The sequence below is a fragment of the Miniopterus schreibersii genome (genome assembly GCF_964146895.1).
Source record: "Miniopterus schreibersii genome assembly, chromosome: X".
Taxonomy (NCBI): Eukaryota; Metazoa; Chordata; class Mammalia; order Chiroptera; family Miniopteridae; genus Miniopterus; species Miniopterus schreibersii.
In genome coordinates, this window is record NC_138104.1 from 25,390,783 (window position 1) to 25,513,173 (window position 122,391).

The 122,391-nt window shown below is 35.4% G+C and overlaps 2 protein-coding genes across 2 annotated transcripts; one reads left to right on the forward strand and one right to left on the reverse strand.

Moving 5' to 3' along the window:
• Positions 1-2,528: 2,528 nt before the first annotated feature.
• Positions 2,529-43,335, reverse strand: DNAAF6 (dynein axonemal assembly factor 6). Its single transcript, XM_081126043.1, has 8 exons — positions 43,273-43,335; positions 42,574-42,750; positions 36,807-36,972; positions 32,355-32,427; positions 30,317-30,422; positions 27,896-27,992; positions 8,798-8,883; positions 2,529-4,202 (listed from the first exon to the last, which is right to left on the reverse strand). The coding sequence occupies exons 3-8, from the start codon at positions 36,966-36,968 to the stop codon at positions 4,073-4,075; spliced, it is 654 nt and encodes a 217-aa protein (XP_080982169.1). The 5' UTR covers positions 36,969-36,972; positions 42,574-42,750; positions 43,273-43,335; the 3' UTR covers positions 2,529-4,072.
• Positions 43,336-44,007: 672 nt separating this feature from the next.
• Positions 44,008-119,919, forward strand: NUP62CL (nucleoporin 62 C-terminal like). Its single transcript, XM_081126044.1, has 10 exons — positions 44,008-44,101; positions 68,962-69,063; positions 70,571-70,660; positions 76,437-76,587; positions 82,454-82,604; positions 82,857-82,906; positions 83,045-83,179; positions 85,688-85,799; positions 98,749-98,815; positions 118,507-119,919. The coding sequence occupies exons 2-10, from the start codon at positions 69,009-69,011 to the stop codon at positions 118,599-118,601; spliced, it is 906 nt and encodes a 301-aa protein (XP_080982170.1). The 5' UTR covers positions 44,008-44,101; positions 68,962-69,008; the 3' UTR covers positions 118,602-119,919.
• The last annotated feature ends 2,472 nt before the right edge of the window (positions 119,920-122,391 follow it).

Sequence of the window (122,391 nt, forward strand, 5' to 3'; positions counted from 1 at the left end):
CAGAAACTCATTCTTTAAAAATATACATCATTTATCACATTCTTTTATTATAATGAAATAAAATTAGGATTTCCAGAAACAAAAATATAATTTAAAAAATACACTAAAAGTGAAAAGAAAATAGGTTACAAAATGAGTAGGTGTAGTATCATACCATTTAGGGAAAAATAATATCTGTGTTATGCGTTGAGAAAGAAAGGTTGGAAAGAGACACTAAAAATGGTAAGAGTGATCATTTAAGGTTTCTTGGCTTGATTTTTAGTTTTGCTTTATTTTTATTTTGTTAATTTTTTTTGTTTTGTTTTTAGAGAGAGAGAAGAGAGAGGGAGAGACAGAAACATCTATGTGAGAGAGAAACATTGATCAGCTTCTTCCTGCATGACCCCTACTGGGGATGGAGCCCATAACCCAGGCATGTACCTTGACCTAGAATAGAACCAGCAGCATTTTGGTGCACTGGAGAATGCCCAACCAACTGAATCACACAGGTCAGAGCTCCACTTTATTTTTAAAGAGCTTTTCTGTATTGTTAAAACTTTCTGCTTGGTGTATGTGAGCATGTATTTTTTTCTAGTTAGAAAAAAAAATTAACAGTGCATTTTATTTAGTATAACATGTAGAATAATACCTTGCCAGGGCTGTTGCAATAGTCTCCTAACTGGTCTCCCCATTTCCATCCTTGCCTCCTAAGACATTCTTTTCCCTAAAGCACTTAGAATAAAATCCAAATTCCTAACCTTAGCCTGCAGTGTTCTATAGGACATTGTTCCAGACTACATTTCCAGACTTACTTCCACTCACACTCCCCAGGTTCACTCTACTCCAACCACATTGGCTTTCATTTCCTTGAACTCTCCAAGTTTTTTCCAGCCTGGTTCTCCATATTTGCTACCCCTTGTACCCAGAAGCCCCACTGTTCTTCCCCCAACACTCTTTTCCTGGCTAAGACCTAGATATTCTCATGTTTTAGCCAAAGTGTTAAATCCTTAGGGAAGCTTTTTCTCCTCTCCCTCCCGAGACTAGGTTTGGTTTCTCTGATATTCTCAACTCACCTATTTTTTCCTTCATAGCAGTAACAATTAACTTGAAAACAGATGTTTATGTGTTTATTTGGTTATTGTTTATCTCCCTTGCTTAACTGCTCTGTGAGGACAGGGACCATATCTAGTTTACTAATTATTATATAGCCAGTACCTAACATAGTGCTGAGTGGATAGCTGTTGAAAGAATGCATAAATAAGTGAATGAATAAATTATTGAATCCTCACAAATTATTCTGGAAATTATGGAACCAAAAAGTGAGGTAAATAAATTTGTGAAGGAGAAGGCTAATGATATGCCACCACAATCGTGGTTTTAACTCCCAGTTCTGGTAAGAGCTAACATTCATTGAAAAATTCTGACAAGATAAATTTCCTTTAGTATTCTCTTTTCATACATTTGCTTTAGTGGACCATTCCTTTTTAAAGGAAAAAAGTCCTGTGAATTAGCTTAAAAACAAAACAACAACAACAAAGTTATTTCTGAAGCCAAAGACACAAGGACAGTGAGGTAGGATAATTTGTGGATGGGTATAAATTAGTGTATCACATTTCATTGTCTTGAAGCTCTGTTTCATTATATAATTGATACAGTACCACATAACCAAAGACCAATTCAAGTTGGCCTGGATATGTTCTATCTTCCCTTCCAGGGACAACTTATACACCTTCAGTCAGCTTGACTAATAATGGTCTCTGTAATTAAGGCCAGTATGTAGGAAAAAGATACATATTCCCACTTACTGTTGCTTCTCTAGAGAAGAAAAATATTAGTTATTGCTTAGGCTTGCTCCAGAGTTTACACTTTAGGGTGTAATCTTAAATTCTTAAAATATAGCCTTTAAAAAAGATGGTAAGAAAGCAAAGTAGGGTACTCTTTTGATCCTGCAACATCATGGATTTAAATTTAAATACTAGCCTCCTTTCTGTTAATCCCACCCTCAACTCCTTTTTTTAAATGTTTGTTAAATGTCTATTTAAATTCTTTGCCCATTTTTTTTGTTTTTATTGATTTTTAGAGAGAAAGGGAGAGCAATAGAGAGACAGAAACATGGATGAGAGAGAGACGTTGATTGGCTGCCTCCTGCACTGCCCCCTACCGGGAATCAAGCCCACAACCCAGGCATGTGCCCTGACTAGGAATCAAACCGAGGATCTCTTGGTTCATGGGTCAACGCTCAAACATTAAGCAACGCCAGCCTGGCTTTAAATGTTTTTTAAATTGATTATATATATAGAGAAAAAACATCTAGGTAGGAGAAAAACATCGATCTGTTGCCTCCAGTACGTGCCCCGACTGGAGGATGGAACCCAAAAGCTAGGGATGTGCCTTGACTGGGAATCGAACACGCAACCTTTTGTTGTATGGGACAAAGCTCCAACCAACTGAGCCACCTGGCCAGGGTCCACCCTCAACTCAACCTCCACAGAAGAAAGTCATGGTGGTAATTTCTTTTCTTTTTCTTTTTTTTTAAATATATCTTTATTGATTTCAGAGAAAGGAAAGGAGAGAGAGAGAGATAGAAACATCAATGATGAGAGAGCCATTGATCGAGCCTGCAACCCGGGCATGTGCCCTGACTGGGAATCAAACCCTGATCGCCTGGATCCTAGGTTGATGCTCAACTGCTGAGCCATGCCCGGCCGGGCTCTTTTCTTCTTTTTTTTAAATCTTCACCTGAGGATATTTTTTCCATTGCTTTTCAGAGTGGAAGGGGGAGAGAGACATCGATGTGAGAGAGACACATCGATTGGTTGCCTCCTGCTCACCTGCCGACTAGGGCCAGGGATTGAGCCTGGAACCAAGGTATGTGTCCTTGGCCAGAATCAAGCCTGGGACCCTTCAGCCAGAGGGCTCATGCTCTAACCACCTAGCCACACCGGCCAGGGCACATGGTGGTAATTTCAATGTCAAATTCTCTACAAGAGCTTAGTGTTTTAACGTAACCACTTTCCCCAAAATCTCAGTCTTCTCTGATTTGTACTAGTTACAAACTAGATCTTGGTAGTTATCTACATAAGTGAGTGTGGCAAATATCTGCTTGTATTTAGTTCCTTAATAGTTCACATAGAAGCAATAAATACCTTTCAGTTATTCATCTCTTCTCAAAATTTACTTCCAGGTAACACCACAGTTCTGTGATAATGGGTGAAGCGAAGCCACACAGCTTTAAAATATAATTTATTCATAAATAATTGTGAAATAAATTTATGCAATGCAGTAGAGAAGAGGTATAGGGCATTGGCATAATTCATAAAAATAGGTATGTCCAATTAAGAATAAACATAGGAAATGAGAGAACAGGATTTGTAAATGCATCACACTTTTCTTTATATTCCTTTTAAATGTCAAGGATCTCAATTACTAAGTATAAATATAGTATCCTGAAGGCACTGTTATTATTAGTGCATAAAAGAAAAATATTTTTAACCTAATTAGATCCAAACATTGAGAGCAGGACTGATGAAGCCAAATAATACTGTGTGCACAAGAGTATTTTTGATTCAGGTAAAACATGTGGTTAGTATGGTACATCAACTATTTATGATCCTTTGTTATTTGTATATTCCAGAACAATAATGAAAGCCTAAACAGAGAACACTAAATCATTTGATCAGATCAATGAAAAGACAACCAAATACACTTTTCTGGTAATAATAATGACCAGTTGCTATGCAACTGATTGTATCATAGTATAATTAACTGACTTAAGTTCTTAAGACAACTGAAATAAGTAGACCAACCATTTCATGGTCATATCTCAGTTATTTAATTGATGATGTAGTAGTCCAGTGGTTAACCTGTAAATTCTATCCAGCTATCACTATAAAAATGGAATAGCTTATTAGTATGAGAAAACAATATTTTCTACCAGAGTAGCAGAAATGACTGTAAATGACCAGAATATCAGTATAATTGTATTTAGACTTTCTGAAGTACATTGGAATAATGAGAAGATAGAAAACATTAATCAATTTTTTTATTTTTTATCAGGGCTATTTTGCTTCATGTCCTCCTTACTCATGCAGTTTCAGAAGAAATTAACAAAATCCAACTCTCTTTTCAAAGTTACGGTAACTTCAAGAGTTTCAGTTTCCAGGATATAGAAAGCTTTGGCACTGTTGCAATCCACAGGATGGGGAAAGTTCAGCAACAGTTTCCTAAACAAAATAAAACAAAACAAAAACAAAGAATCAGCTTCCTAAAGTGATATCAAGAAGACATCACTTTTAATAAGGCAATGGAAAGCAAGATATACCATCAGAACATTAAAAAAGCACAAAACAATATTTAGACAGTATAAGTACTGGATCAAAAGTATGCCTAAATAACACAAATAGTATATCAGTTTTTTGGCCTTAAAAATCCAAGCAGTGGTTTTGACTTCCCCCTGTTTTGTCTAAATTGACTGCATTTTGTATTATATAAACATAGTCTCAGGCTGTGTTTATAGGCTTAAAAATAGAACCACTGCAACTTTAAGTTGGTTGAGTAGATCTGTTGCCAGTCATTCTTATGGATGCATGGAATGTGGCTAGATGACACAAATCTGAAAATCAGAATGGTTCTATAAGAATTCTGTTAACACAACTTTAGGCTGAGTCTCTACTGCAGGTGTAGTTATTGAAACTGAGGCCTGGAATGAATTCAATACCAGATCAATGAGAGTGCTTCTCTGCTTGCTTTTGTTTCTTTCTACTATGCATTAACAAAAAGTCCCAATGAGGGATTGCTGTGTTTGTTTCGCAGTGGATGGCTCAGTTGCTAGATAGCTTCATGCTTTCAGATGCATTGCTGGGATGTGACATCCATAATTCTGCCATAGTGATATGAATGTAAATTATGCATGGTGTTGGCACATGCTGGTATCTGAAGAAAATTAAATGCATGAAACACTTGTTACCTCATATTCGTAATAAAGAAGGCTTAAGTATCTCTATTAAAAAATGGACAGAAAAGCTCTTTTACAAGGTATAATATCCAAATCAGTAAAGGAATCTGGTATTTTTAGTACTTATTGAATACTTGCATAAAGTATTTGACAACAAAAACCTTTAAAATCAGTTGCTTCTTTACTCATTTGCAGACCTAAATTCAGGACACTGGACTCATTAAAAGTATTTACCACACATCTACAGAACCTGAAGGAGAAATTTTCTGTGACTTTTACTCCATTCCAGATATTTGGGGTAGGAGAAACAGTTCCTTCCACCTTAAGTAATGAAATCAAGATGTATTTTAATGTAGTCTGTAATATTTGACATCTCAAAAAAAAGTAGGTGCAGAAACATTTAGAATCCATCTTTTTAAAGTTGTTAACAATATAGGTTGTGTTAGAGCTAGGTTTGCTTTATCCCTTATTCTAAAAATGATAATATATTCACTTTAAAAAGGAAGCAAAGCTCAGTGGTGGTAGCTTCACTGCACTAAAAGACAACTATAAATTAGCTGAAGAAGGAGTTCCAATGACAATGTGCACTTCTCTGTCCAGAGAGAAATAAATTTTAAAAAGACAGTTAGTGGCCATTGGAATGATCCATCTATCCCTGCATTTTTGTCTAGCCCTTAGTAGTATGGCTTCACATACTAAAATTTTGAACAATACAAACTGTATAACTTATTTAGGCCCTTAGGAGAAGGAAAGTATTTTTTTCTAGTTTGTTTTACTGTCTGATATCTGAACTGAGATTTATATTTAAACAAAGCAAAATCCTACAAATACTTAACCATTGAAGAACAGGAATGTATCTTATCTTGGTGTCCCCCCAGTGTCTAGTAGAAGAGTTTATAAATATTTGTTGAGTGAATAAATAAGTGAATGAAAAGCAAATTGGTCACCACAAAATGATATTTGAATAACTACTATGGATTAGTACTATAAAATATGAACAAACATTTAAACCCAAATCCTTCTGCCTTTACATTGATAACATATTTGTATTTTAAGAAGCTACAGTTTAGACACTGATCAAATGTTTATCCAGTGCCAATATTTATTACAAATTATTTAAATGCAAACAATAATATATGAAAGTAAAAATTTATCTATGCAGTGAACTTTAGTTTAGAGACTTGCATGCTTACATTTATATTGGAGAATTCAAGTTGATGTTGCTTGCAAAAGCTTTACATAAAGGACAACCTGGCTCTGTGCATATTTACATAATATAATTTTTATTTTATGTAGTTAATAAATAATTTGACTTACATATCTGTGTTAAACACAAACATGGCCCTTTTAAGATTTCCTATTGGAAAATAACTACTGTTAAAGAATGCAGAAATAGCAACTGAGCTGCAATTCACTATTCCATTTATAAAACTTTTTTTAGGTATCAATGTCATTGAACATCAGTCAACTCACAATTAATCTGAATTAAAAGAGTACAGCAGAGGTGAAAATAATCTACAACATCGTTCAACTAAAATTAACTTATACTTGTCTTTAGAATGTTTTTTGTTATCACATTCAAGAATTTTTTTTATGATATTCTTAGAATTCACTTCAAAGAATAATAAAACCCCATATAAAGACAAAGTTGGGAAATTATCCAATTTCCCCTATCTTTTCTCCTTTCCATCTACTTCATGCTTAGAATCTACATACCAAAACAACCAGTTGCTAAAAATGAACAATTCAGTAAACCGCATTATTTCTTTTGGTTGTATAATGCTAAATATCTGGGTATTATTAATAATTACAATGTAATTGGTTATCATTTGACAGATTAGTAGTCAATTCAGTGAAAATGAATTCACTTGTTCTCTGCCTTATATGAACAATTCTAAATGTCCTCTCTCATCTTTCTTGATGCAAGTAACACAGTTTTACAGGGTGTCTAAGTCAGAAACTAAAGAAAGTAGATATAAATATAAGTAAACTCAAAAACAAGACACATTTCCAATAATACAAATTTAGATAATAGCATGGTTCCAAAGAAAACTCCAGTGTTTAAGAAAAGAGATAGAAACCTTAATTATATCTTCTGTCTTCTATCCTAATGATTTTTTCCTTATGAGACAGTACCTCTCTGTACTTATCATTTAGTATATAAATACAGTATGATCAAAATGACCTAATGCAGCCCACATTTTATGTGGAAAAGTATCTCTGTGTGAGTCTTTCATTTAGTGAGCTCTGATAGATATCTGGAATGACAGCATAACCAGAGCAGATGCCTAAAGATTGATGGAGACAGTAAGAACTGCTAGGGGAACGGAAATTAACTCCATGGTGTGTAGATATGTGTGTGCTTTTAACAAGCGCACAAATATCATGAAAGATTGATTGTCCATTTAACTAACTTTCCTTTGAAAGGTTGGGTGCAAGGATAAATGTGTGTATAATATGCAATGAAAAAATTACAACATTCCCTGAAGTAAATGGTAGGGATAGTGAATGTAATTTTTATAACATGAGACAATCATGAGGATACATTTTTGAAATTACTATATAAGTAATAAGAAAATATTTGATATGTATTCATCTGTAGGTCATTCGTGTTAAATGCATCTACTGTAGAAATCAAGGTTAAGCTATGTATTTACATTGTGTTGCTTATACATATAAGTCCTTTGTATGAGGGATCTACTTTTTTTTTTTTTTTTGAAGCTCTAAGATCAACAAAAGAGAATTATAGGTACTGGTAATGGGAGGAAGAGAATGTGCCAGGAGCTGACAGCTCTTCATGCACAATTTGAAATGTTGATGAGTTATAGAGAAAGAACCACTGCAATCAAACAAAGTGTGTTCACTGCTATACATCCAGATGAAACGTGAACAAAGCAGTGAGATATTTAGACATTTTTATCTAGCACACACCAGCTTCCATTGATTCCCTCTTTATAGAGTTAGTTTTGAGAAACAGGATTGATTCATTCAGGTTTCAGGATAAACATTTTATATCATTTTTACTGTATGTACTCAGTTTTGGGAATGTGATTTGAACCTGTGTAATAACAAGACTATTTTGAAAACATCAAAGTATTTAATTGAATCATTCCATTATCACCTGTATAATTTTAAAAAGTACTCACACAACTTGAGGACCTAGTGATAAATTAGCTGTTAGAATTTTTGTTTCAAGTAACTGATGACAAGAATTTGTGTTGCCCTGGCCAGGTAGCTCAGTTCATTGGAGCATCAACTGGTACACCAAAAGGTTGTGGGTTCGATTCCTGGTCAGGACACATACCTAGGTTGTGGGTTCAATTCTCTGGTTGGGATGCACACTGGAGGCAACTGATCAATGTTTCTCACATCGATGTTTCTCTTTCTCTCCCTCTCTCTAAACAGATCCTCGGGTGAGGATTTAAAAAAGGATTTCTGATGATTTTTAGGTGAACATAATCAAATTTAATCTGAGCCCCCACCATATGCAAAAAATTTAAAGGTATTTCTTCTCTTATGCCATCACTGTACAAAAAACAACACATTCAAAACTTACAATTTAAAGGATTTTCACCTCCAGCTATTTTTTCTGACAGGTAAGTAAACTGTATCTGAAGATCAAGGACTGTGTTTTGGTGATATCAAACTACTCCAAATATACAAATACAGAGTAGGAAAAAATCTAGGTATTTCCAAATACATTTATGTTTATATTATGTAGATCACAGATCTGAATGATTAGTTGACTTTTTAACTTTTCTTCAGATTTCAGGAGTAATACAAAATAGCTATTTCCATTAAAAAATATGGACTGAGGATTCATTAAAATTATAATACATTATTCTAGTTCTAAGTTTTACTCACTTATCAGGAGTACGAAGGTCAAGGATCATTTCTTGGATATTAATTTCAATATCAGAAGAGTTTGTATTTGGCAGTTTAATTTTAACCTGAAAGAGAAAATGAGAAGAAAAATACTGTTGTCTTGAAGAACAGTTAATTTGAGGAATATAAGAAAAATATAGGAAAATGAGAACTACTATTTCTTTTTTTTTTAATTTTTTTAAAAAATGTATCTTTATTGATTGCAGAGAGAGGAAGGGAGAGGGAGAGAGAGAGAGAGAAAAACATCAATGATGAGAGAATCATTGATCGGCTGCCTCCTGCACCCCCGACCGGGGATTGAGCCAGCAACCTGGGCATGTGCCCTGACCGGGAATGGAACCCTGATCGCCTGGATCCTAGGTCGACGCTCAACCGCTGAGCCACGCCCGGCCGGGCCAGAACTAATATTTCTTAAGTGCCAACTATGTGCCAGGCTATGCCATTTCCTCATAACAATCTTGAGAAGCAGGGATTATTACCTCCATTTTACAGATGGGGAAACTGAAATACAGTGAAGTTTACTGAGTGGCCCAAGGGCAATGGTTTGTAATTTGACTAAGGTCTATCTGTCTCCAAAGCTATATAGAGACACTTTGGTTACTTGCCTGTAATCTTCATTGTCTGAAGGTGCATTGCAGTGCACCTGCTAAAGTTGGAGACCATCAACTGCCTTTATATCAGTGGGCCCTGTGTATTAAAAAATGGTTAGTACTCATGTTAGGTATGGGTTGATAATGCCTTCTGGTAGTCTCCTGGTATAAACTCCCATACCACATTTCCTAGAGAAGTGTAGGAGTCCAGAGAAGTTGTTAACATAATAAAAGAGAAATAAAAATATGACCCCTGCACATGAAATGGGAATATTTATTAGTTTGGCAAGATTTCACTTAAAAATGTCTCATCTCACTTACCAGCAATTCCAATTAAATGCAGGTGCTCTAACAAAAACATGTTCATAATGTTTTTGTTCATAGAAGCAGTATTCACAATAGCAAAAAGATGAAAACCACTCAAATGAATATCAATTGATGAATGGATAACCCAAATGTGGTATATCCATAGAATGGAATATTATTCAGTCATAAAAAGGAATTAAGTACTATTATGTGGATGAGCCTTAAAAAAATTAAGCTAAGTGAAAGAAGTCAGGCACAAAAAGCCACCTATTGTAGGAATTTTTATGTGAAATATCCACAATAGGCAAATCCATAGAGACTGAAAACAGATGGGTGGTTGCCAGAGGCTGAGGAGGGAGAAAAGAGAAGTGACTGTTAAATGAGTATGGATTTCCTTTGGATAGATGAATATGTTCTGGAATTATATATTGGTGATGGTTGCGCAACATGTGAATGTACTAAATGTCACTAAAGGCAAAAATTTTAAGGCAAATTTTATATTATATGTATTTTATCACAGTACAGTGTCTCATCTCTCTAACTTAATTTATTCTCTCTCTTTTTAAAAATATGTCTTTATTGATTTCAGAGAGAGGAAGGGAGAGGGAAAGAGAGAAAGAGAAACATCAATGATGAAAGAGTCATTAATAGGCTGCCTCCTACATGCCCCCTACTGGGGATTGAGTCTGAAACCAGAGCATGTGCCCTGACTGGGAATTGGACCACAATCTCCTGGATCAGAGGTCAATGTTCAACCACTGAGCCACGCCGGTAGGGCTATTCTCTTTTTAATAGAATTTGATCATCTATCTATCATCTATCTATCTATCTATCTATCTATCTATCTATCTATCTATCTATCTATCTATCTATCATCTATCTATCTATCATCTATCTATCTATATCTATCTATCTATCTATCATCTATCTATCTATCATCTATCTATCTATATCTATCTATCTATCTATCTATCTATCTATCTATCTATCTATCTATCTATCATCTATCTATCTATCATCTATCTATCTATCTATCTATCTATCTATCTATCTATCATCTATCTATCTATCATCTATCTATCTATCTATCTATCTATCATCTATCTATCTATCATCTATCTATCTATATCTATCTATCTATCTATCATCTATCTATCTATCTATCTATCTATCTATCATCTATCATCTATCTATCTATCTATATTGATCTATCTATCAACAATTTTTCTGAGATGACATAGGATATGATTTCCAAAGACAAAGAAAAAAACAGCTTAAAGTTTAGCTAAATTATGAAGCCTTATTTAAAATGAGCTAAAAGACTTGAACTATTGGACATCTGGTGATTTCAGAGCTGGAATGGAAATGATAAAAGCCATAAGTTTTGAGGGCAATACATATCAAAGAAATAATGGGAAAAAATGGAATTCCTTGTAAGAAGCTTAAAGTAGGCAATAATATTTTTGTAATATAAAGTATGTGGACCAATATGTGCATGTGAGTTACAGCTTACTTTATTAAATCTGTACATAAAAAATATTTGTAAATAGAGCTCTAGAGGTCTTACTCTCTAAATATATCCAGATATATCCTATCCTCCCCTTCATGGGAGATCCATTACCCCAACCCTTCCAACTCCCTGTGGCTTCACCTTGTTGAGCTTGGGCTCCTGGGAGAATCTTGGTCAGACAGTTGTGTGGCTCTAGAACAGGGGCCATTTTTCACTCATACACCCCAATGGTGCAGAGCACACCCTTCGTGCGGCCAAATCTTGATTTGTTTGTGCCTGATAAACTCTGCTAGCATCACCCTGATGACTCCCTGAGACCCCACTCCACCACAAAGGTCTGCAGGCACCCTGTGGTGGCAGCTAAACTTGGTGTAAACAGGGACATTTGCTGAGTGGCCTCAGACCCAGCACTGACACTGAGTTTGAGCCTTTATCAGTCTGGTGAAGACCACTCACTCCCTATCTGGTGACTCACTGACAACCTACCTCATGCAACTTGAGTACTGCCAGAGACTCTTCCAGTGACAGAGATTATCAGGAAGTCAGCAGGCAAAGGAAGCTGGAGGCAGACCTCAGAGTGCCATGGGAGTTTTCCTGACCTGCCCCTGGGTCATGTGCTGGTAAAATCCAGCCTTGGTGTGCAGCTTGATCCTTCCTGTACATACCCAGGCCCAGTAGAGGCAGCTACAAACTGTGGATTGCTTTGTAGCCCCAAATAGGTTGCCCAGGGCCAGTCACAGGCAGAGTCTGACATTGGCCTGCACTTAAGTCCCTCCCAAGAGGCCCCAGAATCAAGACAAACAGTGGCCAGCTTCAGACAACATCAGAGCAAGATCAAATTAGCTTCACAAGTGGCATATCCAATGAGAGGTCTTGGCAGGCACCAGACCCAGGGCAAATTCTGTTTCCTGTGGTCAGCACCTGCATAGCAGCTCGTACACTGTGGTCATGGTCAATCCTCACAGTGAGCCAGCCTGAGGTTTGATCTCACACACGAATGAGCCAATAGCAATCAAGACTCAATTACAATAAAAGGGCCCACATAACCTACACAAGAGACATTCCTGGAGCACTCAGATCAGGTGATCAAGGAGACTGTGCCACTGGGACCCACAGGACACCAACTACATAAGGCCTCTCTACCATGATGGGGAGTCAAAGCAGATCAACCTAATACATAGAAACAGACACAAAGAGGTGGCCAAAATGGAGAGAAAAAGAAACATGCCTCCAATAAGAGACCAGAAGAAATCTCCAGAAAAAAGAGCTAAATGAAATGGAGGCAAGCAATTTACCTGATTCAGAATTTAAAAAAATAAAAAAATAAAATGGTTATAAGGATACTCAAGTAACTTAGTGAGAACTTCAACAGAGATAGCCAGCATAAAAAGGATATAGAAACCATACAAAAGAACCAGTTAGAAATGAGGAATACAGTATCTGAAATGAAGTATACACTAGAGGAATAAACAATAGGTTGGATGAAGCATAGAATCGAATCATCCATTTGGATAAAAAGGTAGTAAAAAACACTCAATAAGAGCAGCAAAATGAAAAGCAAATTTAAAAATAAGAATAGTTTAAGGGACCTTTGGGACAACATAAAGCTTAACAACATCCACATGACAGGGGAACCAGAAGGAGAAGAGAGAGAGCAAGGTATTGAGAACCTATATGAGAAAATCAAGACTGAAAATTTTCCTAACCTGGTGAAGGAAAAAAACACACAAATCTAGGAATTTCAGCGTCCTAAACAAGATGAACCCAAAGAGACCCACAATGAGACACATCATAATTAAAATATCAAAGGATAAAGACAAAGAGAGAATTTTTAAAGCAGCAATAGAAAGACAGTTTGTTAACTATGAGAAAGCTCCTATAAGACTGTCAGTTGTTTTCTCAACAGAAACATTTCAGGCCAGAAGGGATTGCCATGAAATATTCAAACTGATGAAAAGCAAGACCTACAACCAAGACTACTGTACCAGCAAGGCTATCATTTAAAGTCGAAGGAGAAATAAATAGTTTCACAGACAAGAAAAAGCTAAAGGAGTTCATTACCACCAAACCAGTATTACCAGAAATGTTAAGGGTCTTCCAGAAGAAGGAGGAGGAGGAGGAGAAGGGGAAGTAAAGGAAGAAGAAGAGCACAGGAACACAGTTAAAGAACAAAATGGTAATAACATTTACCTATATATAGTCAATTTATATGTAAATGGAGTAAATGCTCCAATCAAAAAGCACATAGGGTAGCTGAATGAATAAGAAATATCCAATACATATGCTGTCTAAAAGAGACCCACTTCAGAATGAAAGATACAAACAGATTAAAAGTAAAGGATGAAAAAAGATATTTCATGCAAATGGAAATTTTAAAAAGCTTGAGTAGCAATATTTATATCTGACCAAATAGAGACAAACCCATAAACAGAGATCAGGTTGACAGCTGTCAGGGGGTGGGGGGTGTTGAGGGCTGGGTAAGGGGGATGAAGAGATTGAGCAAAAAAGAAAAAAAAAAGCTATAGTAAGAGACAAAGAAGAATACTACATAAAGATAAAATGAACAATCCAACAAGAGGATATAACTGTTGTAAACAACTATGCACCCAACATAGGAGCACCTAAATATATAAAACAAATCTTGATGGATATAAAGGGAGAGATCATCAGTAATACAGTCATAGTAGGGAATTTTAACACCCCAGTAACATCAATGAATAGATCTTCCAGACAGAAAATCAACAAGAAAACAGTGGCCTTAAATGACACACTAAGTCAGATGGATTTGATTGATAACCTCAGAGCAGTAGAATATACTTTCTTTTCCAGTGCACATGGGACATTTTCTAGGATAGACCACATGTTAGAACACAAAACAAGTCTCAAATTTAAGTAGATTGAAATCATATCAAGCATCTTCTCTGACCATAATCGTTATGAAACTAGAAATCAATCAGGAGGAAAAAACTGAAATACACACAAAGACATGGAAGCTAAATAATGTTACAAAAGAATGAATGGGTTGATAATGAGATCAAGGAAGAAATCAAATGATACCTTGAAACAAATGAAAATGAGAACACAACAGCCCAAAGTCTATGGGACACAGTGAAAACAGTCACGAGAGAGAAATACATAGATTTATAGGTCTATGTCAAGAAACAAAAAAAATTTCAAATAAACAATCTAAATTTACACTTAAAGGAACTAGAAAAAGAACAATAAACAAAGCCCAAAGTGAACAGAAGAAAAGAAATAACAAAGATTATAGCAGAAATAAATAAAATAGAGTGTGGAAAAAAAAAAAATACAAAAGATCAATGAAACCAAGAGCTGGTTCTTTTTAAAGGTAAACAAGATTGACAAACCTTTAACCAGGCTCAAGAAAAAAAGAGAGGACTCAAATAAGTAAAATCAGAAATGAAAGAGGAGAAGTAACAACTGACTCAAACGAAATAAAAGGGAATGTAAGAAAATATTGCGAACAACTATATGCCAACAAATTAAACAATATGGACAAAATGAATAAATTCCTAGAAACATACAATCTCCCAAAACTGAATCAGGAAAAATCAGAAATTCAGAATAGACCAATTACAACTAATAAAATCAAAGCAGCAATCCAAAAGCTCCCAGCAAACAAAATTCCTGGACTGGATGGCTTCACAAGTGAATTTTACTGAATATTCGAAGAACTAACACCTATTCTTCTCAAACTATTACAAAAAATTCAAGAGGAGGGAAGACTTCCAAGCTCCTTTAACAAAGCCTGCATTATCCTAATTCCAAAATCAGATAAAGACACTACAAAGAAAGAAAAGTATAGGCCAATATCCCGATGGACATAGATGCTACAATCATCAACAAAATATTAGCAAACTGGATCCAGTAATACATTGAAAAGATCATACACCATAACCAAGTGGGATTTATTCTAATGATGCATGGTAGTACAATATCCACAAATCAATAAACATGATACATCACATAAACAAAATGAAAGATAAAAATCACATGATCATATTAATAGAAGCAGAAAAGCATTTGATAAAATCCAGCACCCATTTATGATAAAAACTCTCAGCAATGTGGGAATAGAGGCAACATACTTCAACATAATAAGGTCATATATGACAAAACCAACATCATATATATATTCCCTGGATTAATGTTTTCATTAAACATACAATTACCTCCTAAGTTATACTTTGAAAGTTCAAATCTTCATAACTAGATATGCTTTAAGTGAGAGAAATGAAACATTTCTCAAAGAGGTAGTTATAGGCACTCTATATATAGTAAATGAGTATTCTCTTGGACAAAGACCCATTTTTATTGTAATAACATTCAGATCTAACAGTCGAGTTGAGATGCTCTTTAGTTGCAGGATGACTCATCTCCCCTGGACCAAGAGATACAAATATTTGTTTCTTTATTCTGAAATGTTTAGATCTTTCAAGGGAAAATATTACTTGCTCAGGGTTGAAATGACATTTGAAGGAGGAAAGAAATCATTCTTCTGTGAAATTTAGATACAGCTTTTGGGTAGAGCTTCAAAGTGGTTCGTGAAATCATTTGCAAATCTAGTGAAGGGCAATTCAGAAACAACTAATTTTTCCTCTTAAGGAAATAAAAATTGTGTACTAAAATGGCTTCAGAGACGGGACAGGAGAGGGAACAAATTAAGTGGAATGGTATATACTAATATCTCGTAAGAATGAAAGTTCAATGAAGAATCTGAATAGAAAAACTGCTCTTGAAAATTGAATCAGACTTCTTTAGAGATACTTTTAATGAACACCTTAAAAATCAACATGATTATTTATTGACTTCTGATTGTACCCATTATCAAACTTTTTCAACATTAGTAAATACAGTATGTAACTGACCAAGCAATTAAAAGTATTGATGTTTCTCTCTTTAAATAGGATGTAAGTTGAATTTATTTCAAAGAATAATTTATTTTAATAGTTAAGCTAAGAAAAACTGCTAAAAAAATGCATTGGAAAACTTGCAACCTTTTAGGGGCTCAACCTTTGGTGTCAAACTTGATTTTGAATTCTGGTTCTGTCACCTGTAAGTTATTTGTTGTTTGTTAGTTATTTAGTTACATAACCAAAACAAATTCCACCCCCACACCCAATTTATGACTCAAAAGAGCAATAAACATTTATTGTCTCACACTTTCCATGGGTTTGGAATTTGGGAGTGGCCTAGCTAGGTAGTTCTGACTTATGGTCTATCATGAGGTTGTAGTCAAAATATTGGCTAAGGCTGTAGATATCTGAAGGCTTTATTAGGGCTGGGAGTTCTGCATCCAAGATAGCTTATTCACATGGCTGCTGGTAGGAGGCCTGTTATTCACTACATGGACTTCTCCATAAGATTTAGGGCTGCTTGAATGTCCTTATGATACAAAAACTGTTTTCTCCCCAGAGTAAATGATACCAAAAAGCAAGGCAGAAACAAAGCCTTTTTAAACATAACCTCATAAGCTATATATATATTTTTTCTGTAATATCCCATTGGTTATATAGGGCAGCCCTATTTGATGTGAAAGGGGACTACAGAAAGGGAAGAACATCAGGAGTTGAGAATCTTTGAGAGCCATCTTGTAGGCTGGCTACCACAGTATCCATTACTAACCACTTCAAACCCCTGTCTTTTCGCCTTGTGAATAACAAGTGACAGGAAAAATGTCTACTAATTTAAGGTTTGTGAGGTCTCTTCTTCTCACTTTCAGTTTATCCTCAGGCAATTAGTCAAAGCTACTCAGTCCTCCTCCTTCCTCTCTCTCTCTCTCTCTCTCTCTCTCTCTCTCTCTCTCTCTCTCTCTCTCTCTCTCAGAATTCACTTTGGGGCTTTCCTAGAGATAGGTAAAGGTAGGTCAAATTGCTTACAAGTTGTTTCCATGGGCCTTCATTTATTCTCTTCCATATGTTGTGACAGAGCTGGCTTAATATATCAAAGCCTCTGGGAGGGGGAGTTATTATTGTGGGATTATCATTTTGAGTTTAAAATTCTTTTTCTTATCTTGTTTTTATGATAGATTTATATGACAGAATCCTGAAGAGATCATATTCTTATAATCTGAAAGTGATTAATACAGGCTCCCCAGCTCCTCAGATAAGTGTCTATGATCATATTATAACATATTTGAAAATTGAAATGAGAAGATCAAATAGCAAGTGTTCTGAGAGGTCATCCATTCTGTTTCCTCTTGAATTGTCACTCCCTGACTACTAGAACAGAAGAATAAATGAAACATATCTTATATGTAACTTGGCCAGTCTGTACTATTTACTGAAATTTCAGTGAAGCTTATGATATAAAGAAAGGTGAGGGCTGACAATTTGGAAGATATTCTTATTTAATTTAAGGTTTCTAGATAGTTCACCCCAGGCACTCACAACCTCATCACATCTAACTGTCTTGAGATTACTAGAACTAAAGTTATTATATTTTAATCTCTATTTCTTAATAAACACAAGAAGCCCATGTCCTTCTTTATCACCCAATAATTACCATCTGAATCTTCAAATCTCCTATTTTTTTTCCATTTCCTACTCCTTGGATTAAGTCCTGTGCAACACATAGTATATCATCCCTTATCTCATAAGCCTTCCTTGAATATTCTCTTCAATTTCTTACTGTAACTGAAATCTAGATCTCCATTTTTGACATTGATTCCCTTACGGTCTTCTCAATTGGTGCCTGTTTTTTCCCCCTCCAATCTCCTTTATATCACTGGGCCTGACCCTTCCCTCCAGCTTTTTAAAATAAATCTCATGTCTTCACATTATACCATCAATCACTCTCCTTGTGCAATTATCTACAATTCCTAGGTCACAAACTTACCCTAATTTTTCTAATAGTTCTTTGTTCTTCATTGATATTTTTAACATTAATTTCTGTCTTAAATCTTGGTGATTTAAATATCCCCTTAGGCAACATTTCCAATACCTTAGCCTTACTTCCTCATCTTCTTCAAGTCTGCACAAATATTGCCTTCTCAATGAGACTGTCCCTGACCACACTACTTAAATGTCTTAGCACTCCTTTTCACTTCTCCTTGCTCTTTCCCCTTCATAGCATTTATCACCTTCCAATGTACAATATAGTTTATGCATTTATTTTGTTCATTTATCCCTCCCACTAGAAGGTATGCTCTGTGAGGGCAGTAATAATTGTCTTTTGTTTACTACAGTATCTTCAGTGCTTAGAACAATACCTGCCACATTGTAGGCACTCAATAAATATTTGTTGACTAAATGACTAAATGGATAAATGCAAGGATGGTTCAATATTAAGAAATTTAACATAATTTACCAATAGAGCAAAACTAAATAATCATATGATCTCCACAAATGTTAGGAAGGTATTTGATCAAATTCATCATCCATTCTTGCCTATGACTCTTAATAAAATCAGAATAAGTAGTTCCTTAACAAACAATCCAAATTTCAGTATCAGGCTGAATGAGGAAACACTAGAAACATTCTAATTAAAGTGAGAAATACAAAATAATAGCTAATATTTACCACTATTATGTAATGTAGTTCTGGAGGCACTAACTGATGCAATTAAACAAGAAAGAAATAGGAGGTAAAATTATCATTATCTGAGGGAAGAGCATTCCAAGTAGAATTAACAGCAAGGAATTGGGAAATGACTTGACATATTGAAGGATCAGAAAGAAGACCAGGATGGCTAGAGCATAACAAACAAGGAATAAAATGTGGCATCAGATGAAAGTGAAAAAATAGGTAGGGGTCAGATCATTTGGGCCTCATAGGTCAAGATAAGGAGTTTGGATTTGTTCTAAGTGCAATAGGAAGCCATTTTGGGTTCTGAGCAAAACGAATTCCTCTGAAAACTATGGAAAGGGTGCCAGGAAACAAGAGTAGAAGAAGGGAGAAAAGTCAGGAGGGAATCATAATGGTCCAAGTGAGAGGTGAGGTGATGGTGGTTTGGAACATGATAGTAGTTGTGGTGGTAATGAAAATTAGATGGATTTAGAATATATTTTGAAAGAAGAACCAACAAGACTTGCTGATGGATTGTATATAAGGTACAAAAAGAAGAGGAATGAGGGATGATTTAGGTTTTTAGCTTGTGCAACTAGGTGAATGTTGTTGCCATTTCCTGAGATGAGGGAAATCAATGAGAAAGAGGTTTGGGGAAGGCAATAAGAGTTCTGTATTCAACATCAGGTTTAAGTTGCCTATTAAACAAGTGGAAGAGGTCAAAACTAGAGAGATAAATAGTATTTAAAGCTAGGTGACTAGATAGAAAAATAATAGAGAAAAAAGACATAGATATTTTTTCAGAGACCTAGAAAACTTCAGGCAGGAGTGAAAGAGCCAGTGATTTGGGACCAAAGGAGATGAGTGCCCAGTGATTTTGGAGGAAAACCAGGAGAGAGTGGAGTCATTAAAGAGAAAAAGGTGTTTCAAGAAGGAGGGACTGACTAATCAACAGTGTATAATACTGCTGAATGGTCACCTTCAATTTATCTTTTTCTAATTTTGTGCAGAATAACACTTCATTTTTCAGGAGTGTCCCTCTCTTTGCAGGATTTGGAGCATCCCTGGCCCCTGAATACTAAATGCCAATAACATCCTATAACCAAAAAATGCCTCCAGCCATTTCTAAAAGTTGCTTAGGAGCCCATATCATGATTGCTTTTTTTACTATTTGTTCATTAGCTCTAGTGACACACAGTAGGCACTCAATAAATATTACCCAAGTAAATCCTTATCATCAAATGAAAAGCATTCTTGCATCTCCTGTCCTAAAAAAGAACCTCTAAATCCTGTCTCCTCTCAACAACCATCTCCTCTTTTTCTTCCCTTTCTCTGCTGAACTTTCTCAAAGAACAATCTATATTTATCTGTCTTCCCCTAAATTCCTATTCACTTCTCACTTCCTATTCACCACTTAGCTTTCTTCAAGTGTTGGCTCCTACCACACCACTGAGGCTCCCCTCCTTACCAAAATACTTCTTTGATGAATCTCAAAGTTCCTTCTGCACCCTAATCCTGTTTTACTTCTCTACAGCAGCAGATACTATTATGGTTTCCCCCATCTCTGTATATCCTTCTCAGCTTCTCTTCTTTCATCCATCCCTCAAATATTGGTATTTTCTAGGGTGAATCTGCTTGGATTCAGAAAATTTTGCCTGTTCTGGTTCAAGGATGCCAGACCATGTAATTCAGGTATTTTGATGAAACTTCCTCAAAATTATAGCATCAAAATATAAAATTACTGATTTTTATTATCAAATAATATGTATAAGATATCTTACACCCTAATTTCATTCCTGACCTTAAACCCATCTTAAACTCTCCCTTCCAAGACTCTCCCCCGCAATCTCTCTCTCTCTCTCTGGGGAACTTATTTTCAACTCTATTAATTAGAAGTATATTAAGTCTTTATATGCCCTGGCCAGTATGGCTCAGTTGGTTGAGCATTGTCCCATGCACAGAAAGGTCTCCATTTCAATTCCCAGTGAGGGCACATCTTCAGTAAGGGGCTCAATCTTCAGTAAGGGGCATGCAGGAGGCAGCCAATCAATGGTTCTCTTTCATCAATGTTTCTCTCTCTCTCTCTCTCTCTCTCTCTCTCTCTCCTCTCCTCTCCCCTTTCCCCCCTCTCTAAAATCAATAAAAACATATTTTTTTAAAAAGACATATTAAATCTATACAAATAGATTAGCTTTTAAGGGAGTATTCATTTCCCTACCATCATTATGAAAGTATGTTATAATATTAACTATAAATGTAAGTATATTGCTGAGATAACAATCAGAAATTTAATTGAAGGTGTACTGTGCAGCCTGAAGCTCATAATAAGGAATTGTATTACAGCTCAAATATCCTTCTCCCTGCTGCACAGTCTGATATATAACCAATCAAATCAGGTTAGCATAATCAGAAAACCTCCAAAAAAGTGCCCATCCTTTAGAATTTTAAATATAAAAGAGAATCTATTCCATTATCAAGAAGCCAAATCTATTTATTCATTAAAAGTAAATGAATATGATTGCTTTAACCAGAATTTGAGAAGCAGGCCATTCAAGAAGCAAGTGAATTCTCAGAAGATGGGCAGACACTTTGCTCAAAATGACTGACAGCCCTTTCTGAGATGAATACTTGCAATAAACATGTGACTCTTGATTGTGTCTGGCAGATGGTGACAGGCTCCTATCCCATCCTTGACTCTCACCCTATTCTCAGTGAGATTTAGAGATGGAGTAAGGATCATATCCCAATGAGGAGGTGACAATGAAAAAAAACCAAAAACAACCCACACAGTTTAATGACTTGTTTCTTAGGCCACATCAAAGTGTCCCCTAATCAATATAATCCCATTAAAGTAGGAGTACCAAAATATTATGTATCCATTGCTGCTCAAAAAGAGTATCCAGCTATCTGCAGGCAGCTTTTCCCCTCTCCTAGATCAAACAATGGGCCATTTGGCAGAATATCAATAACCCTAGCCCCATTCATTTTTGGATTTTTGTGACAGTCTGATGTTCAACACCCATGGGTGAAAATGGGAATCCACTGGCCTACTTCCCCACTGCACTCATCCCATTTCCTGTCAAAAATTAGTCCTATGGGGAAGCCAGGCTACCTCCCTATATATCTTTGATATCTAAAGTTCCTTTTCCAACATTCTCCAACTGGCACCTAAGAGGTCAGATACCTCTGTCAACCCTGTTTCTCAGAGGTAGGCTGGTTCCCATTCTTTGTTTCTCTAACTTGTTTCTATGACAGCTTTTTGGCTTCCGCCATTGTATCTCTAAAGTCATGTCAAAATCCCAACCTCACTTCATTTATTCAGTTCCTCTTGGTTTTCAATACCTAGCCTGAAACTGGAGTGAGAATTTACAATGCCTCTGTTTGAACTATGTCTCTGATTGTTGACCCTATCCCAAGGGCCACCTATTCTGTGTCAAGTTAGTCCCATTTCTGCAAGTTTCCCAGTATCCCTATCAACAACTCCCCCTCTCCAAGCATATACATGCTACCTAAAATCAGTTCTACTTCATTCTAAGCCCAATGCAAATCCTTCACTCTGTGGATATATTCTAACCCCTGGAGAGAGCGAACATAAACTCTGAAAGTCAGTATCTCCAGTTCCTATCTTAAGGTTCCTCATAGGTTTTATTACTAACAGCCTACTAGACACTTCAAACAAGATTTCCTACAAGCAGTTCAAACTCAGTATAACCCAAACTTAATATTTTTCTCCTAGAACTTTGTTCTTTCATTTGCATTCCATACCTGATCTCCACAACACAAACAAAAACACCCTCTGTTTACTCTTATTCCAAAAGTAATTGATGGTAATTGTAAAATATGTGGAAAACTCAAGTGAGCAAAAAGAAATAAAAACCATCTTTAAGACTACTATCCAAAGATAAACCACTTTACATTCCCATATCTTGATTAATGCCATCACCACTCACTTAGTCACCCAAACTAGAAATCTGACTCCTGTTTCTCCTTTACAAATCACATTTGACCACTTTCTAAATCATATCAATACTACCTCCAAAATCTCTACTGAAACCATTCTTTTCTATCCCCATTGCCATAGTCTAACTTCTCTTACTTCTCTCACCTGAACTATTGCAATTGTCTATCAATTGGTTTTCTAACCACCAGTCTTCCAAACTCACACTCATCTCCTACCATCATCTCCACCAAATTCTTCATCATAAGCTGCCACTAGAGTTGTTCTGAAATGTGCATCTAATCATTCAACTCACCTGCTTTAAAACATATAGTAACTCTAATGTCCACAAGATAAAGTCCAAATTTTATGGTGTCTTAGTCTGCTCAGGCTGCCAAAACAAAATACTATAGACTGGAAGTCTGAGCATGCCAAACATTCCAGCATGGTGGTTTCTGGTGAGAGCTCTCTCCCTGGTATGTAGGCTGCCACCTTCTCACTGTGTGCTCATGAGGCAGGGGAAGATAACAAGCAGAGCAAGCTCTCTGGTGTCTCTTCATATAAAGGCACTGATATAATGATGAAAGCTACACCCTTGTGACCTCTAAACCTAATAACCTTCCAAAGACTCCATTTCTCAATTCCACCACACTAGGGGTTAGTGAATGGGGGAGGGGGTACAGTTCAGTCCATAGCACAAGGTATGATATTCAAGGGCTTTGACAACTAGCTTTTTAAGCTGCTGATTTTGTTTTATATTTTATTACTCCATGCATTCTCATTGCAAAAACATCACAAATAGTTCTCAAAACACATCAAATACTTTCATGGAGCTATACATTTGCTCATGCTGTTCACTCCATTTAGACATCTTTTCCACTCTGACAAACTGTTATGTTTTTCAGACGTCCAGGTCAAATGCCACCGGTATTATGGAGTGAGCTTACACTTCCTCTTATTTGTGCTCAAATCACTTTGCACAGACTTCTATCAAATTCAGATTGCCTGGGTTCAACTTGTAGTTCTGCCAGGTTCTAAATGCGTGATCTTAAACAAGTTACTTCTTTATGTTTCAGCAACCTCATTAGTTAAATGGGGATAATAGTACCGATTTCATAGAGTTTTGGTGTGGGGATTAATGAGTTACTATGCTCAAAGTTCTTAGAGAAATGTCTGACACTTAGTAAGCATTATATAAATTATTTATTATTGTTATTATATTAAGTTAAAACAATCAGGAAAAACACTTTTATTCACAGATTGTAAATGTACGAAAATGTCTCCACTCTGATATCCTGGTGACCTTGCACTATTTACATGGGCCACGTAGGCAAGGCTCAATTGTTGTCTGCCCCAGGTCTTGGCAGAACATCCTGTGATCCTCTCAGAGGTGGGAAGATAGGCAGTCTTGTGAGGAGTTGCCTCAAGGCTGTTTTTTATCTGTCTTTCTACCTTGTGGGAGGTTCCTATCTTGCAGAAGGCTACCACAAGGCAGATTCTCACCCTACTCCCTCTCAGTAAAGCATAGGACTTTCCACCTCCTTCCCCTTGGGTATAGATGCAGGCTATAAAATAGCTTAGCTGCAGTTTAGAGTGAACACTTCAGCAACAGAGTGCCCACTGGCCCTTTTAGTTTCATGTAGTCCTGTGGGGCAAAGGAATATCGGGAGCTGACACCATGCTGATCTTACTTATGCTGTCTGTGTAAGTAATAATCTATATCCATTTGATCTCATTGTTTCCTCATTGGATGGGTCTATGAAGGTCTGTGCTGCTGCTTATGGACTGTTTGAACTCTTGACAGTAAGTTCCTTGAGAAGAGAAACGAATTGATTTTTTCAACACTATATATTGAGTGTCTAGCCTATAGTAAGTGCTCAATAAGTATTTGTAGAATTTAAAGCACTATAGCAAACAATGATAAATATGTATGCAACGATATATAGTCAAGGATAAATATCAAACCTATTATAATCAGAACCTTGTGGAGAGGGATGGAGAGTACAGAAGACAAGAGAAAATAAAATACAAAATAAAATAAAACAAGACAGGGGCATTCTAATCATGAGGTTTAAAGAAAAATATAGACATGTCACCTAGGAGGGAAAAGCCCTCTAGCTCACTTATTGTTTTTCCATTCATTTATATGAATTTTTGATACCTTGTAAGCTTGTCCTTATTTTCTCAAATGAGCTGTAATATATGGAAGAAAGGCTAGATTACCATCTTTCATGTTCCAAGGAGCCCCATTTTTTTTCTCGTAAGAGCTGCCTCATGGGTGATAGTACCCTTTTAACCAAGGTGGGGATGCTTTTATTTGTTTTATATGTTGGGCTTTCTCATAGAATTTTACTTGAAAAGGTTTAGCAGCTAAAAGCAAGGCAAAACAAACCTGCAAAACAATGGCCTATCTCTAGCTCTAAAATTAATGTACAGCATAATATCTGGAGTTCATAATACAGTATTGAATATTGGAAATTTACTAAGAGAGTAGATTTCAGGTGCTCTCACCACACACACACACACACACACACACACACACACACACAAATGGTAACTATGTGAGATGGTGTGTTAATTAGCTTGACTGTAGTAATCATTTCATTATGTATATGTATATCAAATCACGTTGTACACTTTAAATACATACAGTTTTTATTTAAAAATAAAATGCCTAAATATAGATTAAGGCAAGGGAAGTTTTGTACCTACAAAATTGGGAATAGAACATCAGGCAGAATTCGGATAATGGAGCTCTTTGGATTGGGGTTAGAAGGAAAGAATGGAAGGCTTGCTGAAGATATAAATATTACTAACACAGAATTTTGTTTAGGACAATCACTTTAATTTAGGACTCATAAATCTTGCTTTCTTATTTGGAGTTTGGGGAGGGTAAAGGACAGGGTGGTCCTTGTGAATTTTTAAACCCCAAATCACTCCTTGTACATATAGACAATGTCCAGGATCCAAGTAACATATTCAATTCTAAGTTGCAAATTTCCCTGCATTTTAATGTTTCTGATACTGGGGTGTATCACATGATCAACACATACATTTAATATAGCATACCTATTTTCCTTTATTATTAAATAAATGGCACAGTTACAATTTGATGATGACTTGGATTTGAGAAAATGCCATATTATCAACAGGAATAATAAGCTTATAAATTTAAGCAAGAAATTCTTGAGAGGGGTCAACAACCTCTTCAGTCTGAGTCTTACCAGTGGGGTTAAGCAATGACAATGGATGTCATCATTGATATGCTTACAGGATAAAATACAAGCTACAAATGAGGATTTTTTTTTCTATTTTGAGAATCAACTTACCAGTACACCACCATCCACAATTTTCTTTATTCTTTATTCTTTTTCTATTCACTGTTTACTCAAATAAGCCATGCTATTTCATGCCTAGTTACCATTCCATGTGCTCTTACCTCTGCTTGGAATCCTGTCTACCCAAAGAAAGTTGATCCCTTTCTGCTTTATGTCACCACGTGCCTGATATATGCCTCTATATGTGTACTGACCATACTGAACTATAATGATTTGTTAGGTGTCCATCTCCTTTATTGGAAATTCCTTTAGGGTAATTGACTGCTTCTTATTTATCTCTGTATCCCTAGTATGTAGGACAGTGCCTGGTATGTAGTAGTATTCACTAAGTCTTCAAAGATTGAATATATAAATAAAAAGAAAGAAGGAGAAAAAGAACAGTATAATGTTATAAAATGCCATAGAACCAACAAATCTTTCATTTGTTGCTGCCATTCAGTGGTGTTCATTCCTTATCCAAACCCTCTGAACTCCTGGTAGACATACAATTATCAACATTGAGTTTGTTAATAATAAAATGGGATATTTATGTCCCCCCAGTTGATTATAAATTTACTAGAGGGAGGGATCAAGTCTTTTTTTGTATGTACTTGGTGAGTTTTAGATAAATTGTATATTCCTATTCTGAGGTTTGATTTAGTTTCCAAGATTTGTTATTCAGTATACCTTTATCATTAATACTAGAAGCAATTTGCATGAGAGAAATGGAAAGGCCCACAACAGTTTCATTTATTTAGGGCCTAGAATTTCTCCAGAGTTTAAAGCAATCCTTGATACTAGACATCAAAAACATAATTTTACTGTAATTTAAGGAGAGGAATTTGAATATTACTGCTAAAACCCTGGGAGCTAATTACTTCAAGATCACTTGAAACCCTAACTCACTCAAGTTTGAAAAAATCTCCTGAGGTACTTAAAGTCACTATTCCCATTTTGTTACTTGATTCAAATCAATGTCTTAGATCTTGCTAATAAGAGAAAACATGAAGTTCATGCAAAAGAGAGATTCCATTTATCATTTGCTTAAAGAAAAAATATTAAGCATCTCCTATGGGCACTTCAGTATTCTATACTGTACAGTATTGTAAGAGAGGGAGGGGAAAAGATAGATGCATAGCCCCAGATCTCAAAAAATAAATTCTTAGCACCAAAATTACTAGTGTATATTGTCAAAATGAGTTACATTCTACACTCTTGGTTAGACCCAGACTTTTCAACAAGATCATTGAGGCTCAAATAAGCAAAAATAATATGGTTTCAATTGATATTGTTGGTGTTGCTATTTCAATTATATAGGAACAGTGGCTTGGCAAAAGATGCCCTCCAATATGGTGTAGTGTCATTCAGATTAGGAAGCCAAGTTACACTTTAGATGTCTTTTTAGAGTCTTACATCAGAAGTTCCAAATATTAAGAAAAGAATCCCTTTTAAAATTTCCCAATGTAAGCTGAGTCATTAAAAGAAATACAGACATAAGAGAGGAGACAGATTCAGGGAAGGAAATATTTTATTCTGATTGCCTGTCAACTTGTGAGACATTACTAACCAATCAGATGGCATGCAGAACATAGAAGCAGAATGAAAGAAATTCAGTCCAATCAGATTGGGCAGTTTTAACAGGACTAGCAGTAGTGTATTATGTTATGATTCTATCATGTTTACTTGTCTTATCCACATATGTAAGGTTAGCTTATTTTGAACATGTTTACCAAATTTAAACTGTCTCTCCCATTATTCCCTTAGTACTTGAAACATAGCAACCACTATTTTTAAAGAGTTTACAGCCTTGCCTACAGTGTTTTATATACAATAGGCAGTCAATTTAACTATAAATGTCATAAGGAAAATGGGGATGTGGGGAGAAGCTTACCACTAGATCCTCACAACATGCTGTTGAAGAATCTTTTTTCATCAATCCTAGGAATACATCCTCAGTTCCCACCTGCTGTTTGTATATGATATCATACCTGAAAAAAAGTCATTGATATAGAGACTCAAACAAAGGAGAAATTTCCTGTCATAGAGCAGAAAACTAGAAACTTATGGGAACATGCCATTACAAAAAAATAAAAAGACTAAATAAAATGCTTGCAGTTTTTCAGGTATATAGCAGAACAAAAAGGAATAGAAGTCTAAAAATTCAGTCAAAAATGCCTAACACTGTAAAGCAGGATTTATATCATATACACTTCTTTTCTAAAAAGAAGCTTAACTGTTTTAGAGCTATACAGATAAAATGAATTGAAGTAATTTCTAATAATAGTCTAATAAGATTCAATGTAGAAGAAAAAAGAAAGGTTCTTTCCAGGAAAACAATGGCTCAGAAAAATAGTGGGCCCATAATCCAGGGTTTGATGGATAGACAGGAACTCCCCTCTGCTAAATTTAAGCCACAATGTAGAACTCGACAATCCAGGTTTAAACCATTTCTGTCATTAACTGTGTGACCTTGGTCAAGTCACAAACTCATGGAGTCTGCTTCTACATTTTTACAATTTATGGAAGAGAGAGGGTTTGAATTAAATGATCTCTATCTTTTCCACCTCTAAAATTCTACAATAGAAACATTGGTAATGTAGTCAACACAGCTACACTACAATGTTTAGAATCAAGTCTTATAGAATTCTTAGTTCAATGAAAGATTTTCCTGTATTTCACCTTACCCATGACAATTCACAAATCTTCCCTTGGCCCCAAACTTGGGGCCTTAGAGGTAGGATGTTTTATCCTTAGAGGTAGAAGCAACCAGCCATAATGTATCCTATCATTTTAGAGAGAATAAAGTAAGCAAACATTTAGTAATGAACTTTTGTAGTTAATTCTATCCTAATGAAGAAATGGTAAATCTCTGGACAGGAGGACTAAAGGACTATACTGAACTTTTGATTACTGGCAAATAGGAATGTCCAAGAATGAAAAGGATTTCTTTGAGTTGAAACAGGAGTAACAATAAGTAGCCATTTGATAAGGGCCATTTTTTCTTAATAGACTATAACATCTATCAAGTATTTACAAAGATGAAATCAGGTTAAAACAAAATAGATAGGTATTGATCCATATGTCCATGATTCCCAAATAGATTTGCTCTAGCTGCTGCTCTTCTCATCACCAGAAACAATTTTCCAATTGCCTACTATATGCACTTGCCTAAATGTCCCAAAGGCACCTCACTATCCACACATCCAAAAACAAACTCATTGCTTCCCCACCACCTACATTCCCAATTACAGTTAATGGCCTCACTATTCATCCTCTCATTCATTATATCTAATCAAATATCAAATCTGCTTTCAAAAATCTCTGAAATAAAGACCCTAAGACTTTTCCCTGAAACCAGTGACTTAGATCATGCCCTTATTATTTTTTACTTGGCCACTAGTCATTCTTCTTTTGTGAACTGCCTGTCCACATTCTTTACTCATTTTCCTCTTTACCCATTAGGACATTTGAAATATAATTGCATAAGATAGAAAATACAGATTTTTAAAAAATCTTAAAAAGCCATTTTCTTCTTATCCTGAATGAATTATTTATTCCTGTAAAACTTTCATGGATGTTCTTCTACAGAACATCAAACATCCAGGAAAGTGAGAGTTTACTCAAATTTGGAGCTTGCCACATATGGATGTTTGACATTTATTAGACAATATAATAAATGAGTGACTTAATTCTTACCTTTCATATGTATGTGTGTGTTCTGTGTAAACATAACATGAGATTTACTCTCTTCATTCTTAAGATGCAAACTGAAGTGTTTTTATGAGGTTTACAATTTTTTCACATTGTTTATTTGAAAGCTGGATACTTTGTTCCAGTTAATTATCTGCAGTATCCTACTGCTTCTCTTTTCAGAACTGACTTAGAAGATAGAAGCATAGGGTTTTTTGAAGCATTGTCATAGTCATAGTCAATGTAGAACATCAAGTAATTAAAAGCAGGTCTTTCACATATAAACATGATATAATAATTTAGTTTGTAAGAATGCTTGTAACTGAACAGACTATTTTCTTACTGTTAGTTCCACATTATACAGGTAACTATTAAATATAAATTTATAATGGAAATTACTGTGTTTTTCATTTTTTGTTAGATAATAAGTGAAAGGAAGGCCTTGTGTTTTATTCTTTATTTCTGCTTTAGAAGGAAAAAAATCATCAATTACACATGCCTTATGCATGTCATTGTAGTTTTATCTTTTATGTGGTAGAAGTCACTTTATGAATCTTGTCAAAAATAGAATGGCATCATATGACACATCTAGTTTAAACCCTTAAACACATTCCTGGCTTACTCTGGTATTTCTCTAGCATCCCATGTGTCAGCATGCTCTGCTCCTTCTGGAACTTCTTCTGGATTCCAGATGGCCTCGTTAGTTTCATCACTGGTTTGAGGGATGACTGTAAAGAAGGTGAAGATAAAACTGAAGCTGTTGCCCATTTCCCCCTCAAAATAGCTCCTGGTCTTTACACTCATTTGGGATCATTGAAGTAAAACATTTTCTATTTGTGATCTTTAGCTTGTTTTTTGGTTTAAAAAATAAATCAGTAACAATTGATTAAATAGTTTAATCAATATACAACCAATACATTGTAGAATTGTAATAATAATTGTAAAAATTTGGAAAAGACATTTGAGCAAATAAAGGAAAATAAAATAATCTGCAATCCAACTGCCCAGAAATAATGAACAAAATAGCATTATGATGTATATCTTTCTAGTCTCTCTCTCTTCCTCCCTCCCTCTCTCCTCTCCTCTCTCCCCCTCTGCTTCTCTTTCTTTCATATATATGTATATATTTATACAAACATCTAATAAAATAATATAATATATATAATATATAAAATAACATTGTATATATATTATATGCAAAGAAATATTACACATTTTTCCTGAAACATAGAATCACATGTAGAATATTTTTATATAAAAGAACAAATCAAACAATCACTTTGATTTAGGTAGAAATGTCTTATTTTGCATTGTGTTTTACTATATAAAAGCCTTTTGATACATATTTCATTCAAGTATGACATAATTCTTAAAATATATCATTCATTAAAAAAACAAACTGTTCATTTTTTAATCCAGTGTTTTCCTTATGTAGACATGGCTTTAAAGAAAATCTCTATCAGTTATCCTTTATGTAGAACTGAGCATGTGCCTGGGTTTCTACATGTCTTTAAATGTTTAAAAGTAAATAGGCATGTAAAACCCAGCTTACATTTGTTCCAACTATTAGAGCAGCAAATGAAGAGCCAGATTTGGTGCACAACATTATTTGGAGTCCTTTTAAGCATCTCCCCCAAATGCACCTGATTGTCAGGTTTTTTAATTCTGCTAATTTTTTGAAATTATCTGCTTCTGTCTAGCATGGGATTTGAAAGATTATTTCCAGATTTACATATAATGCTTTACATATGACTCATTGTTCTCTGAACAAAGAGATTATTAGACCTACATTATCAGAAATACAGGCAATACAGAAATACATCCAACTTTAAACTAGTTTTCCATGGAGTGAATATCTCTTGAATGAAGTAAATCATCCCCTCAGACCTCATTTTTATCCATTACTTTAAATATTTTTTTCAGATAAAATTGGTGAGAGGACTTCACTTCCTTTCCTTGCCCACCTTCTGGTAACTGTGATCATGACCAACAGAACTAGAGCCTTCTTTAGTTTTTTTAAGATGCATAAAATGTTCAGCTGTGAAAACGTATGGGACAAAATGCTGGGAATACATCCAAGAGTATTTATTCCAATTTATTGGACCTGTGACTGCACAAGTGACCTCATGGACTTTAATTTATAAACATTTCAATATAAGATAAAATTATGTAGTTTTTTGTTTATTTCATTGTGTTTTGCAAAAGACTATCAACTTAATGGGGGCAGGGATCTTTTCTATTTTGATTTCTAGTGTACTTTCAGAGATGATCATACTGCCTGTTTCATATTAGACACTCGATAAATATTTATTGAATAAAATAATGAATAAATTCTGTGAAATTGCCAGAATATAGCAGGGTAGATGGTGAAGAAGCTAAGCATCTTGGTAACTAGACCCTAAGTCGTAAGTTATTTAACCACACATGACTTTGAGGTTTTCTATCTCAGGAAATATGCCAAAACGTGAATAATTCAAGGCAAATTAATTTTCATTACTATAAAAACAACTTACCTGCAACAGTAAATGACTATTCATCATTTCTACAGTTATTTGAGGTCATCTTTAACAAGTGCTAGTGTTAGTATTATTCCCCCTGTAATTTTATTCCCAAAGATTGTATTAATTATCTTGGCCTATACACTTTATTAAAAAACTTACCTTTACTCTCTTCTGTTTTTGGTGGTCCAATATCCCCAGGACCCATGGCTCCAATCGCAGATAAATAATTAGACTGGGAGAGAAGAAAAAAGCCCAACATTTTGTATTACTTGTCTAATATGTGATCAGTAATACTTTAAATTGATAAGCTTTCCATCTAAAATTTCATAGAGCTTTCCAGTTTAATTACCCATAGTTGTTATACAACAGAGAGCCAGATGTCAAGTATTATTTTGAAGGTGTTTTCCTTGTCTTTCAAAAAGTATTTGGTTTAATAGACTCTAAGGCAGAATTGATGGTCTTTGATTAGACTAAATCCCTAGTTCCAGCCCAGTGAATTATGGATTCCTGGGGACAGGGGAATGAACCACATTCATCTTTTTGAAGGTTAGAACCAAGTGCTAGTATAAGAGCACCGACATTTTTGGGTTTTCACAGTGCCTGGTCACAGTTAGATGGGGGATAGAAGTATGGGAAAGCGTTTTTTTATATTCACTGGGGGATATGTTTATTGATTTTAGAGAGAAAGGAAGGGAAGGAGGGAAGGAGGGAAGGAGGGAGGGAGGGAGGGCTAGGGAGGGAGGGAGGGAGGGAGGGAGGGAGTTAGAGAGAGAAACATCAATCGGCTGCCTCCTGTACATGACCCGAACAGGGATGGAACTCAAAACCTAGGTATGTGTCCTGCAACCTTTTGGTGTACGGGACAAAGTTCAAACCAACTGAAACACCCGACCAGAGCTGGGAAAGTTTTATAGAAGTAAAAACAAACTACTGCCGGGCCTAGTGTGGCTCAGTGGTTGAGCATCGATCTAGGGACTAGGGGATCGCGGTTGGATTCCCGGTCAGGGCACGGGTCCGGGTTGTGGGTTCGATCTCCAGTGGGGGGCATGCAGGAGGCAGCAGATCAATGACTCTCTCGTCATTGATTTTTCTGTCTCTCTCTCTTCCTTTCCCGTCCTCTCTCTGAAATCAATAAAGACATATTAAAAAAACAAAACAAAACAAAACCCACTAAATAAAGTCTAAGCATTTGGACATCAAATGACTCATTCAAAAGTCCCGATTTCTGCTTTTACTTCTTTCCACTGTGGGTATGAAACACTTTCATCCCACTGCTCCCTGATACGGAACTAGTGAATTTAAACAGCAATCCCAAATTTATAGTGTCAAATATATGCTAAACCACTACAGTCTTCATAAAAGTTCAAGTGTATTTCGCCATATTCTGCACAAGCATGAATATCCCCACAGGACTGCCTCTGGTGCACCAGTACAAGAACAGCTTTTCTTTTTTCCAACATATTACGCCATCATTATAGTGGTGACCACTTCATTTGTCCCTCTCAGGGGTTCTTTGATATTTCAAGAATCCTCCCCCCCTTTTTTTACTAATTGCTCTTGTTGATGTCAGATTCTGCATTGCAATTCACTCCATTGCTGACAGTCAAAAAATCCTTATCTTCTTGGATCTTGGTAAACAAGCACCTCTAGCTCTACTTTCTCAGCCCCCCATACTAATCTCCCAAGTCTTAAGACATGTATGAAAGTTATAATGTTTTGTTTGGGAAAGAGGAATAGAGTTTGTCCTTGAAAGCTGGTGGAAAAGCTCACCTGGGTCTTTTCATGCTAAGCTATCCCAACAGCTATAAATCAGAAATTAATTTATAATATGTCAACAGTTTCTGAGACAGTAACTATTCCTTTCCAAAAGGTGCTTCAAAAGTGCTATGTAGTCCCAGTCAGTTTGGCTCAGTGGTTAGAGCATCGACCCTCTGACTGAAAGGTCTCAGGTTCAATTCCAGTGAAGGGCCTGTATCTCGGTTGCAGGCTCGGTCCTCACCCTGGTTGGGGCACGCGTGGGAGGCAACCAAAGGATGTGTCTCTCCTACATCTCTCTCCCTCTCTCTCTTCCACTCTCTCTGAAAAGCAATGGAAATAATATCCTCAGTTGAAGATTAAAAAAAAATAAAGTGCTATGTGTGTGGTTAAAGTGTTACAGGCATTTTTATGTGAAAATCCCAAGACAACATTCTGTTCATTTTTTTCTTTTTAAGCACTAAGGTCATATAAACTTGTAGTGCTTTTATTAAATTATTAATTAATGAAATACTAACAGTAAATCAGAGTAAAGCATTTCTTGGAACATGAGGGCCTTTTGTTTCATTGAGTGTCTCACTCCACGAAAAATTAAAATCTATAGAAATAAAAACTTGAACATTTCTGACAAAAATTGGTAAGCTCTCCATGGAGAGTGATGATTGGATCAGTATATCGGAACATAGGGGGAGTTCAGTTTATTAACTTAATGAAAATAAATGATTGAAAATAAAATTTTCAAGTGAAAAGATGGATCAGGGTAATAAAAACATTAAAAACCATCTGGCAACTCTTTTCTATAAGAATATCATTTCAGCCTTTACTGTGAATCCACATCCAATTATCTGAGCAATTCATCATTGCAATTCATGCCACTTTGCAATATGTAAGAGAATTAGAACATCCTTGTTACAATGTTTGTGAAGAGTAGTGAACAGTATTTCCCACAGGTTTTAAGGTCCCCTTGTGAGCTAAAAACAAACAAACAACAGTCATACTCTCTTCCCAATCTCCCAGATTCTTCACAATTCATGGTGAGGATAGTATAAATGAAACAATGTGTATGCAACAGTTCTAATACTGTCTCCAAAGAGTGTATTTTCAAAAACACATCACTCTTGTAATCATTCCACAGTTCCCAAGATTAATGCATGTGAAAAATGAAAAACCGTTTCTCTCCTGGAAAATTTAATAGTTCATTAAAACCATTAATTATTCTCCCATTGTTCTAATAATCCAATTCTATATCCTCTAATGATAACTGTACTGAGGTGTGTGAATGACCAATTATCTCAAAATTGCTTATAACCTAGATGTACAGAATCATACATTATTATAGTAATTTTTTCTCTATAAATTGTACAATTTGGTAAAATGGTCCTAGTCTCTCTATTCTCATAAGCACTCATCTTTACCCGAGACATAACTCTAGATGAAAATAATCATCCCCATACTTAAATGTCAAAGGGAACTGGCTTTGTTACAAGGGTAATTCCTTATCTCAATCTGTTTGAAATACAAGTTCCACTTCCTTTTGTTCAAGAGCACTGTTTCTCAAATACTTAGTATACTTTTGTATCTGACATAACCCCACCTTTCCCAGCATGTATTATTCTATTTCTGCTACGGTAGCAAAAATGACCTTGCCTTCCCAACTTCATTGATACATGCTCCTAACTTTTTCTCCTGTGTCTTATGTGTTGTATATATTCAAGGTGTTATTAACATCCCGATTTTTCTTTATTTTTGGCCTCTACTAAGACTTTTCCCTTACTCAAATTTCTTGGTTCCTGATCCTGGCTCCATTGCATGTCTTATGTGAGTCTGTCATGTTCCACCTAAGCACTTCCTGAAGAGTGGAAGCTAAATCCAGTGTCGATCCGAGCCACTAAATTCGCTGCCTCTTCAGATTATACTTGTTTTTCAACATTATGGCAAAAAAAGAATTTTGGGAGGAGCAAACTGATATGCATTTTCATGAGAGATGGTTTGCTCACTGTAAACTGGTCTCAATAATGAAAAGCTTTATTAAAATAAGCGAGTGAAAGCAAAGTGATATATTCTGCTACAGTATGAGATTTCTGCCCAAAATTTTGTTTGACTTAGGCAGTCTGATAACCAAGGTTTGCTGATATCTAAGGAGTAGGAGAATGGACACGGGGAGGGGTACATAAAAGTGTTTTTAATATACTGGAAATATTGGCAGTGACTGGAGTGGGCAAAGGTCAGTTTATGGAACAATCATACCCAAAATAAAGCCCATCTTGTTGCTGCAAGCTTCCCTGGGGTTACCTGTCCTGACCCCAAATGCTATTCAACTGCCTAATTACATTCTACAGCTCTATATGAGCATGTGCCCAGAGGCCAATTTCAGTAGGCTGCAGAAATTCAGTAGCCCTTATTTGGCTCAAAATATTTTCTGTTCTGCTTTCATCTGTAGATAAAGAAGAATAAGTGGACTGGATTTCGGTGCATAATTAATACTGTCTAGTTGAAATTATCTATTTTATAGAAATACTGTTTAAGCTTAAAAATCCTAGCTATCACACTTTTTAATGGTTGTCAAGCATTCTTTGGCCATAAATATAAATACAAACATTTTGAAATGTGGCTATTGCTACCATAGTTACAGAACAATTTTCCTATTTAGCATTCAGGTAGTTTAGAAAAAATATAATTATGTTTGCTAGAAATGTACTAGAGGTTTTACTCTCATACATAATCAGCCCTGCAACCTCCTGCAAGTATATCAGATGACATACCCTTACTCCCACAGCAAAGTTGGAACAAGTTGTTCAAATACAGTTTCACAGCATATTGTGAACAAAACTAATTCATCTATAAGTATACAACCACCTGTTCAGACTCAAAATCACCCTCTTCTTCGGGATAAAGTAGCTTAGAGAGAGCTTGCAGAGTTGAAACTGATGAAATAGTTTCAGTTTCCATATTTTCTGATTCCATATTTTCAGTTTCCATTTTTTCAGTTTCTACATATTCGGGTTCCATATTATCCATATTTCTGAGGAAGAAAATCAGAGTATTTTAGTTTTCTATTTTATTTAAGATGTAAAGTATTTATTGTCATATTGCCCTTCTTTCCCTGGGTCACTCTATTCTTTCTTATTCTTCCTTGAAAATCCTTGTAAACTCCTTCAGGTATATATATATATGTATTTTGCTGAATCACAGACCAGGGGGTCGCAAGTCAAGTCTAGTATTCAGCTTACTTAACTGAATTGCCATGCTCACTTTAACAAGCATTTATTGAGCACCTACTATAGTGATTCTCTGGTTTTAGTATGCCTAAGAATCACTGGGCAACTTGGTTAAAAATGCAGATTTTTAGCCCTACCTCTAGAGAAAGTGGAGTTAGTGTCATATGGAATGTATGTCATTATTTAGAAACATACTTGTGTAGACTACTTTTTTATCTGTCTCCTGTATGCTGTCTAGGTTGTATATTCCATTTAAGGAACTGAAAAGAATGTTTCTCATAGGGTACCACTCAAAGAACTTATTTCACACTTTTGCCTCAGGTAGGCCTGTACCTTCTGCTTTATTTAAATTTTTAATTAACCATAGATGATACCTAGCATTATATTGCCATTTGAGAACTTAAATGGGTTGGTTCAACAACTTTAGTAAAACTTCACGCAAAATAGTTTTTCTGATTATAATAATGATACTGTATAAGTTTATTGTGGAAATTTTAGGAAATAATACATTAAAAGTATAAATAAGTAAATTACAACTACCTATAATCCTACCAACCAGACATCAGTCTTTTAAATAATCTCTACAGTTATGTTTGGAGTAAGTATTCAGGATCTTTAAAAATTTTGGAAGTGTTAGACTTTAATGACTAACCTGAATAAAGACTGTAGGATTAGTCCTATTGTCAGTGATTTAGGCATAAATATAATAAGAATCTTTTCTACACTTCTACTGACATTTTTAAACATTATTTTATTAAAATTAATTCACAGGAAATATTAGTGCTTTTAGTAAATGACCCACTAAAATTTTTGCATTGTGCCTAGAACAGGAATACAAAAGGGATTCTCAAATGTGTACTGGTATAATCATCTGTCAAAATCAATCTGCATGCAGATGGTGTTTTCAAAACTTCTGTCTTATTTTTTTTAACATTGTAATTTTATTTTTTTAAATAGAAAACTGATTTTAATGATTATAGGCAATATCAAGGATATGAAACAAATGTTAGATTGCCCTGTACATCCAGCATAGAGACAGTATATCATATGGTTAAAAGTAAGGGCTCTGGAGTCACACTGCCTAGATTTGTTATCTACCATTTACTTTCTAGCTCTGCGACTTTTGGCACATCATTTAAACTCTCAATACTTCATTTTCCTTATCTATAAAATGAGAATAATAATAGTGCTACCTCATAGGGTTGTTACAAGGATTAAGTAGCTTAATACATGTAAAAGAGCTTAGAACAGTGCCTGGCATATATTAAGCACTCAGCGTATGTTAGCTATTATTAGTCCTTTAAAATTTTAATTATTCTAAGCACAAATATCACTTCTAATAACTGTGCTGAATAAGTTAATGATAAAACTCATTATATTGGAAACTTGTTAATTTGGGAAAAGTGAAATAAGAGGTGATAAAACTATCTTCTCTCACAGTATGGTCTGGTAGGTAGTCTGCTATAGAAAGGGGTAATTGACACAAATTAAACAAAGAAGCTCTTGTTTATATTTAAAAAGCCTAGTTAATTATGTGTTCATTAAACACTTACTTAACATTTAAAGCAAAAAGTATGAAACATTTTCTACCTTTGACAACTAAAGGGAAAAATGGATCCAAATATCAGATGCAATGATATAATTAGTATTTTGAGTTGAGATTGTACAGTGAGACTTTTAAGAAAACAAATATAGCAGAAACTGTTTCATTCAGTAGTATTTTTCTTATAAAATTGTTGTGATGCCGTTTTATGCAATGTATGTGAAAGAGTTTGCTAAATTATGAAAAGTTATGTAAAAATATCATTATTGTCTAGCACATAGTGCCAGTACCCATAGGTAATTGATGATGAGGTTTGTGAGAGCTCAATGGTGGGCTGGTGAGAGGGGAATAAACTGAAACCAGTAGAACTAACCTGGAAGAAGGGTATTCAGAATTCCCAAATGTAGTGTTTGAGATAGCAATCAGAATTGCTATTCATGCATCCTCATCTGCTAGGCAGGAACATGACCAGGGGGAGTTATGGGATGTGAGCAGTGTTTCACATCAGGAGGGTTGAATAGTCGAGGTGACAGGGAGGCCCAGTTAGGGTGAAGTAGGACCCTGACCCATAGGTTGGGGTATAGGAGGCAGGGTTCAGTTCTTGAGGATTGTGGGGGAGTTTGCAGCTAGATGAAGGTTTAGAATAGGGTAGGGCTTAAAGTCACAGCTGGAAAAGAGAAAACGAACCAGGCACTGCATCACAGGCTTTCTCATGTCACCTGGGCAGCCACAGTACAGGTTATAAAGAAAGCCTGTGCTTCAGTGGGCACACTATATACTGGATTTAGGGAAAGCAGATTAATTCTAAATCCCCATGCTGGGAAGGAATTCCAGTCTGGTTCTCATTTGGTGAGAGGCAGGGCAGCATGGGCAGTGGGAAGCTTATACCTTTAGGCTAAATGTCTTCAATAACTGGAGCTGGCATGTAGTCAGCAGTCAATGAATACTGAATGAAGAATGATTAAATTCATACAAATGTTATATTAAAAAGTAGTCACCTTGGAAGGTTGTATACATTGATGTAAATTATGCTATCAATGCTCAAAATATTTTGGAATTGCCTTCATATGTATCACCAAGAAAATAGTTATCATTATGGTTTCACTCAGTCTGACTACAAATCAGATTTGTCTCCAAGTAATTTCTAGATGTATCTCGGTATCACATCTACTTTCAAAATATGAAGATTTGCTACTATGAAGATATTCAAAAGAATGTGCTACAGGCCTCAAGGCAATTCTAAAAGAGTAGTTTCCAAAGTAATTTGAGCAATGACAAGAGCATTAGAATAAGTGTAGCCTTCAGAAGTGACTGCTTTGAAGGGGATGTCACTCCTTGGGACATATATGTTTGAGTGTATTTGTTAAACAAATGATTCACAATAATTTATAATAACACTCTACATATCTGACACATATTATGAATTGGACTTCTTAAATTCCAAGTTATACTGGCATAAAATAGCATAGATTCATAGTAAGCTAAATTGGAGTAAAAATATAATTGGCACTTTAGCAAAAATAATTGTATTAAATCAACTGCAATAATAATCTGCAAACACAAAATAATAAATCATGACAAGTTTGTTGATATTGTATTTTGAGAAACAAAAAAAATCACCCATACTTTGTGAGAACTAATTAAATACTTCAAAGCATCAAAAGAGAAAAATAATGCCTGGCTGGTGTGGCTCAGTGGTTGAGCATTGGCCTATGATCCAGGAGATCGCAGTTCGATTCCCAGTCAGGGCACATGCCGGGGTTGCTGACTCGATCCCCAGTAGGGAACGGGCAGGAAGCAGCCAATCAATGACTCTCTCATCACTGATGTTTCTGTCTCTCTTCCTCTCCCTTCGACTCACTGAAATCAATAAAGATATATTTTAAAAGAGAGAGAGAAAAAAATAATAGTGAATTTTTCAAAAAATATTCTAAATTAAATGAAAATGAAGATTCTACTAGGTTTTTTAGAAATTATGAATAATTTACTAAAATTTATTAAAATATATGAATTTTTACATACAAATTATGAATAATTTACTAACAAATTATGAATAATTTACTAAACTTTATTAAAAATATATTAAAGTTCATTTGACATAAACAGATAACATTGGAAAAACTACAGACGGATGCCTTTTTATCAACTATGCAGTGTTATTTGTTTGTAGGGCTTTCTGTTATTTGTAAATTTGATATACATTAAGTTCATCTTGAGCCTGGCAATCAAGGTACTTCAGGATATAACCCTAACCTAATTTTCTGCCCTTCCCTCCTATAATTCTCTTATATGTAATCTGCATTCTGTTAAAACCTGAAATTCTTATTAAATATGTTCTATAATCTTCCGCCCTTATACCTTGAAATATATTCTTCCTTTTGCCTAGACTATTCAGGTACTAAAGTGTAGGGCTAAAAGTATATTCTAGAGGCACAATGCTTACATTTGAATCTGGCATTGCCACTTAAATAGTCTAAGAATAAATTTAAATTAAGAAAAATTTAAGTAGGAGTTTCATTAAAAACAAAATATATTGCTAAATCTTTTATTTGAGATTTAGTTATTTAGAAAATAAATTTTCTAGGCCCTTTATTTTTATTTCTCTCACTCTCCTTTGCTAGGTCAATTTCATGGCAGCATATTCCAGATAGAGCCTTTGATTTTCCTACATCAACCTGAGCCCTTATGGCCTTCATAGATAGAGGTGTGATTGGAGGATCTCTCTTGGTCACGATGAGCTAAAGAGAAAGGCACTTCAAAACCAGCTCATTACCAAAACATAGGGAATAAACAAGCTCAACCAGGATAGCTCCAGACCCATGTCAATGAAGCAATGTCAATAACCTGTTTGTGAGGGCTGGAGTCTTGCTTTCTTTTTCATTTGCCTCCATTCACTTTGTCAATAGGGATGGCTCTTTGATTTGAACTAATTAGAGAGAAGTCTAGTTTAAATTCGTGAAAACTGTGATTTTTTTCCAGACTATTCAGAAAGTAATGATATTTTATTAATTTAACTATATATAGTAAATATCAGAATAATAATCACCAAATAGTATCCTTTGGGAACTTGTGAAATAGGTAAGCCCATACTTCTTCATAAAATACTATTTACAGCTGAATGATTTCAAAGTATTCAAAATCCATTTACTCTCTTAAATAAATTCAGCATTTCTTTTGCAACTTTATTTACATAATGCCTTATTTAGTAAAAATCTGAAAAGACAAAAGTAAACATCATCTCTGCCTGTGTGTGAATTAAATTATAATATATGGTCTAATTGTTTCCCATTTTTAAACATTTTTTTACAACTATACACATGAATGATTACATGCCCATTAAAAATAATTCATTTTGACTTTACTTTTACAAAACCAAGAACGATTTCTTTTTTTAGTTTTCTAACTCACTGCGATCCAATGTAGCTAGTCATGAAGAACTATGGGAACTTAACAGAGTTTTGTTACAAATTTAAAATATATTTAATGGAAGATGATTTTTGAAAGTACCTAGAATTTTTTCATAAACCTAAACGTCAAGAAATGAGCCTCTTTTTATTTAATATTTCCTCTATTTATTCTTTATTTTAGCCAAACGTAACACACTTGTCAATAACTTTTTCCTGTTTCTCTGTCACATTCTCATACACTTCTCTAAAAAGGAATCAAGACAGAAAATTTTCCTTCAGTACTTTGAAAATTTTCCCTCAAGTCAAGAGGCTTGTTTTCTTTATTTGTTTAAGAAATAATCTCTGTCTTGAATCCTTTTCACAACAGAAAACTCAGGAGAAATGACCCCTACCTCTCTGGTCAAATTTGGTTCTCTCCCCTCACTCAAAGATTATTTTTTGATAAGGTTTCTCACCTGATGACAGCGACGTACTTTCCCAATTAGCCCTTGATGAGTAGCAGGTTTGGTAGGTACAAGTTGTCTTTATAAGCTACGCTCCAGTCCACTAAGTGTGTACCGACTGCTTCTCGCTCTTCAAAGGATCTATCTGATCAAGGTCCGTTGGAACCCTCAGGCCACGATGTTCACGTTCTAGCACACAGGACATTGTCCAAGAAGCAAGTGTTAACAGGCCAAATTTTTCAGTCTGAACAGCGTTATACCCTGTAAAAAATATATCCCAACCAAGGAGTACTGGTCCGGGATAAATCATGCCTATACGTGTAAAACAAGGAGCACTCAAATCTACCCATTAGGAGAGGTAGTTTTCACTCTCAAATTTGTGTTACAACCATAAGTGTGTCAGAGTGGAGTGAAAGATGTTGGGCAGCCTGCACTTGTTCATTTTGGCTTTCTGACATTTTATCAGCATTCATCCTCTGTATGATAAAACTGCCCGCTCTCTAACTCACATCCTGATAGAGTGAATTTTCTTAAAGCTTGTTGCTTAGAGTGTCTTGGGCAGGTGAACTTAGGGTCTGTTCTGTCTGCGACTTGTGGCTTTTTTTTCCCCTCAGCGTTGTAAATATCTAGAGTCCTCCCTACTTTCTCTGACAGCCACGGGATCTGAGGACCCCTGATTTCCCCCACTTAACTAAGGTATGAGTTCCTCACCTGGGTCAGTTTTCAGGTCGCTGGCTAGGCTCCCAAAATAGCCCAGAGCTCTGTGTACCTCTGTTGCCTGGGTAACAACTTTGTTTCCCCCACCCCCCTCCCCTCCCACCCATCGCCTCCGGGTTCCCGCTTGACTTTCTTAGCCAATCATAGAAGAGTCTTCTTTGAAACAATACCAAAATCAACCAATCCGAGCTTGTGCCAGTTAGGGTCAATGGCTGCCCTTTCCACTTAACTAGGTCGACGAGCTAGCCACTGTAGTGGTCGCGTCACTCCAGCGGGAACTTGCACTGTGCAGTCCGGTTCTTTCCGGCCCAAGTAAGTCCCAGCCCGCCTCTCTAGCTGCTACCTAGTTACTTTGGAGCCTGATAGTGATCCGCTGCCGCGCTAGCCACCAAGGTTTTTTGAGAGGTTTTCGTTTGTCCTGGTCATCCACAGGCTCGCTCTTCATTAAGCTTTTACCTCACATGAATTTCAGATCCGACAACCCCGGAGCAGCGGGAACGGAAGTGTAGGCTCGGTGGTCCGGGGGTTAGAGGTTTTGCTGCCGCTCTACACACGCTCCCCACGCCCCCTCTCTGCCTGGCGACAGAGACACAAGTTGTGGCTCGGCCCTGGTTCAGCGTTCGTGTGTGTAGAGTGGGATCCCGCTTTTTTCCCGCTGTTGTGGGCAAGTCTTCTGGGTCTGGAGCCAAAGTGGGAGCACCCCTTCGGCCGCCACGTGGGTCCTGCTAGGCACCAGCTGGAGCTCTCCGTGGCTTCCACTCCGGTGGACATCGCGGCACCCGGTGCCCGGCTTTCCCAGCCTTACAGTTGAGGAGATACGCAGGTGCGCCGCCGGCTCGCCACAGTTTGGCAATCTGTCTTCACTTCACTTAAACTAGAGGTACAGTTGTGACCCTAGGGTCCCATAGATTCCGTGATTTGGTTTTAAACAAAGTTAAAAATAGATAGCTCAGTAAATGTTTGTATTATTCAGAACTGATTAGCTGTGTTCCCTGGCGGGACCCTGCATTCATTAATTGAGTGTTGTAAGCAAGGAGAGATAGAAAGGTTTTAACGGATGGTTACTTTTGGTTATCCAGGGTTTGGAATTCCACACTGAATTAAGTAAACTGCTCTCCTTTCTGCTATTGTTTTTCTAACTTTCACCCCATCTGACAAAGGGGATAGTGAAGCTTGAGTAATTTGTGTATTCTACTTGTTATTACCACAGTAAACAGCAACAACAAAAACAAAAAACTGAGGTAGAATATTTGTTACTTGCTAAAGTTAAGTTATTGGCTTTTTGGCCTGTACCATAATACCCCTTATTCCTTCCCGCTTTTTTTTTTTTTAATTTTTATTATTTGCCCCTTATTCCTATAGATGGTCAGAGCTTAAGTGTCTTCAATTTTGTTTTGCTAGATACTTATGGAGCTTAAGTTATGAATGTTATACTCTCTCCTTGCTTGCTTTTTCTGTTTTCTTTTCTCCCTGTTTGCATTATTCTAAGTTCATAATGCCTGGCTCATGCTTTCCAGACCTTTTGGCTGTGACTCACAGTTAAGAAATTTTATATTATGACCCAGTACATAATACCAATATATATTTAAAATGTTGATCACAGTCCACTGATAAATTGTCAGTCACAGTTTGGAAAACACTGGCCTTAGACCATTGGTTTTCCAACTTGTGTGTGTTTACCAACCACTTAGGATATTTGTTACAAATGCAGATTTTCTTGGCTCACTCCAGCAACTGGTTCTGTGGGTCTGTGGTGGTTCATACAGCATACTTTGTACAGTACCAGATACACAAGTATTCAATAAATAGTAGTTTTCTCCTTGGAGAACAAATGCTTTTTATCTTTAGGGATATAATCACCTCTTCAAGGTTTGGCCTGCCCATGGCAAGGTAGAATTCAATGCTAAGCAATGTATTCTCCAGGGTTGAGGAGGTAGGAATGTATGGGATGAGTCCTGGATCTGAGATAAATCTTCAAGAGTTTGACTTCTTTGGAGAATTTCATAAATACAGAAACTTAGGGCTTGAGGAACGCAAAGATGAGAGAGGTTCAGTAAGATAGATCTCACTTGACTGAGTCTAATATTCTTGTCCATTCTGACTAGCAGGTCAGATCTAGGGGCAGAAGTTGAAACAGAAAGGGGGCATCCCTGTCTTGCCTATCCCAGAAGCAAAGGCTAAAGATTTTCTGGCTTTTGATGGCTAGGATGGCTTTAGAGTAATGAAACTTGAGAGATCTAAAAGATAAAATACATCTAAAACTGTGGGTTATAGCTATGAAAAAGGGATATAGTTTAGCTAATTATTTTATAATATATAGATAAACAGTTTTAAAACACTAGTTAAATAATTTATTAAACCAGCATTAAAGAAATTAAACATGAAAAATTTCCTTCAATTTGGCTACCAAAATATAACTGATATTTCTATGTGTACCTATATTTTTACATAATCTTCATTTTTGTTTATACAGTTTTTTGTCCCTTTTATTTGATACTGTTCTGTGAATTTTTCTGTGTTGATAGTCTTCATATGTTTCATTATTAATAATAGCAGCCTAATATTTCATAGAATGAGACGACCATAATTTACTCAGCCTAACTAAACCAACAACAGAAGATCTATTTCCAGTTATTCCATGCTATCATTAACACTGTGAAGTCTTGGCTATTTAAAATCATTTATATAACTTTTACCTTCCATGAAATTCAAGAGGAATCCTAGCAGGAAGGCCAGGGATGTGGACATGAGCTGTGAGTTTTTGCCACTCTTGAATATGTGGATTTGCCCGTGTAAGTTTGTATGTGCTGGAGCAGCAGTGATAAACCACAATATTCATTATACATATGAGACTTAGGTCAAATGTATGTTTTTTAACTAATAAGTATAAACATTTTCAAAATGATTTCCTTTAAAAAATATGAATCATAGCAGATTCAAGTGCCACAATAAGATTCACCATATTTTTGTGTGTGGTGTTAACATTTAAGATCTACTCTCTTATGAACTTGCAACTCTATAATACAGTATTATTAACTATAGTCACCTGCTGTACATTAGATTCCCAGAACTTGTCTTATTTAGCTAATTGTATTATTGTAATATTATGTAATTATATTATTATAAAATCAACTATTCATTAGCTATTATTTATAATTAATATTTATTGTTTAATAATGGTTTATTATGTGCTAGATACCATGCTAAATTTATCTCATTTAATTCTCACCTCAAAAAGATGTTTGTACTCTTTGACCAGCATCTTTTCATTCCCCAGCCCCTAGCAGCCACCATTCTACTCTGTTTCTGTGATTTAGACTTTTCTAGATTCCAGGTGAAAGCAAGAACATAGTTGTCTTTTTCTGACTTTTTTCATTTACATAATGTTCTCAGAGTCCATTCATGTTGTTGCAAATGACAAGATTTCTTTTATTTTGATGCCACATTTTCTTTATCCTGTCGTCTGTGATGGACACTTAGGTTGTTTCCATATCTTGACAATTGTGAATAATTCTGCAATGAATATGGGTTACAGAAATTTCTTTGGGATAGTGATTTCATTTCTCTCAGATAAATACCAGAAGTGGGATTGCTGGGTCATATGGTAGTTATATTTTTAATTTTTTAGGAACAACCTCCATACTATTTTGTATAGTGGCTTTACTGATTTGCATTGTTACCACACAGTGCACAGGGTTCCTTTTTCTCCGCATCCTTGTCAACACTTATTTCTTGTCTTTTGAATAACAGCAATTTTAACAGGCCTTAAGTGATACCTCATTGTGGTTTTGATTTGCATTTCCCTGATGATTAGTGATGTTGAGCATCTTTTCATGTACCTGTTGGCCTTTTGTATATCTTCTCTGGAAAAATATCTATTCCGGTGCTCAGTCCATTTTTTAATTTGATTATTTGCTTTTTTTGGTATTGAGTTCCTTATATTTTTGGATTTTAACCCCTTATCAGATATTTGGTTGGCAAATATTTTCTTCCATTTTGTAGGTTGCCTTTTTATTTTGTTGATGGTTTCCTTTGCTATGAAGAGTTTTGGTTTGATATAGTCCCATTTGTTTATTGTTTATTTTATTGCATTTGCTTTTGGTGTTATATCCTAAAAATTATTGCCCAGACCAATGTCTTGCAAGCAATGTATGCATGTATAAAGCTTTTATGAATACTATGCTTCAGAATTCTCCAGTTTTTTTGGTTTTTTTGCTCTACTTCTCCAACATTTTGGGGAAGATTCTTTTAAAGGTGGGTTTGCCTTTGAGGTTGGCATTTGCATTTGAATGCTATTCTTTTTGTTTGTTTATTTCTTTTACTGGTTCTCTCTTCTGTTTTCCTCTCTTCTCTTTCTACTTCCCCCTCCATGTAACCCTGTTCTGCACCCCTTTGCTCTCTTGGGTCCCTCTGCCCACTTTCCAGATAGCCATGCCTTCTCTTTGGGCCTCTCTGCCCTCCACACCTATTCTTTTTTGAGTCTCTCTCTCTCTTACCCTGTTCTCTCTTGGGTTCTTAGCTCCTCCAAGATTTTCCCTCCTTTTTTTCCATTTTATATTTTCACCAGAAATGTATGAAGATGCCTATTTCTCCATATACTTGCTTATACTTGTTATTTTCTGTGTTTTTTAAAATTTAGATTTAAAAAATTATTTTATTTTTCAATTACAGTTGACATTCAATATTATATTAGATTTAGATGTAAACATACTGGTATAGACCTTTATATAACTTAGAAAATGATCCCCCCACAAGGCTACACCCACCTTCACCATGCAAAGTTATTACAATATTATTATTATTTTTAAAAGTATTTTTAAAAATATGTTTTTATTCATTTTTAGAGAGAGAGGAAGGGAGAGAGAGATAGAAACATCAATGAGAAACATCAATTGGCTTCCTCCTGCACTCCCCCTGCTGGGGATCAAGCCAGAAAAGCCGGCATGTGCCCTGACCCCTAACCCAGAATCTAACAGGAGACCTCTTGGTATGTGGGATGATGCTCAATCCACTGAGCGGCACTGGCTGGGCACAATATTATTGATTATATTTCCTAAGCTGTACTTTACATTCCCATGTCTATTTCGTAACTGCCAATTTGTACTTTTTAATCATTTAACCTTTTTCACCCAGTTACCTGACCCCCCTCCAATTTGGCAACCAACAGTTTGTTCTCTGCATCTATGAAATTCTCTTCTCTTGAGTCCTTCTATCCACCCTCCTCTTTGGTCCCATCCCTAGTCTTTCCTTTTCCAATTTTGTAACTGCTAAAGACATTCACTGAGAATGAGATCTGTTTCATGGCAATTTACAGTCTTCTGTAATGTCACACTTCTAATATTTGAAAAGTTGGTCTTAATTTGGGGACTTAAATTTTTTCTAGCCCTTAAAATAAGATTCCAACCTTATGGCTTTGACACGTTATAGTACAAAGGGGGAAAAAGGCACTTAATGTGAATGGTAATCAGTAAGTTATACTGCTTAAGATATTTAATATGAACTCAAACTAATGCACCATTTTTAGTAGCCCTATACTTTATTTTGACATAAAATAAAATGATCAACATCAGAAGTTTGATCCCTTCCAATTCCTTTAAAATGGCTATGCTAATTTCACCTCTCTGTGTCAATATGTTTCTGGGGGCTCAAACATTTAGAATAAAATATTAGTAATTCAGTTTCCATTCCAGAGCTGGCATTCATAACTATCAGTGCAAATAAGGACTCTATTGTACTTTGAGGCTAATATTTTTCTTTCTTCTTTAGTAACATTTCTGGAAGGCTTTCTTGGTGGAACAAGGGCTTTGTTCAGTAAATTTGTACTTTTCCTTTGCTTCTCTACCTCTCTCCTTAGTTGGATAATTAATGATATATTAAAGAACCATATGTGTTATCAGAAGTTGTTATTTATTAGAATGGTTCTATAACATGACTAATCACAGTGCATAAATTTTTAGGGCAGGTCAGTTAGTCATGATGTTCTTGAGGTGAAGTGGATTCATGGAACTTGATGGTTGTCAAGTAAATGGGCAGTGTAGGGAGAATGTTGCCTCTAAGGAAAAATAATCTATTTGCTTCCAAGAAGGTAGGTAAAAAAATTAATAAATTATATAGTTGAGCTTCTGTGCTAGTCACCGCTTGACTATGTGGGGGAATAGTAGCATGAGTTATTTTCCCCCCAAATCATTTGTACTGTGTGAGACAGAAGCCCCTAAACATTTATGATGAAATGGCTTAGAATGGGTATTCTGAACTTACCTTGTTTCTGCTTTTTGAGATGCAGATTCATTCCTAATAATGTGTTGCTTAAGCAAATATTAAAACGGAGGTAGTGTGTCTAGTTCCTTCACTTAACTAGTTGCTTGACCTTGGGAAAGTTATTTAGTGTCTCAGAGCCTCAGTTTCCTCAACTATAGAATGGAGATCAAAATACATTTTTGATTTGTTGAAAGTAAATAAGGGGTTTCAGATTTAGTAAGTATTATATTTTATCTTTCTTCCTTTATATTATGTAAGAGATTCAAGAATTTAAGTGGTCAAGTGATGTGTACTGAAATGCCCTACCGTCATTTGTTGATTTTTAGGTCAGATTTCCTACTGCCCAAAACACTCCTTAGATTAATAAATGATGATAAGTAGTACACAGATAAGATAATTTGCATGCTGATAAATGAGATAGATATGTAGTAATTTTTTTGAATTGTAATTTGAAATCCATTTTATGTTTACTCTCTGGGCCAGCTAAGAGAGTGTTACATAAATATCCCTGGTTTGTTGATCTTCCATTGACAGCAAGGAGAACACCACTTTATATTTTAGAAAGCTTTCATATAGCATTTTACATTAAATTAAATTAGACAAAGAAATATATGTAGAGGGCCTTTTGTAAACATATTTAAAAATATTTTAGTTACTTAATTGAACTGCAAGAATTTTAGAGGTAAGGAAACTGAGGCTCTAACTTAAGCGACTGGCACACAAAAAGAAAAATAGTGAAACATTGATGGCAGTGGCACTCATTAAATTGTTGTCTTTCTATCTAGTTGTTTAGCTAATTCAGCAAGGCCCATTTAGTTTGGACTACCAGGCAGGGAACACCTATCTGCCCATTTCTAGGAGTCTTTTCAATGAACTCTGATGATTTCTTTGGGCATAGTGGGTTTCCTGCAGAAGCCCTTTTACCATCTAGTATTTCTTTCTTTAAACATGTGTGCTTGCATTAAGGCATCCAAGATAGAACTGTAAGTTGGGGCCAACATAAAAAGCTATAGTTCTGCCAGCCTTAAGCTCCTATAGTCAGGCACTGTGGACAAGGAGAGATCACTTTGAAGAGAAATGGAGGCTGCCTGGAGGAACTCAACAATAACAGACAGATAATCCTATTCATAGCCACATATAGGGAGTATAGATTTGTTTTCCATTTTTAATAAAGCAGTGCTATGTATGCATAGGGAAGTTAGAGTGTGCTAAGGTCCTATTTGTTAAAAAAGATGGGGAATACCGATTAATTTCAGGCTTTGTTAGAAAAACATGAGTTTGTTCATATGTTAAAAGAAAGAGTTCAAGAGAAATTCATACAAATTAATATAATTAGAATATGTAGCTTTAAAACATGGGAAAACTAAGGGGAATAGAGTAAATTCCATCAATCCAAATATGCAGAAAAAGAAAAGATACACACACAATATGGCAAATTAAAAACACACAATAAAATGGAAGAAATTAATCCTATTGTATCAAGCAGTCACTATAAATGTGAACAAATTAAACTCATTCATTAAGAGAATCTTAGATTGGATTTAAAATTTTTCAGCTTTGCTATTTACAAAAACCATACATAAAATAACACAGAAAGTTTGAAAACAAAAGAATGGAAAACAATACACAAGGCAGATATCAACCAAAAGAAAAATGCTGAAGCAACATTAAGGTCAAACAAAATATGATTTAAGGCAATTTAGTAAAAAAGTGACATTTCACAATGATGAAAGGAAGGAAATCTAACAAGATACCATCAACCATGAATTTGTGCCCCTAACAACATAGCCTCGAAATATATAAAGCCAAAAGCAATGGGATTATAAGGAGAAATTGGCAATCCCTGGTAATAATGGAATACTTTTTAAACATTTCTGTCAGAAATGGTTGAGAAAAATAGATTTTTTTAAAAAGTATAAGGATATAAAAGATTTAAGATATAAATGAGATGGAAGGGAGAGAATCTTTAATTTCAAATTCTTAGTGACAAAAATGCATTTTTAGTCCAAAGTGATTTTCTCAAATTTCTATGGTTAAAAAAAAAAAATTAAAAAGTCATGCTATATTTAGCAGGGAGTTTCTTAAGTTACTTCCAAAAGAAAAGAAAGTTCACAAATGCAAAGACACAGGAAAAAAAATCCACCTTTTGATGGCTACCAGAAGACTTTCCTTTGGCCTACAATATGACATTGATGACAGTACCTAAATCTCAATGTGTCAATTTCTATTCAATGTCAATCCATGGTTTAACAACAGTGAGTTTTTCTGCCAACATTTATAATATTATATAGATATATACAATAAATCTATAATATATAACTATATATTATATAACATGTACTAATATACTATTATTATAATATAATTTATAATAACATAATCTCAGGAGAGTGGTACCCTTGGGAATATTAGACTAAATACAGCAAGTACTCTTATTCTGCCCAGAATGTCTCCCTTTTTGTGCCTTCCAGGATTGAGTTATTACACTTGAAATCACCATTTAGAGCTTACATGTTTAAAGTTTTATGATGTGTATATGACTTAACAAGTGTGTCACAACTAACACATTCAGATAAATATTGTCCTTCAGAGTTACCTTCGGGAAGATGTTCACTTATATCCGTGATAGTAACTCTACTCAAGATACAGTATTTCAATTTTTAAGAGGTATCATTTTTCATATTTTAATATCTCTGAAATTAAAATCAGTCTTAACAGTTGATGAATCTTATAATCCCTTTTGGCCAGGTGACAGTTGTGACATCATATTTGTTCCTGCACGTGTAATATCGCAATGTGTAGAATTAAAACTTGTGTAATGGGTAGCTTGTTGAAAATACCTGAGACAGCAGGGGATCACCTTTAACTCCTAGAAACCAATGATTGTGGGGAGAGAATGGAGGAGATGGTGAATTGGATTTAGTTATTGATTATACTGAAGTGGAAGACAAAAGAAGGCTAGTCTACACATTTGCAAAACTGGCTTGAAAGAGTGAAAATGGCTGTAGTTCTCTTTGAAGAAATACTGCATCAACAATACTCCTGGTGGCACAGAAAATGTCAAGGAATTTGAGTTGAAAACTGAATTTGGAATATTTTTTTTTAATGTATGCATGTTTGGTTAAAATTTATGTCTACATTGAAAAGAGCTCTTTCAAAAGTATAAAGAATTTAAGTGATAGAAAGGAACTGTGACAGGTTGGTGTTTTGTGTTTTTTTCTTTTTCTTTACTTACTGGTGCTTTAAACTAATGGGGGGCTCTTAAATTGAAGAAATATTTTTGAAACTGATTTCTTAGAATTGCCTTTCAGAGCTTTTGTGTAAAAGCTGATCTTTAGTTACATCCCATTGTGTAAATCTTGATTGGGATAAAATTATAAATACACAGTGATTTTTCCTTAACATTTTAAAGATATTATTCCATCATCTTTTAACATTTATTTCTGCTAATGAAGAGCCTACTGTCTCTCTCGTTGTTACTCCTTATTAGGTAAATGTTTTTTCTCCATGGTAATATTCATATTTTTTCTCTATAATTAATATTTTAGGGTTTCAATATATTGCATATAAAATATATGTGTGTGTATATGGTAGAGGGGAGGGGTTGCCTTTTTGCACTGGTGGCTTTTTTAATGTGAGGACTCATTTTTCTTTAGTTCTAGCAAGTTCACTTATTAACTCTTTGAATATTGTCTCTGCCATTCTTTTTTTTCCTTCTGACATTTATTCTGAATATATATTTAAGCTTATCTTTTGTTTTCTCCTTCTCTCTTAATTTCTCTCTTCTTTTTATCACTTTATCCACCTTGTGTTCTGGCAGATTTCTTCTGTTCTCTCTTACAATTTACTGATTTTTTTCTCTTCAAGTGTATCTAGTCTACTATTTAAATCTATTACTTGATCCCTTTTATTTCTAATACTGATATCCATTTCTTGGATTTCTTCTTGGTTCTTTTTCACATTCACTTGTTTGCTTTATGGATGGTTTTCTTTTTTCTTTTTTTAAAAAATATATCTTTATTGATTTCAGAGAGAGGAAAGGAGAGGGAGAGAGAGAAATAGAAACATCAATGATGAGAGAGTCATTGATCGAGCCCACAACCCGGGCATGTGCCCTGACTGGGAATTGAACCCCGATTGCCTGGATCCTAGGTCAACGCTCAACTGCTGAGCCATGCCCGGCCGGGCTATGGATGGTTTTCTTTCTTGAGCTCTTCGAACACATTAAACATATATTTTAATGTAGCATTTGTATTGCTTTATTATCTCTAACACCTTGGATAAGAATTCTCTCTTTTTGGCAGATCTATAGACTAACTACTTAGATGTTTTGCAATTCTTGTGTATGAGTTAATCTTCTGGGGGCTTTTTGTGATCATGTGTGATCTAGGAAGTGGGTAACCTGCCTGGGCCCTGAAGGTTTCATCAGCTTCTAACCAATTTTTATATTAGCACCTTAGCTTAAAGTTTCCACTCCACAAAGGTAAATTGAACTTGAGCCATCTATGCATATTTTCTGTACCAGTTTGGGATTCCTTAATGTTTTCATTCTTCTATAGATGTTTCCCAGATTTAAGCTTCAATAGGTCTCTGCTGATTGAGGAACCTGTGGCATTACCCTGTGACCTCAAATGGTACCCACAACTCCGCATATTTCCACCTATTAAGGCACACATCTCATTCAAGTTACCCCCTTGGACAAAATAGCTTCAACTCTGCTGATTGATATGAATTCCCTCTTTCTGGCACCTGAAAAATTATTTTCTTTCTTCAAAAACTCTGCTTTGTATTTTTACTAAGTGTTTTTATTAAGTGCTTTTAAACTGTTATTTCTAAGAGTTTGGAGTATGAGAGAGTGATTCCTTTGTGGCTTGATCCACTATCTTGGCAGTCTCGCTGAGAACTGTAAAGTTTTTTCTTCCATTCATCTCTTACCCACATTTAGGGTTTGGAGCCATGAACAGGTTTAATTTTGGAGGAACTGGTACCCCTACAGGTGGGTTCACTTGGCTCCTCTTAGGGAGCAACCATCACTTCGGCTATGGGTTTACTTTCTCTACACCTGGTATAGGAGGGTTTAATTTGGGGATTCCATCCCAACCAGTTACAAGTACATCTTCTAATGGCCTGTTGTCATTCAGTACACAGTGCCAGCTACACAGACTACAGGATTCAGCTTTGGAACACCAGTTGCATCAACTCCTACCCAAGTAGGAACTAGATTTTCCTTAGGGTAAGACCAATACCCTTCTATTCTTTTGGTGGACACAGAGCTAATTGTCTCTCAAAGACAAACTTTCAATTTAGAGTATGGAAAGGGTAAAGAAATGGTATGTTATTTCTAAGTTGACAATTTGGAATTATGCCACTCATTTCTAATATAGTCTTATAAATTGAAGCCATCTCAGATTTAAGGAACAGGCACATTGAGTTCTGATTTGTGGTCTCCTTCATTTTATGTGAGCCATAGGAGTAGTATTCACTGAGTTTTGGACATATATCATCTTGGAATTAGGCTGCTTACTTATTAAGTGTTTCTCTCTAAAGAGATTTTTATCTATCAATCATTATAATGACTTTAACTATACATTTTTCCATCCTGCATCTCAGAATTTTAAAGGGAGCACTCTTTTAATGTCTTTCTATGCACATCTAGTTGGACCCAGCCATTTCTTTCAGTAGCACCCAATAGCCCAATGAAATCTGAAGTATTCTTTCTGGAATTCTCCCCTATTCTTTTAGTTATCTAAGAACTTGTAATTATAATATCTGGTTATCTTTTTTTCTGTATTGAAAGGAAATGATATATAGAACAACGTTCTTGTAAACAGTATTTATTTATTTTTTCTTTTTATTGAATTTATTGAGGTGACACTGGTTAACAAAATTATACAGGTTTCAGGTGCACAATTTCACAACACATCATCTGTACCCTGTGTTGTGTGTTGACCATGCCAAGTCAAGTCTCCATCCTGGACAACAATGTGTTGATTGTTGGGGTTGGGGGGGGAAGGTGGAGGACCTTATAGAGGAGATAAATGGTGATGGACGTAAACCGCTAGAATTTAAAACGTAATTTGACAGGAGCTATATAAACTTGCTGCCATTTAATGTGTCTGAAAACTATTATATTGATGTTATCCCTTTTTCTACTTAAAATAAGTGTATCAAAATTAAACTTTGGCAATACTGCTTTTACACAACCTACTGTGATTACAGGGGCTTTTGAGCTCGGTACCAGCAGCCTTACTAATGCTGTAACAAGCATTGCCCTATCACACCAGGTAACAGCATTCACTCCTTTTGCTTTTGGCTCTGCTACCACCTCTGCTACTCAGTCTGGAACTGCCACAGGTCTCTCCTTAATGGGGGAAGTGCACCTCAGACTGGGAGCACCAGTTTCTCTACAGGGAAGGAAGCTCAAGCAACAGCATTTGCAAGGTTACCCCTCATTCCTGCCACTGAGGCATCATGGAACAATTGATACCAATTGCTCCTTTCAACCATGGCAGTCTATGGGTAAGGTTTGAACTTTGCTCTCTAATGAAGAAGCACAGTATTCATGATTGATTTTGAGATTCTTGTTTGATTGCTTCAAATCCAAGTATGACTCACTTCTCTTGTTAGAGATTAGTGTCATTGATGAATGTGATAGAAATTAAGTCCAAACTGCTGGTTTTGCAGTTTTAGGTTAAGAACCAATGAATGTTTGTTTTGGAAAAATTACAATCTTCTGAGAACCAGTAGTCTAGACAGATTGGCATTGAGTAATAATACAGTTATGTTGAAATGTTTTATTCAAATCATTTAATGGTTGTGTTGAGTAGTGTAAAATTTTAGGGAATATTAAAATAATAATGCAATAATAAGTCAATTATATGGCATGGTTGGGGGAATGGTAAAATAGTTTGGCTAGTAGACACATCTTACATGCATGGGTTATCAGTTCCCAAATAATTAGGATTGGGGGGGGGGGGTAAATAATTACTGTTCAGTGAAATTCATTTATCCTATATTGAACATTAATCAGAAGACATTTAGGATTTTGCTAAAGCAAAATGCAGTTAAAAAAAGAGTTCTGGTTTATAAGACATATAAACCTGGTTTTATTGTAGAAGTCTCAGATATTTTAGAACTTGGGAGATATCATTGAGATATTAATACATTTTACTTAATAGTGTATTTTATTAAATTAGATAGTCATAGTAATGATTTCAGATCTTTCATAGATAACCAAATAGGAAAAATATTTTTTAAATTATGGATAATATAGAAATAACATTTATAATTTGTAGTGCTAATAATACCAAGTTTGGTTGATATGGCATTGTAGGTCATAACAAGATAAGGCAGAACATTTAAATAATTAGGATGCTAGAATATTTGGTCCCTATCTTTGGGGTGCACCTTTTTAATTGTGTACAAACGAAATTTTGATGTTAGAAATACTGTGAAACCTCAGTTCTCAAACTTAATTTGTTCCCGAAGGCAGTTTGAGAAGTGATTTGTTCAAACACCCTGAATCATTTTTTCCCCATTAGAAGTAATGTAAATGGAATTAATCCATTCCAGACCCCTAAATGATTCCGTTTTAACCTTTCTTATATACAGTACATGTCTAATGTACTGTTTAATCTACAAACAAACACTTCTTAAATTTATCAAACCACTCCCTACTAGCCTTAAATGAATCACTTTCAGCACTCATTCCTGGGGTGTCTTTCAGGAGGTCAGCATGCAGCATCTTCGCTTTTTCACAGATCATTGCCTCTAAATGCTATCACTGGCTAACTGCTTTTTGTTTATCTAAATCAACAGTTTTTCTACCTCTTCAATTGCCTGTGATCATTGTTTTGTGGGCACTTTCATACCCTCAGCAACATTAGCACTCTTCATGGCCTCTTTATGTTCTAAAATTGTGCTAATTGTCCATTTAGCCAGCAACAAAAGCAGAAAAACAAAAACAAAAAAAAACGCAAAAATATTCACAGCACAATATCCTGAGATGCTAACAGTTTGAAGTTTAGTGGTAAACTGACTCCTATTCTGGAATTCCCTCCTTTGTGGCCTGAAAGACACTTTTTAATCAGCAAGAAAAGGTTTTGTTCCACAAATGAGACTTTTTTTTCCATCAACAACTTGGTCGAGAACTGAATTGTTGGAGATGGGAGACATTCAAGAACAGAGTTTTGACTGTAATACATATCTGTGATTAAAAAAACAACAACTAGGAAATAAATGTTTGAGTCTTGGCTCTGCTGTTAACTAGTTGTATCACCTTGGACAAATTGCTTTAATCTTTCAATGCTTGGTTTGTTCCTCTGTAAATATTGAGCATAGGGTAGTTGTAAGGATTAAATAAACTAATATAGGTAAAATGCTTTGAACCTTGCCTGACATGTGATAAGCACACAATAAATGTTAGCTCTCTTGTTGTTTTAATAAAGGTGTACATTTCCATACAATGTTATATAACATTGAATTTTTTTGTGTGTGTTTGTTGTTTAAGCTCTGGTAGTTTAGAAAATACTCTCAGCATCATCTTCATTTACATTTTCTAAATTACTAGTAAAGCTGACATTTCATATTATTTGTTGTATTTCTGTGTGTTTTGTGTGTGTGAATGACAGAGAGAGAGAGAGAGAGAGAGAGAGAGAGAGAGAGAGAGAGAGGAAGAGAGAAAATTCTCTGTCTTTTGCTCAGTTTTTTCATATGGTGCTTATGCTTTTGTCATTGATATAAGAAGTATTTTTCCCAATTTGTTTGCTTTTTTACTTTAATAAGAGTTTTACCGATATTAAAATATTTTAATTTTAATTTATTTTTTCTTTTTATTGACTTTATTAGGGTAACATTTCAGGTGTACAATTCTGTAATATACTACCTGTATATTGTATTGTGTTCACCACCTCAAGTCAAGTCTCCTTCCATCACTATTTATCCCCTCTATACCCCCTTCCTTCTTCTACCCCCCTCCCTTTCCCTCTGGTAATCACCATATTGTTTTCTGTGTCTATGAAGTTTCTGTTTGCTTAATCCCTTCACCTTTTTTCAGCCCCCGACACCCCTTCCCCTCTGACAGCTGTCAGTGTGTTCTGTATGTATGAGTCTGTTTCTATTTTATTTGTTAGTTTATTTTGTTCATTAGATTCCGCATATGAGTGAAATCACATGGTACTTGTTTATCTCTGACTGGCTTATGGAACTGTCTTATGACCCAGCGATTCCACTTCTGGGAATATATCCAAAGAAATCAGAAACACTAATTAAAAAGAGTATGTGCACCCCTATGATCATTGCTGCATTATTTACAATAGCCAAGATTTGGAAGAATCCCAAGTGTCCATCAGTAGATGAGTGGATAAAAAAGCAGTGGTACATTTACACAATGGAATACTATACGGCCTTAAAAAAGAAGGAGATGTTACCCTTTGCAACAGCATGGATGGACCTGGAGAACATTATGCTAAGTGAAATAAGCCAGAGAAATATTGTTTTAATTAAGCTATTTATTTTGACATAATTGTAGATATTCATGCAATTATAAGAAGTAATAGAGACCCCACAGACCCTTTGCCCATTTTCTATTAGTGGTAACATCTTACATAACTATAGCGCAATATCTCACCCAGGATGTTGATATTGATAGTAAAGATACAGAATAGTTCTGTCACCACAAGGAGTCCCCATTTTGCCCTTTCATAGCAATACCTACTTCTTTTTGTCCCCACCCCCATTTAACCCTAGCAAACATTAATCTGTTTTCCATTACTATAATTTTGTCATTTTAAAAATGCTGTATAAATGGAATCATACAGTATGTAATCTTTTGGAAATGGTGCTTTTTGTTTCATTCAGCATAATTTAGAGATCCATCCAGATTGTTGTGTTTATCAATTGTTAGTTTTATTGCTGCATAGTATTATTCCATGGTATGCGTGTACACAGTTTGTGTTAACAATTTTCCCATGGCTGGATATCGTTTCTACTTTTTGGCTGTTATGAATAAAACTGCTGCAAACATTTGTGTACAATTTTTTCGGTGAATGTAAGTCTTTATTTCTCTGGGATAAATGCTCAGGAGTGCAATTGCTGGGTCATATGCTAATTGGGTATTCAATCTTGTAAGAAACTGCCAAGCTGTTTTCCAGAGTAGTTGTACCATTTTACATACCCATCAGAAAGTATGTGTGATCCAATTTCTCTATCCTTGCTATCATTTGGTATTAGAACTATTTTTTCATTTTAGCCATTCTTGCAAATAGTGATAGCATATTGTGGTTTTTATTTGTATTCCCTTAAGTTCTGATGATACTGAACTTTTTTTTCCCCCTGTGCTTATTCATCATCTGTATATCCTGTCAATGTCTTTTATAGTCAGAAAACAAAAAACAAACAAAAAAAAACACCCAAATATAGCGATGTATTATCTGGGCCTTTTTTACACAGTGATTTGGGAAATGTTTTTACAAGAGACAGAAATGTTGTTCAACTAGATTTTTTCCCTGTTGTTAGATTTACACCTAAGTATTTCTCTTTTTTAAAAAAAGTGATTGTAAATGGTACTGTATTTATAATTTCAGTGTTCACTTGTTAATTGCTAGCATGTAGAAATACAATTGATTTTGTATGTTTATTTTGTATCCTGTGACTTTGTTGAACTCACTTATTCTAGGAGTATTTTTGGAGATTTCTTAGGACTTTCTACATAGACAGTTGTCACCTGCAAACAGGGACAGTTTTCTTTATCATCTAGATGTCTTCCCCGCCCCCCCCCCCAGTACTATGTTGGATAAGAGTGATGAAAGCAAGCATCATTGTTTTTTCCTAATCTTAAGGAGAAACATCTAGTTTCTTACCATTAAATATGGTGTTAGCTGTAGTTTCTTATAGATGCTCTTCATTAAGTTGAGCATGTTTGCCTCTATTCCTAATTTTCTGAGATTTTTTTCCCCCATGACTGGATGTTGAATTTTGTAAAATGTTTTCTTTTCATTGGTTGATATGATCATGTGGATCACAACAACTGATTTCCAAATATTATACTTACCTTACATCCCTGGAATAAATTTTAGTTAGTCATAGTATGTAATCCTTTTATAAAGTGCTGAATTATTTTTGCTTATATTTTGTTAAGGATACTTGCATTCATATTTAAGAAGGAAAATGTTCTGAAGTTTTCTTTTTTTATATCATCTTTGTCTGGTTTGGGTTAGGATATAATACTGGCTTCATAAAATAAGTTTGTAAGTGTTTGTCCTCTTTTATTTTTTGAAAGAAATTCTTTAAACATTTGGTAGAATTCTCCAGTGAAAGCATCTGGACTGAGAGTTTTGTTTTTTAGGAGTATTTATTTCATCCACCTTGTGACTTTTGAAGTTTTGCTGTTGTACAATGAACTTCTAATTAGTACAGATATTACAGAGAACCCTGCATCCCCTCCTGGGTCTCATGGGCCGAGAATAGATCTTTTCATAGTTATAGGGCTAGTCAAATTATGTATGTCATGTTAATGAGTTGTGGTAGCTTGTGTTTTTTGAGGAGTTTGTCAATTTCTTCTAAATTATTAAACTGTGGGCATAGTATTCTTTTTATGTCTGCTTGATGTGTTATGATATCCTATTTCATTCCTGTCACTGGTAATTTGTACTTTTCTCTTTTTTTCTTACTAGGGGTTTATTAATTTTATTGATTTTTTCCCAAGAATCACTCTTTGTCTCATTGATTTTTTTTCCTATTGTTTTTGTTTTCCATTTCATTGATTTCTGCTCTTTATTATTTTTATTCTTCTGCTTGTTTTGGGTGTATTTTGCTCTTTTACTAGGTTCTTCAGGTGAGAGCTTAGATTATTGATTGGACACTTGTTTTTAATTTTTATTAAGATATAATTGACACATAACATTATGTTAGTTTCAGGTGTAAAATGTAACAATTCATTATTTGTATATATTGTGAAATGATCACTACAATAAGTCTAACATTATCACCAGACATATTTACAATTTTTTTGTGTGATGATAACTTTTAAGATCTACTCTCTTAGCAACTTTCAAATATACAATACAGAATTGTTAACTATAGTCACCATGCTGTACATACATCTTCTCTTCTAATGTGTACATTTACTGCTATGAAATTTCCCTGCTAGCACTACTTTAACTGTATCCCACCAATTTTGATATGATATATTTTCATTTTCATTCAATTCAGTGTATTTTTTTAAATTTCCCTTGAGATTTCCTCTTTTATCCATGGGTTATTTAGATGTGTTTAGTTTACAAATGTTTAGAGATTTTCCTGTTACTTTCTGCTATTGATTTCTAGTTTTATTCCGTTGTAGTTGGAGACCATACTCTGTATTATTTTTATTCTTTTAAATTATTTGAGGGTTTCCTAGTTACTTCTGAGTAGTGGTGGGAGTTTCTGATCCTGATGTGGTTTTCACTGACACTATGAGGACAGGGTTCATTAACTGCTGGCAAGGATGAAAACCTGGCTACCTACCTGACCTTCTCTGATGTCACCCAGGGCTGAGTATTGGGATACCCCCTAAGAGCTTCACAAGGGTGGAAGTCTAGGCTCCTTGCTTGGGGTTTGCTGGTATAGGTGGAGAGTGGATCACAGTTTTTTCTGTGGTGTTTGGTTGTAGTGGAGTGGCTATTGTCTTAGTTTTCTTTCTTGCTAGCCTGCCCTTTTCCTTGTCTTTTGTCTACAGAGCAGGCTGTTTTTGTTTATTTGGGGGGGTTGTTTGTTTGTTTTGTCTATACCTATTGGTTTTTATGGGTTGTCAGCCTATTCAACTCCAAGCTTGGCAAATGGCAGGCAAAAACAGAACCTATGGAACTCACCACCATATTGTTCCTTGGGTCTCAAGTTCCCTCTATGGTTTGCCTTCTTCTTCTGGTTTGCCTTGCTATGTTTGTTTTATATGTAAGACCTAGGGGTTTTACTTGTATCTAGCAGGGGGAATAGGGGAAAAGTACATATACTCTATTTTCCTGGAAGTGGAAATTCTTAAGATTTTAATTTTTATATTGTCAAATTTCTTATTCTTCTGAGTTTCTCTCTGGACTTATCTGTATAGGCCTTTTCCATCTCAATATTCTTAAATTTTTTTGTTCTTTTATGGTTTATATTTTTAATAATCTTATTTTATTCTGAGTGATTCATGAATTAAACCATTGTATTTCATTAAATAGCCATCCACTCTTCCCTTGTTGATTTAAGATGCTGCCTTCCTTATACAACAAATTGTGCTGTATATAGTTAGTTGGCTGTGCTTCTGGACTGCCTATTTATCTATTTATCTCTCTTTCTTGTTCTACTATCACCATTTTAGTTATTATAACATGCCCCACTATCTTGTAGTTTAAGGCCACCTTTCCCCATTCTGTTAAAAAATTCTTGTGTGTTTTCTATGGCCAACAATTCATTAATATAGTTGACATGTTCTTATGTTCTTAAACATCAAGGAATTAAGTCTGATTTTGTTATCCTTATAGCACTAGATGGAGGAAATTATTATATTGAATCCCTTTTCTAGTCTAGTGGGTGTCAAATGGAGGTGATTTTGCTCCCTTTCCCAGGGGGTATTTGGCAGTGTCTGAAGACATTTTTGGTTTTCAATACTGGAGAGATGTTACTGGCATCTAGTGGGTAGAGCCCAGGTATACTGCTAAGTATCCTACAGTGCACATAAAGGAAAACTTTTTGTCCTCTACATACAACACTTATGACACCAAATGAGTGTCATATGATTTAGCTATGAATTGTGGGTTCTTCCCATACCACCCACGTCTTCAACTCTCTGAACACCAACTGGATGTCTGTGGTTCAGTTATGGTGATCACTACCTAGAGTTAGCACAGACCCCATAGGTTAAAATCTTAGTCCCCTAAGACTGTCCCCACTTCAGATACCAATTGCCTATGCTTCTGACCAACTGGCTATAAATCAGGGAGTTCCCATGACCCCCTCCTCAGGTTGGATAATTTGCAAGGACAGATCACAGAACTCTGGAAAACACTTTACTTACAATTATTATTGGTTTATTATAAATGATACTATTAGGAACAGCCAATAGAAGAGACACATAGGGCAATGTATGGGAGAACAGCCGAGATCTTCCATATACTTTACAGGTGCCTCACCCTCCTAGCACTTTCTTGTGTTTGCCAACCCAGAAGCTCTCCAAATCTCTTCATTTAGGATTTTGATGGAGGTTCCATTGCATAAGCATGACTGATTAAATCTTGACCCCTAATGATAGAATTTAACCTTCAGCTCCTCTTCCCCCCCTGCAGGTCATGGGGTGGGGCTAAAAGTTCTAACCCTCTAATCACTTGGTTGGTTCCTCAGGTACCAGGACCTCATCCTCAGGGGCTTTCTAAGGTTTACCTCATTAACATAAATCAGGTGTGGTTGAAAGAGGCTTGTTAAAAATAACTGAAGAGGCTGTGTTCATTTTTATTGTTCTTGGAGCTATTTCAGGAATTGAGGACAAAAATCAAATGTTATGACACAAAGATGCTCCTATAACTCTTTTTTTAAAAATTTATTTTATTGTTGAGAGTATTAAAGATGTCCCCCATCCCCCCCCCCCCCCCCCCCCCGCCCTTTGCCTCCCTCCACTAATCACTTGGGAAATTACAAGAGTTTTAGGATCTATGTCCAGGAAAGGGAACAAACACCAAATATATCTTTCTTATTATACCCCTGCATGGGATAGTCCTCCACAACAAAGAATTATTTGGCTCAAAATGTTAGTAGTGCCATGTTGAAAAACCCTGCTCTGGTCATATGATTAGAAAAATGAGACTGTCTTTTAAACACTTTCTTACTGAAGGGTAAGACTCCTTTAACTTAAAAGCAAATCATATTAAATGGTATTTGCTTCCTTGGTTACCTTTGTTATTTAAGGTAAGGCCTCTGAAATTATGCCAGTACATGAGACAAATTATCAAGATTTTAAAAATATGGTTATAAATCAAGTGCAAATTTAATTAACACCAGTGAAGAGGTTTCAGTAATATGGCCAGTTACAAAACAAATAATACAAAAATCAATAGCTTCCCCATGTTTATGCAACAGTAATTTGGAAATATAATGGAGAAAGATCCTATTAACAATTTCAACTGAAAGTATGTAGTACCTAGGAATGAACTTTAAAAATGTGCATGACCAATATGAAGATAACCTTAAAATTTTACTGAGGAATATATAAAGAAGACATGAATAGGTGAAGAGACCCACTGAATGCACTGAGTCAATAGTATATGAATTTCATTTATTTCCAATTTAATCTGCACATTTAATGTAATTCTTATAAAACCACACTGGGAATTTTTGGGGGAAGGAAAGGAGGGAGGGACTTGACAAAATTCTAAAGTTTAAATGGGGGAATAAATGCATGAGACTACTCATTTCTTGTTTTTTAAAGAAAGTAATGATGGAGTGCTTGTAGAAAATATATGAAAATGTATTATAAGTTTATTCTCTTCCTGTAAGTTTAAAATATCATATAATATAAAAATAAATGAATATTAGTGACACAATAATTGAAACTCTTATGGAACAGGGATAGAAAAAAAGTCAGTGAAAAATTTTAAAGTACAGAAACAAACCTGAGTTTATGAAGATAACATTTCAAATCTGTTTGGAGAGAGGATGGAGTGATGAATAAATGAATTGCAATAGCTGTCCATCCAGTTGACTTTGGGGCAAGGGGATTAATTTTTGCCAAAAAAGGTTAACCAAAAGAAATACTAGGAGAATTAAAGGTAGAAAATGAAACCATAAACATTTAAAAAGCATAGGTGAACATGAAAATGTAAATATCAGGTTGGGGAGAGGATCATTTATTTATACATAATTTTAAAATATATAATATAGTCATTAAAATGGTATAAAAATAAGACTATCAGTAGTATAAAAAGCCATACTGTCTCCCATCTACCCTGTACTATTACACCTCTCCCTCACCTTCACTATTCAGCTAACCACTGTAATTGTATGTATCCTTACAGAGTTTCTTCATGGATTTGCTAGCAAATAAAAATATATATTCTTAGCCTTCTACCTTTACTTTTTACATAAAAAATAGTATACTCTAACCACTACTCTATACCTTGTTTTCTTGCCTAATTGTCCTGGCTCTTACTACTTCATTTCAACAATATATTGGGTGCTCACTCCAGCCGCACATATACTAAAATTGGAACGATACAGAGAAGATTAGCATGGCCCCTGTGTAAGGATGACACTCAATGTGCAAATCATTCCATATTTAAAAAAAAATATATATATATATATATATATGTTGGAAACTCTTATTATTTCATGTCAACAATATGTTGGAAGTTTCTAGCCAGGACAGTTAGGCAAGAAAACAAAATAAATGGCAACCAGATTGAAAAGGAAGGAATAAAACTATTTCTATTCACAGACATGATCACAAATACAGAAAATTCTAAGGAATCCATAAAAACTCTATTAGAATAAACAAGTTCAGCACAGTTGCCAGATACAAGATCAATAACATATTAAAATACCATTCCATGCCCAGCCAGGCGTGGCTCAGCAGTTGAGTGTCGACCTAGGATCCAGGCAATCAGGGTTCGATTCCCGGTCAGGGCACATGCCCAGTTGTGGGCTTGATCAATGACTCTCTCATCATTGATGTTTCTATCTCTCTCACTCTCCCTCCTTTCCTCTCTCTGAAATCAATAAAGATATATTTAAAAAATACCATTCCATTTATAATTGCTCAAAAAGAATTAAATATCCATCAGTAGATGAATAGATAAAAAAAAAAAACTGTGGCACAGTTACACAATGGAATATTATGCAGTCATAAAAAAGAAGGATCTACTACCCTTTGAGACAGCATGGAGGGACCTGGAGATGATTATTCAAAGTGAAATAAGCCAGTCAGAGAAACACAAGTATCACATGATCTCACTTATATGTAGAATCTAATGAACACAATAAAATGATGAATAATGAACACAATAAAATGATGAATAAAATAGGACCAGAGGCATGGAAACATGGAACAGACTGGCAAATCTCAGAGGGAAAGGGGGAGGGAGGGGCTGGAAGAGATTAACCAAAGAACTTATATGCATAAATGCTTTGCCTATCGACACAGACAATAGGGTAGTGAAGGCCTGGGGCAGGGTGGGATCTAGGGGAGTGGGGGACAAGGGGAAAAAGTGGGAGGACATCTATAATACTCTCAACAATAAAGATAAAAAGTATGATGTTAGCCGTGCGTTTTTTGTAAATGCCCTTCATCATTTTGAGAATTTTCCTTCTCTTCCTAATTTGTTGAGTATTTTCATCATGAAAGGGTGTTTAATTTTCTCAAATGTATTTTTCTGCTTTCTTTGGAATGATCTGTGTGTTTTTAAATAACAGAATAATTGAGGTATCATTTACATATCTTAAAAAATCACCCCTTTAAAGTTTAAATGGGGGAATAATTCATTGTTTTTTAATATATTCACAGAGCATGAAATCATCACCACTATGTAATTCCAGAACATTTTCACCTCCCCAAAAAGAAACCCTGTATTCATTAGCAGTCACTCTTCATTATCCCCTATTCCCAGCTCCTTGCAACCACTAATATACTCTCTGTCTATGGGTTTGCCTCTTCTGAACATTTCATATAAGTGGAATCATACAAAATGTGACCTTTTGTGTCTGACTTCTTTCATTTAGCACAATACTTTCAAGATTCATCCATGGTATAGGATGTATGAGTACTTAAGTCTTCTAATCTCAGGAGGAGGTCTCTTTTCAACTTTCTCTTTCCCTGGTTATCTTTGGTAAACTATCTGGTCTACAACCTAAATTGTTGCTCTCATGAAGCTACTTGCCCACTCTTCCTTGCTTATCACCAAAATCTCCATTTTTTTCAAGCTAGACTCTTTTGGCTTAAAATTCCTCACACCCTGTTTTTAATAAGGTCAGTTCTTTTGGGGACAACTCCATTCTTATGGACTGAATGTATCCCTGGGCAAAATCATTGAATCAGTGCTTTGGGCATGGGGCAGTGACAGTTGCCTCTGGTCTTCTTGCTTATCTCTTCAGGCATGGAATCTCAGCTCTATAAGTGAGCTGGAGCAAGATAATCAGGATAAGGATGATGACACCCAAATATTCTCAGACTGCTGTGCCTGGTTCAGAGCCCCTGCCATTTGAGTGGGGGCTGACTTGAGGAAAGGAGTTCCTCAACTCTTGGCTGTATTCACAAGGAATTTCAGCCCTGTAACTGTGTTGGAGGTGATGAAAAATGCTGACTGCTTGCCCCTCCCAATGAAATACTGTATTCCTTGTTTGGGAGCTGGGGAAAAAGGGAGTCCAGTCTTCTTGGCTACTCCTTCTTGAAGTATAGCTTTAGGGGAGCAGGGAAGCAAGTGTTGCTCATCAAGGTGAGCGGGGGGATGGAGGGAAGAAGAAAGTGGGTTGTGGTTCATATGCCATAGACTCTCACAGGTATTACTGCATAAACTCTCACTGGTATTACTGAGTTTTAGTAGATTTTCTTGAATAAATGTTTCTTTATTTGCTGTATACCTTTAGGACAATTTTCAGAGATTTCAGATGTTTTTTAAAATATATTTTTTACAAGTTGTGGTTGTTTCACTGGGCAGTGGGTCCCCAGGAATTCTTATGTCGCAATTCTGGAAGTGGATCCCCCTCTTATATTTACTTTTTTAGTAAAGTAGAATTTCTTTGTTACAATGGTGCTAGAAGGCTGGCTATACTAAACATTACTGATGAACTATTTTTTAAATCAGGCTTTTACTCTGTCATATTTATTAAATTTTGGAGTAGCCAGTTTTCCTTGCTTTGTTTTTATTTCTGCATGTAAAAGAACCTTGTTATAATTGTGTTTTAAAAATTATTTTTTATGTATGGTCTAAGCTGTTGGTCTGGTTTCATTCTTTTGCATCTGGCTGTCCAGTTTTCCCAACACCACTTATTAAAGAGACTTTCCTTTCTCCATTGCATATTCATGGCTCTTTTGTCATAAATTAATTGCTTATTTATGTGTAGCAATTCTGTTCCATTGGTCTGTGTGTCTGTTTTTCTGCCAATACCATACTGGGGAGTGTGATACTTCTGGTTTTGTTCTTTTCGCTCAGGATTGCTTTGGCTATTTTTGGGTCTTTTGTGGCTCCATACAAATTTAAGAATTTTTGTTCTATTTCTGTGAAAAATGCCATTGGGATTTTGATAAGGATTGCACTGAATCTATAGATTGCTCTTGGTAATATGGACATTTTAACAATGTTAATTCTTCCAATCCATAAACATAATATCTTTTCATTTCTTTGTGTCTTCTTCAATTTCTTTCAACAGTGTCTTGCAGTTTTCAGTGTGATATATTTTTATGCTTTTTACTTTGATTTTTAGGTTTGACTCCAGCATCTACTGTTGCCACCACTACTAGTTCAAGCACCATGCTGTTTACATCAATATCAAATTTTTCTACTTCTGCTGCTACTTGGTTCTCATGTAAGTTGCTGGTTCCAAAGAAAATACTATTATTTTGCATCAGGCCACTTAACTCAATTTTCCACTATAAGCTATGGATCTCCTGTATCTCATAAATTATCATTATATTTGAACCCATCTATAACTGTTCATATCAACAGTAGCTTTGTTAAAAAAACAAATTATCATGGCTTTAGCTGTGAATTTTACATTAACATGATCATTACAACTTAAGGTGATAATTTTAGGCATATAATTCATTAATATCGTAATGTTTAGAAATAACTTCTTGAAGCTAATGTGAATAGGAAGAGTAGGAGTTTTGCCAAGTATGTCTAAAGGGAAGAAGCCTTATTATCCATGTGAGTAAAATAATGTAAGGAAATAAATGTTGGAGCTTTGCTATAGTGTATTCTATATAGACCAGGTTTATGGTCTTTACATTTTACCTATCAGAAGTGTTACATGACAAAAGGGCCAACTGTAGTTTTGGGTTTTAATCAACACTGTGATACCGTATGGCCTCTCCCCTTGAAGGGAACAGTTGGATTCTTTGAGCTGAGAAGTGGTACATTAATTATCTTGTAACCCCAACTTATTTGCTACACATCCTCCATTAGTAGAGTAATAAAAAAATGTTGAGAATATTGAATTTCATATATGTGTTAGGCAATTCTTTTTTACAGGTCTATAAGCTGACTGTACTTTTGAGGCATCTTCCCAGGGCCATGATGTTCATCATTAGTTTTTGTTATTGTAGTCCTAGCTATAATATGCTTGCCCCAAAGCCCTATTATAGCAAGATTGTCACCATTTCCAGCAATAAAACTTGCCAGGAATTGCTGATGCCTAGTCCAGCATGAAAAATAGAGGCCTACCATCTCCATCCTCTTGTGCAACTGGCATAGGTAAACATTAGTTAAAATTGCTGGTTACCATTTTAGTTGTATATTCTACCAAGTAGACTTCCAATTTTGAGACATGACTGAGATTCTGGAAAGCTTTTGATATATGTAAGCAATATCCTTCTCAACAACAATAGATTTTTTGACTATGACCATGTCTGAGGTTTGGAGTTAAAATTATTGAATGAATTCCATTTTCAATCAAAGACTTTTCCTCTTACCTTTAGCAGACTTTTTTTCCTTTCTATCTTTGGTGCCCTTGCCTACAAAATGAAATCTTGACCACTGTATTTTTGAAACTTAATTTTAATGAAGTATAACTACATATTATAAAATTAACTTATTTTAAGTGTACAGTTCAGTGTTTTTAATGTTTATCGAATTGTGTAATTCTCACTATAATCCAGTTTTAGAACATTTCAATCACCCCAATAAGATCACTCATCCCCAGACAACAACCAATCTATTTTCTGTCTCCATAGATTTGCCTTTTCTGGACATTTCATATAAATGTATTGACCATAGTTTTTTGAAGTTTAGCCAAAAGTTTCTAAAGGTTTCTTCAGATAAAACATACTATATAAATTTCTTACTTTTTTTAAATATTATGTCCTTCTCTGCAGTTCGCACCCCAACAATTTCGGCTGCAACGTTTGGTGGTATAACTTTCGGATTTGGATTAATATTTCCTGGAGCGGGTGGAGCAGAGTCTAGTAAGATTGAAGAATTTTTATTATTGATCATAGTGTTTAAATTGACCCAATATATTGTGATTGATAGAGTTTTTTTCTCTAAAAGTTAATTTTTGATCTGTGTTGAAAGTGACCCTCTCCTAAAGCTGATTAAAAGAGTTTCTTTAGACCTATCCTAAATTTGTTTCTGCCAGTTAGGAGCTAATCAGGTAGTAGGTTGAAGAAAACTGGTTACCCATTGCCTTATGTCTATGGTGAGCTGGGTGGTTAGGGGACAGTTGCTACTTAAATATACTATTTAAATCAGACTCCATTTTAAGGAAGTCTTGTTTGTTTTTAATTTAAAGTTTGCTTAGGGCTGAAATGAATCTTTCTTCAAACCTGGCATAAATGAAAAGTCAATCCCTTTTAACTTTAAAGTAATATTCCTAAACAAAGATGTACAAGGTCTTTATATATTCACACAGCCAACACTTAACTGAGTTTGTACTGTATACTATACTAACTGGTCAATCTATGAGAGTTGTGAAGGGTGTGTCTTGAGAACTTTATAAGTTACCATATTTGCAGAAAACATAACACATAATTTCCCCCATAAAATTCTGAACAAAGAACTGATTATTTCAATCATGTTGAGCCATCAAAATATGAATTGGCAGGCTTTTTGGTGACTCTTACATTACCCACCTCCTACCTATTTAAGTCTCAAATTTCTATCTGCAAACTGGTACCTTTGCTATTAGTTCATCCCTTATTGCTATTTCATTCAACTTACCATATGTGCTTACCTATCTCCCCATCGGATATGTCTCAACTCCACACCAACAACCCTGAGTTGTTTCTTCCCCCTACTCACCTTTTCTTCTGCCCAAGTGTATTTACTTGCTCAGATACTTCACCTCACAAATCAGCCTTGTAGAGCAGCTTTCAAGTGTCTGTGCCTGCAAATTTATAACCATTTGGGATGATTCTTCACCCTAGATACAATCAGCAAGTTTTAAGAGAACTTTGTTATCACTCTCATTATTTGCTTGAGTCTGAGAAGGTAATGATGTTCATTCTGAGCATGGAGTGAGATACACAGTTGTTGATTGGGGACAGGAAAGGAAAATTGGATAGTAGAATCTTTGAAAGGACATTTTTACTATTTTATATAATGATTTTAGGGCCACCGGAATGAGATTTATTTATATGTAAATCCAAGTTTGGTATGCAATTATTTTCTGTTATAGAACTGTGATTTCCTTTTACTACACAGATATGTAGAGCTGACTATATTTACTTTAGACCAAAGATGTAACTTGCAAAATCAGACTGTGATAGAACCTTAATTTTCAAATCCATTTCTTCTTTTTTTTTTTTTAATTTTATTTTTGTTAAAAATATTACAGATGTTCCCTTTTCTCCCCAATGACCTGTTCCACCCCGTCCCATCCCCCTCCCTAGTCACTCTCCCCACCATTGTCCATGTCCTCGGGTTGTGCATATATGCATATAAATTATTTGCTTACTCTCTCTCCCTCCACCCACCCACCCTTCTCCATCCTTCTGACATTTGTCAGTCTCATCTATGCTTCCATGTCATTGAGTCTATTCTGTTCATCAGTTTATTAAGTTCTTTAGATTCCATGTATAAGCGAGATCATGTGATGTTTGTCTTTCACTGCCTGGCTTATTTCACTTAGCATAATTTTCTCCAGGTCCATCCATACTGTCCCAAAGGGTACAAGATTCTTCTTTACAGCTGCGTAGTATTCCGTGGTGTAAATGTCCCACAGCCTTTTTATCCACTCATCTACTGATGGGCACTTGGGCTGTTTCCAGATCTTAGCTATTGTAAACTGTGCTGCTATGAACATAGGGGTGCATATATTCTTTCATATTAATGTTTCCGGATTCTTAGGATACATTCCTAGGAGTGGAATCACTGGGTCAAAAGGCAGCTCCATTTCTAATTTTTTGAGGAACCTCCATACTGTTTTGCATAGTGGTTGCACCAGTCTGCATTCCCACCAGCAGTGTACTAGGGTTCCCCTTTCTCCACACCCTCGCCAGCACATGTCGTTTGTTGATTTGTTGATGGAGCCATTCTGACAGGTGTTAAGTGATATCTCATTGTGGTTTTAATTTGCATCTCTCTGATGATTAGTGATGTTGAGCATTTTCTCATGTGTCTCTTGGCCATCCTTATGTCCTCTTTGGAGAAGTGTCTATTCAAGTCCTTTGCCCATTTCTCAATTGGGTTGTTTGTCTTCCTCTTGCTGAGTACTATGAGTTCTTTGTACACTTTGGAAATTAGCCCCTTATCAGATACATCCTTGGCAAATATGTTTTCCCATACCTTGGAGTTCTGTTGTATTTTGAGGCTGTTTCCTTTTGCTGTGCAGAAGCTTTTTAGTTTGATGTAGTCCCATATGTTTATTTTTTCTTTTGTTTCTCTTGCCCTAGGAGATTTATCAGTGAAAAGTTCACTACATGGGATGTCTGTGACTTTACTGCTTATGTTTTCTTCCAGGATTTTTATGGTTTCGTGACTTACATTTAAGTCTTTTATCCATTTTGAGTTTATTTTTGTGTATGGAGAAAGTTGGTGGTCTAGTTTCATTTTTTTGCATGTATCTGTCCAATTTTCCCAGCACCACTTATTGAAGAGACTGTCTTTACTCCATTGGATACTCTTGCCTCCTTTGTCAAATATTAACGGACCATAATGGCGTGGGTCTATTTCTGGGGTCTCTGTTCTGTTCCATTGATCTATATGCCTGTTGTTGTACCAATACCAGGACGTTTTGATTACAGTGGCTTTGTAATACAGTTTGAAGTCTGGTAATGTGATCCCTCCCACTCTGTTCTTTTTTCTCAAGATGGCTGCAGCTATTCGGGGTCTTTTTTGGTTCCATATAAATTTTTGAAATGTTTGTTCTAGGTCTGTGAAATATGCTGTAGGTATTTTAATAGGAATTGCATTAAATTTATAAATTGCTTTTGGTATTAATTCAAATATTATTTAAATATTATCTCTTATGTCAGAGCTAATTTATACTTTTTAGAAATAGCATTAAAAACAAATATAAATACTGTATAAAAAGGTTTAAATAATTATACCATTTTTTATGACTCAAGATTCTTTTATGTTTAGGCTGACAGGTATTAATTTCCTAAAGGTATCACTGAACATTTCTGGAAGGTGTTTTGTTTGCCCATATAGCTTTTTCTTTAATAGTAGGAATGGTAATTACTTTTTTTCATAAAAACCATATACACATGCATATAGACATATAGACATATATGTAGAGAGAAGAGTTTGGTTTTTATCTTTCCAGTCTGTTTTCCAAACACATACAAACATACATTCAATGTATTTGTTTTACAAAAATGGAATACATACACACATGATCTTAGAATTTGCTCTTTTCTCTTTGGACATCTGTCCATGTCAACAAGTGCAGATTACATTGTTTTCCCAAAGAAAATTTCCCAATTTTCATATTTTATATTTTAAAAATAAAAACATTTAAATAAAAAATATAGAGAGACCAATATATTTTTTATTTTAAATGTTTTTATTTTTCTATTTTAATTGACATACAATATTATATTAGTTTCAGGTTACCACATAGTGATTAGACATTTATATAACTTACAAAGTGATCACCCCAATAAATCTAGATTTTTTAAAAAATTTTTTCTTTGGGTGAAGATAAGCTCCTTTATAAGGACTCTTTTTTTTATTATTTAAAATTTTTAAATTTAAACGTAGTTGGTATACAATATTATAATAGTTTCAGGTGTAAGACTCATTTTACCTTAATTTGAAGACTCATTCTTCTGTTTGAATGTGGTAGTTACCCAGTGTTTGGATAAATTAATCAATAAAAGGAGGGTCTCTTTAACAGTGTCATTAATTTAAAGCATTTCTGGGGAAGGATTTCTTTTATATAAGATTATTATTCTCATATGAAGAACACGATGACATATGGCTATAAAGAATGCCACACAGGATCCCATCTGTAGTCTCTCCAGTGTTTTTGATGGATAGTGATCATGGTCTTCCCCTGTAGCACTCATTCCATCCTCCCAAAGGCTAACATGAAGAATGGGGAGAATTATTGTAAGGATCCTTGCGGCCAAAATGGAATCTTGTGGAAACCTAATACAGTTATTATTGTGACACTGAACTCCAAGTTGTTCTAAAGGTAGCTTTAGGGACATCCTGAATCTAATATTGCATGAACATAATTCAATTATTGTCCTTTGTCTACTTTTTTATAACTTGCCATTGGCTTCCTTACCTCTTTTTCTGCCTTACTGTTTTAGCTTATTCTTAATTTTGACTTGCTCATGGCCCCTTAATTCTACTTCATGTTCTTCCTCTGCCAGTCCTTTCAACTCCCTCTGTCTATAGGTCTGATTCTTTCCACACTTTTGGAAATATTTCCAAATTTCTGCTAAAGTCTGATTCTTTCTATGCTGTATTTCTAGAAATACTTCCATACTGCTACCTACAGTCTGATTGTTTCTATAGTTCTGAATTTTTGAACATAAGATTCTGACCCATCTTATTACTGTTTAGCTATACCAGACCTTCTCATAGGCTGCCAGTAGCATATATAGGATGGCTTCCTGTACTTTATCAACTGTCCCAATCAACTGTGAACCAGGATCAAAGGACAGAGTTGTTGGAATAAAACATGAACCCGATCCCTCAGCAGGAATGGAGTAGGCCAGTTTCCCTTAGAATAATCAAAGCATGTTGGCAAGCACCATGATGTATGTATTTATCTAGTATATCTGTTAACCTGAAAATATTGTTAATGTGGAAATCAAGGCTAATGTTATATTTTATAATATTTTTGTTATAGAATCAGCATTTATCAACTTTAACAACATTTGAGAAATACAGAGAACCAAAAAGAAGAAAAGAAAACATTTCCAGTCTTCCCAGCCATAGTGTCCAGAGCATTGTTCTTTAAGTACTTAGTGTTTTGGAAAAAGCAAAAGTGCTATAGGAGTTCAGGAAACCAAGAGATAATGATTATTAGAGAAAAAGTAGTCAATACACAGTGGGAAGGAGAAATTTGAGTTAGGCCATGATGTATACTGACGATTTCATCTACAGAGGGCAGGGCATTCTAGTAAAGATGCAATAGAAGAAGACACATAGGAGAGAGGTCTGTGCTATAGATAAAACTGTGAGAAGCTTTTATCTATTAAACTGGCAAAGATGTATGCCTCATATAGGTTATGATGTAAAAAAACAGGTACCCTTTCCTATTGATAGGAATGTAAATTGGCGAATCTTTTTTATAGGGTAATTTGGCAAGTTATATTAAAATTTAGAGCATGCTGATCATTTGATTCAGCAATTTCATTTCTAGAAATTAATTACACAGATGTATTCATGTAAGTATGCAAAGATGGATGTACAGAGAGTTTGTGTACGATTGCAATTACTCTTTCTTTGAAAGTTTAGTAGAACTTACTAGTGAGGTTATCTGGGTATGGAGTTTTCTTATGGAAAGAGTTTTGAGGAGTGATTCAATTTCTTTAATGGTCATAGGTTGTAAATTTTATTTTTCTATGAATTTATCCAGGAGTTTTAGTTTTCAGCAGGAAGGTTAATCCAGATACCTGGCCTGCCATATATCACTTCGTATTACAACATTGAGTTCAAGTCCATATAACTTTGAGTTTAATTTGCATTTTTAAAAATTCTTCTATAGTTTTTGTCTTGAATCATCAAGGACTAAATAAAAGTTTCTCATTTCTTACTAACATCATACATTTTATTTTCCAGCTACACCATCAACGACTACTACCACCACCACCACCACAACCACCACAACCACTAGTGAATTTACCTTCAGTGGAAAACCACTGATATCAACTGGGATTAATTACACTATTCCAGTCAGTTTTGCTTCTACACCTTTAACTTCAACTGTTAAGTAAGCCTATTTATTTGAAAATTTGTGTTTCATTTTATTTATCATGTGTAGGCATAATTTGCTTATATAACTTTAGAATAGTGTTTGAAAATTAGGTAAATGACTCAAGAGTTGAAGGAGCTGTTAGAGAAAGAATTTCTGTAGTTTAGGAAGTTGAACAACTAACAGGATACTTTTGTCCTCTGAATACCATTCTAATAAAATTATTAATATTACTAATAATAGCTAACATTTATTGTATAATTATTATGTGTGTAACAGTTTGACAATGCTTTACAAATATCATATCTTTTAATCCTCACAGTAACCCTATGAGATAAGCACTATTTTTTTCCATTTTATAAATGAGAAAACTGGAGCACATAGAGATTTTATAATTTGCTCCTGGTCACACATTTGGTTGAGCCAGGATTAAAATTCAGGCAGTTGAACTCCTAGCCTGTATTCTTATCTATGTCATGCTCCTCTCTAATTGTCCTTGTTTTTCATTAACTTTTTATTTTGAGATAATTGTAGATTCATATGTACTTCTAAGAAATAATACCAAAAATTATGTATCTTTGTACCCAGGTTCCCCCAATAATAACTCTAGTACAATATACATGCAGGATATTGACATTGATACAGTCAAGATACAGAACAGTTCTGTCACCACAAGGATCCCTCATGTTACCCCTTTATAGCCACACTCACAACCTCCTTTCCCTGACCCTGGGCAACAATTAATCTGCTCTCCATTTCTATAACATTGACATTTTTAGAAATGTTATTCAAATGAAATCAAACAATATATGATTTTAGGATATTAGTTTTTGTTTTTTTTCAGTGGGCATAATTATTTGAGATAAAGTTGTCATGTGCATCAATAGTTTGTTCTTTTTTATTTCTCAGTAGTATTCCATGGCATTGTGGATCTACCATAGTTTGTATAACTGTTCACATATTGATGGACATCTAGGTTGTTTCCAGTTTGGGGCTATTATGAATAAAACTTTAATGAACATTGTGTACAGTTTTTTTGTAAACCTAGTCTCACTTCTCTGGGATTAATGCCCAGGAGTATAGTTGCTGGGTGGGATGGGAGGTACATGTTTATATTTTTAAGAAACTGCCAAGTTCTTTTTCAGAATGGCTGTGCCATATTACATGCCCAACAGCAATGTGTGAGGGATTCAGTTTGCCCCCATTCTTGCCAAGATTTGTTGTTGTCACTATTTTTATTTTATTTTAGCCCTTCTAATAGATATAAAGATATCTCATTGTGGTTTTAATTTCTATTTTCCTTCTGATTAATGAAGAACATTTTCATGTGTTTATATTCCATCAGCATATCTTCTTTGGTGAAGTGTCTGTTCATGTATTTTGTCCTTTTTCTACTTGAATTTGTGTTTTTTACTAAGTTTTGTATATTCTTGATACCAGTTCTTTATCAGACATGTGGTTTATAAATATTTTTTCTAACACTGGAACTTGTCTTTTTATATTTTCAACATGGTATTTTGTCAAACAAAAACTTTAAATTGATGAGGGCTAATTTACCAATTTTTCCTTTAATGGATTATTCTTTTAGTATGAAATATAAGAGCTCTTTGTCTAACTCTAGTTATAGTTTTACATTATATATTTAAGCTCATGATCCATTTTGAGTTCATTTTGGTATAAGATGTGAGTTTTATTGAGGTTCATTTTTTTTTCCATCTAGGTATATTCAATTTTTCCATCATCATTTGTTCAAAGGCTATCTTCCTTCATTGAATTGCTTTTGCACCTTTCTCAAAAATCAGCTGGATATATTTGTGTTAAAAGTTTTTTCTGCCTAAATTGATATGATCATTTAGGGTTTTTCTTTGCTTAATAGTACGGCGAATTACATTGATTGTTTTTCAAATGTCGAACCAGCCTTACATATGTGGTATAAATACCACTTGGTATATAATTTTTTTATACATTTTTGGATTTGGTTTCTAGTGTTTTGTTTGAGGACTGTTGTATCTAAGTTCATGAGAAATATTTGTCTGTAGTTTTGTTTTCTATCTTTTTTATTCTTTCCCTGGTTTTGATATCCAGATAATACTGATCTCATAAAATGATCCAGAACTATTCTCTTCTGTTTTAATTGTGTAAAATCCGAGTTAATTCATTGAAGTTTGGTAGATTTCTCCAGTAAAACCTCTGGGCCTGGATATTATTTGGGGGAGCTTTTAAATTGCAAGTCATTCTTTAGTGGTTCTAGGACTATTCAGGTTATCTGTTTCATCTTTGATGCATTTTAGTACTGTGTGGCTTTTAAGGAATGGTCTATTTCTTCTAAGTAATCAAATTTATGAGTGTAAAGTTGTTTGTATTATTCCCTTTTTGTCCTTTTGATAGCTGTAGGGATATTTCCATTTCATTTCTGATATTGGTGTTTTGTTCCTTTCTTTTATCAACTTTATCAATCTTTTCCCAAAGAAGTAACTTTTGTTTCACTGACTAGTTTCTGTTGTTTTTATTTTCAATTTTATTCATATCTACTCATTATTATTTTTTTTTTCTGACTATGTTGGGCTCATTTTGCTCTTTTTTCTAGTTATTTGAAGTATGAACTTTAATTATTGATTTGAGACATTTCCTATTTTCTAATGTAAACATTTAATACTATAAATATTATTATTCTCAACACTGCATTAGCTGTGTACATATTTAGTTATGTTGTGTTTTTTTATTTTCATTCATTTCTATGTACAGTTGACCCTTGAACAATCTGGGTTTGAACTTCATGGGTCCACTTATACACAGATTTTTAAAAATAAAAACTATAAATGTATTTTCTTTATGATTTTCTTAATAACATTTTCTTTTCTCTAGCTTACTTTATTATAAGAACACACTATATAATACACATACAAAATATGTGTTAATTGACAATTTGTTGTTGGTTAGGCTTCTGGTCAACAGTAGGCTGTTAGTAGTTAAGTTTTGGGGGAGTCAAAAGTTATACATAGGCCATAGCTGTTTGTGCTCAGTGATTAGAGCTTCGGCCCTTGGACTGAAGGGTCCTGGGTTTGATTCTGCCCAAGGGCACATACCTCAGTTGCAGGCTTGATCCCTGGCCCTGGTTGGGGCACGTGTGGGAGGCAACCAATTGATGTGTCTCTCTCACATCAATGTTTCTCTCTCTCTCTCTCTCTCTCTCTCTCTCTCTCTCTCTCTCTCTCTCTCTCTCTCTCTCTCCTCTCTCTCTCTCTCTCTCTTCCTCCCTTCCAGTCTCTCCGAAAAGCAATGGAAAAAAATATCCTCAGGTGAAGATTAAAAAAGTTATAAATGGATTTTCCTCCTGAAATTAATATGAAATAATATTGACTGTCAACAATAATTGAAAAAACAAAGTTATTCATGGATTTTTAACTGCAGGGGTGTTGCCACCCCTAACCCCATGTTGTTCAAGGGTCAACTGTATTTTCAAATTTTCTTTTATGAATTCCTCTTTGATTCATAGATTATTTAGAATTGCGTTGTTTAATTTCCAAGCGTTTGGAGATTTTTCTTGTTTTCTTTCTATGTTGATTTCTAGTTTGATTTCATCATGTTTGGAGAGCATGCTCTGTATGTTTTCATTTCTTTTATATTTGTTCAGGTTTGTTTTATGAATGAGGATATGGTCTTTCTTGGTGAATATTCCATGGGCATCTGAAAGTTGTGTTTTCTGCTGTTGGTAGGAGTGTACTATAAAAGATAATTAGATGCTGTTGCTTCATTGTATTTTTAGATCTGCTTTTAAGGTTTTTTTCTTTCTTTATCTTTAGTTTTCAGAAATTAAATGCTGTGTGTATTGTTCTGTTTGGGGGTTTGCTCAGCTTCTTGGATAGTTTATATCTTTTGCCAAATTTGTGAAGTTTTCAACCTTTAGTTTTCAGATAACATTTCCAATTCCATTCTCTGTTTTCCTTTCTAACATATCATCCTCTGATGTTACAAATGTTACCTCTTTTTATTACTGTCCTCCAGGATCCTTGAGATTTTTTCATTTTTTGTGTGTCTATTTTCTCTCTGCTGCTCTGTAAATTCTATTGATCTATTTTCAAATTCACTGATTCTATTCTCTGTCATCTCCTCTCTAGTGTAAAACCCTTCATGTGAACTTTTTCAGTTATTTTTCGGTTCTATAATTTCCATTTTGTTATTTTTCATAACTTTTATTTCTTTGATGAGATTTTCCATTTTTCATTTGTTTCTAGAGGATTTATAATTGCTGTTAGAGCTTTTTTTAATGGTTGCTTTAAAATTCTTTTTAGATAATTCCAACATCTAATACTCTCCATGTTGGCATCTGTAGATTGTATTTTCTCTTGTGAGTTGTTATTTTCCTGGTTCTTGATATGACAGGTAATTTTCAGTTCTATCCTGGATATTTTGTCTATTATGTTAGGAGAGTCTGAGTCCCATTTAAATTTTCTTTTTTCATCAGGCAGTCCTTTTGTTGAGGTGTAGTGCAAGGGTTAGGTGTATTTGCATGTTCAGCTTCCCACCATACCCTGCTCATACCATCCCAGCAAAAGTGGAGCACTGACTCACACTGCCTCAGTGCAGATGAGTGGCATGGAAGTTTAGCTCCACCCACTGCCCTGCTGACTCCTTTCCCATCTAAGAGGGGCATTGCTTGCCATACCATTTTATTGCCTCTGAATGGGAATCTAAGCTCCGCCCCCAGCTCGGCCCCCATGGACCCAGAACAAGGGGAAGTGGATGACTAACTCATGCTGCTTAGTTGTTGCAGAGTAGAGGCAGAATTTTAGCTTCCTATTGGGCCTCACCTACACAAAAGGAAGGAGGAAGCAGGATGTCAACTACTCTGCCTCATATTGCTCTATTCAGCCTCGTTGATGCTGAGTTGGTATGGAAGCTTAGTTCCCTACTAGGCCTCACTGACACAGGCTCTGGGGAGAAGGGGGTCAGAGTGCTGACTAGCCTTGCCTCATTCCATCTTGGTTTTTCGAGTGGGTGTGAAGGTTAAGCTTTACAGGGAGCCTTGCTGACACCAAGAGTGGTAGGAATTGGAGTCCTTACTAGCCCATAATTGCATTACCTTTTTTGGTGTTAATGATGCCAGGTGAGTATAGAGGTTAGCTCCCCATTGAGTCCCACTGATGCTGAAGACAAAGATTGAAGACTAATGGTACCTAATGCTGTCTCACTCTACCTTATTAAGCCTTGGTTGCTGCTGGGTGGAGATTTCAGTTCATTTTGTCAGTGGACTGAGATGACAGTACCCTGGTAAGGGAATTGAACATTGCCTTCCTCAGTTGGCCATGGAATTGGTGATTACCTCTCCAATAAGCCCTGTTGACACTTGCCCCAGCAGAGGAATCAGAACATTATCTGGTTCCACCCAGTCAGAGCATCAAAGATCAGCTACTTGCTCAGGCTTTTTGATATCTTCTGGTAGGGGAATGGGAATTTTGCTTGGCTCTGCCTAGTGAAAAATGGAAGATCATGTGCCTACTCAGTTTTGAGGGTACTGTTTAAAGCTGGAATGGATCACCTTAACTGAGCTGGGGAGAGAGGGAGTCCTATCTCTTGGGCCACACCCATGCAGAATGGAGGTATCATCATGCTGAGCTGAGGGGGGAGGACTTTAGCCATTCTTAATGAGATTTAGTAAGATTTTTGGAATAAATCTGTATTTACTGTATTTCCTTAGAATAATTTCCAGGCATGTTGAATAGTTGTTTTTAAAATAATCTTCACCAGTTATGATGGTTTTTGTGGGGAGCAAGTCTGAGAAATTCCTCATGTACTATTTTCTTCAGTAAGTCTTCCTATGTTGTCCATTTAAAAAATCTGATCATGCTTTTAAAAGTATGATCATACTGAATTCTTTTTTTAGTTCTATCATAACTCCCGTGATGACATATCGTCAGCTGGACGATCTGATAAATAAATGGAACCTTGAACTAGAGGATCAAGAGAAGCACTTTCTTCATCAGGCCAACCAGGTCAATGCTTGGGACCATACACTGATTGAAAATGGTGAAAAGGTTAGAAGATATTCTCATTACCTGCATTGTACAAGTATTTTCAGATGAACACAAGAGAATAGACCTGTGTTTAGTGGTTCATTTTCTATTTCAATATTAATAATCAACTTACAAATATTTTTTCTAGGTAATAAGTGCACTGAATTAGGAACACTTTCGTATTTGAAATGTATATAAGAAAGTTAATATTGCTTTAAAATTACAATATAAATTTAAATACTTACATTATTGTATTCTTATTTTTCTTTGTAGATTACTATTTTACATGGAGAAGTGGAAAAAGTGAAATTAGATCAGAAAAGGTAGAACCTTACACTCCCTAGGTTTAAAGATTAAAGATCTATCTCTGTTTTTTTCCTAATTGTAGTTGATTGCAACTTACTTTGTCACTCCAAATTCCTTTCACCAGCCCTTCTGTTGACTTTTTTTTTTTTTTCCAGACTGGAAAATGAATTGGATTTTGTCCTGTCGCAGCAGAAGGAACTAGAAGATCTCTTGATCCCTTTAGAGGAGTCTTTGAAGGACCAGAATAGTTCTGTTTATCCGAAGTATACAGATGAGGAACGTGAGAGGAGGTAAGTAACTGACTAAAGATCAAGAAATGGGGCAAGACTTAGCTACTAAAATACAGAAAAAATGGCCCGGGAGGCATGGCTCAGCAGTTGAGCATCAGCCTATGATCCAGGAGATCTTAGTTTGATTCCCAGTCAGGGCACATGCCTCGGGTTTTGGGCTCGATCCCCAGCAGGGGGCATGCAGGAGGCAGCCGATCAATGACTCTCTTTCATCATTGATGTTTCTATCTCTCTCTCTCCTTCTCCCTTCCTCTCTCTGCAATCAATAAAAATAGATTTTAAAAAAAAAATTTTTAATTAAAAAAGGGAAAAAATGGAATTGAAAGGCCAGGAATAAAAATTGGTAGAAAAGGACAAGTTTTTGTAGTTGCCATTTATTAGCTTATTTGATTACTTTTCTGTTTACTTTTTTATGATGCTTGAAAATAAAGTAATCATTCTGGCAATTTTGTTTTATAGCATTTTATAGACATGAATTTCAAGCTTTGTGCGCGCTCTCCCTCCTGGTAGCATGCCCATGCCTTTCCCTTCCCTTTCTTCTTCCCCCACAGGCATGCATCTCCTAAACTCTAAGGGACCCCACGAGACTTACAACCAGGGGAGCAATGGGCAGCAGCAACTCATCCTGGGCTAACCCCCTGAACCTGTCTCCAAGGCCCCCTTTTCTCTGACTTTCCAGTGAGCCAAAGCAGCCCTGCTTAGTCTCTCTTCTGTTGCTTCTTCTATCTTAATCCCTTTCTTGTTTCACTGTGCACAGCTTTAATAAACATATTCTCAAAATTAAAAAAAATCAAGTTTATACATGATCATTGTAAAGTTTTTATATTTGTCAACTTTGTTCTTAAATTATAAATACAAATTTTATGTCTGTGTTGTCATAATATTGTAGGATATTTATTCCTATATATATATAGGATATATATTACTATTAACATTTACTCTTTTTTTACTTTTTTGTTGACTTTGTTGGGGTGACATTGGTTAATAAAATTATATAGGTTTCAGGTATACAATTCTATAATACATCATCTGTATACTTTATTGTCTGTGCACCCCACCCAAGTCAAGTCTCCTTCCATCACCATTTACCCCCCCATACCCTCTTCTACCTTCCCCCACCCCCTTTCCCTCTGGTTATCTATATTGACTCTTAAAACTAATGTTTGTGCAGTTGCTTCAGTGATAAAGTATTTGCTATTTTAAAGGCAATTTATTAATCTGGGGGCAAACTGCATAGCTTTAAAAAATTGAATGGTTTTGTCAATGTCTTGGGCTGAATATATTTTATTTGTGTGCAATTCAGTCTATACCTTCGGTCAATACATTGCCAATGTTCCCACATGTTATCTCTCTAGAACTGAGGTTTTGTAAACAGGTCAAATTATAGTGTTCTTGGGAGAACTTGTATGAATGTGCTAGATTGAGATTAAATCGGACTCATTTTATCAATGGCTTATTATTGAGGTAAGACTGAGCTTATTTTTAAGAGGTTTGCAAATTAACATTTTTGTAGGTCTATTAAATGTATGTAGTAAGTGAAGCTAATCTCTATGGACCCTTGTTCTGTTTCTGCTTTTGTATTTCAGCTTTTGTGAATCTTTTGTTTGCATGTCATTTTTTTTTTTTCTTTGAAACATACAGAGTTGTTTTTTTGGCCAAGAGATACTAACTATAGTTTGAAGAAATAATTGAATCTTTAGGTTTTTTCCAATTGCTTTTATGTAGTCAGATTTATAATGTGGTGGAATCTATACTAGAATCTTCAACACTCTAGGCAACCAATTACCTATAAGTACTTTGGGACAGAAAGACAGTAGATAGTTATCAATAAATCTAATTGATTTTTAAAATCTTTATAGACATTAAGGGTGAAAACCCCTCTGGTTATTTTAATTCTCATAAATATATCTGTTGACTAAGTGTGTGTGTGCGCACGCTGGTGCATGTAGTGTGTGTGTGTGTAAATAGTTTGGGTGGAAATCTTGAGAATTTAGCCAAGTAATTATTTGTTGTGAACTTAGCAAACTTATCTGCCTTTGATTATTGTGAATATTACTTCTCAAAACAACTTTTGTTGGATGATGGAGCATATTTATATAAGGTTTTACTTTGAAAATTTATGTATTCAAAGTCATTGAAGACATGTCTGCACTTACTGAATACTGCTCAACACCAAATAACTCTAAATATGTCCTATGGGTTTATTTTGACACCCAAAAGAGTTCCTCTGTTTCAGAGCTCCTTTGCTTCAGAACATTAGCAAGAAGATAAATAGATGACCGTAAAAATGGAAGGTGGGTTAAAGCCTTCACCTGTGGAGTCTTTTTAGAACATTATGAATACTGCATCCATAAAAATGTGCCATTAGTCATAACTGAGACCCACTGAGAAGGTAGGGGAATTGGGGCAAATACAGTTGTCAGTATCATTGTTGTATGTTAGCAATGATACATCAGTGTAGAAAACGTTTCTTGCTTGTTAATCCCTTTATATTACTTGCCTTTTCAGTTACAAACTAGCAGAAAATATAGATGCTCAGCTGAAGCAAATGTCCCAGGATCTCAAGAACATTATTGAACACCTGAATATATTTGAAAGACCTGCTGACACTACTGACCCGGTGTGTTAACTGCTTTATCTACTTAGACAACTGAGATTTAGTATGAAATTAGCATTTTTTTTAAGTTTTATTCTTGTTTAAAATATTACAGATGTCCCTTTTTCTCCCCAATGACCCGTTCCACCCCGTTCCTTCCCCCTCCCCAGTCCCTTTCCCCACCATTGTCCATGTCCTTGGGTTGTGTATATATGCACATAAATTCTTTGGTTACTCTCTTCCCCTCCACCCACCCGCCCTCCTCCATCCCTCTGACATTCATCAGTCTCATCTATGCTTCCATGTGAAATTAGCATTCTTTGGTACCTTCAGCTAGTCACCTTCTCCTGTCCTCTCTAGTTCTTCTTATCTGCCTCTAGAGATATAAAGTTCTTAGGTGCAGTTAGTGGGACAGGAAATATTGAAGAGAAGATAAGGTTGAGAGTTTTTTGTGATGATCCCAGAAGAGTAAAAAATGACTTTCCTCCCTAAGTTTCCAGGGTTTTTCCCCTGTTACTGACATAACTAAATCTATCCCTGTACTTATTTTTCTGTTCACTTCCACATTAGCTAATTCATTCTTCCTTTTACATATTTATCTACATAGTCATATAAATTTGAGTATAGATGTTTGAATCTGTTAAATCCAAGTAATCTTATGACTAGGTTATATTTTAAAAGTTTGATAAGTCTACTATGTGAAACTTAAAATAAATTTTTCTGTACAAACTTTGTTAAACATGGTCATTAGGTTTCCACTGGTCTCTACTTAATTCATAATGTAAATGCATTATAGCATGGGAAAATACAGTCAGGGTTCCAATTAGAGAGTTAAGAAGTTTTGAATTAATTTAGTGGTAAAAGGATTGTTTTTCCCCTTTTTCTATACTCTGTATAAAGAGCTTACTTCCTTTACCTTTCCCTGTTGTCTTAGCAGCTAAATGGAGTCCTTCTTTTCCCTCACTCCCACCTTGTGGCAATAATGGTAAGAGGAATCACCCATGTGGAAGCTCCCATTGTACTTTCTATCATTTTATTATAATTAGTGGAGCCAGGATTTGGGTAGGTGAGGATGAATGACATATACATATGTAGTAATTATTATTTAGTAAGCTCCTTGCCCACTTATATACAGGTAATTCTTTATCTACATATATATACTAGCTTTTTAAAGAATTATAAAGAGATAGCATGGTGTATTGAAAAAGAACAAGAATTTAAGTCATTTAATCTTTCTGGGTCTTGGGTCCTTCTTTGCAAAATATCAAGGGTGTACAAAATGATCTTAAAGTCCCCTCCAGCTATAAAAATTATGCCCTCTCTACTTTAGGTGAATCTAAAGTTGAACAAAGGCAAATATAAATTAGTCCATTATTATCATGTTATCATCTCCCTGTCTCCATTGAGATGATCAAGAGTTGATGTAATATAGATTTTCTTTTTTTAAAAAATTTATCTTTATTGTTGGAAGTATTACAGATGTCCCTTTTTTTCTCCCCATTGATCCCCTCCATTCTGAATCCACTCCCCAAGGCCTTCACCACACTATTGTCTCTGTCAATAAGTTATGCAAATATGCATATAAGTTCTTTGATTAATCATCGCTCCTCACCCACTCCCCTCCCTCCACCTTCCCCCTGAGATTTGTCAGCCTGTTCCATGCTTCTATGTCTCTGGATCTATTTTGTTCATCAGTTTATTTTGTTCATTTTATTCCACATATGAGTGAGATCATGTAAAACAGAATCAGGAAGAATCAGAGAACCTGAATAGGCCAACACAACTGATGAAATCGAAGCAGCAAACAAAAAACTCCTAGCAAACAAACACCTTGGTCTAGACAGCATCACAGGGAAACCTCACCAAGCATTCTACTTCTTATTACAGCAGTCCCTTTAACATTTCTTGCAATGCTGGTTTGGTGGTGATAAATTCCTTTAGCTTTTGTCTGGAAAGCTCTGTAATTCACTATCTATTTTGAATGATAGCCTTGCTGGGTAGAGTAGTCCTGGTTTCAGATCCTTGCTTTTCATCTCCTTGAGCACTTACTTCATATCATTCCCTTCTGGCCTGTACAATTTCTAATGAGAAATCAGCTAACAGCCTTCAAGGCGCTCCTTTGTAGGTAACAAATTGCTTTTCTCTTACTGCCTTTAAGATTCTCCCTTTGTCTTGAATTTTTTTCATTTTAATTGTGATGTGTCTGGGCGTGGGCCTCCTTTAGGCTCTTCTTGCTTGGGACTCTCTGTGCCTCCTGAACTTGTGTGACTTTTTCCTTCACCAGGTTAGGGAAGTTTTCTGCCATTATACCTTCAAACAGGTTCTCTATCCCTTGCTTACTTTCTTCACCTTCTGGTACTCCTATGATGAGAATATCGTTCCATTACATGTTGTCCCATGAACTGTCCTCCTGTTTTTTAATTGTTTCTCTTTTTGGATCTCTGATTGTGTGTTTTTCTACCCTGTCTTCTAATTTGCTGATCCAATCCTCAGCTTCCACAAATTTGCTGTTTATTCCTTCCAACGTATCCTTTATTTCTACTATGTCATTCTTAATTTCCTTCATAGTTTCCATATATTTTCTCATACTATTGAGCACCCTTACAATCATTACTCTGAACGCTGTATCTGATAGATTGCTTATCTCCATTTCATTTAGCTCTTCTTCTGGAGAATTTTCTTGTTTTTTCATTTGGGGCTTGTTTTTTGGTCTCCCCTTTTTGGCTGCCTGTTTGGATTTGTTTCTATATATTAAGTAGATCTGCTAGGACTCCCAGTCTTTTTGGAGTGTCTCTGGTGTAGGCCAATGTCAGATACTGTTTGTGAATTGCCTTGAGTAACTTGCTCGGGGTTATTAACAACCCACAGCTTGTGGTTCTCTCTGTTGTGGCCGGGTGCATTTGGAAATGACCAAGATGCTTACCACGGTCTGCTTTTCCAAGTCCTGGGTCCAGAAGCATATCAGGTAAAGACTCAAAGCACCCAGAGACCCACCTCTGCCTGCAGGCTTATTGCTATTCTTAGTCTCTTAATGATACTCAGGCTGTAGACCACAGCAAGGCATCAACTTCACAGGGTAGGATGAGAGGTTTTCCAGTGGGTGGGGCAATGGCTTCCCTCCCAGGCAAAAGCTGCCTGGATGGTAAGTGTCTGCCTGAGAAAGATGTCTTCTGCAGTATGGGGGAATGACTCAGCACAGGAATGCCCTCTGAGCTGTATCTCCAGAGCCACCAACCCTGGATTCTCCTCACACAGGTCTACTCCACTCTGTCTTCCCTTCACTGGAGCCCAAGGTAAGTAGCTGCACATGAAATTTTGTGTGTTGGCCCTTTAAGAGGGTGCCTACATTTTCAGCCATCTCTCCCTGACAGACAGAAACTCCACTGCTTTTCACAGCCAGATGTTATGTGGGTATCTTTCTCAGTTCTGGTGCTCTGGGCTGGGGAGCCCAGATTTGGGTTTAGACCCCCCAGAGTTCCCCGTGGGAACCCCTGCAGCTGAGATATATCTCTGGATCTTCAGCTGATGTCTGTGAGAGCCCAGCCAGTCTTCTCGTGCCTCTGAACTTCCTACCAGTCTCTATGTGGTCTTCATTTTATGTCCTTGGTTAAAGGGTTCTCTCCAGCTTGTCTTCAGGTGATTATTGAGGGTGGTTTTTCTATATTTTAGTTGTAATTCCAGTTTGGTCCTGGGACAGTGTCAGTGTAGCTTTCACTTAATCTGCTGCCATCTTGGAATCTCCTAGATTTTCTTTTTAATGAAATATTAGATCACCATTGTGATTCCAAAATTCAAAATTATTTTGCTGCAATAGAATTTTAAGAAACAGGTAAGTATGTGCAGATTTAGATATGAAACAGAGTTGTAATCTTGTCTCTTTGTTGAATTAATATGTGTTCAAACAGAGCATGTAAAAGGAGACTACAATCTTATCCTTTATCCTTTTTCTCTACTTAGCCTGGGATTGTTTTATTTTATTTTAGTAGTGGGGAGTAAATGGTTTGAGTCATTTGTCTTTGTTTTTCCGGGCTAGGGAGATTGAGATGTTTATGATGAGAGAATTAAAAGGATAATTGCTGCTTGATAGCAGGACAAAAGAAGTGAGAGATCAGCAACAATTCATCTCTTTTCTCAGATAGCATAAATGGTTAGACAGTAATCAGAGAACACATTTGCTGAACAATAATATTTTGTAGATAATTTATTCTAACCAGATCAACAAAGCTTCATTACTATGGGACATACACCAGGGTAGGAAAATAGAAACTATATTTAACAGTGTTAACAGTGATGAGATTTACCTCTTTATTTTGACCTTTCTTAGGGGGAGATGGGAGAGACCACCTAATAGCTAAAATTTTTATTAAGCAAGCTCATATTATGGTGTATGACAGTCACATTTTCTTACAAAAACTCATTTTTCCTATTACAAATTATATTTATTTTTCTTATACTAGAATACACTAAATTTACTGTTGCCATTACATATACTGGTCTTTTAAGTGTGGAAACATTTTCATTTCCTTCTATCATCAATATTATCCTGGACTTTGCTAGAAAATGCATCAAAAGTGTTCTAAGTTTTTTTAAATGTTTAGTATTTTTATTACAAAGTCAATACACATACTTGTTCAATGTATTCAGATTAGAAATATGGAAATCTGTAAAGAAAATTAAATAATCTATATTACCAGTATTCTACTAATATATTGTTTTATTTCTTTCAAGTCTTTTTACTATGCTGATTAAAAAAACCCAAAAAACTTTTGTTTTGAACAGCATTGGAAACATGCCTATATAAAGTTTTTTATTCTATCTTCATTTAATATTATTTCATGGTGTTTTCCAAAAATTGTACCCATTATTTGAAAACATTTTTATTTTATTTTATACTTGTTTTAGGTGTACAGTATAGTGGTCAATTATATAATTTATGCAGTGATCCCGATGACAGCTCTAGTACCCACCTGGCACCATACATAATTATTACACTAATATTGACTATATTTCTATGCTGTACTTTATATTCTGGTGACTATTTTGTAACTTCTTATTCCCTTCACCTATTTTACCACACACACACCCCGCCACCCTCCTCCCATCTGGCAACCCTCAGTCTGTTCACTGTATCTATGAGTCTGTTTCTGTTTTGGAAAACATAGTTTTAATGACTCTATAATATTTTATCAGAGGTAAATTTTCCATAATATATTTGATCATTTTTTTATTGATGAAGATATTGTTTCCAGTTTTTTGCCATTACAAGAATTGCCCTGTAATGATTAGTTAAGTTTGTATTTGATTATTCCTTCTGGATGGGTTCTTAGAAGTAGAATATACTGAATTAAAAAGTATGAATAGCTCTGGCTGCTTTGCTCAGTGGTTAGAACATCATCCTGTGGACAGAAGTGTTGATGTTCAATTCCTGGTCATACCTCAGTTACAGGTTCAATATCCCAGCCCTGACTCATGTGGGAGGCAACAAGTGGATGTGTCTCTCTCACATTGATGTTTCTCTCTGTCTTCCTCCCTTCCATTCTCTAAAAAATCAATGGAAAAAATATCCTTTGGTAAGGATTTTTAAAAGTATGAATATTTTAAAATGATATATATTGTAAAATTTTATATTTTGAAGGGCTGTGTCAATTTATATTTCTATTGGCTACATATGAATGTACCAATTTTCCCCACACACTTGACAACTGAGTAATACCATTTATTTAAAACTGCTGATTTAGAAATCTTGCCATTTGTGACAACATGAATGGACCTTTAGGGCATTATGCTAAGTGAAATAAGTCAGACAGAAAAAGATAGACACTGTATGATCTCACATGTAGAATTTTAAAGCAAAAACAAAACAAGCTAATACATACAAAGAACAGATTGGTGGTTGTCAGAGATGGGGATGGGCAAAATGGGTGAAGGGGCAAACAAAAGGTACAAACTTCCAGTTATAAAATAATTAAGTCATGAGGATGTAATATACAGCACAGTCACTATTTTAATAATATTGTATTTCATATTTGAAAATTGCTAATATTGCAGAACTTAAAAGTCCTTATCACACAAAAAAATTTGTAACTATATAGTGATGGATGTTAGCTAGACATATTGTGGTGATTATTTCACAATATATACAGAAACCAAATTATGTTATACACCTGAAACTCATATAATGTTGAACAGGGAGAGAAGATAGTGGCTGAATAGGCCGACCTTTCTTGCACACCCTCCCAGAGCCAGACTGGAAATAAAACTAAATTGGGGAACATTCACCCAGAACTACCATCTGAGGACCAGCTGAGGAGGAGGCTTATATCAAGGAGGGACAAAAAACACCTGGAGACTGGTAGAAAGGGCAAGGTCAGAAGAAGGGCTGACCCAGGTTCTACTGGCAGCAGGCCAAGAGTGAGGAGGGATCTCTAGGCTATGGGAGGTTATTTCCATGAGAAGATTGAGGCCTGGTAACCCAGGCTGGGCTCCACAGCCCAGAGCACCAGAGCCGAGACCAGTGGCCCACATAACATCCAGCCATGAAATGTGGCAGGGCTTCTGGCTGCCCGGGAGTCTGGAGCTGGTCGGAGTTAAAGCCCCAGGTGTTTTATTTGTTTTTTAATCCCAGAGCACAGGAGTTTCGTCTGCAGCTACTCACCCAAGGTTTTGGTGAAGGGAGGGTAGTATGGATTCGAGGTGCCTAAGTAGAGCCTAGGATAGGAAGCATTGGGAGGATATGTGGAAAAGCAGCAGCTAGGAGATCTGCATTCATCCGTATCCCCCCAAACCGAAAGAGCCATTTTTCCTGAGAGTCACTAGCCCCTCCCAGAAGCCACAGCTCAGGAAAAGGAAAAAACCCTGCCCTAGGTGATACAGCCCACCACACCCTCAGGAGCCCTGCCTGCCACACCCTGGGTCTTGGCTGCCGTGGCTCAGTGGTTGAGGGAATACCTATGTATCAGGAGGTCTCAGTTTGATTCCCAGTCAGGGCACATGCATGGACTGTGGACTTTTTCTCTAGTGGGGGGATTGCAGGAGGCAGCTGATCAATGATTCTCTCTCATCACTGATGTTTCTATCTCTCTCCCTCTCCCTTCTTCTGTCTGAAATCAATATAAAAAGGGATATCTCTCTCAAAAAAAAACAAAAAAAACAAAAACAAAAGACATAGGGTAGCTTAATGAATAAGAAAACATGACCCAAATATATTCTGCCTACAAGATACCCATCTCAGAACAAAAGACCCACACAGCATGAAAGTGAAGGGATGGAAAAAATTTTTCCATGTAAAAGGAAATGACAAAAAATCTGGAGCAGCAATACTCATATCTGACAAAATAGATTTCAAAATGAAGGCCCTAGCAAGAGACAATAAAAGCCACTTTATAACACTAAAAGGATCATATATGCACCCAACCCAGGAGCACTCAAATATATAAAAAAAATTTTAGAGGTTTTAAAGGGAGAGATACACAGCAATACAATCATAGTAGGGGATTTGAACACCCCACTGACAACACTGAGTAGATCTTCCAGACAAAAAGTCAACAAGGAAACAGTGAACCTAAATGACACACTAGATCAGATGGATTTCATGGACAATTACAGAACATTTCACCCCAAAGTTGCAGTATATACATTCTTCTCAAGTGCACATGGGTCATTCTCAAAGACAGACCACATGTTAGGACATAAAACAAGTCTCTTCAAATTCAAGAAGATATAAATCATATCAAGCATCTTCTCAGATCACAGTGGCATGAAATTAGATATCAACTACAATAAAAACACCCTGAAATATTCAAACATATGGAGGCTAAATAGCATGTTATTAAACAATGAATGGGTTGCCAATGAGATAAACAAAGAAATAATAAACTCCCTGGAAACAAATGAAAATGAACAGACAACCACCCCAAATCTATGGAACACAGCAAAAAACAGCCCTGAGAGGGAAGTTCATAGCACTATATGCTTACCTCAAGAAACAAGAAAAACTTCTAATAAACTACCTAACCATGCAAGTTAAAAAATTAGAAAGAGAGCAACAAGAAAAGCCCAAAGTAAGTAGAAGGAAGAAAATAATAAAAATCAGAGTCGAAATAAATGACATAGAGACCAAAAATAATACAAAAGATCAATGAAACCAAGAACTGACTCTTTGAAAAGATGAACAAAATTGATGAATCTTTAGCAGACTCATCAAGAAACAAAGAGAATTCAAATAAATAGAATCAAACACAAAAGAGGTGAAATAACAACTGACAACTCGTAAATACAAAGGATTGTAAGAAAATACTATGAACAACTATATGCCAACAAGTTGGACAACCTGGATGTAATGGACAAATTCCTAAGAAAATACAGTTTTCCAAAACTGAATCAGAAAGAAGCAGAAAACCTGATAGGCTGATAAAAACTGATGAAATTGAGGCAGTAATAAAAAAAAATCCCAGCAAACAGAAACACTGGTCCGGGCAGCTTCACAGGGGACTTTTACCAAATATTCAAAGAACTAACACCTATCCACCTTAAACTATTCCAAAAAATCCAAGATAAAGGAACACTTCTAAGCTCTTTTTACGAGGCTAACAGCCCAATTCCAAAACCAGATAAAGACACTACAAAGAAAGATAATTACAGGCCAATATCCCTGATGAACATAGATGCAGAAATCCTCAACAAAATATTAGCAAATTGGATCGAGGGATATAGTAAAAATATAATACACCATTACCAAGTGGGATTTATTCCAGAGATGCAAGGCTGGTACAATATTCATAAATCAATAAATGTGATACATCACATAAACAAATTGAAAGACGAAAATCACATGATTATATCAATAGATGCAGAAAAAGCATTTGAAAAAATCCAACAGCAATTTTTGATAAAAACTCTCAGCAAAGTGAGAATAGAGGGATCATACCTCAACATAATAAAGGCAAATCTATATGACAAACCTACAGCCAACATCATCTTCAATGGGCAATAACCAAAAGCATTTCCCCTAAGAAAAGGAACAAGCCAGGGATGTCCGCTTTCACCACAGCGATCAGAGAAAAACAAAACACAAAAGGCATCCAAATTGGAAAGGAGAAAGTAAAACTGTCATTATTTGCAGATGACGTGATATTGTACACGGAAAACCCTAGAGACTCCACCAAAAAACTACTAGATTTAATAAATGAATTCAGAATTGTAGGATACAAGATTAACACCCAGAAATTGATGACATTTTTATACACCAACAATGAACTGTCAGAAAGAGAATTTTAAAAAAAAAATTCTATTTACCATTGTAACAAAAAAAATTAAGATACTTAGGAATAAACTTAACCTAGGAGGTAAAAGACCTGTACTCAGAAAACTACAGAACATTCGAAAAAGAGGCAGAGGAAGACATAAACAGGTAGAAGAATATACCACATTCATGGATTGGTAGAATTAACATCATTAAAATGTTTATAGTACCCAAAGCAATATATAGATTCAATTCAGTCTCTATCAATATACCAACAGCATATTTCACACATCTAGAACAGATACTCCAAAAAATTATTTGGAACCAATAAAGACCCTGAATAGGCACAACAATCTTGAGAAAGAAGAACAGACTTGGAGGGATGAATTTACCAGATATCAAACTATACTACAAAGCCATTGTAATCAAAACAGCCTGGTATTGGCCCAAGAACAGGCATATATATTAATAGAACAGAGAGTCCAGAAATCAACCACATCTGTATAGTTAAGACAATCTCTTCAATAAATGGTGGTGGGAAAATTTGACAGGTACATGCAAAAAAAAATGACACTAGATCACTTACTCCAAACACAAGCTTACTCCAAACTTACTCCATACACAAGGTTAAACTCAAAATGGATAAAAGACTTAAATGTAAGCACCCAAACCATAAAAATCCTGGGAGAAAACATAGGCAGTAAAATCACAGACAGCTCATGTAGTGGAATTTTCACCCATACATCCCTTAGGGCAAGAGAAACAAAGGAAAAAATAAACAAATGGGTTACATCAAACTAAAAAGCTTCTTCACAGCAAAAGAAATCATTGTCAAAATACAAAGGAACCCCTCAGTAAGGGAGAACATATTTGCCAGGGATACATATAATAAGGGGCTAATTTCCAAAATATACAAAGAACTTATACAACTCAACAAGAGGAAGACAAATAATCCAATTTAAAAATGGGCAAAAGACCTGAATAGACACTTCTCTAAAGAGGACATACAGATGGCTAAGAGATATGTGAAAAAATGTTCAATGTTGCTAATCATCAGAGAGATGCAAATACAAACCACAATGAGGTATCACTTCACACCTGTCAGAATGGCTGCCATCAACAAATCAACAAATGACACAGGCTGGAGAGGATGTGGAGAAAGGGGTGCACTGCTGGTGGGAATGCAGACTGGTACAGCCACTGTGGGAAGCAGAATGGAGGTTCCTCAAAAAATGAAAAATGGAACTGCCTTTTGACCCAGTGATCCCATTTCTAAGAATATATCCTAAGAATCCTGAAACACCAATCAGAAAGAATATATGTACCCCTATGTTCATAGCAGCACAATTTACAATAGCTATGATCTGGAAACAGCCCAAGTGCCCATCAATAGATGAGTGGATTAAAAGGCTCTTGTACATTTACACCATGGAATAGTATGCAGCTGTAAAGAAGAAGGATCTCTTTCCCTTTGGGACAGCATGAATGGACCTGCAGAATATTATGCTAAGTGAAATAAGCCAAGCAGAGAAAGACAAATATCACATGATCTCACTTATATTTGGAATCTAATGAACAAAATAAACTGATGAACAAAACAGATCCAGAGACACAGAAGCATGGAACACACTGTCGAATCTCAGAGGGAAGGCAGGGATGGGTGGGTGGGTCCAGAGAGATTAACCAAATTATATGCATATGTGCATAACCCTGGGACACAGATAATGGTGTGTGAGGTTGGCGCAGGGTGGAAAGGGTCAAAGGGGAGAAAAAGTGGACATCTGTAATACTTTCAACAATAAAGATAAATTTAAAAATAAGTAAATAGCATGGCTGGAGTGGCTAAGCAGTTGCATCGACCTATGATCCACGAGTTTTCGGTTCAGTTCCCGGTCAGGATACATGCCAGGGTTGTGGGCTCAATCCCCAGCAGATGTTGTGCAGGAGGCAGCCGATCAGTGACTCATCATTGATGTTTCTATCTCTCTCAGTCTCCCTTCCTCTCTCTAAAATCAATAAAAATATATTTAAATAAATAAATAAACAATAAAATAAATAAATGGTGTTGGGAAAATTGGACAGTGAATGGGAAAATGGGATAGTAAATGGGAAAATGAAAAAAAAAAAAAAGAAACTAGACCACCAGCTTACACCATACACAAGAATAAACTCAAAATGTATAAAAGACTTAAATGTAACTCATGAAACCATAAAAATCCTAGGAGAAAGCATAGGTAGCAAAAATCAGACATCTCACATAGCAAAATTTTCACTGATACATCTGCCTAGAGCAAGAGAAATAAAGGAAAAACTAAATGTGATTATACCAAACTAAAAAGCTTCTGTACAGTGAAGGAAACCAGCATCAAAATGAAAAGGAAACCCACTGTATGGGAGAACATATTTGCCAATGATACATCTGATAAGGGGTTAATTTCCAAAATATATAAAGTACTCATACAACTAAGTAAAAGGAAGACAATCCAATTCAAAAATGGGCAGAGGACCTGAACAGACACTTCTCCAAAGAGATGGCCAAGAGACATATGAGAAAATGCTCAACGTCACTAATTATCAGAGAGATGCAAATTAAAATGACTATGAGGTACCACCTCACACCTGCCAGAATGGCTATCATTAATAAATCAACAAACAACAAGTACTGGTAAGGATGTGGACAAAAAGTAACCCAGGTACATGGCTGGTGGGATTGCAGACTGGTACAATGACTATGGAAAACAGTATAAAATTTCCTCAAAAAATTAAAAATGCAACTGTCTGTTGACCCAGTGATCCCACTTCTAGGAATATAGCCTAAGAAGTCAGAAACACCAACTGGAAGAATATGTGCACCCCTATGTTTATAGCAGCATTATATACAATAGCTAAGGTCTAGAAGCAGCCCAAGTGCCCATCAGATGAGTGGATAAAAAAAGCTGTTGTACCATCGAATACTATGCAGTTGTGAAAAAGCAGGATCTCTTACCCTTTGAGACAGCATGGAGGGATTTGAAGAGTATTATTCTATGCAAAGTAAGCCGGACAGAGAAAGACAAAGTATCACATGATCTCACTTATATGTGGAATCTAATGAACAAAATAAATTGATTATCAAAAAGATCCAGAGACATGGAAGCATGCAACAGACTAATGTATTTCAGATAGAAGTGGGGGGGGGGGGTCGCGAAGAGATCTACCAATGAACTTATATGCATATATGTTTAGCCCATGGATAGACGATAGTGCAGAGAAAGCCTGGGCAGAGGGTGGGTGCAGGGGGGAGGGGTCAATGGGGGGGGGGAGGAAAGGGAGACATCCATAATACTTTCAACAATAAAGATAAACTTTTAAAAATTATATAATGTTGTTTGTCAATTATACTTCAATAAAAATGCTGATATGGATGAATAAAAGTAATATTTTAAATTTTTATATAAATTTGTCTTGTGAAACGTCTTTTAATGTTCTTTACTTATGTTTGTACTGTAGTAGTCAGTTTCTTATTGAATTGTAGGAATTGTATTCTTGACATTTGCTAAGTAATTAGATTGAACTAATATATAGATACTATAAACATGACAAATAGGAAATAGCAAAAGAAGCTCTTAGTATTTAATATATTCGCAGTCCATTTCTTATCAGAAGGAATGAAGTCACTTTCTAATTTCTAAATTTTGTTCATTCTTTGTTTACCATACCATAAATTATAATATAAAAATCTTTTGTTTTTAGCTCCAGCAGATATGCAGAATTTTGAATGCTCATATGGACTCTTTAGAATGGATTAGCAAGAATTCAGGTGAGAGTTTATTTGTATACCAAGCTATCTGTATTGAAAATAAAATATGTGATACAAGTCAGGTTTTGTGCACCATAATCACACTCAAATAACAGCTTGCTTGTAGGGGTACTGCTTAACTCGTGGTATGTCTACATTAGTTTTAAGGAACTATAATTGCTTATTTTTATAAAATGAAACAGAATGATAAACTAGAAACTAATGAAAATAGAGGATGTATAGAAATGTGGTGGATGATATAGGGATAGAAGCAGGACTTCTCTGAGTAGAACTTTTAATACAGTTTTGACGTTTGGGCTATAAAAAGTATAAGTACTGAAACATTAGAATTAAGCCAAAAATAATGGGAACAAATGTCAAAAATAGATTCCAACAGCCTGGCCACGTGTGGCTCAGTAGTTGAGCATCGACCAAGGAACCAAGTGGTCAGGGTTATATTCCTGGTCAGGGCACATGCCCGGGTTGCAGGCTCCATCCCCAGTAGGGGCTTGCTGGAGGCAGCCGATTGATAATGTTTCTCTCTCATCCATGTTTCTATGTCTCTATCCCTCCCCCTTCCTCTCTCTCTAAAAATCAATAAAAACATTTAAAAAAATGGATACCGACTGAAACCAAACAAACCTGTATAACTAATTTATAACATGCAGTTCAGATAAGTTTTCAATATAGTGTTCATTATGGTGCATCCTTACTAGGACATAATCTTAAGGATAAAGAGGATTGCAAAGAAATCTTAAACTTTCTTAATAGGTTTATTGATGGTTTCAGAATTATAACATACATATACTATTAGCACTATTTTATATATGTTGTAGGACAAAGCAAATGCATAAATATGTTAGTGATAATAGAAACCAAGATTTTCACTGGAAGATAAAAGGTATATTTTTCCTTTCCATCTTTTATATTTGTATTTTAAATTTGTATTACAGTATGAATTCCTATTCCCTTATTCTGTACATGGAAAGGGCCAAGAAGCAATGCCAGATACCCCAGCAGCCATGAGCACATGCAGCACCTGGATCTTGGTTTCTAAATGCCATTCTCATTGAAAGGAATTAAGGCTTCTTGGGGAAATATTTGACCTCAGGTCTCAGGCAGGGAAGGTACAGGGTGAGTTTGGGACTTTTTATGCCAGAAAACAAAGATTGTTCAAAGACTAATGAGGTTATATCAGGACACAAGGTTGTGCTTAAATGGGCTCCTACTGACCAAATTAGGATGGTTCGAACATCAAAAAGAATAATGACATTAATGGATTCTAATACATTGGAGGGAGATGACCATGAGTTCACAGTGATACTCCAAAGAGAGAGAAACATAAGGTGCAGGGAAAAGCCTTTATTGAAGCATGTCAGCTAATAATTGTAGAAGGAATGATAGAATTGTAGGACCACCATTAAAACAATTTCAATAGAACTTTTATAAAGCTTACCCTGATCTTGACTACCTTGACTCATTTATAAAATTTTTTTCACTGGAAGATAAAAGGTATATTTTTGGTCCATTTCCTGCTGGCAGAAAAAAAATATGCCAGCAGGAAATGGACCAAATATATACTGTGAAAAACAGTTTTATTGAGGTATAATTTGCATACTGTAAATTACACCATTTTAAACTGTATAATTTAATGAGAAAGTCACTACTTTGCAGCCCCAGCATAATGATTGATTCAGGCAAGGATCACTAATGAATAAAACCATTGAGTTTAAGATTGTTGGGGAATACGATATTTACATGGTGTCAGAAGTATCTCTCCAGAGATTACTTAAAAATTACTTTTAAAAGAAGAAAAAGTACAGCTGCCTGACAAGTACTACTTTAATCAAGTGATGAAATTTAATATCAGTAATAGTGGGATAACTTGACACTATATGCCTCTTGATAAGATGTACACAATACCACACATGTAGTATTCTTATTAAAAATGTTTAACCTGAAGGTAATCACAAGAAAATGATCAGTTTATGTGTGAGACAGTCTGAAAGATAATTGGCTTGGACTCTTCAAATGGCAGTCATGGGAAAAAATTCAAAACAAAAAAAAAAATAAGGAAATTGTTTTAGATTAAAAGAAACAAAATAATCAAGCCTACTATATTAACTTTGATTACATACTGGATCAAAACCAAGAAAACATTATTTTAGAATAATTGGGGAAACTAAATATGGACTACATATTAAATTATATTAAGGATTTTAAAATTTTTCCTATGTGTGTTATTGTGGTTGTGTAGGAAAATATTTTTATTCCTAGAAGCTGCATGCTACATTATTTAGAACAGTGTCCTGTCTGTAGTTTTCTCTCCAGTTGTTCACCCCAAACCATTGTCAATAGAAAGAGATTGAACAATTTCTGGCAAAATGGTAACAGTGGGCTAATCTACATAAAGGGTATACAAGTTTGTGATTTTTGTTGTTCTCTCATATTTTCTATAGATTTAAAGTAAAAGTTGGGGGGAAATCATGTTTATAAACTTTTGCCTAAATATACAATTTAATGAGGCCTCAGTAATTGAGAAAAATGGGGGCTAGTTAGCCATTCAGAGTTACTATTTTTAAAGATGTAGCATGAAAGTAACACAAGTTTTCTTATTTGGTAGTCTAGATTCTTTATTCTCTGCATTAATAAAGATCATCAACCATGAACTTCTTCAGCTTCTTTTCCTTCATACCTATATCATCATCCATCTTGACTTTCTTCTCTGTTGTGTTAGAGTAAGAAATGTTCTGTCCCTTTCTAAACTGTTTTGAATCATCATAGGAATGTTAAATTCTGTATTGCTTTAGTATTAATTACCTAATGGGGAGAGGTTTCTAAATCAGATAGATATGGGTTCAAGTCAAGGCATTACCTCTTAACAGTTTGGTGACCTTAACTGTTTCTTAATGTCTCTGAGTGTGTATATTCATTTACTCATTTTAAAAATGAGGGATATTATTTACCTTGTAGGGTTTTTGTAAAGATTAAAACAAGCAACATTGAACTTTTATTGAGAAGTTCCTGGTCCATGGTTGATAAATAATAGTGGCGGAAATGGTTATCAGAGTTTACTCAGTGTGTGTGTGTGTGTGTGTGTGTGTGTGTGTGTGTGTGTGTGTGAGAGAGAGAGAGAGAGAGAGAGAGAGAAAGAGAGAGAGAGAGATCATTTGTTTCAAAGTTAGCTATTAAATTGTGTCTAGAGAAGGCAATTCCAGGTCAATTATCATTGAAAACCACTTACTTAGAGAAATTGTAAGAACAGCTGAGATATGGGAGAATGTCAGTGGCTGGAAACACTGAGGAATGAGATTATACAAAGTTTGACTCAGTTGTCTTAGTGTCCCATATTTTCCTACAATGAGCAATGTTTTCTTGGGTGGAGTTGGGGGAATTTCAAAATGTAATTAGTGCTGTAAAGAAAGATTATAGTGATTTTTTTTCCCTTGACTGGGATCCTCTTTGTCATAAATGAAATCTCAAGGTTCTTAAGCAATGTTTTCTTAACAATAAAATTAAGATTGTTAGCTCTGCAAAGAACTTACTTTATATAAATTTAAAAACTGTGTCCCAGAGAGGTTAAATGACCTTCTTAAGAACACACAACTAATTAGTGACAGAGCTAGGACCAGAACCCAAATTTCCTAATTAATAGAACAGTATTCTTTCTACCGGTATGTTCTTAAAAGAATTCTAATGTGGGCATCACTGGACATAAAAATGAATTTTAATCATATACATAACAGTAGAGGATGAGAGCATGATAATGTTAGTACATTGGGCGAGATGTAAGTTCTAGGTGTCTGGGTAAAGTTAACACAGGGTAAAAAGAGTAGGACAATGGAGAGTAATGGTTACTGGGAATTACTTTTATGCTAAAAATTCAATTGAATTGGAAAGGCAGTGAGATCTCCTATAGGTTCTCAACTGAGACAGGAAGGCATGATGAAGAATAGGAAAAGGCCTGGTAATTCTTGATTCTGGGGGCTCCTTTTCACTGTTCCCACAGAGGGAACCTTTCTTTTTCATATCAGGAGATGAAATAAGCAAATAATGGAAAGTGGCAGAATTTAATTATGCTGTCTAAGAGTCATGTGTTTTTTGTTTGTTTTTGTTTTTTGGTTGGTTGTTTATTTTGCTTTTTAATAGTTAATGGATTAGGTCTGCTGAAATGGTCTGTTGACAGAAATTTTAAGGTTAAACTTCTCAATGAGTCCATTTATTCACATCCAAATAATAGTTTTAAAAGGCTAATGTATTTAACAATAGAAATAATATTTTTTTACTAAAGAGAAAGCTCTAACTTGAATATTTTTTATTTTTTGTAAATATATCTTTATTGATTTCAAAGAGAGGAAAGGAGAGGGATAGAGAGATAGAAACATCAATGATGAGATAGTCATTGATCGGCTGCCTCCTGCACAGCCCCGACTGGGGACCGAGCCCGAAACCCGGGCATGTGCCCTGACCAGGAATCGAAACCTGATTGTCTGGATCCTAGGTTGACGCTCAACCACTGAGCCACACCCGGCCAGGCCAACTTGAATATTTTTTAAAGATTTTAAAATTGAAATCTGTATTTTAAAAAGTTTCTGGGTAATGTTTTTATGATTAACATCTTTGACATTGGTACAGAAAATGTTTCTATTATAAAACATAGCAACTATTATGCCAGTAGGATCATGCATTTAACTTTAAAAAATCAACTTATCTTTAAGAGCGACTTGAAAATCATACATTATATTTTAAATGTTAAAATACTACACTGTCCAAGCAACTCATCAATATCCATGAGTGAGTTATAGAGAACCAGGCCCCTTTCTTCCTCTAACCTACATAGAACTGACTGTGATGGGACTGATCTAGAAAGGCGTCAGAGATGAGTATTAAATTAGGGAGTATCTGAGCATGTGCTGGTATTGACCAGTTTTCAAATTTGATGTTTACCCATTGTTTAACATTATGTATGCCTCTTTTTCTCCTGATTAGTATGGACAATTGAAAATTAATAGTAACTCTAGTCAAATACCAGTTCCCTCTTTTGTCTTTCCCTTTGTAAAAACTTGCAACATTATTTTGAGGTTGGCTTGATGGCAAAGCTGCAGTCACATATCTTTCTTCTTAGTTGGCAGTCACTGAAACTGCAGCAACTCCAGCTCTTCTGGGACCTCTTATGACAGAGTTAGCAACTGACCTGAGCCAATTTGTTACTCATTTTAAATATATGGAGCTACTTCTTTTAGAGGGGAAGGCAGGGGTGAAAGATAAACATTTTTTGTTTGTTCATATACCAAACCATTGTTGTATCCATTAATAGTTATCAAACATCACAATAAAGGAATAGGCAGTGGAAAATCTTATACTTGCCATTATTTGAAAGTTCCTTGAGTATTTTCATGGCATTTTGCTTTTTTCATGAGGTATCCCAAAGCTTCACAACTAAAATGTATTTCATCCATAATCATTGCAGTCTCTAATGGGTTAGAACCTTATAATTATTTAATAGCTGCTCACTACATTTCAACTGCTATTCAGGGCAGAAAAGAATTTTTAGAGTAACAAAAATGCCATAGGAATTTTATGATATTTCCAAAATATAGTCCCATTAGTACTGCTCTATGAACACATCATCATTATTATTGTTTTGACATAAAACATTCTTAGTTATCCAGTGTAATATAACTAACTCTTGGATAAAATGTCATCAGGATTGTTTTAGAGAAGCAGCTTTTCGTGCTATGTCATAATCACACTTCATTTTTACCCAGTGTCAGTATTTGTTGTTCAAGATAATGATTTTAAATTCCATTTTTCAGGATTGGGCATTTAAATGTGTGTTTTTTTGTTTCATACAACTTATTTTATTGAATTTTAAATCAATTCCCACCACAGATCATATAAAACCAGTCTTTGCAAGAGTATTTGTGTCTCATTTTTGTTTTTTTGCCAAAATTTGCTACACCCTGGAATGAAATCCAAAGTATGCAATAAAACAAACCAAATAATTATTTTTGATAAGTAGATACCAAAGCAGTGATGACTGCTGGCTGTAGAACCTCTGGCACCTAAGCACAGTTCTAGGAGAAAACCCACCTCTTACATTATTCTACCAGGAAAGCTGGGGAAAACAGGTGTTAGCTCAGGTCCTAACTGTAAGGGAAGAATAATGTTGACTGAATTTAATGAGTGTTTCCCAAAACAGTGACATTTTATACTTGTATGTATTTATAAAGGAAAAGATATGGCTTCAGAAATTGGGAGATATTAAGATAAATTTTAAATATTTGGTGGGAGGGGACCATACCAGACTTACTATGCTCCGACTACTTAATCATTAAAAATGTATTATGTTTAGAGTGGAGTACATGTGTCCTTCAAAGGCAGGGTGATCAAGCCAATGGGGTGAAAAGAAAATGCTAGAAGGTTATTCATATGTGTTATCTTAGATTTGAAATTTGAGCTTTACTAATATTTGATATGAGAGACTGACAACAGCACCCTCTCTTGGTGCTGCGTCAGGCAACATCAGTCTTGTGGCATTTATGTGAAGCATACTGGATTGGCTCACTTGACCTCCAGTCACCTATGAGCAATTTCAAAGGGACTTTTTTAGTTGTTTGGGGGTTAAGTACACTTGTGGAAATACAAGATTTATCCACAGCATCATTCCAATGTCCACTCTCCAGCTTCCTGGGTGACAAGAAGAGTATGACAGTGACAATGGCAGCAGAGGCTCCTTGATGGAACTTCCTAATCCGGGACTGTAGCTATGGCTCTGTCCTGCAGCTTCCAGGACATCTGGAGCCAAATGCAACAGATGTGGCACAAACTCTGGATTCCAGCATAGCTATGTCTAGGGGTGCCCTCTGATCTCTCCTTGTGGGTGGCCTCTGTACTGCCACCCTAAAACCTACAGTTAGGCCCTGTTAACAATGATGTAAGCACCTAATACCCTGTTTTAAATAACTTCTAACTTAAAATACTCTGAAGGGTTTCTGTTTGTGACACTGAATACACATGCAGTATCTCCTAAAGGAAAGGTGGCAGTTTCACACACTGGAGGGGCCATTTGTGATGTCCTCATTTGTTCATTTTCAGCATACAAAAATGTCCTGCAGCTTACACTGGACCCAATTAGGTATATTGGCAGATCTCATTAGAATTATATCACTCACAAATGATTTTTTAAAAGATTTCTTTCCCAGAGTTCTTATTTTTTTATTGGAAGAATAGGCGATATACTTATTAAAACTACCTTTCTCTATAAATACCTATATTTCCCTAATCCATTCTTTTAAATTTATCTTTATTGTTGAAAATATTACAGATGTTCACTTTTTCCCCCCACTGATTCCCTCCACCCTGTATCCACCCCCCACAGGCCTTCCTCATACTATTGTCTGTGCCCATGGGTTATGTATATATGCATATAAGTTCTTTGATTAATCTCTCCTCACATCCCACCCCTGCCTTCCCTCTGAGATTTGACAGTCTGTTCCATGCTTCTATGTCTCTGGATCTATTTTGTTCATCAGTTTATTTTGTTCATTATATTCCACATATGTGTGAGATCATGTGATATTTGTCTTTCTCTGACTGGCTTATTTCACTTAACATAATACTCTCCAGGTCCATCCATACTGTCCCAAAGGGTCCATCTGCATAGTATTCCATGGTGTAAATGTCCCACAGCTTTTTTATCCACTCATTTACTGATGGGCACTTGGGCTGTTTCTAGATCTTAGCTATTGTAAATTGTGCTTCTATGAAGATAGAGGTGCATTAATTCTTTCTGGTTGGTGTTTTGGGTTTTTTAGGATATAATCCTAGAAGTGGGATCACTCCATATGCAATTTTTTGAGGAACCTCCACACTGTTTCTCATAGGGGCTGCACCAGTCTGCATTCCCACCAACAGTGTACCAGGATTCCCTTTTACCCACACCCTCCCCTGCACTTGTCATTTGTTGATTTGTTGATGGCAGCCATTCTGACAGATGTGAGGTGATATCTCATTGTTGTTTTAATTTGCATCTCTCTGATAATTAGCGACTTTGAGCATTTTTTTAAATGTGTCTTGGCCATCTGTATGTCCACTTTGTATAAGTGTCTATTTAAGTCCTTTGCCCATTTTTTTCTCCTCTTTATTATCAAAAATTTATTTCAATATGTTCCAGATAGTTAATTCATGAATTAGTTTATGGCATAACATGAATTCAATGCATTTGTACATGCTAATAGCAAAGATTGTGTAGAAGAGTGTAGTTTTAGTGTTTCAAATTGCCTTGAATTGTTTAAAATTGGAGTGAAGTTTCTGAACACACCTAGAAAGATGTACACATTCTAGATGTGAAACACTGTTTTTAGCACAATCGTGATTAATAAATGAAACAACTACTAAGTATGTAAACAATGCAGTAACATGCACCTTCTGTAAGTATCATTGCATTATAATAATTCACAGAAGATAAGAATACTCTACACAGGCCTTCTCTTGTGTATTTCTTCAAAGATTGAAACATATTCCAAATAATGCATGTATTTTTCAAGACATAACATAAAATCAATACATTTGTAAATGTTAATAGCAAACCAATATTGGAACAGTGTAGTTTTAAAGTTTCAATTAGCAGCTCATTGTGTAAAACTTGATTGACCATTGTAAAAGTAATTCATACAAAGTGGGATTTTGGCAAAGAACTAAGCAAACACCAAAATTAATGAATGAGATATTAACTACATAATGAATGTTAGAACATGTTCCCCCAATAAATGCCATTATATTAAAATACTTCACAGAAGATATCAGCATTCTACACAGTAATTCACCTGTGTATTACTTTAAAGGTTGAAACATACTCCAAAGAGTTGTAATGTGTGTATTACTCTATGAAATAACCTAAAATCAATACATTTGTACATGCTAGTTGGAAAGATCATGAAGAAAAGTCTATTTTCAGTGTCTGAATGAGTTTTGTTTTGCATTGTTTAAACCTCTAGAAAAGTTTATGTACACTTTTATTTATTTATTTATTTATTTAAATTTATCTTTATTGTTGAAAATATTACAGATATCCCCTTTTTTCCATATTGACCCCTTCAACCCCATCCCCATCCCCACCCCAGGCCTTCACCACTCTATGGTCTGTGACCCTGGGTTATGCATACTTGCATATAAATTCTTTGGTTAATCTCTCACAACACACCCACCCACCTATACCTTCCCTCAGATTCTTCAGTCTGTTCCATGCTTCTATGTCACTGACTCTATTTTGTTCATCAATTTATTATGTTCTTTAGATTCCACATATAAATTGGATCCTGTGATATTTGTCTTTCTCTGCCTGCCTTATTTCACTTAGCATAATATTCTCCAGGTACATCCATACTGTCCCAAAGGGTAAGAGATCTTTCTTCTTTACAGCTGCATAGTATTCCATGGTGTAAATGTCCCACAGCTTTTTTATCCACTAATTTACTGATGAGCACTTGGGTTGTTTCCAGATATTAGCTATTGTAAATTGCACTGCTATGAACATAGGGGTGCATATATTCTTTCTGATTAGTGTTTCAGCATTCTTAGGACATATTCCTAGAGGTGGGATCACTGGGTCAAAAGGCAGTTCCATTTTTTATTTTTTGAGGGACCTCCATACTGTTTTCCATAGTGGCTGTACCGGTCTGCATTTCCACCAGCAGTGTTCCAGGGTTCCCCTTTCTCCACATCTTAATACCAGCCTGTGTCATTTGATGGTTTGTTGATGGCAGACATTCTGACAGGTGTGAAGTGATACCTCATTGTGGTTTTAATTTGCATCTCTCTGATGATTAGCGACATTGAGCATTTTTTCATATGTCTCTTGGCCATCTATATGTCCTCTTTGGAGAAGTGTCTATTCAGGTCTTTGCCCATTTACTAATTGGATTATTTGTCTTCCTTTTGTTAAGTTGTATGAGTTCCTTATATATTTTGGATATTAAACCCTTATCGGATGACTCATTGGCAAATATGTTCTCCCATACAGTGGACTGACTTTTTATTTGTTTATGGTTTATTTTGCTGTGCAGAAAACTTTTGTCTTGATGTAGCCCCATTTGTTTATTTTCTCCCTTGTTTCCCTTTTCCTCGGACATGTATGAGTAAACATATTGCTACAAGAGATGTCTAAGATTTTGCTGCCTATGTTTTCTTCTAGGATTTTTATGGTTTTATGACTTACATTTCAGTCTTTTATCCATTTTGAGTTTATTCTTGTGTACAGTATAAGTTGGTGGTCTATTTTCATTTTTTTCCATGTACCTGTCCAATTTTTCCAACACCACTTATTGAAGAGACTGTCTGTGCTCCATTGTATGTTCTTGCCTACTTTGTTAAATATTAGTTGAGCTTAATGGCTTGAGTTGGCTTCTGGGTTTTTTGTTCTGTTCCATTGATCTATCTGCCTGTTCTTGTGCCAGTACCAGATTGTTTATATTACAGTGGCTTTGAAGTATAACTTGATATCTGGTATTGCGATCCCTCCACCTTTGCTCTTCTTTCTCAAGATTCCTGCTGCTGTTTGGGGTCTTTTTTTGCTTCCACATAAATTTTTGGAGTATTTGTTCTAGTTCCTTGAAATATGCCATTGGTGTTTGAATAGGGATTGCATTGAATCTATATATTGCTTTGGCTAGTATGGACATTTTAAAGATGTTAATTTTTCCAGTTCATGAACACGGTATATACTTCCACTTGTTCATATCTTCCTCTATCTCTTTTTGTACTGTCCTGTAGTTTTCCAAGTACAGGTCTTTTACCTCCTTGGTTAAGTTTATTCCTAAGTATCTTAATTTTTTTGTTGCAGTGGTAAATGGGATTGTTTTTTTAGTTTGTCTTTCTGAGAGTTCATTATAGTTGTCTAAAAATGCCATCAATTTGTGGATGTTAATTTTGTATCCTGCTACAATACCGAATTTGTTTATTAAATCTAGTCGTTTTTGGTGGAGTCTTTAGGATTTCCTATGTATAGTATCATGTCATCTGCAAATAATGACAGTTTTACTTCCTCCTTTTCAATTTGGATGCCTTTTATGTTTTCTTCTTCTCTGATTGTTGTGGCTATGACTTCTAGTACTATGTTGAATAAGAGTGGTGAGTGGTGAAAGCAGACACCCATGTTTTGTTCCTGATCTTAGGGGAAATGCTTTTAGTTTTTGAGTATTTTGTTGGCTGTAGGTTTGTCATATATATTTGCCTTTATTAGGTTGAGGTATGATGCCTCTACTCCCAGTTTTCTGAGAGTCTTTATCAAAAATGGGTGTTGGATTTTGTCAAATGCTTTTTCTGCATCTATTGGTATGATCATGTGAGGTTTGTCTTTTCATTTGCCTATGTGATGTGTCACATTGATTCGTGAATATTATATCAGCCTTGCATCCCTGGAATAAATCCCACTTGGTCATGATATATGATCTCTTTAATATATTGCTGGATGTGATTTGCTAGTATTTTGTTGAGGATTTTAGGATCTATGCTCATTAGGGATATTGGCCTGTAATTTTCATTCTTTGTAGTGTCTTTATCTGGTTTTGGAATTAGAATAATGTTGGCCTCATGAAAAGAGTTTGGAAGTGTTCCTTCATCTTAGATTTTTGGAATAGTTTGAGGAAGATAAGTGTTAGTTCTTCTTGGAAAGCTTGATAAAACTCACCTGTGAAGCTGTCCAGACCAGGGCTTTTGTTGCTGGGAGTATTTCTATTACTACTTCAATTTTATCAGCTTTTATTGGCCCATTCAGGTTCTCTGATTCTTCCTTACTCAGGTTTGGAAGATTGTATTTTTCTAGGAATTCATCCATTTCATCCACATTTTACTGCTTGTTGGCATATAGTTGTCCATAGTATTTTCTTATAATCATTCGGATTTCTCTGGTTTCAGTTATTTCACCTCTTCTGTTTCTGATTTTATTTATTTGAGTCCTCTCTCTTTGTTTTCTGATGAGTCTAGCTAAAAGTTCATCACTCTTGTTGATTTTTTCAAAGAACCATCTCTTGGTTTCATTGATCTTTTGTACTTTTTTAGCCTCCATGTCATGTATTTCCTCTCTGATTTTAATCATTTCCTTCCTTCTCTACTTACTCTTGGCCTTTCTTGTTGTTCACTTTCCAAGTCTTTAAGTTGCAAGGTTAGTTAGTTTACTAAAGGTTTTCTTGTTTTTTGAGGTAGAGCTATAGTACTATGAACTTCCCTCACAGGACTGCTTTTGCTGTGTCCCTTAGATTTTGGGTTGTTGTCTATTCATTTTCATTTGTTTCCAGGAAGTTTTTTATTTCTTCCTTGATCTCATTGGTAACCCATTCATTGTATAATAACATGCTATTTAGCTTCCACATGTTTGAATGTTTTTACTGTTGTTGATTTCTAATTTTATGCCATTGTGATCCGAGAAGATGCTTGATATGATTTCAATCTTTTTGAACTTGTAGAGACTTGTTTTGTGTCCTAACATGTGGTCTATCTTTGAGAATGTCCCATGTGCACTTGAGAAGAATGTATATTCTGCTGCTTTGGGGTGGAATGTTCTTTAAATATCAATGAAATTCATCTGACCTAGTGTGCCATTTTGGGTCACTGTTTCCTTGTTGATTTTTTTTTCTAGGGATCTGTACAGTGAAGTCAGTGGGGTGTTAAAGTCCCCTACTATGACTGTGTTGCTGTTGATCTCTCCTTTAAAGTCCTCTAGAAGTTGTTTTTTTTATATATTTAGGTCCTCCTATATTGGGTTCATATATGTTTACCAGGGTTATATACTCTTGCTGGATCAATCCCTTTAGTATTAAGTAGTGACCTTTATTGTCTCTTGTTATGGCCTTCAGTTCAAAGTCTATTTTGTCAGGTATGAGTATTGCTATCCCAGCTTTTTTTTTCATTTCCTTTTGCATGTAAAATTTTTTTCCATTCCTTCACTCTCATCCTGTGTGAGTCTTTTTTCTTGAGGTGGGTCTCTTATAGACAGCATATATTTGGATCGTGTTTCCTTATCCATTCAGATACCCTATGTGTTTTGATTGGAGCATTTAATACATTTACATTTAAGGTTATTATTGATAAGTGCTTATTTATTGCCATTTTAATTCTTTATGCCTATATTTCTCTCTCTCCCATTTCTACTTATTACTGCAGTCTTTTAACATTTCTTGCAATGCTGTTTTGGTGGTGATAAACTCCTTTAGCTTTTTTTTTTTTTTTTTTCTCGGTCTGGGAAGCTCTTTATTTCACCATCCATTTTAAATGATAGCTTTGTTGGATAGAGTACTCTTGATTTCAGATCCTTGCTTTTCATTACCTTGAATACTTCATGCCATTCCCTTCTGGCCTGTACAGTTTCTGATGAGAAGTCAGCTGACAGCTGTATGGGTGCTCCTTTGTAGGTAACAGAGTGCTTTTCACTTGCTGCTTTTAAGATTCTGTCTTTGTCTTGAATTTTTGGCATTTTAATTATGATGTGTCTGGGCATGGTCCTCTTTGGGTTCTTCTTGCTTGGGACTCTCCTCAACTTGTGTGACTTTTTCCTTCACCAGGTTAGGGAGTTTTTCTGCCATTATTTCTTCAAAGTACTCTATCCCCTGTTTCCTTTTTCACTTTCTGGAACTCCTATGATACAAATATTGTTACATTTCATGTTGTCCCACAGCTCCCTTAAACTCTCCTCCTGTTTTTTAATTGCTTTTTTCTTTTTGTACCTCTGATTGAGTGATTTTTTTTTTCTACCCTGTCTTCTAATTCACTGATCCAATCCTCAGCTTACAGTAATCTTCTCTTTATTCCTTCCAATGTATTCTTTATTTCTTCTATGTCATTCTTAATTTACTTCATAGTTTCCTTTTCTTTTCTCATACTTTTCAGCATACTTACAATCAGTATTCTGAATTTTATATCTGATAACTTGCTTATCACAATTTCATTTAGTTCTTCTGGAGAATTCCCTTGGTCTTTCAGTTTGGGCTTTTTTTTTTTTTTTTTCTCCCCATTTTGGCATCCTGTTGGGGTTGGTTCTATGTATTAGGTAGATCTGCTAGGACTCCCAGCCTTTTTGGAGGGTCTCTGGTGCATGCCAATGTCATACACTGTTTCTCTCTGGCCATGGGTACCATGTGTGGAGCTATCAACATTCAACAGCTTGTGGCTTCCTCTGCTCGTGCTGGGTGCTATTGGAAAGGACCTGGATGCACACCAAGGTCTGGACCCCAGGAGGGCCCAGAAGCAGATCAGCAAAAGAGTCAAAGCATCCAGTGACCCACCTTTGCCTGCAGGCTGTTATTCTGATCTCTTAATGTGTCTGAGGGTGTAGACCTCACCAAGGTGTAAACTCCACAGGCATTTTATAATGAATGAGGTTTTCCAGTGGGTGGGGTAATTGCTTCCCCCCTCCCCCAGGCAAAAGCTGCCTGGCTGGCAAAGGTCTGCCTGAGAAAGATGTCCTCTGCAGTTGGGGGTACGACTCAGCACAGTAACCCAGATGGCTGCCCTCTGAACTCCATTCCCAGAGCCAGAACCCCTGGACCCTCCTTGTACAGCTCTAGTCTACTCTGCCCTTTCACCACAGAACCCCAAGGTGAGTGACTGTACTAGAAATTTTTTGTGCTGGCCCTTTAAGAGGATCCTGCATTTCCAGCTGTCTCTCCCTGGCAGACAGAAACCCTACTGCTTTTAACAGCCAGATATTATGTGGGCATCTTTCTCAGTTCTGGTGCTCTGGGCTGGGGAGTTCAGCTTGGGATTTACACCCCAGAGTTTTCAGTGGGAACTCCCCACAGCTGAGATATCCCTCCGGACCATCAGATGCTACCTGTGGGTGCCCAGTCAGCCCTCTTATGCCTCTGCATTTCCTACCAGTTTCTATGTGGTCTCCACTTTAAGTCCTTGGTTATGAGGGTTCTCTTCAGCTATTCATCAGTTGATTATTCAGGATGGTTTTTCTATATTTTAGTTGTAATTCCAGTTTGGTTCAGGGAGAGTGTCAGTGTAGCTTCCACTTAATCTACCACCATCTCGGAATCTAATCCTCAGCATAATACTTTTTATTTAAAATTTTCACAGCGGTCGACCAATAGGTGCACTGTAAAAGAAAAAAAATACTCTTAGATGGGAGTCTGAAGATACTAGTCTTAATTTTGGCTTTTAGTGATAATGGAAGAAAGAGTTAAGAAGTCAAAGATGACTCCTAGGTTTATGAGATGGCTATTTTGTGTGTTGCCTTTAAGCCCTATGTGAAATTAAATCAAAACTTGAACAACTTACAACATACCCATTACTGAATAAATTCTTTAGCTCTGCCCTACTATAATTCCCAACACCACACACTCACCATAATCGCTTAAGGGTCTGCCGCGCAGAGTTCTGGGACTTGAAGTCCACAGCCTGTTTATCCACATTAGACATGGAGGTCTGTCAACATTTATCATACAGTATTGCAGTTATAGTGTTACATGTCTGACTCTCTTACTGGAATTTTAGCTTCTTAATGATAGAGATTATGTGTTAGTTATTTCTGTAACTTTAGAACCTAACAATGTCTGACATGAACTTGGCAACCAATATACTTAAAAAAAACTGTCCCCTGCTAAGTACAGACAGGAAAAGAGATACTTAGCTAACAGAGAGATGTATGTGAATATAATTTCATGCTATTGAATATTCTACATTCTCTTGGCTGCTAATTTTTTTATTATATGGATAAACCATAGTTTATTTAACTATTATCTCATTATCAGGTATTGGTTAATTGTTAGGTACTGGTTTCCAACATTTTGTTATTTTAAATTGTGCTGCAGTGAGTATAGATGTAGCTACATTTTAGGGTAAATATATGGTTATTAGACATAGATAAAATTTGTAGAATTTCAAATGCTGAATTAGGAGTAATGTCATTTTAAAATTTTTTATCTGTATTGTTGAAAGTATTACAGATGTCCCTTTTTTCCCCCATTGACCCCTTCTGGCACCCACCCCCACTCCCAGACTTTACCACACTATTTTCTGTGGCTTTTGATTTATAGTTCCTTCAAGTAAGTTATACAAATTTATATTTTCACCACAAATTCATTAGGATATTTTTTTTTCTGCACTCTTTCCACTACTACTACTTCTATAATCATTACTACCACCACCACCATCTTTATCATTCCTTGCTAAGGTTTATAGGTGAAAATAATTATTCCCTGTTTAATTGCATTCCTCTGGTTACTAATGGAGTTGGGTTTTAAAAAATGTTTTAAACAATTCTATTTTATTTTCTAAGTTGCCTATTTGTGTCTTTTAGCCATTTTTGTCAATATGTTTTTTCTATTACTGATCCAATTGTTTTTCTAGAAGAAGAGTAAGAGGTGTACTATAGAAGGGTTTATGAAAGTACATTTTTTCTTTGACAGTGAATTTAATATCATCTAATATTTATATGTATAACTAAAAATAATTACACTGGAAAGCTATGTTTTTCGTTAATGACCAAAGTTATTTTTATAACTTTGTGAAAGTCTTTTAATCTTTACCTGAAGTATGTGCAAGGCTAAGGTGAAGAAAACAACTTTTTCCTAAACAAAATGGGGCTGGCTGAAAGCAGTTTCTGGAGTGTGGTTGTTTTAGGAAAGGGAGTAATTTTTAAGAACTATAGGGTGTGGAAAAAGTAGGTTTATAGTTGTTTGTTTGGAAAATCATACAATAATTAATAATACAAGAATAAGCTCTGTTTCTAGTACTCACAACTGTAAACTTACATTTGCCCCACCCAGTACACAAATATAACATCTGAACCAATAGCAGTTTAACTCAAGCTATAGAGGTGTGCACACATCACACAATCCAGTTTTAGGACATTTCCATCACCCCAGAAAGTTCTCTCTTGCTTGTTTGTGGTTAATTTCTACTCCTAACTCCAGACAAACATTAATCTACTTTCTGTCATAATAGATTTGCCTTTTCTGGAGAGATTATATGAATGGAATTATGTGATATGTGGCCTTTTGTGCCTCGCTTAATGTTTTCAAGGTCCATCTATGTTGTAACATGTTTCAGGACTTCATACTTTCTTATTGTTGTGTAGCGTTCCAGTGTATGGACTGGACTACATTTTGTTTATCTGTTCATCAGTTGATTGACATGTGTCTTATTTTTCACATATAGTTTTAGCTCTTACTTTTAGATCAGTAATCCCTCCTGAGTTGATTTTTGTGTATCATTAGAGGTAGGCATTCAACTTCATTTGCATGCAGATATCCAGTTTTCCCCACACCATTTGTTGAATAAGACTGCTTTCTCCCATTAAATTGCCTTGGCATCTTTGTCAAAAATTAACTGACAATAAATATAAGGTTTTTATTTATGGATTTTTCTTTCTGTACCATTGATCTCTCTGTCTATCCTATGTCAATACCACACTGTCTCAATTACTGTAGCTTTCATAGTAAGTTTTAAAATTGAGTAGGGCAATTCCTGCAATTTATTCTTCTTTTTCAAGATTGTTTTGGCTATTCTGGGTCCTTTGCCTTTCCATATAAAATTTAAAGCATGTCTCTTTCTACAAAAAATAGCCTGCTGGAATTTTCAAAGGGATTACATTGAATTTGTAGATCAATTTGTGGAGAACTGCTATCTCTACACTTTTGAGTCTTTCAATCCATGAACATGGAATATCTATTTAGCTCTTCTTTAATTTCTTTTAGCAATATTTTGTACTTTTCAGGGTATAGTTGGTACATTTATTCCTAAGTGTTTTATTTATTTTTGATACCATTGTAAATGGAATTATTTTCTTAATTTCATTTTCATATTGTTCAGTAAAATTATTTTTTAATATTGTCAAAATGTGTATGGTGTATTCTCCCCCAAATTTACTAGCATTCAACTTATAGTATGATATATAACATATAGTTTAGTAGGTCTCAGGAACCAATCACTGAAACATATCATTGGACTAGAATCAAGGTAGTTAATTGCTTAGGTGCAGTTTTTGTCCTTAAAGAATGAAATTCCTAAAAAATTTAAAGTATGTTAATACAGAAATAGTCTTGGGAATTCAATTTGAAGACATGACAAAATGTTTATAGTAAGGCTCTCTTAATAATGCTGACTTGTATTTCATGATATTTTATTGATTCTTACTTTTTTTTATTGTTGAAAGTATTACAGATGTCCTCTTTTTCCCCCCATTGATCCCCTCCACCTGGCATCCACACCACCACCACCCTCCCCAGGTCTTCTCCACAGTATTGTCCGTGTCCATAAGTCATGTATATATGCATCTAAGTTCTTTGGTTAATCTCTCTACCCCCCACTCCCCACCTCCACTTTCCCTATGAAATTTGTCCAACTGTTCCATGGTTCTATATCTCTGTATCTATCTTGTTCATCAATTTATTTTGTTCATTAGATTCCACATGTGAGTGAGATCATGTGTAATAACTAAGATCTGGAAACAGCCCAAGTGTCCATCAGTAGATGAGTGGATAAAAAAGCTGTGGGACATTTACACCATGGAATACTATGCAAATGTTAAAAATAAGGATCTCTTACCCATTGGGACAGCATGGATGGACTTGGAGAGTATTATGCTAAGTGAAATAAGCCAGTCAGAGAAAGACAAGTACCACATGACCGCACTCATTTGTGGAATCTAATGATTCTTACATTTTTTATAAAATGTTCTGCTTTTCATTTAATACGTATCAATCAGCAAATTAAGTAGATTGTGCTTATGTTGATTCTTCTGGCCTCAAGTTAATGGTTTATAGTAGTGTTCATTTACATTACTATCACATTGAAAAATGTTATTTAGGGGGCAAATTGCACCCTTCAGTTAGTTATTACTACAAAAAGGAGATATGTTTTGCTAAGCTCAATATACATTGTTTTTTTTTAGCCTTTCAGGAGACAACCATTCTTTAAATCACTTGTTCACAAGGTATGATCTTACAGTGCATATATAAGATAGGATGGGTTATTATACTTTAGAAACTGAATAACATTTGGACTTTTCCTGTTGGCTGAATGAAGTTCAAGTATATTGTTTCAAATCTTTAGTTTTTCCCTTATAAAGTTTTTCTTAAATCCCTGGCACCAGTTATTGCTTATCAACTAGTGAGCATTAATGAACACTAAAACAAATGACCAAGTTTATTTGTGCACGTTAAAAGAAAAACTCAGATTATCATGCTTACTTCAAAAGCTTATTTTTACTATAGAAAGTTCCTGTTTTATATAGTAAAATTAATGGTATTTGTGTTGCTCTGCCCCTAAGCAAATTTAACAACCACCAAGTTAAAGAAATTATTAGAAAGGGAACAGAAATGTGAACACACTCAGTGTATTAATTTGCTTATAGGCCACCAAAGACCTACAAAAATCTATACCCGCAATTTAATGACCATCTGTTTGGCACTTTTAGGCTATAATGTGTAAAAAGCACTAACACTTCTCTTCAACAAAACGTAAATGTCAAGTAGATTGCTATTTGCTGGAAAGCTAGGGAGGGCAAATGAAGAACAGTTTTGTCTACTGTTTTCATAGTTTCCAAACAGATGAATGCTTTTTTATCTTCTGTATTTTGTAACATTTAAAGCCATAAAAATCAATATGTAAAGTTTTATAAATCATATGTTGAAGGGAAAATGTAAGTTATTATGTTCCTGGTATTTTTTGGTCCCAGGTTAATGATGCATGACGTTTTCCCCCTACAGGCATGCTGCAAAGGAAGGTAGAAGAGGTAGCACAGGATTTCCAGAATCGTCTTCACCAGGAACAAGAACACAATGTCAGGATGGCTTTTAATTGAATTACCATATTGTCAGCATGTTATTTTTTGTTTATACCATTATCTGCAAATTTTGATGACATTAAATAGAGTAGTAGTTACAATTGGTATATAATCTTTGGTTGCAATAAAAATGTGTGTGTTTAGGGTGTGGTTTTTTTTTTCATTTAAATATTGTGCTGTTGAGAATTATACTGTAGTTTGGCTTTCAGTATTAGCAAATCAAAGCTAATACTTTTAAAATATAAATGTTTTTACTGATTTCATAGAGGAAGGGAGAGGGAGATAGAGACAGAAATATCAATGATGAGAGAGAGTCATTGATCGGCTGCCTCCTGCATGCCCCTACTTGGGATCAAGCCGGCAACCTGGGCATGTGCCCTGACCGGGAATTGAACCATGACCTCCTGGTTCATAGGTCGATACTCAACCACTGAGTCATGCTGGCAGGGCAAAGCTAATACTTTTGTCTAGGAAGCAGCCTATTAGATGTTAACTCTGTTTTATAATTTGTATCTTACTCTCCTAAATTCCATATAACTGATGTCTTGTTGGGCACAAAATTGAGTGTCCCAAAGGTTTATTAATAATAGTAATAGTTATGTGTACAGGTAATATATCCAGTATCACAGTATTGTGCTGTTTATAAAAATTTTTAGTTTTCATAAATTAGATGAGTATGTGCTGCTTCTTGATTTAGGCAGGCCTTTATAAAGTTATAGTACCTAATCTGTTATTCCCACTTCTCCATTATTTTTGTGTCTTTTAAAATATATAATATATATCAAGATTTTCAAATTATCATTTAGAAGCAGGTTTCTCTTGTAGAAAAAGTAATTTTCCTGCCTTTTACCAAAAATAAACTCTTAGGGGAAGAAAAAACTAGATCATAGGGAAATGCCTGCCAAAAAATTAATGCCAGCTAGTCTTTGATGGGTGCCTGTTACAAAGTAGTAGATACTGTAAAGCCTCTCTCCTCAAGGTAAATTACTGTCTAGCTTGATATATAATTAATGCCTATCTGTATAAAAACAATATAGACAATACAAGGGAGTGTGTTATGAGTTACGGAAAGTGTGCTATAGAAATTCAGAGATGGGTGGAAAAGTTAGAGTGGGTTTGAGACTTGAATTAGGTTATTTTTGAAAGGTCAAAGTTCAGGAAATTTATTTTTGATGTACAGATATGCTGGTGTTTTACTTGGTTTTAACATATGATTTATAGTTATTTGTTTATTTGTTCATATGTTTTTCAAGAAAAAGTCCTGTTCTTAGCTTGAGAACAATCTGATCTCTTGTGTTTCATGTTTAACCTAAGTCACAAATAATGGTGATATTCTAAAAAATAAAAATATAACACCAAAATAAACTACTTGAAAGTTTTTTAGTGACTAGTGCTTAGTTTCCTAGAATTAATGAGCTAAATTTCTGTTGAACTGAGTGCACATGACCATCCTGAGGGGTGCATATTAAGGAAAGAAAATATTTTTCAAATGAGTATTAGTGACTTTCATCACCTTATGAGTAAATTAAATAGTAGTACTTACATGGCCTCTTTTCTTCCTACCCAAACTTCTCAAAGTAGCAACTTCTTATTTGGTAACTTTTTGTTACCACTCAAAATTACAGAAAATGAAAATAATCTAGAGACCATTTAATTTTGTGGGTGATTTCTGTAGGTAAAGAGCTTTTGAGGATAATCTTGAGTAATCTTTATTTTCGAGTCCAGTATTATTACATACTATTATACCCTAGATAAGAATGTTTCCCTATTGTTTTCAGAGATCCAACTCCAGTAAAATAGTCTGTTCATAAATTAAGTTCCACATTAAGTATTGGAGGAAATACTGGATTTTGTCTTGTTGCTTCTTAATTAGTTAGACAATTTCATTTGGACACTATATTTTGTCTATAACATGAAAAAATTGGCCCATGTTAAGTTTTTCCCAGTGGAAAGAAATGAGTTTTCATTTCTTTGAAGTTTTGTGATTCTTTTATGTCTTTTAACTACCAGTAAGTGCTGACTATAAAGTTCCTTAGTAAAATAAAGAAGAGGCTACAGTACTCCTATTGACTTTGTACTGGGAGATCTAGTGTTTTTTCCAGGACATAGAAGAGGACAGTGGATGGTAAGTGGCTTCCATTTTAATACAGTAACACTGCAAAATTTACTGGTAGATCTTAATGTACTGTTTGGAATTTGGAGCCTTGAACTAAATTATCCCTAAGGTTCCTTCTGACTCTGGTTCAACATGACATTGTTGAACAAATAGTAATTAAAAGATGAGAAATTACCTATTTTTGCCAGTAATTTTAAGGCAGCATTTATGTAAGGTGCTGAAATCTTGAGCCCCTCCTAACCATGATTAAAGGCCAGCTAAGATTAGCTGAAGGAGAATTTTTTTAATTTGTCATTTACACTTTCTCAGTGCTTGACTACTTTTTTGTTTTTTGAAAAAGATGCTATATTTGTTCTCTATAACAGCATTTATGCTATCTCATAAAGGGAATGGGAAAGACATGCACAGTTGTTTACATATAATATTAAACAAGTGATGCTATTCTTCTTCAAGAAAAGATTTTTGGTTTTAGCATCTAGTTCCATATCTGGAAATGACAATTACTTCATAATGTATTCATCAGAAGTGTGCTGTGAACCAAATGCCCCAAAAGAACAAATCCTGAAAATATGTCTCTGTTAAGGAGGAGCTTCTGGCTTAATTAAACTAAGCTTGTTTAATTGTCAGAAAGACAAATGAAGCATATTTTTCAGTTTGTCATAAATTCTTCTAGGGGCAAAATTACCTCATGCTAATATCTCTGTGTCCATGAATAACATCTAGACATCTCAAAGCTTTTTATATACTGTCTGATGTCCTTTTAAACTAAGGAGAGGGATGCCATGGGAAACAGAATAGCTATTATTCCACAGTTAATAAGTTTGGCAGAGCTAGAAATAACCTAGTTTTCCTCCTACTGCAATTTTCAGAATGTTTGTCCCTTGGTACCTACCACTCGGGCTAGCTACAGTCATATTCTGGTACATTTGGTACTTCCTTATGACTTTGCTATCCGGTTGCAATTTCAGCCTATATGAATATATCTTTTTAGCCATTTATTCTCCACTCATCCCACCTAGTGGATTTGTAATGTAGTGTGTACCACTTCAGTACCAAGAGGCTGTATGTTTTATTAGACGTTGTATACAAGTCTGGTGCAATAGTCAGTGTAGTTTTGTTTCACCCTTTGCCACCTTCCCAAGGGACAAACACATTAGCAACCTTGGTGTATGTTCCCATTTCCTTATTGATTAATGTGTTAATTGGACAGTTTGAATGAGCAGCAGAATTGAGCTCCACCACCATATAGGATTACTTTGTTTCTACAAATTTAGAAGGCATGTACAAAACTAATTCAATATCATAGGAATACTTCCCATGAGATTTTTGATCTGTTAGTAGTTCTCAGGATAGGAAGTACAATGTCTCCCAGTAGCTGCTCTTTGGTTTTATCTTCTAACATGATCATCATGGCAATACAGATAGTTTGAATACATCTGAACCTCTTCAATAACCTTGGAATATTTACTCAGACAACCACCATGTCAAGTGACTTTAAAACCATACTTTTGTATAGTACTTTTTAGTCACTCTATTCTGAGGTGTTATCTCCATTTTATAGATGAGGAAACTGGCTTAGACTGGTTAAAGAAACTTGTTGAAACTTACACAGTCTTGTAACTTGCCAAAGCAAAAAGCTCAAGTGCAGATTGCCTACTATGCTATATTGTCAATAAATGTGGGAACTGAAAA

Excerpts from the sequence above, each read along its gene's own strand:
- DNAAF6 (XM_081126043.1), bottom strand. The coding sequence starts at position 36,968 with ATGGATAATATGGAACCCGAATATGTAGAAACTGAAAAAATGGAAACT. Across the intron at positions 30,423-32,354 it reads AAAAACAGAAGAGAGTAAAG|TCATCCCTCAAACCAGTGAT; the intron begins GTAAGTTTTTTA and ends CCTTCTTTACAG. Across the intron at positions 8,884-27,895 it reads CATGTTGTGAGGATCTAGTG|GTTAAAATTAAACTGCCAAA; the intron begins GTAAGCTTCTCC and ends TTTCTCTTTCAG.
- NUP62CL (XM_081126044.1), top strand. The coding sequence starts at position 69,009 with ATGCTGTTTACATCAATATCAAATTTTTCTACTTCTGCTGCTACTTGG. Across the intron at positions 82,605-82,856 it reads TGATTGAAAATGGTGAAAAG|ATTACTATTTTACATGGAGA; the intron begins GTTAGAAGATAT and ends TTTTCTTTGTAG. Across the intron at positions 82,907-83,044 it reads GTGAAATTAGATCAGAAAAG|ACTGGAAAATGAATTGGATT; the intron begins GTAGAACCTTAC and ends TTTTTTTTCCAG.